At 41.5% G+C, this 144,179-nt stretch overlaps 4 protein-coding genes across 13 annotated transcripts; 1 reads left to right on the top strand and 3 right to left on the bottom strand.

The window, feature by feature from the left end:
* Positions 1-21,024: 21,024 nt before the first annotated feature.
* Positions 21,025-27,891, bottom strand: LOC311219128 (polycystin family receptor for egg jelly-like; the record flags this gene model as incomplete). Its single annotated transcript, XM_084302136.1, has 1 exon — positions 21,025-27,891. The coding sequence occupies one exon, from the start codon at positions 27,889-27,891 to the stop codon at positions 21,025-21,027; it is 6,867 nt and encodes a 2,288-aa protein (XP_084158262.1).
* A 13,796-nt stretch (positions 27,892-41,687) lies between these two features.
* LOC311219048 (histone-lysine N-methyltransferase SETMAR-like) lies at positions 41,688-42,738 on the bottom strand (the record flags this gene model as incomplete). The annotated part of the gene is made up of 2 exons (XM_084302013.1): positions 41,688-42,058; positions 42,234-42,738. The coding sequence occupies 2 exons, from the start codon at positions 42,736-42,738 to the stop codon at positions 41,688-41,690; spliced, it is 876 nt and encodes a 291-aa protein (XP_084158139.1).
* Positions 42,739-44,927: 2,189 nt separating this feature from the next.
* On the top strand, positions 44,928-65,012 carry CDPF1 (cysteine rich DPF motif domain containing 1). Of its 6 annotated transcripts, XM_084306195.1 has the most exons (5): positions 44,962-45,007; positions 45,802-46,096; positions 56,622-56,745; positions 58,671-58,887; positions 64,328-65,012. In XM_084306195.1, the coding sequence occupies exons 3-5, from the start codon at positions 56,633-56,635 to the stop codon at positions 64,475-64,477; spliced, it is 480 nt and encodes a 159-aa protein (XP_084162321.1). In that variant the 5' UTR covers positions 44,962-45,007; positions 45,802-46,096; positions 56,622-56,632; the 3' UTR covers positions 64,478-65,012. The 6 variants fall into 6 exon arrangements, with proteins under 6 accessions (XP_084162325.1, XP_084162322.1, XP_084162324.1 ...); XM_084306199.1 differs by lacking the exon at positions 45,802-46,096 and having other exon boundaries at positions 44,928-45,007; positions 58,671-58,782; XM_084306196.1 differs by lacking the exon at positions 45,802-46,096 and having other exon boundaries at positions 44,928-45,007.
* A 2,645-nt stretch (positions 65,013-67,657) lies between these two features.
* Positions 67,658-110,138, bottom strand: PPARA (peroxisome proliferator activated receptor alpha). Of its 5 annotated transcripts, XM_084301500.1 has the most exons (11): positions 110,088-110,138; positions 106,747-106,870; positions 97,748-97,860; positions 93,553-93,598; positions 88,432-88,555; positions 86,835-87,079; positions 84,071-84,231; positions 82,513-82,651; positions 79,569-79,771; positions 76,081-76,528; positions 67,658-75,488 (listed from the first exon to the last, which is right to left on the bottom strand). In XM_084301500.1, exons 6-11 carry the CDS (start codon positions 87,040-87,042, stop codon positions 75,241-75,243), a joined length of 1,407 nt encoding a protein of 468 aa, XP_084157626.1. In that variant the 5' UTR covers positions 87,043-87,079; positions 88,432-88,555; positions 93,553-93,598; positions 97,748-97,860; positions 106,747-106,870; positions 110,088-110,138; the 3' UTR covers positions 67,658-75,240. The 5 variants fall into 5 exon arrangements, with proteins under 5 accessions (XP_084157626.1, XP_084157625.1, XP_084157627.1 ...); XM_084301499.1 differs by lacking the exon at positions 88,432-88,555; XM_084301501.1 differs by lacking the exon at positions 88,432-88,555 and having other exon boundaries at positions 97,748-97,821.
* Positions 110,139-144,179: the final 34,041 nt, after the last annotated feature.

Below are 144,179 nucleotides of genomic sequence, written 5' to 3'. Positions count from 1 at the left end.
GGAATGACTGTAGTGTATTGCTGTTAGGACAATCAAGTGCAACTTTGACCGGATTGTTTGTTTTGCCATGGATAATTGATGCCAATTATAATGGGAAAAAAAAGAAAAAAGAAAAAAAAAAAAAGGAAAAAAAAAAAAGAGAAGAGAAGAGAAGAGAAGAGAAGAGAAGAGAAGAGAAGAGAAGAGAAGAGAAGAGAAGAGAAGAGAAGAGAAGAGAAGAGAAGAGAAGAGAAGAGAAGAGAAGAGAAGAGAAGAGAAGAGAAGAGAAGAGAAGAGAAGAAAAAAAAAAGAAAAGAAAAGAAAAGAAAAGAAAAGAAAAGAAAAGAAAAGAAAAGAAAAGAAAAGAAAAGAAAAGAAAAGAAAAGAAAAGAAAAGAAAAGAAAAGAAAAGAAAAGAAAAACTTCAGTTTGATTTTTGTTGATAGAAGCCAAAGATTATGCTTAAAATTTACTTGGATATTGTTTGAGGCAGGCCTGTAAGACTTCACTGAAACTTCTCTACTGTTGTTACTCTGCCTGCATATTAGAGACTGAATTTCATTTCTACTTCTTTTGATGTTGTATCAGTTTTGAATAATCCTTGTACAATCCGGGCAGGTCTCCTGTGGCACTACTGTTTATTTCAACAAGAGGCATGCATTTTACTTTTTTTTCCTGGGCTCAAACCATATTAATATGTAAGAAGAAAAAAAAAAAAAAAAAAAAAGAGAGGGATGCAGAGAGACACAGAACAGAGAGGCAGGACGCGGAGAGACGCAGAGCAGAGATGCAGTAAGATACGGGACGCGCTGAGATGTGGAGAGATGCGGTGAGAAGCGGAACAGAGACACACAGAGATGCAGGACGCGGAGAGACGTGGGACGCGGTGAGACATGGACAGACACGGTGAGACACTGGATGCAGTGAGACTCAGAACAGAGACGTGGAGAGATGCAGAGAGACACAGAGAGATGTGGGATGCGGAGAGACATGGAACAGAGATGCAGAGAGATGCAGGACGTGGAGAGATGCGGAACAGAGACATGGGACGCGGAGAGATGCGGGACACAATATTGTATCAGGCTTGCATTATGCCGAGCAGGACCAGTTTGGGTGCCAAGACGAGTTGTGGAGGCTGCCCAAGATGTCTCAAGGGACAGGGAAGTTGCTGATGGTGATTCTAATGCTGGCAGCAGGGATTGCGCTTCTGGCCAAGACTGAACCATGACAAAATCTGTGGGTAACATGGGTGTGAGGAATTTGAGGGAATGTGCTGTATGAACCTCTCTGATCACAGTGAGTCAATTGCTGATCACCACTTGATGAGGCGATCGGCCCCAGGGCAGACGCGTTCTGCAGCGGAGCAGGGGATCGGGACAGGCAGGGCTTTTTTTCCAACATTGAGGCCACTCGAGAGAGCCGCCAGGGCCCGGCAGCCCTCTCGAGGGAGGCTGACGTGGTATAGGTGGAGCCGGCAGCGCCCCCTCCCGGCAAGAGGTGCTCCTCACCCAGGCTGAATTCAGGTACCAGAGGCAGTGTGGTGGGGTTGGTGGCTGCATCTTTCTTCTCTGGCTGGTAGCGCAGCGTCACAGTGCTGCTCCCCAGGCATGAGACGCAGTCGTGGGTGTTGCACTTTTGACTGATGTGTCCTGCTCATTGCTGTTGCAGAACAGACAGCGCAGAAAGAAGGCCAGGCTGGGAGCAGCAAGGGGCAAGGTGAGCAGCCATGCTGTCAGCGTGGAGTCTCCAGATGACGGGGGTGAGTCTTGGGCTTTCCTGACTCCCCTTGGCCCTCAGCCCTGCAGCTCTGCTCTCAGAGCTGGCCTGCCTGGCCCCTACCATGCTGTGGCCACCGTGCCTGGGCCCAGTCCCGCAGCAGCAAGTGGGTCCTAGTGCGAGGAGCTGCAGGGGGTGTCATGGCAGCAGGGACACTGCTAGAAGGGAAGAGTCAGCAGGAAAGCAGCAGCAAGGGCAAGGCTTTGGTCTGGCCCAAAAGAGAAAAGGCAAAGCAGGAAAAGGAGTGGAGGCAATGGCACTCTCCTCCAGGAAGCCTGGCAGCGGGCAGTCTGTTCTGGGTTTAGGGAGAAGAATGAAGGGAAATGAGCGCAAGGAGCAGCAGAGCCAGCGTGTGTGAAAAGGGAAGGTGATGGCTGCTTTACAAGCTCTTCGTCTGCCTTGTACCTTCTCGGCTCTCCTGGGCTTCCTTCAGACACAGATTCGTATGCCAGTGCACACAAGCACCAAGACCTGGATGTCTGTGGTGGTTTTACCACGCTAGGCAGCTGAACACCACAACCACGCTCACACTCCCCCTCCTTAGATGAGGAGGGGAAGAAGTAAAGGAAAGAACAACTCACGAGTTGAGGTAAGGATAATTTAATTTAAGGAAAAAATAATAATAATTATTAAGGAAAGATTATTATGAATCAAACAATTTAACTAAAGGGAAAAAAAGGAAAGGGGAAAGGGAGGGGGAAAGGAAAAATAAAACAAATAAAGGCTATGTGGAAGTGCAGAGGAAAGAAATTACTCTCTACTTCCCACAAATGAGCAATGCTTGACCACGTCCTTGAAGCAGGGCCTCAACGCATGTAGCCGGTGTTTGGGAGGACAGATGTTTTCGCAATAAGAGCCCAGCCCTCCCCTCTTCTTCCTGTTTCCACCTTTTATTGCTGAGTGTGACACCACATGGTATGGAATATCCCTTTGGTTGGTTTAGGTCAGCTGCCCTGGTGATGTTTCTTTCTCGCTTTTTTGCCCACCCCCTAGGAGGGTTAGAGAGAGTCTTGATGCTGTGCCAGCACTGCTCAGCAGCAGACACAACACTTGTGTGATAACACTGCTGTTCCAGTTACAAGTGCAGAGCATACACAGCACTGTATGGGCTGCTGCAGGGAAAGTTAACATCCCAGCCAGAGCCAGTACAACCTCCACCCCTTATTCCATAACATTTGTGTCACTCTCAGGTCCCCCATACTTTAGCATATAGGTATTCTCACCATCATTGTTCCTTGTTCTTTAACAGATTGATAGGTAGGTATATCTTTTCATTCTATAGGTCTTTCTCGGAAAATGTTCATAAGAACTGTTGACGATTTAGTCTTCATCTGCCAAAGTTTGTTGCACTTGTCCAGTTCCTTGCAAAGTTGACCTGTTGTTGATCCTGCAGCATCTTCCTACAACATATAACTTAGATTATCGATTAGTTTTCTCTCAAGGTTAAATCTCTTCAAGGCACGCACTTGATATCCCCATTCTTTTGCAATACCCACCAGGTATACCCCAGTCCTTGGGCGAAGACAATCCCATGAGTGGGTTTGCCTTTTCCCGAGGCAGGAGCAACCCACACCACCTTCCCCATCCACTTTCCTACATGCACTGCGGGGACTTTAGCTCCTTTCACCATGTGTAGGGGTTTTGTTTCAGCAGGACCAGCATGGCTGTCAGACCCACTGTTGTTAACTAGCCAAGTGGCTTCTGGTAGATTTATGTCCCATTGTTTCCATGTCCCAACACCCAGTGCTCGCAGCATAGTCTTTAACAGTCCATTGTACCTCTCAGCCTTCCCAGAGGCTTGTGGGTGATAAGGGATGTGATACACTCACTCAATACCATGCCTCTTGGCCCAGGAGGTGACAAGATTGTTTTGGAAATGACTCCCATTGCCAGACTCAATTCTCTCTGGTGTACCAAGACACCACAGCACTTGCCTTTCTAGGCCCGAGATAGTGCTTCAGGCTGTGGCATGGTTTACAGGGTATGTTTCCAGCCACCCAGTAGTTGCTTCTACCATGGTGAGTATGTACCGTTTGCCTTGGCAGGTTTGTGGGAGTGGTCCAATATAGTCAATTTGCCAGGCCTCACCATATTGAAACCCTAGCCACCTTCCCCTGTTCCAGGGAGATTTTACCTTCATGGCTCTCTTGATTGCAGCACAGGTCTCACACTAATGGGTAACCTGTGTAATGGCCTCAATGGTCAGGTCCACCCCTTGATCACGAACCCATCTGTATGTGGCATTCCTCCCCAGATATCCTGATGTTTCATGGGCCCATCGAGCTACAAACAGCTCACCCTTACGTCCTCAGTCCAGGTCCACCTGAGACACTTCAATTTTTGAAGCTCGATCTACTTCTTCGTTGTTCTGATGTTCTTCAGTAGTGCGACTCTTGGGCATGTGGGCATCTACACGACGTACTTTCACATCCAGGTTTTCTACCCAGGCAGCAATATCTTGCCAAAGGGTAGCAGCCCAGATAGGTTTACCTCTGTGCTGCCAGTTGGTCTGTTTCCATTGCTGCAGACACCCCCAGAGTACATTTGCCACCATCCATGAGTCAGTGTAGTGGGGATTTTCCCTTTGAACATCCACAGGTAGCCGTGGTGCCAAGAAGAACTCTGCTTCTGTACCCACAACTTCTGAAGCAGCTCAAACACCCTCATATGCTGTTAGAATCTCTTTTTCAGTTGGGGTGTACTTGATAGCCCCTGCTCCAGATACCCAGAGGTTGATCCCGAGTTTCTTCTGAGGTTTTCTGCCAGAGTCTCCAGGTGAGGCCATGCTCCCCAGCTGCAGTATAAAATATTTTTGCACAGCTGGTCCGGTACAGACAGGCCCAAGGGCTACTGCATGAGTGATTTCTTGTTTGATTTGTTCAAAGGCCTGTTGTTGCTCAGGGCCCCACTTGAAATAGTTTCTCTTTCGAGTCACTAGATATAGAGGACTCACAAGCTGACTATAGCCTGGCACATGCATTCTCCAGAATCCCACAAGGCCTAGGAAAGCTTGCATTTCTTTTTTGCTAGTTGGCGGAGACGTAGCCGTTATTTTGTTGATCACATCCATCGGAATATGGCAATGTCCATCCTGCCATTTTATCCCCAAGAACTGGATTTCCTGTGCAGGTTCCTTGACCTTACTCTGTTTAATGGCAAAACCAGCTTTCAGAAGGATTTGGACTACTTCCTTTCCTTTCTCGAAAACTTCCTCTGCTGTGTCACCCCACACAATAATGTCATCAATGTACTGCAGGTGTTCAGGAGCTTCCCCTTGTTCCAGTGCAGACTGGACCAGTCCATGGCAAATGGTAGGGCTGTGTTTCCACCCCTGGGGCAGCCGATTCCGGGTGTATTGGATGTCCCTCCAAGTGAAAGCAAATTGTGACCTGCACTCTGCTGCTAGAGGGATGGAGAAAAATGCATTAGTGATATCAATTGTGGCGTACCACTTGGCTGTCTTCAATTCCAGTTTGTACTGGAGTTCCAGCATGTCTGGCACTGCAGCACTCAGTGGTGGCGTGTCTTCATTCAGGCCACGATAGTCCACCGTTAGCCTCCACTCGCCATTAGACTTTCGCACTGGCCATATGGGACTATTAAACGGTGAGCGAGTCTTGCTGATTGCTCCTTGACTCTCCAGCTGGTGAACTAACTCATGGATGGGAATCAGAGAGTCTCGGTTGGTGCGATATTGCCGTCGGTGCACCATTGTGGTAGTGATTGGTGCTTGCTGTTCTCCAACCTTCAGCAATCCTACAACAAAAGGGTCTTCTGAAAGGCTAGGCAGGGTAGACAGCTGCCTAATCTTCTCTGTGCTCAAAGCAGCTATGCCAAAAGCCCACCAGTATCCTTTTGGATCCTTGAAGTACCCTCTCTTGAGGTAGTCTATGCCAAGGATGTATGGAGCCTCTGGGCCAGTCACAATGGGATGCTTTTGCCACTCGTTCCCAGTTAGACTCACTTCAGCTTCTAATACAGTTAGTTGTTGGGATCCCCCTGTCCCTCCAGAGATACAGATGAGTTCTGTCCCTTGGTAGCCTGATGGCATTGTGAGGAATGTTTTAACAATTCGTGTCCATAAAGAACAATTCTGTTTGAATCCTGTCTGCCTCTGGGCCCTGCACTGGCAATTTAATTCTTGAACCACAGATGCAGTGTGTCCCGGTCTCCCCCTCATTCTAGTCAATTTATCAAGTCTTCAGAAAGTACTCCTTAAATTTATGAACCTGTTTGTCACCTGGCTGCTCCGATGCTGGGACACTGGAGCCAATTGTGTGGAATTAGACGGCAGGGAAGCCAAGCGACTGGGATCCCTTGCTAGAGATGCAGGCGTTGACAAAGCAATTGCAGATGGAGCACAATCTCACAGCCTCTGGAGGCGTCTCCTCTCAGCTGTGAGGGAAAGGTATCCCTTCAAGGAAGAACTTTTATGTCTACCAGGCAAGTGGACCACTATGGAGAAGGGAATCCAGTATCTGAGGGAATTAGCCGTACGGGAAGTGATTTATGAGGATCCAGACCTCAGACAAACATCCAAAGATCCAGATGAAGTCAGGTGTACGCGACCCATGTGGCGGAAGTTTGTACGGAGTGCACCATCATCATATGCCAGCTCATTGGCAATAATGGCCTGGAAAGAGGATGAGGAACCCACAGTGGATGAAGTGGCTAAACAACTCCGGCAGTACGAAGAAAGTCTCTCCTCTTCCTTACAGGCCTGCGTCTCAGCTGTGGAGAAACTTTCTGAAGAATTCCACCAACTTAAAGAGAATCTATCTTCATCCCCACCTGAACCAACCAGTGTCCACCGACCAAAAGAGAACACTGTGGAGAAACTTTCTGAAAAGGTTCACCAACTTGAAGAGAGATTATTCTCCTCCGTACCTGTACAGAGCAGTGTCTCAGCTATCAGGGGTAGTCGTTCATCCACACAAGGAAGACGATATGGTGGGTACTCACCCCGTGCTACCCTGTGGTTTTACTTACGAGACCATGGAGAGGACATGAGAAAATGGGATGGAAAATCTACCGCGACCCTAGAGGCACGGGTACGTGAGTTGCAAAAGAAAACAATCAGGAAGAAGGGATTCTCTGAAAAGTTTGCTGCTCCAACTTCCAGCAGACAGTCCTTCAAACACAGAAACGAAGAAGATTCCGACCAGGATTAGGGAGGCCCTGCCTCCAGCCAGGGGGAGGAAAGGGATAATCGAGTTTATTGGACTGTGTGGATTCGATGGCCTGGCACATCAGACGCACAGAAGTATAAGGCTTTAGTAGACACCGGTGCACAATGCACTATAATGCCATCGAGCTATAAAGGACCAGAGCCCATCTATATTTGTGGAGTGACAGGGGGATCTCAGCAGTTGACTGTATTGGAGGCTGAAGTGAGTCTGACTGGGAATGAGTGGGAAAAGCACCGTATTGTGACTGGCCCAGATGCTCCATGTATCCTTGGCATAGACTATCTCAGAAGAGGATATTGCAAGGACCCAAAAGGGTTCCGGTGGGCTTTTGGTATAGCTGCCTTAGAGACAGAGGGCACTAAACAATTATCTACCTTGCCTGGTCTCTCAGAGGACCCCTCTGTTGTGGGGTTGCTGAGGGTCGAAGAACAGCAAGTGCCAATCGCTACCACAACTGTGCACCGGCGGCAATATCGCACTAACCGGGACTCCCTGATTCCCATCCATAAGCTAATTCGTCAATTGGAGAGCCAAGGAGTGATCAGCAAGACTCATTCACCTTTCAATAGTCCCATATGGCCAGTGCGAAAGTCTAATGGCGAGTGGAGACTAACAGTGGACTATCGTGGCCTGAACGAAGTGACGCCACCACTGAGTGCTGCAGTGCCGGACATGCTGGAACTTCAGTACGAACTTGAATCGAAGGCAGCCAAGTGGTACGCCACAATTGATATCGCTAATGCATTTTTCTCCATCCCTCTAGCAGCAGAGTGCAGGCCACAGTTTGCTTTCACTTGGAGGGGAGTCCAATATACTTGGAATCGACTGCCCCAGGGGTGGAAACACAGCCCTACCATTTGCCATGGACTGATCCAGTCTGCGCTAGAGCAGGGGGAAGCTCCTGAACACCTGCAGTACATCGATGACATTATTGTGTGGGGTGACACAGCAGAGGAAGTTTTCGAGAAAGGGAAGAAAATAGTCCAAATCCTTCTGAAAGCCGGTTTTGCCATAAAACAAAATAAAGTCAAAGGACCTGCACGAGAGATCCAGTTTTTAGGAATAAAATGGCAAGATGGACGTCGTCAAATCCCAATGGATGTGATCAACAAAATAACAGCTATGTCTCCACCAACTAACAAAAAAGAAACACAGACTTTCCTAGGTGTTGTGGGGTTTTGGAGAATGCACATCCCAAATTACAGTCTGATTGTAAACCCGCTCTACCAAGTAACCCGTAAGAAGAATGATTTTGAATGGGGCCCTGAACAACGACAAGCCTTTGAACAAATTAAGCAGGAAATAGTCCATGCAGTAGCCCTTGGGCCAGTTCGAACAGGACCAGATGTAAAGAATGTGCTCTACACTGCAGCCGGGGAGAACGGCCCCACCTGGAGCCTCTGGCAGAAAGAACCTGGGGAAACTCGAGGTCGGCCCCTGGGGTTTTGGAGCCGGGGATACAGAGGGTCTGAGGCCCGCTATACTCCAACTGAAAAGGAGATACTGGCAGCATATGAAGGAGTTCGATCTGCTTCAGAGGTGGTCGGTACTGAAGCGCAGCTCCTCCTAGCACCCCGATTGCCGGTACTAGGCTGGATGTTCAAGGGAAGGGTCTCTTCTACGCATCATGCAACTGATGCTACATGGAGCAAGTGGATTGCACTAATTACTCAGCGGGCTCGAATAGGAAACCCCAGTCGCCCAGGAATCTTGGAAGTGATTATGGACTGGCCAGAAGGTAAATACTTTGGGATATCATCAGAGGAGGAGGTGGGTCGTGCTGAAGAAGCCCCACTGTACAACCAGTTACCAGAAAATGAAAAGAAATATGCCCTGTTCACTGATGGGTCCTGTCGTATTGTGGGGAAGCATCGAAGATGGAAGGCTGCTGTATGGAGTCCTACACGACGAGTTGCAGAAGCTGCTGAGGGAGAAGGTGAATCGAGTCAGTTTGCAGAAGTGAAGGCCATTCAGCTGGCTTTAGACATTGCTGAACGAGAAAAATGGCCAGTTCTCTATCTCTACACCGATTCATGGATGGTAGCAAATGCCCTGTGGGGATGGTTACAGCAATGGAAGCAAAACAACTGGCAGCGTAGGGGCAAACCCATCTGGGCTGCTGCATTGTGGCAAGATATTGCTGCTCGGGGAGAGAACCTGGCTGTGAAAGTACGTCATGTAGATGCTCATGTGCCCAAGAATCGGGCTACTGAAGAACATCAGAACAACCAGCAGGTGGATCAGGCTGCTAAGATTGAAGTAGCTCAGGTGGATCTGGATTGGCAGCATAAAGGTGAATTATTTATAGCCCGATGGGCCCATGACACCTCAGGCCATCAAGGTAGAGATGCAACATACAGGTGGGCTCGTGATCGAGGGGTGGATCTGACCATGGACGCTATAGCACAGGTTATTCATGACTGTGAAACATGTGCTGCAATCAAGCAAGCCAAACGGTCAAAGCCTCTTTGGTATGGAGGACGATGGCTGAAATATAAATATGGAGAGGCCTGGCAGATTGATTACATCACACTCCCTCAAACTCGCAATGGCAAGCGCCACGTACTTACAATGGTGGAAGCAACCACCGGATGGCTGGAAACATATCCTGTGCCTCATGCCACCGCCCGGAACACTATCCTGGGCCTTGAAAAGCAAGTCCTATGGCGACATGGTACCCCAGAAAGAATAGAGTCAGACAATGGAACTCATTTCCGAAACAACCTTATAGACACTTGGGCCAAAGAACATGGTATTGAGTGGGTGTATCACATCCCCTATCATGCACCAGCCTCTGGGAAAGTTGAACGATACAATGGACTGTTAAAGACTACATTGAAAGCAATGGACGCTGGGACATTCAAAAACTGGGATACGCATTTGGCAAAGGCCACCTGGCTAGTCAATACTAGGGGATCTGCCAACCGAGCTGGACCTGCCCAATCAAACCTGTTACGTACTGTAGATGGGGATAAAGTTCCTGTAGTGCATGTAAAAAATATGCTGGGTAAAACAGTCTGGGCTACTCCTGCCTCAGGAAAAGGCAAACCCATTCGTGGAATTGTTTTCGCTCAGGGACCTGGATACTCTTGGTGGGTGATGCAAAAGAACGGAGAGGTCCGGTGTGTACCTCAAGGAGATTTAATACTGGGTGAGAATAGCCCATGAACTGAATTGTACCATGTTAACTGCTATATAATACTGTATGTTACCACTACCATGACTACTATAGGTGACTAATTAGAATGTATGGAAAAGAGTGTAACCTGAGCATGACATAAATGGTATGGAATAAGGGGTGGATAGATGTCCTGGTTTCAGTTAGAACAGAATTAATTTTCTTCCTAGTAGCTGGTGGAATGCTGTGTTTTGGCTTAGGATGAGAAGAGTGCTGATAACACCCCGATGTTTTAATTGTTGCAGAGCAGTGCTTATACCAAGCCAAGGACACCTCAGACTTTTGCTCTGTCCTGCCAACAGGCAGACTGGGGGTGCAGTAAGAGCTGGGAGGGGACAGACCCAGGACAGGTGACCCGAACTAGCCAAAGGGGTATTCCATACCATCTGACGTCATGCTAAACAATATATAGGGGTGGCTAGCCGGGGGGAGGGGGCCGGACTGCTCGGGGTTAAGCTGGGCATCGGTCAGCGGGTGGTGAGCAATTGCATTGTGCATCACTTGTTTGTACATATTATTATTACTTTCCTATTATCACCATTGTATTATTATTATTATTATTATTATTGTTATTATTATTTTGTTATTATTATTTTCCTGTCTTATTAAACTGTCTTTATCTCAACTCACGGGCTTCACTTTCCATTTCTCTCCCCCGTCCCAGAGAGGGAGGGGGGAGGGTGAGCGAACGGCTGCGTGGTGTTTAGCTGCCAGCCGGGTTAAACCACGACACTTTTGTTATTCCAGACTTCTATTTCTAACAGTTACAGCCTTTTTTTTCCTGTCTTCTTCGAGATTAACTTAACACTGCTATAGATGTGTCTGTGAATGGCTGGGGAAGAATGTTTTAATTACTCGTGAAGCGTCAAATAAGAAAGCTGTTTGTGTTTGATGTCTGGGAGTTTCAGAACAACTGATAACAACTAGTGACTGTTATGGGATACTACGCGGATCTTTGGTATCTGGTTAGGGGGGCCGAGAGATTAAGAGGAAGGAAAAAGAAGCTGAAGGACGGCTGGGAGACAAGACCTGCAGAGAATGTTCTATAAACTTGGCATGGTGCCAAGTAAGTACAAAGGGAGAGAGGAAGACTATGAGCCTTCAGCATGAAAGACCCCTAGAGACCCCCAGAAGAGACCCCCAGGGGAGACTGCGCATGCTCCAGTAGGAGGGACTGGACCCCGGAAGCTAATTATAATAATCTATTTTTTTAGAAGTAGTAATGAATATGTATTAGTCTAGGAGCATAAAAATCAGCTGCTTGATGTAACTGGTGTGCGTCCTGGTGGAGCGGAGACTCCCGGTGCACCCAGTGCTGTTTGCTTACCTCTATTCCTTTATATTCTTTCAATAAATCCTATTTTTTTATTTAATCCTAATTTGAATCCTGAGCCATTTATAACAGCATTAAGGTACATTATGCACCAGTGTTCACTAGAGCTTTGTATTCTTGTGGTTCCAATGTGCCAGGCCATCAGATCCACACAGTCCAATAAATCCAGTTATCCCTCTCCTCTACCTGGCCAGAGGCAGGGCCCCTCTAGTCCTGGTTGGAGTGTCTGCCACTTAATTCTTGCAAATGAGAAACAGAGGTCCCTTCCTCAGGATAAAGAATAACAGCAGCTTTTCTACTGCCTCTGAGGAAGTGCCCAACAGAAACTGGAGCAGCATTTTTCTTAGGAGCCCCTCTTCTTGCTGCTGTATTTCCTTTCAGTTCATGTACCTGAGCAGCTAGGGTTGAATTAGGTACACCATCCCATTTCCTCATATCTTCCCCGTGGTCACGCAGATAAAACCACAAGGTGTCACGTGGTGTGCGTCTTGGGTACTCTCTCTCTTGAGCAGGAAAATACTGATTCTTAGTGGCTGAAGCTGCTATTCTAGCTACAAGTGCAGAGCACAGCACTGTATGGGCTGCTGCAGGGAAGGTTAGCATCCCATCCAGAGCCTGTACAGTGTCCCCAGCAGTCTGGGCAGGATCACTTGTTTATGACCCAGGGGACAATGGGTGCTGCTTTCATGTGCACCCATTGGCTCTTAGGTTCTTCATTGGCAACAACGGATGAGGTTTGGGCAAGTTTTTTCTATTTTTTAGGTGTGCTCATCTGTTAATCATAGAATTAAAGAACGGCTTGGCTTAGAATGGACCTTAAAGATCATGTGGTTCCAACCCCCTGCCATGAGCAGGAATGCCACCCAGTAGCTGAGGTTGCCCAGCCTCATCCAGTCTTGGTCTTGAACACCTTCCAGGATGGGGCATCCACAACCCCTCTGGGCAACCTGTTGTCTGTGCCTCAGCACCCTCTGAGTGAAGAATTCCCTCCTAACATCTAACTCTCCCTTCTTTTAGTTTAAAACTATTCCCCCTTGTCCTGTTATTATCTGCCCAAGTAAAAAATTGCTCTCCATCTTTTTACAAGCCCCCTTTAAAGTACTGAAAAGCCATAAGGAAATCTCCCTGGAGCCTCTTCTTTTTAGGCTGACCATCCGCAGCTCTCTCAGCCTTTCTTCATAGGAGAGGTGCTCCAGCCCTCTGTGCATCCTTGTGGCCCTCCTCTGAACCCGCTCTAAGAAGTCTACATGCTTCTGGTGCTGGGTGACCAGAACATTTTTTGTATAGTAGGAGTAAAATGTATCGGCAAGTATCGTGTGTGTCACTATCCAACGAGTGAAGTGCTTCATTGTAGATGCATTTTATAAAGAAAATGGATTGTGTGGACAGAAAGAGAAGTGTACCAATATTTTCCCAATAAAACATTATTTATTTGACCTAGGATTGGTTTCACTTACTGAAAGGAACATGTTAACCAGAAGGGAAATAACATTTTAAAATTCCTTATTCTATCAAAATAGAAGTATTTTTCTACTGTTGAGACGGTTCTTCACTAACAGAAGTTTCTATAGGCAGGTAGGATAGTAGCTTGGATGCCGCTGCTGTACTTGAGAAGCTAGCAGCTTTTACTGGCCACAGAATTATTTACAAAGCTGTGAGGATGGAAAGATATTTTCTCTGTGCCTTCAAGCTGTTCTTGCCAACTCGTCCTAGACAAACCAGTGATTTTGGTGCAGCTCTTGGTAAGAAAGGCTGGCTGAATGGCTTTGTGGATGAAAGGCAAGAAGATGAGATTTGCCCACGGGTGAGGATGTTTTAGCTTGTCCAGAGGGGAAAGTCTGGGAGCGAACTGGTTCAGAATACGTGGGTTGTAGTGAAAACTGTTGGTGTTCTCAATGGAACAGGCAAAGATTAATAGCAGAGCTAAAAAGACAAGGTGGCTGATGAAATTTCTTTTGAAAATAAAAGCCCTGACTTTCATTTTTGCCCTTCCCAGCATCTTTGCAATTTCACCAGCTTCTCAAGGCTTACGCTCTTCGTGCTCCCTGATTTTGGCAAGTTTAAAGTGCTTCTGCCTCATCTCATCTTCATTCAGCATTTCCTTACCTAGCTTAATCTCATAAAAATACCAGCTTAATCTCGGAATACTTTTCCTGAGTTAACCATGGAATGTTTGCACAATATTTTGGGAGAATAGCTGTCATAGCTAAGACAAAAAGGATTTTTAGGATTGGGAAGAAGAACTCTCTCAGAGTAAAGGAGGATGCCGATTCAAACAGCCACTCAACTCAAGTCTGGTAGCCATAAGACAAACTGTATAGGACAATGAAAAATGATGATACCCCAATTACGGCTAGAACTAATGCCCACGAGAGGTAGACGTACCACCAACTAAGATCTATGTGCAGTCTCTTGTGAAAGAGCCTGGAGGTGAGACCTACTGGCTTGCTTGTAGGGCATCTTGCAGATGCAGTGTACCCTCTGCCAGTCAGTCAAGGGGCCAAGCCTGCACAGGTCTTCCCTCCATTGACTTCGAACTCCACCCAGAAACAAGCACTGATCACTGATGTTGATGCTCACCAACCCCGTGGTTGAATACCTTGTAAGGTAGGGCGTCAGCAAGGCAATGGAGATGTTCTGACTGTTGGCACTACTTCCTTGAGCTGCGGCTTTCAGCAGTGACTCTGGGAGACTGATAATGTAAGAAGCCTTGATGCCACAGTCTCACAGTAGTCCAGGATAGTCCAGTTAGTCCAGGATATGCCTTTGGTGATATTTCTCTGTAGATCAGTTCTCCAGGGAAGAGGAGCACTTGGTGTTGGGGGCCTGTCTGCAGCATGGCCTGCCCTACCCAGCAAGAGGTTCTCCTCACCCAGGCTGAGTTCAGGTACCAGAGGCTGCATGGTGTGGTTGGTTTCTGCATCTCTTTCTTCTCTGGTTGGTAGTGCAGCATCACAGTGCTGCTCCCCAGGCATGAGACACAGTCGTGGGTGTTGCGCCATTCACAGATGTGTCTGTGAGAGCCCAGGCAGGTGAGAAGTAAGGGTGATGGCTGCAGGTGGGGAGAGGAGGCTCACAGGGCTTGGCGGAACAAGCCGAGCAGCGGAAGAAGCAGAAAAGTGCACAGAGGCATGTCAATAATGACCTGAGGGTCACGAGGGAGCTCTGGCATTGAAGTGCTGCCTGCAAGTGGGAACCAGCGAAGAAGTCCCAGCTGTTAGTGGGTGCCCTTGGAGAACAGAACATGCTCCATGGAGACCAGGACCTGTCCCTCTCTCCCTGTGTCCTGGTTTCAGTTAGGACAGAGTTAATTTTCTCTGTAGTAGCTGGTAGGGTGCTTAGGATGTTTTGGCTTAGGATGAGAAAATTAATGGCTTAGGATGAGAAAATTTCGTGCGTCCTTAGCATAGACAGTCTCAGAAGAGGATATTTCAAGGACCCAAAAGGATTCCAGTGGGCTTTTGGCATAGCTGTCTTAGAGACAGAGGACATTAAACAATTGTCTACCTTGCCCAGTCTCTCAGAGGACCCTTCTGTTGTGGGGCTGCTGAGGGTCAAAGAACAGCAGGTGCCAATCACTATCACAACTGTGCACCGATGGCAATATCACACCAACAAAGACTCCCCGATTCCCATCCATAAGCTACTTCGTCAGCTGGAGAGCCAAGGAGTGATCAGCAAGACTCATTCACCTTTCAATAGTCCCATATGGCCAGTGCGAAAGTCTAACGGTGAGTGGAGACTAATGGTGGACTATCGTGGCCTGAACGAAGTCACGCCACCACTGAGTGCTGCAGCGCCGGACATGCTGGAACTCCAGTACAAACTGGAATCGAATTGGCAACCAAGTGTTATGCCACAATTGATATCGCTAATGCATTTTTCTCCATCCCTCTAGCAGCGGAGTGCAGGCCACAGTTTGCTTTCACTTGGAGGGGCATCCAATACACCTGGAATCGGCTGCCCCAGGGGTGGAAACACAGCCCTACCATTTGCCAAGGACTGATTCAGTCTGCACTGGAACAAGGGGAAGCTCCTGAACACCTGCAGTACATTGATGACATCATTGTGTGGGGTGACACAGCAGAGGAAGTTTTTGAGAAAGGAAAGGAAGTAGTCCAAATCCTTCTGAAAGCTGGTTTTGCCATTAAACAAAATAATGTCAAGGACCTGCACGAGAGATCCAGTTTTTAGGAATAAAATGGCAAGATGGATGCCATCAAATCCCAATGGATGTGATCAGCAAAGTAACAGCTACGTCTTCACCAAATAGCAAAAAAAACCCACAAACTTTCCTAGGTGTTGTGGGGTTTTGGAGAATGCACATCCCAAATTACAGTCTGATTGTAAACCCGCTCTACCAAGTAACCCGTAAGAAGAATGATTTTGAATGGGGCCCTGAGCAATGACAAGCCTTTGAACAAATTACGCAGGAAATAGTCCATGCAGTAGCTGTTGGACCAGTCCGAACAGGACCAGTTGTAAAGAATGTGCTCTACACCACAGCAGGGGAGAACGGCCCCACCTGGAGCCTCTGGCAGATAGAGCCTGGGGAAACTCGAGGTTGACCCCTGGGGTTTTGGAGTCGGGGATACAGAGGATCTGAGGCCTGCTACACTCCAACCAAAAAGGAGATATTGGCAGCATATGAAGGAGTTCAATCTGCTTCGGAAGTTGTCGGTACTGGAGCGCAGCTCCTCCTGGCACCCTGACTGCTGGTACTAGGCTGAATGTTCAAAGGAAGGGTCCCCTCTACACATCATGCAACTGATGCTACATGGAGCAAGTGGGTTGCACTGATTACTCAGCAGGCTCGAATAGGAAACCCCAGTCGCCCAGGAATCTTGGAAGTGATTATGGACTGGCCAGAAGGCAAATACTTTGGGATATCATGAGAGGAGGAGGTGGTCCGTGCTGAAGAAGCCCCACTGTACAACAAGCTACCAGAAAATGAGAAGAAATATGCCCTGTTCACTGATGAGTCCTGTCGTATTGTGGGAAAGCATCGGAGATGGAAGGCTGCTGTATGGAGTCCTACACGACGAGTTGCAGAAGCTGCTGAGGGAGAAGGTGAATTGAGTCAGTTTGCAGAAGTAAAGGCCATTCAGCCGGCTTTAGATATTGCTGAATGAGTAAAGTGGCCAGTTCTCTATCTCTACACTGATTCATGGATGTTAGCAAATGCCCTGTGGGAGTGGTTACAGCAATGGAAGCAAAAAAACTGGCAGTGCAGGGGCAAACCCATCTGGGCTGCTGCATTGTGGCAAGATATTGCTGCCCAGATAGAGAACCTGGCTGTAAAGGTACGCCACGTCGATGCTTATGTGCCCAAGACTCAGGCTGCCGAAGAACATAACATCAGAACAACCAGCAGGTGGATCAGGCTGCTAAGATTGAAGTGGCTCAGGTGGACCTGGACTGGCAACATAAACGTGGAGTATTTATAGCCCAATGGGCCCATGACACCTTGGGCCATCAAGGTAGAGATGCAACATACAGGTGGGCTCGTGATTGAGGGGTGGACCTGACCATGGACACTATAGCACAGGTTATTCATGATTGTGAAACGTGTGCTGCAATCAAGCAAGCCAAACGGTCAAAGCCTCTTTGGTATGGAGGACAATGGCTGAAATATAAATATGGAGAGGCCTGGCAGTTTGATTACATCACACTCCCTCAGCCCCGCAATGGCAAGCGCTATGTACTTACAATGGTGGAAGCAACCACCGGATGGCTGGAAACATATCCTGTGCCTCATGCCACCGCCCGGAACACTATCCTGGGCCTTGAAAAGCAAGTCCTATCGCGACATGGCAGCCCAGAAAGAATAGAGTCAGACAATGGGACTCATTTCCAAAACAACCTTATAGACACTTGGGCCAAAGAGCATGGTATGGAGTGGGTGTATCACATCTCCTATCATGCACCAGCCTCCGGGAAAGTTGAGCAATACAATGGACTGTTAAAGACTACACTGAAAGCAATGGGTGCTGGAACATTCAAACATTGGGATACACATTTGGCAAAGGCCACCTGGTTAGTCAATGCTAGGGGATCTGCCAACCAAGCTGGACCTGCCCAATTACATACTGTAGAAGGGGATAAAGTTCCTGTAGTGCACATAAGAAACATGCTGGGTAAGACAGTCTGGGCTACTCCTGCCTCAGAAAAATGCAAACCCATTCGTGGAATTGCTTTTGCTCAGGGACATGGATGCACTTGGCAGGTAATGCAAAAAACAGAGAGGTCCAGTGTATTCCTCAAGAGGATTTAATACTGGGTGAGAATAGCCCATGAGTTGAATTGTATCATGTTAATTATTATATAATACCGTATGTCATATCTACCATGATTACTATATACCCTAGATGAAAATGATGATTAATTAGAATGTATGGGAAAGAGTGTAACCTTAGCATGACATAAATGGTATGGAATAAGGGGTGGATATAGGTCCTGGTTTCAGTTAGGACAGAGTTAATTTTCTCCCTAGTAGCTGGTAGGGTGCTATGTTTCGGATTAGGATGAGAAGAGTGTAGATAACACCCTGATGTTTTAATGGTTGCAGAGCAGTGTTTACACCAAGCCAAGGACGTTTCAGCTTCTCACTCTGTCCTGCCAACGAGCAGGCTGGGGGTGCAGCAGGAGGGGACAGACCCACGACAGCTGACCCAAACCAGCCAAAGAGGTATTCCATAGCATCTGGCGTCATGCTAAACAATATATACATATATATATCTAATATATATCTAAGGGTGGCTAGCCGGGGGGAGGAGGGCCGGACTGCTCGGGGTTAGGCTGGGCGTCAGCCAGTGGGTGGTGAGCAATTGCATTGTGCATCACTTGTTTGTACACATTATTAGTAGTAGTACTATTATCATTATTGCTATTATTATTATTGTTATTATTATTTTCCTGTCTTAATAAACTGTCTCTATCTCAACTCACAGGCTTCACTTTCCCGTTTCTCTCCCCCATCCCAGAGAGAGAGGGGGGAGGGTGAGTGAATGGCTGTGTGGTGTTTAGCTGCCAGCCAGGTTAAACCACAACACTCTGGCACAGCTGGCAAGGGGGCCCGGTGCAGGTGCCATCCATGTTCCTTGGGCAGCAGCTGCCCAGTCCTGGCCTGCCTTGACCCTGGTGTTCTGGGGCAGGCAGGAAAGCTGCCCGCCAGCAGACGTGGCTGCCATTCCCTGGGAGATGGAGTTCCCATCTCCTCCTCAGCAGCCAGATGTTTTGTTTTTTTTTTTCATTCTCACTCTATCTGTCCTTTTCCCCCACTACGAATATCCCCTAATATTTTTTAGCATGACTTCTTAAATTGCATGTGCAGATGTCTGCCCAGCCTGAACCCCACACCAAGTCCTTGGCGCTGATTGCTCATTGCTGTTGCAGAACAGACAGAACAGAAAGAAGGCCAGGCTGGGAGCAACAAGAGGCAAGGTGAGCAGCCATACTGTCGATGCGGTGTCCCCAGATGCCAGGGTTCGACCCCTTGGCTTTGCTGACTCCCCTTGGTCCTCAGCTCTGCAGCCGTGCTCGCAGCTCAGTGATTGAGTGAAGATTTGAGTGCTAGAGCCATATACATGTATGTTTAGCATGAACACCAGTAAGCTCATTATCCTCTTAAGTGGTATTAACTTTAAAGTCTGTTTTACATATAAAGAAGCAAAAGGTTTATCTCAGACACCGTGGCCCTCAAGATTCCGTTCTGCCACCAAAAAGGGGTTGTCTAGCCAACAGAAGACTCCCTTCTTTTCAACCCATAAGGTCTCTATTCTCTTTTGCGACACGACTCACGCTGTCCTCCTTTTCATTAAGGTCTGGTTTTACATAAAATACATGGATATGACTGTTCTGCCACCACAGAATCACAGAATTTCTGGGTTGGAAGAGACCTCAAGATCGAGTCCAACCTCTGACCTAACACTAACAAGTCCTCCACTAAACCATATCACTAAGCTCTACATCTAAACATCTTCTAAAGACCTCCAGGGATGGTGACTCCACCACTTCCCTGGGCAGCCCATTCCAATGCCTAACAACCCTTTCGGTAAAGAAGTTCTTCCTAGTATCCAACCTAAACCTCCCCTGGCGCAACTTTATCCCGTTCCCCCTCGTCCTGTCACAAGGCACGTGGGAGAACAGACCAGCCCCCACCTTGCTACAGCCTCCTTTAAGGTACCTCTAGAGAGCAATAAGGTCACCCCTGAGCCTCCTCTTCTCCAGGCAGAACAATTCCAGCTCCCTCAGCCGCTCCTCGTAAGACTTGTTCTCCAAAACAGGGCCATCCTGCCAACACAAGGCTCCCTCCTTCAGCAGCCTCTCCTACCAAGCTTGCGGACCTCCATCCACCAAGTTTGTGAAAGAGATAAACAAGAACAAGCTGCAAAACTCCCCTTTGCCTAAGGCTGGTGCTTGTCAGTGATGCTGACAAGTCTGGCTGCTCTCCCCAATCAGGAAGGTGCGTTCACAGACTTTGTGATTTCTCTCACACAGTCAGCTGCCCCCTTGAAGAAGTCAAGGTGGTGCATCGCTGGCCATAGAACAGGCCTGGCTATCTATGCTGTGATCCTTCTGTATTCAAAGTAAGCTGTGTGGAAAATTCCCACCTCTTATGAATAAGATTTTTTTTCTAGGTGTACCAGCAAGGTTCTTTTTTTTTTTTTTTTTTTTTCCTGCCTGCATATGGCAAGATCCATTTTCAAAATCATTCTTTTTTGTTATTGTTGTGATGTTTTGTTTTGTTTTCTCAGTTAAATAATGTACCAATAGTTTGTAAAAACCCAAAGGGTAGTACTGAGGAAGCTGCACAAGTAGGTAGTTTTGTCAGTGCTTTTGGTGATAAGCCCACTTTTTCTAACAAAATGCAGGCCTACATTTAGATAACAGCATTAATAAATAAATAATAATATATAGTAAGGAGGAAGTGAGTCATTGTTAGAGGTGGTCCCACAAGGATCACCTGTATCACCAGCAGAGGGTGAAGTGTGTCATTGTGGTTGTGTTTTGTAAAGTATACTTCTGTGGATATAAAGAGCATCTGACCGGTAATTTTCCATTCCTTTCTTGTGTGCTTTGTTTTTCATGAGAGCAGAGCAAGTTCTCAGTCTTGCCTGTAACAGATTACCTTGGTTAGTCTTCACCTACAGATTGTAATATACTGACTGGTATGGGGATAGAGTTTTAAAGTACAAAATTCTACTAAAATAAAAAAAAAATCTGAGGCTCTATAAAATGGTATTCTGCAGTCAAAGGTTAATGACTAGAAGTTAGATGTTAACAAAGCCATCAGCCTGCAAATACAAATGCAGTGTTGTGAACTAATTTTAGTTGTCAGGTCATACCATACAATTTCTCTCAGCTGAGAAACTCTAAGCACAATCAGTAGCAATGGGTTGAATGTTAAAATATACAAAATAATAATAATAATAATAATAAATTATTATGAAAACAATATTTTATTATCAAAATAAAAGTATTTATGAACATTTATTGGAAATATAAGTATTACAGGAAAGGTAAGTATTACAGAGTACAGTTGACCTGGAATATGAAATCTTGCATTGTTCATATGACAAGATAAACCATTTTTTTTCCATTTATTTTTCTGTTCTTGAGGCCTAAATGCTGCTGACGTCTCTTCTGAGGCTGGCCATAGAGCATGCTGTGAAAAAGATTGGGTTCACCTGTTTTGGCTGTTCTACAGATCAGGTAACACAGTATCTTTCTAAGCCTTTGTAATAAAAAATCAACTGCTTGGGCTTCATCAGATGGTTCTTCATACACGGGTTGTTTCATATCTCTGTAGGCAGACATAATAACAGCTTGGAAGAGATTGATCAAAAGACAGATCATCACAAACATGAAAGAGGCTAGGAAGAGACCACCCAGGAACCTGTTGGAATGAAAGTCAGTGTCTCTGAAAGCTAAAACACTGTAAGAGAATATAGTCTGAGCTGAGCGAATCATGCTATTGTAATTCTCTTCATGCTGGCCAAACGCAAGGTAGCCGAAAGCCATAAATACAAAGAAGTACACCACCACCACAAGAGCCATAGAAAATATTCCGGGAAGAGCTGCCATGATTGATCGCTGTGCCAGACGCACATCATAAAAGAATTGAGAATATTTTAGAGTTCTCAAAACTACAAGAAATGCCAAGAAGCCCGTAGTAATCCTTAAAATCTGATCTACATGAGAAACTGCATGAAAAGGAATGAAATCATTTGGGTGAAGTAAGTAGAACTTCACTATATCAGCTCCCATCTTGAACTTTAGGACCTTTAAAGGAACAAAAAGGAAAAATGCTGATTTTAAGCCAAATTTAATTAAGTTGGAAGGGCTGTTTGTATATTTTTTCCTTTGCACAATGATGTAAAGGCCATCTGCGATGTAAATGAACAGAAAGGCAACAAAAACAACAAAGAGTAATTGTTGACCTTTTGTTTGCTGATGAAAAATAGGGAGTGCAAAAGAGTGTATCGACAAACTTGGCTTTATGGTCCCCAGGTGAGAAAGTTCAAATATGACTGAGATACTGCAGAAAAGCTGCACATCGGAGTTAAATGTAGTTAATTCAATGATCAGAGCCCATGTATTTTCATCGATCCAATGGCTCTTTTGCAGCAAATCCAGCCTTGCTGTGGAATTACGTCTTCCTTCTTCGGGGAAAAAGTAAAAGGTGTAACCTCCAGATCCGTATGTGCGCAAATTGCCAAATGAGTAATAACTCCACGGAGTTTTGTTTGGCTGGTAAGTAAACCCAAGCCAACTGCTGGCATCCTTGGAAACAGACTGGTTGGAAATCTTTGACCAACTGCCAGCGTAGTCACCTTTCTCTTCAGTGTCCCTGCCGTATTTGTGAAGACAGTGGCTTTCGCTGATCACAAGTTTATTTACAAAGCTATGAGGATGGAAACATTTTTTCTCAGTCTGTTTAGCCCGTATTTGCCTCATCCTAGGCAAACCAATGATTTTGGACCAGCTCTCAGGAAGGAAGGAAGGCTGAATGTTGTTGTGGATCAAGGGCAAGAAGACATCATTCATCCACATGTAAATATCTTCTATCTTGTCCACAGGGGAGAGTCTGGGAGAGAACTGGTTCTGAATAAATTGGTTGTTGTGAAAAATGTTGTTGTTCTCACTGGAATAGGCAAAATGTAATACCAGAGCTAAAAAAACAAGGTGGCTAATGAAATCTCGTATGAAAACAAAAGCCTTGGCTTTAATTTTTGCCCTTTTCAGCATCTTTGCAATTTCATCAGCTTCTAAAGGCTTATACTGCTTGGTGCCTCTGATTTGGGCAAGTTTCAAGTGCTTCTCCCTCATCTCATCTTCACTCAGTGTTTCCTTGTCCAGCTTTATCTCAGAATAATTTTCCTGAGTTAACCACGGAATGTTTGCACAGTATTTAGGACGAACTGTATTCAAAGCTGAGTAACAAACGATTTTTAGGACAGAAAGGAAAAACACATTCTGAATAAAGGAGGCTGCCGATGCTAAAAGCCACTCCATGGAAGTCTGGTAGCCGTAAGACAAACCATACAGTACAATGAAAAATGATGATACACCAGTTACAGCTATAACCAATGCCCACGAGAGATAGACGCACCACCAACAAAAAACCACCTGTGGCGTCTTGCGAAAAGGTCTGGAGGTGACACTTAGCAGCTTGCTTTCTTTCAGAAAGTTGCCACCTTCTTCTGCAGAGTTTTTATTGAAACTGGAATTGGGTGGTAGCCCTCTCTGCAAGGCCTGAGCCTTTGGAGGGGAATTCTTTTTGGCAGTCTGCTCCTCAGCTCCAGTTGCATCGGCATCTCTTTCAGAAATGGGGGAGTGGCTCCAGTTCTGGGGAGCTCCTCGATTGCTCATCCTTCGGTGAGGCAGTGGGCCCTGTGCATTGCTGGGGCCAGGAAAGTTCTCCAGGGGATTATTATTCCCGGATTGTGATGAAGTTTCTGAGAGGTACCGTTTTTGCAAAGGTTCCTTCCCGTTCTTAAGCCTTCCAGAAAGGAGGGGTGGACTGCCAGTTGGGTCCTTCTGGGAATACTTAAATAAGGCAATGATAAGCATCTCCACAGGTATCGTAACCAAAGCACATTCAATCCCTATTATTATTGATCTTAAGTACCTCAAGTGTATTGGAGATTGCTCTTCCTTGTCAGCATTAAAGAACATAATGTTAACGAGCAGGTTTAATAATAAGATCGTTAAACATGAAGATAACCTTTGGAGCCTGGTGAAAGTGCCAGTGGGAAAGCGAGCAAAAATCGAGAGCCACAGATGGCCCTCTGTCAGACCATTGGAGAGATGGATCAAAAAGTAGTCCTTTCTGGGTAGGGGATCTTTGGGGTTTGTGACAAAGAATGTCCTTTCCAGTAAGCCATCTCCCCTGTTGAGAGAAAGCCACTTCCTGCACATAAATAGCCAGGTCTTCCGAGTGGATGTGTTTTCAACTTTGGCTCTGCTTAAGAACCATCCAGGAGATGGGCCCCTGTTATTGTGCCAGACCCTGAAGGCGCAGATGTCTCCTAAGTCCTCCCTAGTTGTCAAGAGAAAGCGGTCAGTGCTTCCTTGACGGAAAGAAGGAACCTGGGGGTGCCGTAAGCAGTGGACATCGCTTGTGCCGTTCTGACCAATGAGCTGGAGAAAAACGTCAGCTTTGGTTCCAGCTCCCCAGCGACTGCCTGTGTACAAGGTGACCAAAAAGCTCTCTTTGTCCAAGGGGTTGTTGTCAGGCAGAACTATAATCTTGTCTTTGCTGGCCCTGTCAGCCCTGTCTTTTTGTATGGCCCAGAGGGACAAGAGCAAGTAGACTGCAAAAATGAAGAGCACCGTTAAAAGTGTCACAGGGTTTTTAGGGATGTCTGCTATGAGCGTTTTCTCCAGGTCCACCGTGTTGGGGGTAACTATTACTTTGGCTGCCAGGAACCTGATGTCAAATGTGGATGTATTTGAGGCCACACGGACTGACAGGCTTCTGTGACTCTGCTTCATCTTGCAGATGCAGTGTACCCTCTGCCAGTCAGTCAAGGGGCCAAGCCTGCACAGGTCTTCCCTCCATTGACTTCGAACTCCACCCAGAAACAAGCACTGGTCACTGAAAATGTTGATGCTCACCAGCCCCGTGGTTGGATACCTTGTAAGGTAGGGCGTCAGCAAGACAATGGAGATGTTCTGACTGTCGGCACCACTTCCTTGAGCTGCGGCTTTCAGCAGTGACTCTGGGAGACAGATAACGTAAGGAGCCTTGATGTTACAGTCCGCATTAGCCGTCTTGGTTTTGCTTGCAACTGTCGGCATATCAGGAAAAGCATCAAAAGAGGCTATGGGAAAAGCCTGAGTGACGTTTGTGCCCGTAAACACTACCACCTGGAAGGTCACTTTTAATTTTGTCAGGATCTGGATGTAGATGATCTTGGTATTTCTGTTCACTTCAAGACTAAATCCTCCAGTAGTGTAGGTTTCTGTTCTATCGGGTCCCACTGCTAATCGAAAAGTTGCTGATTCAGTATCCTTCCTTGCGATAAGAATGTCCGCTTCTTCAGGCAGGATCCCTTGCAGATCCCCGTTAGCCTTGGTCTCTGCCATCTTGAAGCCCAAGACGGTTGTTGCGATTTCCGATGTGTAACCTAGCCATGGGAAAGGATTCTCATCAAACTCAAAAACCGCAGTGGAAATGACAGCGTTGCGGGGCAGACTTGAATTCTGTCCTTTCTGCAGTGTTGGATAGAAACAATTCCTGCAGGTTTCTGTGGCTGAGAACGCATTGGTGACATTCCAGTTTTCATCCTTCTTCAAAGTGATGTTCCAGTTTTTTGTTTCCATGACAGTGTCTGTCTCTCCGGGGACTTTGCCCTGGAAAACTATCTCTGTTAAGTTTTCCATGATGGAGAAGACTTGCGTGACTCCACCAACATTGACATTCCTGCGAGGCAGAAGAGCAGCCCTCATGATGTTGGACAAGCACCTTAGTATTCCGCTGGTCTGAATTTCTATTTGTTCAGACCAGTGGCTCTCATTCCTCTGTACTTTCAGCACTCTCGTTACTTCGGTCAGTTTTGTAATGGCAATCTCCTGTGAACGAATGTTCACTTCCTCCGTTTCCTCTGTGACTTGAAAAAGGGAGGCAACTACTTGGTTGATTTCCATCATGCTCTCTACCGAAATATTTACAGCTGTTTTAATCAGGCTTTCCCGAAACTGAGCCTTGGGTATCTGGATTGTTGGTGCAGCTTTAATATAGTTGAGGACCGAGGCTGCAAGATAAGCCAAGTAACCAGCATTAAAATAGTCTCCGGTCTGCAGATAAGCTGTCATGGGCGCGCTTAAACCGCTCACTGAGGCAAGCATTTCATGGAAGACGACAGCTAGTGGTCGACTCTTCACAGGGTTCTCCACTCGGATATATAAGCTCACCTGGGTAAATGCCCCGAGAGAATCACTGACCTGAACATACAGGGTCAAAGTAGACTTCCGAGAGGGCACGCCAACTGGCAGGAAAGACGGAGGAGTTCTAGGCTGATAGCCAACGTACAGAATGATGCCAAAAGTGTTTTCCTCCAACGAGCTTATTTTGGCGGTCTGGGATACATCAGAAGCTACTATTACTTTGTATGTCAGAGGTAAGTTGCTGTCAGAAAATCCATTGCACTGGACAACAAATTTAGTCTGAAAGGCTGTACCCCGGTGTGGGCTGATGCTGCACGTCCCAGCCCTGGGAGGAGAATTCACTCTGAACGCGTATCTGTAGAGTGATGACCCACCGCCCCGAGTGGTCACTTTTAAGAGCAGCGTGTATGACTGATGCGCAGCATTTGTAAAAGTCAGAGCATGTATAGAGAGGAAAGGACCAGACCTGCCCGTTGAAGTTCTGGAAGACCAGTCAAAGCGGATTTCGGTAGAGTTTTCCAAACAAAGGGACCAGAGGTAGACCGGCTGGCTCTTTGTCGGACAGTTCAGGCATTTTCCCGACAACGTAAACCTCTCCGTCGGAATGACAGCGCCGCCACAGTTCTCCAGGCACGCCACGGCCAGAAGAGGAGGGGAGCCAGGCCTCACGTCTACGGTCTGCTTGGCATAGCTCTTTCTACTGTCCTTCTGGATGACCAGACGGAAGTGGTATGCAGCATTTCCTGGGAGGAATTCTGGTGGCACTGCCTGAACAGAACCCGTAGGTGTTGGCCATTTCAAGTCCCTCTGGGAGCGATGACATTTCTGTCCTGCACTGACTTGCATGGTCTCATAGTCCGACACCTTTTTAGTGCAGTACCAAGTAAACGCGATTCCCTCAAGCGGCTCCTGCGAATCAGGGTCGTAGGACGCGGAGCCATCAAGAGTCCAGCGATCCGAGAAACCCACCGTCCGGTACGTGCCTCCGGCGATATTCGCCACCAGATCACTTCTCTCAATCTGAAGGAAAACTCTGTCCGTGCGACTGAAGTGTCTTTTAGCCCCAATAACATCCACTCGAGCAGTAAAATACACCTGATACATGCCGTAATTCAGAGTACAGCCGGGGACAGTTAGCTGCACCGTGTCCACGCCGTGCAGGAAGGACACGTTTAAAGGTTTCTCCCAGTCCGGATTCGTTTTCATGTCCGGAACAGCATAGAATATCCACTCCGGCTTTATAGACAAGCTGAGGCTGCAGTCCACCAGCACTCTGGCATACAGGTAGAAAGTCATGCCCCTTTTCTGATGGATGACAGACGTGTGAAGAGGCTTTTGAATTACGACGGAGTTTAGCTTACAGGCTGCTGCCTGCCGAAGCACTGCCATTTCCACTGTTCCCGGGGTGCTGTTACTGACCGCGAGCCTCAGGAGACCTGGCACGAGCCCCCTCGGGGCGCCGCTCCCTTCTGCCACAAGCCCTGCCTCTTCTTCGGGGTGGAAGGCTGGCGCAGCACGACGAGCCAGCCGTGGCGCACCTCCTCCGTGATCGCCGCACATGTCCGTGCTGTTGAGGACAGCACGTCTGGGCAGCATCACGACGCTGATGTTGCGGTGCAGACACCTGGGTGCCGCGCACAGGCTGGACGAGCACTGCACCGTGATGAGGCCAGAGGCTGCGGGCAGAGGAGCGTGCCCGGGCCGCGGGAGGCCTGTCTGCAGCGTCACCTGCCCTGCCCAGCCCGAGGTGCTCCTCGCCCGGGCCGAGTTGAGGTACCAGAGGCAGCGAGGCGGGGCTGGCGGCCGCGTCCCTCCCTTCTCGGCCTCGGGCCCCGCTCCTGGGGCCGGCTGGTAGCGCAGCGTCACGGTGCCGGTCTCCGGGCACGCGACGCAGCCCCGGGCGTCGTGCCCTCGGGAGACGCGGCCGTGGGGGCCCGGGCAGCTGAGCAGCAGCGGCGGCGGCTGCAGGCGGGGAGCAGGGGCCGGCAGGGCTCGGAGGAACGAGCCGAGCAGCGGGAGGAGGAGCGCGGGGCGCAGGGGCATGGCGGCGGCGCCCCGAGGGCCCCGGGCAGCACCGGCGCTGCGGACGGCAGGGCGGCAGCCGGCCGGGGGGCCCCAACCGCCGGCGGGGCCTAACGGCCACGGCTCGGAACCCGCCCCGCGGAGCCCGGCCCCCGCCCCCCGGCCCCGGCGGCAGGGCAGGGCCGGGCAGGGCCGGGCAGGGCCAGGGAGCCGCCGGGCTGCCGAGGCGCCCCGGGGCGGCCGGGCCCCGCGTGGCCGGCGGCAGCAGCAGCAGCAGCAGCGGGCCCCGGCGGCGGCCCCGGGGGCTCGGCAGCGAGCGCGGCCGGCGGGATGAGCGGCCCCGGCCCGGCCCCGCCGCCGGCGGCCCCGCCCGCCCCTGCCGCGACCCCTCTTCCTTTATGAGCTTCTTGAAGGTAGAATCGGAGAATCAGTAGGGCTGGAAAAGACCTCCAAGTTTTTCTGGTCCGACCATCCCCCTACCACCACTGTCACCCACTAAACCATGTCCCCAAGCAGCACGTCCAGCCTTTCCTTGAACACCCCCAGGGACAGTGACGCCACCACCTCCCTGGGCAACCCGTCCCAGTGCCTGACTGCTCTTTCTGAGTAGAAATGTCTCCTCGTTTCCAATATGAACCTTCCCTGGCACAACCTGAGGCCATTCCCTCTGGTCCTATCACTGGTTATCTGTGAGAAGAGGCTGACCCCCAGCTCTCCACACCTTCCTTTCAGGTAGCTGTAGACAGCAATGAGGTCTCCCCTGAGCCTCCTCTTCCCCTGTCAGCCCTGTCTTTTTGCATGGCCCAGAGGGACAATGGCAAGTAGGCTGCAAGAATGAAGAGCACCGTTAAAAGTGTCACAGGGTTTTTAGGGATGTCTGCTATGAGCATTTTCTCCAGGTCCACCATGTTGGGGGTAACTATTACTTTGGCTGCCAGGAACCAGATGTTGAATGTGGATTTATTTGAGGCCACATGGACTGATGGGCTTCCACAACTCTCCGTCATCTTGCAGATGCACTGTTCCCTTTGCCAGTCTCTCGCAGAGCCAAGCCTGCAGATGTCTCTGGCGATATTTGCCACCAGACTAGTTCTCTGGGGCAGAGGAGTACTTGTTGGTGAGAGGCCTGTCTGCAGCATGCCCTGCCCTACCCAGCGAGAGGTGCTCCTCACCCAGGCCGAGTTCAGGTACCAGGTGCAGCGTGGTGCAGCTGGTGGCTGCATCTCTTTCCTCTCAGCCTCTGGTCTTGCTCCTGGACCCAGGTGGTAGTGCATCACCCTGGTGCTGCTCCCCCGGCACGTGACGCAGCCCTGGGTGTTGTGCTGTTGGGAGACATTTCCAAGAGTGTCCAGGAAGGTGAGCAGCAGGGGTGGTGGCTGCAGGTGGAGAGAGGAAGCTCGCAGGGCTTGGTGGAACAAGCCGAGCAGCGGAAGGAGGAGAAGAGGGCACGGAGGCATGTCAGCAATGACCAGAAGGTCCTGAGGGAGCTCTGGCATTACAGTGCTACCTGCAAGTGGGAGCCAGCTGAGGAGTCCCAACTGTTAGTGGGTGCCCTTGGAGATCAGAATGTGCTCCATGGAGACCAGGACCTAACCCCCTCCTCCCCGGCACAGCTGGCAAGGGGGCCTGGTGTGGGGGCCTGGTGCAGGTGCCATCATTGTCCCTTGGGCGGCAGCTGCCCAGTCCTGGGCTGCCTTGGCCCTGGTGTGCTGGGGCAGGCAGGACAGCTGCCCGCCAGCAGACGTGGCTGCCATTCCCCGTGAGCTGGAGTTCCCATCTCCTCCTCAGCAGCCAGATGGTTTTTCTTCACTCTCACTCTGTCTGTCCTTCCCCACCACCCAGAATATCCCCTAATATGTTTGAGCATGACTTCTCACAGTGCACCTGCAGGCATGTCTGCCCAGCCTGAGCCCCACACAAAGCCTTTGGAGCGGACTGCTCATTGCTGTTGCAGAACAGACAGCGCAGAAAGAAGGCCAGGCTGGGAGCAGCAAGGGGCAAGGTGAGCAGCCATGCTGTCAGCGTGGAGTCTCCAGATGAAGGGGGTGAGTCTTGGGCTTTCCTGACTCCCCTTGGCCCTCAGCCCTGCAGCTCTGCTCTCAGAGCTGGCCTGCCTGGCCCCTACCATGCTGTGGCCACCGTGCCTGGGCCCAGTCCCGCAGCAGCAAGTGGGTCCTAGTGCGAGGAGCTGCAGGGGGTGTCATGGCAGCAGGGACACTGCTAGAAGGGAAGAGTCAGCAGGAAAGCAGCAGCAAGGGCAAGGCTTTGGTCTGGCCCAAAAGAGAAAAGGCAAAGCAGGAAAAGGAGTGGAGGCAATGGCACTCTCCTCCAGGAAGCCTGGCAGCGGGCAGTCTGTTCTGGGTTTAGGGAGAAGGATGAGGGGAAATGAGCGCAAGAAGCAGCAGAGCCAGCGTGTGTGAAAAGGGAAGGTGATGGCTGCTTTACAAGCTCTTCGTCTGCCTTGTACCTACTCAGCTCTCCTGGATTTCCTTCAGTCACAGATTCGTATGCCAGTACACACAAGCCCCAAGACCTGAGTGTCCCCAGCAGTCTGGGCAGGATCACTTGTTTATGACCCAGGGGACAATGGGTGCTGCTCTCATGTGCACCCATTGGCTCTTAGGTTCTTCATTGGCAACAACGGATGAGGTTTGGGCAAGTTTTTTCTATTTTTTAGGTGTGCTCATCTGTTAATCATAGAATTAAAGAACGGCTTGGCTTAGAATGGACCTTAAAGATCATGTGGTTCCAACCCCCTGCCATGAGCAGGAATGCCACCCAGTAGCTGAGGTTGCCCAGCCTCATCCAGTCTTGGTCTTGAACACCTTCCAGGATGGGGCATCCACAACCCCTCTGGGCAACCTGTTGTCTGTGTCTCAGCACCCTCTGAGTGAAGAATTCCCTCCTAACATCTAACTCTCCCTTCTTTTAGTTTAAAACTATTCCCCCTTGTCCTGTTATTATCTGCCCAAGTAAAAAATTGCTCTCCATCTTTTTACAAGCCCCCTTTAAAGTACTGAAAAGCCATAAGGAAATCTCCCTGGAGCCTTTTCTTTTTAGGCTGACCATCCGCAGCTCTCTCAGCCTTTCTTCATAGGAGAGGTGCTCCAGCCCTCTGTGCATCCTTGTGGCCCTCCTCTGGACCCGCTCCAACAGCCCCACATCCTTATGGTGCTGGGGGCCCCAGAGCCGGCTGTGGCACTCCAAGTGGGGCCTCACAAGGCAGAGCAGAAGGGGACAATCCCCTCCCTTGACCTGCTGCTGGCCACCCTTCTGCTGCTGCAGCCCAGGATGCAGTTGGCCTTCTGGGCTTTGCAAGCACATACTGCTGGCTCATGATGAGCTTTTGGTCCACCAGAACCTCCAAGTCCTTCTCCACAGGGCTGCTCTCAGTGAGTTCTTCTCCCAGTCTGTCATGTCTGGGATTGTACCGACCCAGGTGCAGCACCTTGCACTTGGCCTTGCTGAACCACACTAGGTTAATGTGGGCCATTTCTCAAGCTTGTCCAGGTCCCTTTGGATGGCATCCCTTCCTTCTCTTGTATTGACTTCACCCCACAGCTTGGTGTCATCTGCAAACTTGCTGAGGTGACTCAATCCCACTGTCTATGTCATTGATAAAGATATTCAACAGTACCAGTCCCAAGACAGACCCTTGAGGGACACCACTCATCACCAGCCTCTGCCTTGACTTAGAGCCATTTTCCACCACTCTCTGGATGCAGCCTTCAAGCCAATTCCTTGCCCACTAAATGGTCCACCCTTTACATCCATCTCTCTGCAACACAGAGATCAGGATGTCATGTGGGCCTGTGTGAAAGGCCTCAGGGAAGTCCAGGTAGATGACGTGGGTGTGTTTTCCCTTGTCAACTGCTGCAATCACTCCATCACCACCAGAAGGCCACCAGACCTGTCAGGCACAATTTGCCCTTGGTGACGCTGTGCTGGCTGTCTTGGATCATCTGCTCGTCCTGCACATGCCTTGACATTGCTTCCAGGAGGGTCTGTTCCATGAAATTCTGCTGTGTAGTGGGTGGTTTGTCCAGCCTGTTGTCCTGGTGAGCTAACAGGAGCCGAGGTGAAACGGTGCAGCCTTGCTGCTATCCTGCTGTTGTCAGTGTGAGAGTCTTCTGGTGAGGAGTGAGCTATGCTGCAGCCTTGTGAGGGCAGAGGCTTTCCAGGCTGGATGGAAACTGCACGTACCTGAACCAGATGAGCTGGGAGCCGTGTCCTTAGGGATGAATGCTGGCCTTCTTTCAGCCCTAGCTGATGTTCATGCCCAAATGTTTTCATTCCTATGAGCCTTGGCATCAACAGAACTCCTCCAAATGGGATCACCTTTTCTCCTTGGGCTGACTGGGGCTGATGTGCTAAACCGGCGGTGGCCTGGAGAACTGCTTCAAGCAGAAATTGATTTTGAAGCCTGGTGAGGAGAGTGGTCCGTGGCCTATTTGTGGGGGTCCTTGCAAGGTAGTCTGTAACTGGCAGGCCTGACTTTAAGGCCTTCTTGGCATTTTCCTTGATGCTGTTTCTGAATGTAGTGTGAGTTGTAAAGCAAACTTGTAACGTTCTATTCTGGTCTCGTCTCCCAGGCTTGTAAAGTGAACACTTGAGTACTAGAAGTGTTGGGATGTGAGTCTTTAAGCCAATCAGTGAGAGAAAAGAAAGCAGTTTTGAGCACTGTTGGAAAAGATGTCTTTGCGAGGCTCCCTAAAAGTTTTGACAACTACGGCATTAGTTAGGTGAGTAAATTGGGAAGGAAAGCCCCTGACGTAGTGAGGTGACCAATGTGGTGGTTGTGTGGCCATCCTGTTTAGGAAAAGGCAGTATTGCTTCTGTATATAGAAACCTGGGGTCTTCCTTTCCCGTGTCACTGTTTCATATGAGGTGTATCTTCAGCAGAGGAACCAGCTCAAATTTGTGTGCAGGGAGTGAAGTGTGGTCCTCACCTTGTAAGGTATATAGCCTTTCAAATTCTACAATTTATAATTTTTGGTTCTTTATCCCCACTGCTAACCCAACAAATTGAGTCTTCAGATGTACATACAGCTGCACAAGAGATTTGCGTAGCTGCTCACTTTGTCTTTGCAGCTCTTCCCTTCTTTGAAACAGAAGAAAACAAAACAAATATAAATAAACACACACAAAAAGCAAAGGCCATAGCTGAAAAACATCAAAACATCGCCACTTTTTGAAGTCTGTCATCTCAGTGTGTGAAATCCTCTGTTTCTTATCTGTTTGTTGTGGAGGCCTGGCAGGATTCTGGACTTGGCTCGTCCAGTGCCAGCACCGAATCCTCTCAACTGCTTGATGCTGCGCTGACCCAGGTATGATGAAAAATGGGGTCTGAAGGGACTTGTGGATAAACCAGTCTTTGGTGTTGCTGACTGTTACATTCCTTACCAGCTGAAGGATTAGACAAAAGCTGTACTGAGTTTTGTTTCATGAGGAAGGCACGTGTAAGCAATCACTGTGTGTGTTCAGGTATGTGCATTGGTTCTTTCCAGCAGCATGTGTGTTGGTTAGCTACTGGTTTTCAAGTCTGTCAGGTAAGATGTGGTCTCAGAGATGTTATGCTCTCCCCCGTGTTCTGAAAATAGGCAGCTGAGGAGGGTGGAGGGAATCTGAGTGTCGAGCTGAAACATAGAGTGGGGGCTGCGGTCAGTTCCCAACGCTTTGTCTCCACTGCTCCTTCATGGTCACTCCCTGCCTGTGCTCCCCGTGGGGTCCCTCCCATGGGATGCCGTCCTTCCCGAAATGCTCCTGTGGGACTTCCCACAGGCAGCAGCTCTCCAAGAACTGCTCCCACATGGCTCTGTACCACAGGGTCCATCCCCCAGGAGCAAACTACTCCAGCATGGGCCCCCCACGGGTAGGCGGCAGCTTCCCCCAAACCCCTTGCTCCTGCGTGGGCTCCTCTCCACAGGCTACAGCTCCGGCCCGGGGCCTGCTCCTGCGGGGGCTCTCCATGGGCTGCAGCCTCCTCCAGGCAACATAAACCTGCTCCACCGGGGGCTCCTCCACGGGCTGCAGCGTGGAGATCTGCTCCATGTGGGACCCATGGGCTGCAGGGGGACAGCCTGCTCCACCAGGGGCCTCTCCACAGGCTGCAGGGGAACTGCTGCTCCAAGCCTGGAGCACCTCCTGCCCTCCTGCTGCACTGACCTTGGGGTCTGCAGGGCTGATTCTCACTCCTCTCTCCCAGCTGCTGTTTTGCAGCAGTTGTTTCCCTTTAATAAATCTGCTCCCACAGATGCACAACCAACATCCCTCACTGGATCAGCTCTGGCCAGGGGCGGGTCCCTTTGGAGCTGTGTGCAACTGGCTCTGATCTGACATGGGGCAGCAGCTGGGCTTTGCTCATGGAGGCCACTCCTCTACCCACCCGTGCTCCCAAGCCCTTGCCATGTAAACCCAATATACAGTTGCACGAGTATGTAGGGGTGTTAGTGTTATTTTATAGTAAGCCCCTCACTTTTTCAATTAAAAGAGAAGCCTGATTTTTCTTGATAGTAGGAGTAGAATGTAACTTCATGAATCATGTATGTCATTAATCAGTGGATAATGTGCTTTGTTGTTGATGCATTTTGTAAAGCAAGAGGATAATCTCTCTCAGATGACTGGAGAGATGGATCAAAAAGCAGTCCTTTCTGGGTAGGGGATCTTTGGGGTTTGTGACAAAGAATGTCCTTTCCAGTAAGCCATCTCCCCTGTTGAGAGAAAGCCACTTCCTGCACATAAATAGCCAGGTCTTCCGAGTGGACGTGTTTTCAACTTTGGCTCTGCTTAAGAACCATCCAGGAGATGGGCCCCTGTTATTGTGCCAGACCCTGAAGGCGCAGATGTCTCCTAAGTCCTCCCTAGTTGTCAAGAGAAAGCAGTCAGTGCTTCCTTGACGGAAAGAAGGAACCTGGGGGTGCCGTAAGCAGTGGACATCGCTTGTGCCATTCTGACCAATGAGCTGGAGAAAAACGTCAGCTTTGGTTCCAGCTCCCCAGCGACTTCCTGTGTACAAGGTGACCAAAAAGCTCTCTGTCCAAGGGGTCGCTGTCAGGCAGAACTTTAATCTTGTCTTTGCTGGCCCTGTCAGCCCTGTCTTTTTGTATGGCCCAGAGGGACAAGAGCAAGTAGACTGCAAGAATGAAGAGCACCGTTAAAAGTGTCACAGGGTTTTTAGGGATGTCTGTATCAGTGGTCTTTCCAGGTCCACCGTGTTGGGGGTAACTATTACTTTGGCTGCCAAGAACCTGATGTTGAATGTAAATCTTTCTGAGGCCATATACACTGACAGGCATCTGTGACTCTGCTTCATCTTGCAGATGCAGTGTACCCTCTGCCAGTCAGTCAAGGGGCCAAGCCTGCACAGGTCTTCCTTCCACTGACTTCGAACTCCACCCAGAAACAAGCACTGGTCACTGAAAATGTTGATGCTCACCAGCCCCGTGGTTGGATACCTTGTAAGGTAGGGCGTCAGCAAGACAATGGAGATGTTCTGACTGTCGGCACCACTTCCTTGAGCTGCGGCTTTCAGCAGTGACTCTGGGGACAGATAACATAAGGAGCCTTGATGTTAAAATCTGCATTAGTCCAGGATATGCCTTTGGTGATATCCAATGAGGAGGTGGTTTTAGTGATCTCTGATGAGGAGACTACACAACCTCTCTGGGCTACTTGTGCCAGTGCTCTGTCACCTGCACAGCATGGAAGGGTTCCTGATGTTCAGAGGGAACCTCCTGTCTGCCAGTTTGTGCACACTGCCTCTTGTCCCCTGGCACTGCGCACTGCTGGGAAGAGACTGACTCCATATTCTTTAGACCCTCCAGGTATAAATATCCTTCAGGTACTTATAGACATTGATGAGATCTCTCTGAGACTGCAGAGTCCCGGCCCTCTCAGCCTCTCTTTACAGGAGGGGTGCTCTAGTCCCTTCATCAGCCTCATGTCCCTTTGTTGGACTTGCTCCAGCATATGCACATCTCTTTTATTGGGGGGCCCAGAGCTGGACATAGTGCTCTAGGTGTGGCCTCACCAGTGCTGAGCAGAGGAAAAGGATCACCTCCCTTGACCTGCTGGTAATACTTAACCTAGTGCAACCCAGGATAGCACTGGCCATCTTTGTGACAAATACACACTGCCTGCTCATATTCTACTTGGTTTCCACCAGGATGCCCAGGTCCTTTTCTGCCACACGGCTTTCCAGCTGGGCAGCCTCCAGCATATAGTGGTACATGAGGTTGTTTCTCCCCAGATGCAAGGCTTCATGCTTCTCCTTGTTGAACTTCATGAGTAGTGCAGCCAATACAAGAGAACAAGAACTTCCTGTCAGACTGTTTCTTCAGATCCCTCATCCAATTTCCTCCAGATGGCAGCATGACCCTGTGGTTAATCAGCCACTCCTAGCAGTCCCAAAACTTGCTGGGGGCACCCTCTTCTGTATGATCCAGATCATTAATGAAGATATTAAGTGGGATTGGGCCCAGTAGTAACCCCTGGGGTACCTCATTAGTTACTGATCTCCAGCTGGACTTTGTGCCACTGATCACACTGCTCTGGGCCTGGCCATCCAGGCAGTTTTCGATCACCTCACTGCCCATCAGGCCGATAACATCGGGAGCTTGTGTAGGAGTATTTTACAGGAGACAGCATAAAAAGCCTTGCTGAAGTCCAGGCAGAATATATCCACTGCTTTCTCTTCATCCAACGGACCAGGCATTTCACCATGTGAGTTTATAAAGCTGGTCAAGCCTGACTTCCTCTTGGTGCATCCATGCTGACTGCTCTTGATTTTCTTGTCATTTGTGTGCTTGGAAATAGTTTCCTGGGTTAGTTGCTCCATCACTTTCCCAAAGTTTGAGATTAGGCTGACAGGCCTATAGTTCCCTGCCTCGTCCTTCCTGTCTTTCTTGAAGATAGGGGTGACATTTGCTTTTCTCTGGTCTTCAGGCACTTCCCCAGTTGCCATGAATGATCAAAGATTATTGTGAGTGGCCTTGCAAGGTGAGCAGCCAACTCCCTCCACACGTGGTGGTGCATGGCATCAGGACCCACGGACTCTGGAATGCTCACTTCGCTGAAGTATTCCCTGACCTGATCCTCTTCCACTCAGGGTACATCTTCCCTGCTCCAGCTGTTCCCCTGGTCTCTGTGACCTGGCATTCCTGACGGCTGGTCTTGCTAGTGCAGACAGCAGCCAAGGCGGCATGAAGGGGAAAGGTTTAGGGTTATGGTAAGGGTTAAAGTTAGGGCTAGGGTTAGGACTAGGGATGAGGTTAGGTTTAGGGTTAGGGTCAGGGTCAGGGTTAGGTTTAGAAGAGCCTCCTCTTCTCCAGGCTGAACAGTTCCCTCAGCCATTCCTCATATGAATTGTTCTCCAGACCCCTCACCAGGTTTGTTGCCCTTCTCTGGACTTGCTTGAGTACCTCAATGTCCTTCATGTAGTGAAGGGCCCAAAACTGAACACAGTACTCGAGGTGTGGCCTTGAAGTGATCCTCTTCCCTGGAGAACTGATCTGCAGGCAAATATCACCAAAGGCATATCCTCACAGAACCACAGAATTTCTGGGTTGGAAGAGACCTCAAGATCATCGAGTCCAACCTCTGACCTAACACTAACAGTCCCCACTAAACCATATCCCTAAGCTCTACATCTAAACATCTTTTGAAGACCTCTAGGGATGGTGACTCCACCGCTTCCCTGGACAGCCTGTTCCAATGTCTAACAACCCTTTCGGTAAAGAAGTTCTTCCTAACATCCAACCTAAAACTCCCTTGGCACAACTTTAGCCCATTCCCTCGTCCTGTCACCAGGCATGTGGGAGAACAGACCAACCCCCACCTCGCTACAGCCTCCTTTAAGGTACCTGTAGAGAGCCTCCTTTTCTCCAGGCTGAACAAGCCCAGCTCCCTCAGCCACTCCTCATAGGACTTGTTCTCCGGGCCCCTCAACAGCTTCGTCGCCCTTCTCTGGACTCGCTTGAGCACCTCGATGTCCTTCTTGTAGCGAGGGGCCCAAAACTGAATACAGTACTCGAGGTGTGGCCTCACCAGAGCCGAGTACAGGGGGACAATCACTTCCCTAGCCCTGCTGGCCACACTGCTTCTTATACAAGCCAGGATGCTGTTGGCCTTCTTGGCCACCTGGGCACACTGCTGGATCATATTCAGCCAACTATCAACCATCACTCCCAGGTCCTTCTCTGCCTGGCAGCTCTCCAACCATTCCTCTCCCAGCCTGTAGCTCTGCTTGGGGTTATTGCGCCCCAGGTGCAGGACCCGGCACTTGGCCTTGTTGAACTTCATGCAGTTGACCTCAGCCCATCGGTGCAGCCTATCCAGATCCTCCTGCAGAGCCTTCCTACCCTCCAGCAGATCGACACACGCACCTAACTTGGTGTCATCTGTGAACTTACTGAGGGTGCACTCAATGCCCTCATCCAGATCATCAATGAAGATATTAAAGAGGACCGGCCCCAGCACCAAGCCCTGGGAAACGCCACTAGTGACTGGCCTCCAACTGGACTTGACTCCATTTACCACGACTCTTTGGGCCCGGCTATCCAGCCAGTTTCTAACCCAACGAAGCGTGCGCCAGTCCAAGCCAAGAGCAGCCAGTTTCTTGAGGAGAATGCTGTGGGAGACGGTGTCAAAAGCCTTGCTGAAGTCAAGGTAGACCACATCCACAGCCTTTCCCTCATCCACCCAGCGCGTCACTTTGTCATAGAAGGAGATCAGGTTCGTCAAGCAGGACCTGCCTTTCATAAACCCATGCTGACTGGGCCTGATCGCCTGCTTGCCCTGCAAGTGCCGCATGATGACTCTCAAGAGAATCTGCTCCATGAGCTTCCCTGGCACTGAGGTCAAACTGACAGGCCTATAGTTCCCCGGCTCTGCCCTCCAGCCCTTCTTTTAGATGGGCATCACGTTTGCTAGCCGCCAGTCAACTGGGACCTCCCCTGATAGCCAGGACTGCTGATAAATGATGGTGAGCGGTTTGGCCAGCTCCTCTGCCAGTTCTCTCAGTACCCTCGGGTGGATCCCATCTGGCCCCAAAAATCCTGGACTAATGCAGGTTTTAACATCAAGATGTTATCTGTCTCCCAGAGTCACTGCTGAAAGCCGCAGCTCAAGGAAGTGGTGCCGACAGTCAGAACATCTCCATTGTCTTGCTGACACCCTACCTTACAAGGTATCCAACCACGGGGCTGGTGAGTATCAACACTTTTAGTGTTCAGTGCTTGTTTCTGGGTGGAGTTCGAAGTCAGTGGAGGGAAGACCTGTGCAGGCTTGGCCCCTTGACTGACTGGCAGAGGGTACACTGCATCTGCAAGATGAAGCAGAGTCACAGAAGCCTGTCAGTGCATATGGCCTCACAAAGATTTACATTCAACATCAGGTTCTTGGCAGCCAAAGTAATAGTTACCCCCAACATGGTGGACCTGGAGAAAACGCTCATAGCAGACATCCCTAAAAACCCCATGACACTTCTAACAGTGCAAGAATGCACAGTATCCAATGCACTTGAGGTACCTGAGATCCATTAGAAAAGGAACTTATAAAAGGAATTTTTGGTGACCTGGCATCTGGAAAAGATTATTGTTGCCTTATTTAAGTATTCCCAGAGGGAACCTTCTCCTCGTGCCTTGGCCCAGAAGGACTCTGCAGAAGAAGGGGGCAACTTTCTGAAAGGAAGCAAGCCAGTAGGCCTCTCCTCCAGGCTCTTTCACAAGAGACTACACGTAGATCTTGGTTGGTGGTACGTCTGCCTCTCATGGGCATTAGTTCTAGCTGTAATTGGGGTATCATCATTTTTCATTGTCCTATACAGTTTGTCTTACGGCTACCAGACTTGAGTCGAGTGGCTGTTCGGATCAGCAACCTCCTTTTTCAAGAGAGTGTTCTTCTTTCATATCCTAAAACCTTTTCTGTCTCAGCTCTGAGAGTGATTCATCCAAAATGCTCTGAAAACATTACACGGTTAAGTCAGAAAAAGTATTCCAAGAGCTGGGTAAGGAAATGCTGAATGAAGATGAGATGAAGGAGAAGCACCTTAGGCTTCCCGAAATCCAAGACAACAAGCAGCGTAAGCCTTGAGAAGCTGGTGAAATTGCAAAGGTGCTGGGAAGGGAAAAAATGAAAGTCAGGACTTTTATTTTCAAAAGAAATTTCATCAGCCTAAACCTTAGCCTAAACCTTAGCCTTTTTCCTGTCCTGTGTAACCAGGTCCCACATTTTCCCTGGTCTTCCTCTTGTCACTTGTGTACTTCTGGAAGCCCTATTATCTCCCTACTGCTTAACATGTTCCTTTCTATAAGTGAAACCAGTCCTAGGTTTAATAAATAAATTTTTCTTGGAAAAATATTCATAAGATTCTCTTTCTGTCCACACAATCCATTTGCTTTTCAGAATGTATCTGCAACAAAGCACTTCACTTGCTCAGCAATGACACGTGTGATTCTTGTACTTACATTGAGGTTCTATTATATAAAAAAAATCAGGCTTCTCTTTTTATAGAAAAAGTGAGGGGCTTGCTGTAAAAAAGCACTGGCATCGCTACATACTTGTAGGAGATTGGGAAGCCCTTCTGTGCTGTGTGGGTAATGGAGCATTGACAGAAGCTGTCCAGAGAGGTTGTGGAGTCTCGTCCTTGAAGATCTTCAAAAGCTGCCAGGACATGGTCCTTGTACAGTCTGCTGTAGGTGGTTTTGTTTTAGCACCATGTCCCTTCCCAGGTCAGCCATTCTGCCATTCTGTAAGCTTACAAATTGTCACGCTTGTCCTACAGCCAATGATGCACCGCCTTGATTTCTTTGACAAGGCAGCTGACCGCATGATAGAAATCATGAAGTCCCTAAACACCCCTTCCTGACTTCTGAGTTCTGACGTTTAGCACCTTTCACAATCGTATCAGACAGCCATACTGTTTAGTACTGTTTAGCCATACTCTTTTCAAATCCAGGGCAACCTTCATTGCATCATTAACTAATCTGGGACGTTACTGCTGACACACTGGACACTGCCTACCAGCCCTCAGCTGCTTGCTGCCCGCAGCAGCACCCACCACACCCTGCAGCTCCTCGCGCTAGGACCCCCGCTTGCTCACTGCAGTATTGGGCCTGGGCACAGCAGCGTAGGCATGGCCAGGCCCAGGCAGGCCTGCTCTGAGAGTAGGGCACAGCTCCCCCATGCGACATCACTTGCAGGAGGCAAGGGACGAGTGGCTGTACCCGTGGAAGCTGCAGGTGGTGCTGGCATGGCAGAGTGACACCGGCTGCTGGCGCGAGGTGCTGGCGCTGGGCAGCCTTTGAGGGTCTCTGGGCAGCCTTGCACCTCAGTGCAAGCAGAGTGGGATATTTCACTTATTTTGTTGAGCCACTTGCTAAACAGGGCCCACACCTGTAGATGCTTTCCCAGTGCTTTTCTGCACTCTTCTTACAGACCACACCACAGAACATCGCTCATATATGCTCATCTGTAATTTATACATGCCTGAGTAGGTTTCACTTCCTTCCCTATGTATGCTAACTTCAAGTAACATCTCCAACAAAAGAATTGTTTGCAGGTCCAAAACTTTCTCACTCGTTCCTTCCAAAAAATACAAAAGTCAAATGTTCTAGGAAAATATCCTAGGACTCAGGAACACTGCAGGACAAAAGTAGCTTTACCTACTGCTGACAATGTAGAGAGGCCCATCCTTATAGCATACACAAATTTTTATGAGCCAAAGATTTATCTGTAAAGCTTACATGGTTTGTTCTGAAAGTAGTAGGACTCATTTTTTTTTGAAAAAAAAAAAATATTCGTGAGAATAGAACAAACGATTAGAATTTTTCAAAGTAGCACCCTTCCGCATCTACACACTGCTGCCAACGAGTTTTCCAGTTTTTGTACGCCTCCAGGAACGCCTGGACCAGAATGTTGTTTAGCTCCCCCATCACAGTCTCTTGAAGCGCTTCTACTGATGCGTGATGCTTCCCCTTGAGGGTCGATTTTATTCTCAGGAACAGAAAAAAGTCTGGCAGGGCCAAGTTGGGGCTGTAGGGGGGCTGAGGCAGCGTTGCCACCTTGTGCTGGGCAAGATACTCCACTACGCGGAACGCTGTGTGGCTGGGCGCGTTGTCATGGTGCAGCCGCCAATTGTTGATGATGGCTGGGCGGACACGAGCAATGCGTTTTTGCAGTCTTGTGAGGACTTCCATGTAAAAAAACTGCATTAACTGTTTGTCCGGGTGTTACAAACTCTTTGCGGATGACTCCATGTCGATCAAAAAAGCAAATGAGCACAGACTTTTGCTTGGATTTGCTCATTTGTGCTTTCTTGGGGCGTGAGGAAGCAGGGGTGTGCCATTCTGTGCTCTGCCGCTTACTCTCCGGGTCGTATTCAAACACCCACATCTCGTCACCAGTCACTATATTGTCCAAAAAGTCAGGCTCCTCATTCACATGATGAAGAAGATCCTGGCAGATCGCTTTCCGGTTGGCCTTTTGCTCCTCTGACAACACTCGCGGCACAAACTTTACGCACACTTTCCTCATGGCTAAGTTTTCTTTCACCATCTCAAAAACTTGGGTTTGAGGAATGCTCAAGTCATCAGCAATCATTCTGATACTCATCCTGCGACCACGGTTCAGTAAATTTTTCACTCGCGACACATTTTCGTTGGTCTTGCTGGTCGAAGGGCATCCGGAGCGGTCGTCGTCTTCCGCTCTTTCCCTACCTTCTCGGAACAGCTTGTGCCACTCAAAAACACCCGATCTACGCATGGCAGCATCACCATAGGCCTCCTTAATCATGTCGTGAGTCTCTTTGCCCTTGTTACCAAGCTTTACACAAAATTTGATCGCATATCGCTGCTCCAGTAAACACTCCATGATTCTCCGTGACGAGGCATTTCAACAGGTGTTCACAGTACAAGCGACCTGCTCTCTTCAACGGCCAACAGCCGACTGCCAATTTTTCCCAGTGTTCCCAATATCCCCCTCCACCGATCCTGCGCGCGCAGACCACCTCTCGTCCACCCATTCACCCAGGAAAAAGCCAGTCCTACTACTTTCAAAACAGACCATGTATAAGGAAATGTGGAGGTGGCTGTGTCACTCAGGCATGGGGAAACTGTGGGGCATCTTTGTGCAAACAATCCCATAGTCCCACATAGGAATTTCAACGTGTGGAGAGAAAAAAAAAATAAACAGAGCCCAAAAAGCAAACCCATTAATAACACGCAGTCCCTGGCAAAAGAGTAAACTCTCAAGCAGAATGGATGCAAGAAATTTTTATTGCATAAAAATTGAAAATTATGGTGAAGCATCCCACAAGACCCAGGTCACTGATGTACAATCTAACGACTTTGTCAAAAGATGTGCTTAATGCAACCTGCCCCTTCTCCCAGTGCAACAGCTGTCGCTTTTAAAGTGAGTTATCAAATGTTTGCCAGTTTCAGAGCCCTGCTAAAGGGCTTTTGCTGAGACAGTTTCATCAAGTTGAATTAGTTGCAATAAGGTGACAGACATAACAGATGTGAAGTTTCCATTGGTAAATACACTTACTGCAACAGCGCTAAGATATGATACCAGTGCTAGCAAAATGCTCTCCCAGGTATTCCTCACCAAAGGGTGAAGATGCAGAGCTTACCAAGAAAGCGTCCCTGTCTAGGTGGAGGAGAAGGAGCACAGCCAGTCAACTGGCTATGCTAAGTTTACAGTTTCTTCTTCTGTCTCTCCCCAGCTCTACTGTTCCTCACTTTTTTTTTTTTTCTTCCCTGACGCTAGCTTTTTCTTTCCTTCTTTTTCTCACACTAACTCCTATCACTCTTTTAAATCCTAATCTTATCTGTTCCTTCCCTGGGGGTATGTTTTGCATGATTTGAGTGAAGAGTTGAGTGCGAGAGTCATATCTGTTTTGCATGTACTTCATTAAGCTCATTATCCTACTCATGGGTATTAACTTTAATATTTATTTTACACATAAAGAAGCAAAAAGTTTCACTCGGGCCCAGTGGACCTCAAGACTGTTCTGCCACCAAAACAGGGCCATCCTGCCAACACAAGGCTCCCTCCTTCAGCAGCCTCTCCTACCAAGCTTGCGGACCTCCATCCACAAAGTTTGTGAAACAATACCAAAATTGTGAACAACACCTGTTACATTCTGCTGCTGCTGCTTTCCTGGGGAACTCGAAGTGCAAAAGCTGCACTGGAATGCCATGACAGTATTTTTTATGCTGCAAATAACCTCAGAGAAGGCAGCCTCACCTGGCCAGGAGTGCTCAAGAGAGAGTTACCAGAATAAAGGGCCCTGCGTTTCTCTGGAAATTTGGGAAAACTGATAGTTGCCTGTCACAGATTTTCAGAAACGAGGTCTGTCTTACCCACTCAGCATGGTCAGCTCCTGTCTGCAACAGTCATCTCTAAGTCCTCTTTTCCTTCCGCATCTCATCCAGGTCGCACAACAGCTGGCACCAGAAAACACTACCTTCACTCCTTGCCTGAGCACTCTCAACCATCACACCAAAGCCACGTATGACAGCCTGGAGGTAAATAGGCACATGGTTTGCGGACAGGGCTGCCATGGTAGGATTTGCAGTGATTTGCAGAGGGGTGAGCTGCTGGTGGGAAGAGAATTATATTCCTTCAGAAAGGTGTTAGATGAAGTTTGTGAAGAGAGGTAGTATCTTTTTTCAAGACCAAAGATGTAGTTTTGTTTGTTTTTCAAAAAAAAAAAAAAAAAGATTGTTTTGGGCATGAGCCTTTCTTCAGATCTTGGAGTAGTTCAGCAGTGTCACAGAGCGCGCCGCACGGGTTAAATGGCGTTATTTTGTACCTTCTCTGGTAAAGGCACAGAAGGTGCCAGGCACTGTCGTCACCTTCGCTCCTGAAATTTCCGGCTGTGAGCGCCGCTTGCAGGGAGCGTGGTGCTCCCGGCTGGCCTGACGGACGTTACGTACAGCCAGGCACCGTATCACCACTCACAGCTTATTATTAGCCGCGATTAATTGCCGTCTACCCATTGTTTCCCCTGAGCGGGGCGGGATCGGGCCTGGCGGGGAGCCGGAAGGCGGAAGCGGCGCTGCGAAGCCATTGAGACAGGGGCCCGTGTCCGCTCCCCGCCCGGCCCGGCCCTCCCCTCCCCTCGGCCGAGACAGAGGTGGGACAGCGCGGCCCGGCCGCGGCCCGGCGCCGGGGCCCGGTGGTTGTGCGTGCGCCGCGGGCTCTGCGGTGCAGCCCTGCGGGCACGGGGCGCCCGGTTTATTTGCCAGGGTCTTTGAGCCGAGCGGGGAGCGGTGGGGTGCAGCCCTGCGAAGGGCCGCGGGGAATGGGCTTTAAGGGCTTGGGGGAAAGCCTGTGTCCAGTGAGGCTCTGGCGCTGCTGGTACGAGGTTGCGTGCAGCTGACCTTGGTGGTTTGGGGATCGCAGCTTTGGGCTGGGAGGGCCGTCTCTACAGGAACAGGGAGGCCAGAGCGCCTCATTGGGAGTACAAATGGCCCCTCGGGTACTCAGCTGCCTTTTAAAAATGAGAAGTTTGCAATATGTACGAGAGGTGGCAGCACAGTTTCTGAATTTGCTCTGAGAACCCCAGGGAATACTTCCGTATCTCAAAGGTGCTGAGAGTCCTCTCCTAAGAAGAGAGGTTAGTCATGTGTTATATATGGAGTGGTAATTCGTGTCGAGAAAATGGTTGATATTAATAAAGAAGGGGGAGATTTGAGAGTGTGGCCATGGGGGTTGGAAAGCCCCGTGGTTGAGATAACATTAGACTCCCAACGATGAGGCCATCAGGAATGTAAAAGCTTAGAAGGAACAAAGAAGGGTGATTCAGGAGACTCCATGCAGTCTCGTGTTTCTTGTTCTCCAGCCATTAAGGCATGGATGTTTCTGGGTGTTTGCTGTCGTTGTTGTTATATTCAAAGTTGTTTGACCAATGAAAATTGTTTTGAAAAGAACTGCTGTGGAGAGAAGGGCATAAGAGGGGAGCCTGCCCTCAAGATAAAAAAGGCAACACGATGAAGTTACATCAATAAATAAGCAGGAAAAAGAAGTGAAGAGGAACAGGCTGGCAGAACAGAGACCAGGATGGGAGCAGACACATTGATTGCCTCATGAAGATAGGTTCGGCCAGACTCAGCAAACTGCTCAGAGAAGCTCGTACAGAAAGTCGCTGGAAGTAGGCGCACTGGAGCTGGAGAGAAGCCCGAGCTGAGAGAAGCAGACCCGTGCACACAACTGCCTCTCGCTGGTAAGCAGTTGCGCATTATGGGGAATCATACGTCCTTAGGAACAAAGACTGTCCTGGTAAACTTACAGCTAATTTTCCTTATTGGACAGTTTATGAGCCTGAAATATGGGACCAAACTGAGGTCAAGGTGTGGGACTCTGCAAGTAAAAATGACAAGGTTGCAGTGGGATTGCTTGGCACCTGGCGAGCAATCTCTGAGGCCTTAAAGAGCCATGTGGACCCACAATCACAAACATGTGGCTTGCCAGATAGTGAGGGAGCTGTGGGCTCCTTTACTGATCCGACTGCTACGCCATGGGCCCCTCTGCTGCTACAGCCATCAAAGGCTTTTGCTGTTACGCTCTCTGTTGACCTGAGCATGCCTTTTGACCCAGGCCACATTGGCCTTGAAAAGGAGATGGATATGTTTTTCTTCAATCTGGGAAGAACGGGATACGTAAGGCCCGAAGACCGAGTTGCTTGACAACTTAAAGCAAGACATATTGTTCAAAAGGAATGGAAAATGGAGACTTGTTAGTAATCAAGAAAAGGAATGGAAAATGGAGACTGTTAAGTCATGGAACTTAAAGGATTGTTTGTTACCTTTTCTGATTGTACAAATGTATAGGCATACTTGCATTTAGTATGTAAAGCAATGTTCTGTATATTTAGAATGTTTGATGTTTGTGTGTGCCTGTTGGTGGAGTGTAGACTCTTCGCACACCCAGTGCTTTTTACTTGCCTTTTATACCTTTTATAGCTGTTATACTTCTTATGAATATTTTTTTTATTAATATTACTAAATTCAGATTGAGTTGAGACTTCATTTATAACAATGTCTCTGAGGCACCTGAGCTGGAAGGAGAGTCTATGAACACTGCAAAGTGACATCAACATACATAAAGCCAGCTGTGTCTTCAGTGTGATGGACTGAATAGTCCCTTAAGCTGTCTTCCATCTCTAGGCATCTGTGAATCAGAGAATTGGATGTGTCCTAGTAGTTTGTAATACCAGTGTGACTCCTAGAAAACACACTGGGCATGACTCTTGTAATCATTTAGGTTTCCAAAAGACCTCTGAGATTATCTAGTCCAACCTTTAACCTAGCACTGTCAAGCCCACCACTAAACCATGTCCCAAAGCACTACATCTGTGTCGTTTTTGAAGACCTCCAGGGATGGTGACTCAACAGCTAACCTGGCAGCCTGTTCTAACGCTCCACAACCCTTTCAGTGAAGAAATTTTTCCAAATATTCAGCCTAAACCTCCCTTGGCGCAACTTGAGGCCATTTCCTCATCTTACCACATGATGCTTGGGAGAAGAGACCAATCCTCAGCACTCACATGTTTGTGCATTAGTTAAGATTTTTCCATTAGTACCTTTCCCTGCTCTGATTTTACCAATATAATACCTTGGAGGGACTGGTAGACCTATGCTAATGCAAAGATACCATATGTTGATTAATTTTCCTTAACTGGTCTAGTTGGCAAGGTGTACTGATACGAACACAATTTTGTAACCATAACTAATCCTACATGAAGGTATTACACTAAAAGTGGTTACATTAAAGTGATAAGAAATTAAAGATACATAGACAAAACTTAAGTCCTTCATGCTCCAAGATGGAACGTCAAAGACATTGTTTTCCTCATGTATTGATTTGTGAAGTAAAGGGAGAAATTTGCTGGGCAACGTAGCTGTTGTAACAGCAGGATTACTTTATATCTCATCTCAAATACCATAAGGATGTACATCTCTACAAATAAGGCAAAGTTGCATCATCAAGAGCACTGGAGAATCCCCTGAAACATTTACTCTGCAGACATAGAGCAACCATAGAGCATACTTGCTTGGAGGTGTTCTGACTGAAGGAGGTTTTTATCTGTTGGCAACAGTAGGAAAAGATTTGGATTCCGTTATCAACCTGACTTGGAATGGAAACTTGCTCCGCAGACTTGTTGAGGCGCTAAACAGAAATAGTGTGTACATTACCTTTGCGCTGGCCTTTTTTGCTAAAGGAGAGTGTTTGTTGGCACAAAAATCAATGAACCAAAAAAGCTTAATTTTTTTTTTTTTAACCCATTCAACCAGTATAAATCACAAGTGATTGTGATAAATCACAAGTATAAATCACAATGACTGTTCTGTAGTGTTCCTTCCTCGGTGCATGTTGAACCCTTTTTACCGGCTCTTTTTGTTTTTTCCTTTTTACTGGCCAGCTGACCCATGAAACATGTTGCCTCCAATAAGGTTGTCTTATAACTACCCGATAATTCCCTGCTAAGCCTTCTTTCCCCTCCTGTTAATTTTGTCATAATTTTTCCATTGCTCAGTTATTACTAATTAATCACAGGTGTATGCATATGTGCAAAAAGGAAATGTGCATTTAAATTTGTGACATAAACTTCACAGCATGCTTAAGTGCTATCTGTAGCTGTATCTGATAGTTTTACAAACTCTTGACCTAAACATACGGCCTATAAAATTTCTGTCAAGACCCCATCAACTTTGCTACTTAACTAGCTCTACTCTGCAGTTCAAACTCTTCTCTTGGTCCTCAGTGAGGTCTTAGTCCCATTTACGCTTGCTGAACAAAGAGATCTTAAGGCAAAGAAAAGCTACTTAAATATTTATGACTCATTGAGGTTGCTGCTGATTGTCACTGGATTATTGAGATTCTAGGGCAGCAAGACACAACTACCCTGATTTTGCACACCTGTTCTCCTTGTATATGACCCAGTAGGAGCAGACCATTCTGTTGGGGTGAATTCTAAGATCCGTGCACCTTCATCCATCGTGAGATTTGTCAGTGTGAAAAACCTGCCTCCTTCCTGTTTCACCTGTGATGAACAGAGCAGGAAATTTGTTCAAAAGAACTCTGGAGGGGAAGAAGAGCATAAGCGCACATGCTTGGCTGACAGGCTGTGCAAAATACAGAACACACACATACACACAAAAAAAAACAATAGACTGTCTGTCTATGGTAAAAGATGTCTCCCACTGTCTGATAACAAATATCATTTCTCTGTGTCTACAGAAAATCATGGAAGTGAGCCTTGATATTTAGTGAGAGTATCAGGTATTGAGAGAAGCAAGTTCAGCCTTAGCTTCTGTATGTGCTTTTAGGCAAAGTAATCCAAGTAATGGTTGAAAGCAAAGTCTTTCAGAGAAGAGCGAAGGGACTAACTGGAAAACATGGTAAAAGTTCATGGTGGTAGTGCCTGGCTGATTTCGTGTTATTTCATATCGCTACATGTCAGGAAAAGAATTTACTACATGCATAAGTGAGGAAGGCTTGAAGCTGCCAGCTCATTTCTGAAGCTCTGATTTGCACTGTAATTGGGAAAAAAAAGGAAGTTTTAGAGCTCCCACCAAGTACCCTGGAAAAGAAAAGGGTTTCTAAGGGTTAAGTGGGAGGGGGCTTCATAGGGAACATCTCTCACTTTGTTGTTTTTTCTCATGCTTGCTGTTCACAATAGCTGGGACAACAAAACTTGAGGAATGCGCCTTTCGGGGGAAGAGGATGTGCCTGCAAGAAGGTGTGGGGGGCTATGTGCATGAGAGTGTTATGCATATAGTGGGGTCAGGACTTTGTTCTGTATTCTCAAACTTCCTTGAAGCAGGCAGTATGCACCCCATACCACCCCACCCCAATGGTTCTGTGTTTTCTTTTTAAAGGTTTTGCTTTTCTCTGTTATGAAGTCCTCACTTGCTGATCAGTCCTAACAAACTGAGAGCATCAGCCACATCTTACTAGAAAGAATTCTCTTCCCTTGGTATGTTAATAAGAACATTTTGCTGGTCACAGGAAAGCTGGCGCTGCCTGTCACAATAAGGACACTGCAGCATGCAACCCCATGTAGTAGGGGATATTTCCTTCCAGTACCAACTTGGCTTTCTGCAGAGATAAATCACTGAAGCTATATTTAATTCTTTCAGGATTATGTCAAGTTGCAGTGTCTTATTTCCCATATTTCCCTTCTGCATTTCCACCAAATCTTAGTGTTCCTATTTTAGGCTACGTAGAAAACTGTTGCACTAAGTTTAGATTATGCTTAACCATGCTGGTACTTTCACTGGTACATATGTGGCCCACCATAACTTTTCTTAAAGGACAACTTAAAGGGAAGCATCATCACATATATTAATAGAGCCTTACTACCTTCTTCTTCTTCCCCACTATGGATATTTATCTAACAAAGCTATAATAGGGAGCAGCAGTTTGGAAGGAGAACAAAATCAGTTCAGGACTGGGTAGCCTATGGTTGTAGCATGCTTACTTAATCTGGTTACACCAAAAGGGAGATTTAATGAAATCAGACCTCAGGTCTGCTTTCCCTCTTTTGGCAAGGAATAGCTGTGATCCAGAAGTGGTGTTGTATTAATTGTTTTCACTTCATTGTTTGGGTGTCCTATGTTACCGCATCTTCACCAAGTCCCTGTAACTGCTGTGAGAAGAGAAACAAATTTTCTTGTCCTTATTTTAATTAATTTCTAGGCCATTTTATGTATAGAACGGTTAGCATGGATGATAGTGATGTGTGATAAGATTTGCACTCTGCTTAGGAAAGCCAGTTGGGAGACCAGAAGAAAGAGTAGTGAGGGGAATTGAGCAAAAGAACAAAAAAGACCGTAGATAATTTCAGGGCCCGAGGAGGGGAAGGAAAGGAAGAACTAATGACCCTGCAGTTCTCCCTCTGCAGGGTTGTTCTGTCACACAACAGAGGTCCACCACTCACTGTGCTTCTGCAGACAGACATGGAGAGATGGCTTCTGCCATGTGTGCTTGGGCAACTTGCCTTTATTTTACTCTAATTCACCCTCACTGCATCATCCACTCAGTGGGGCTTTTACACCTGAGCCACTCATAACAGCTGGTTTGCTGGAAAAGGAATCCCCAGCAGCTACTGTCAGCACTAGGGCCAAGCAGCGGGGCTGTACAGTTCCGGTGTGTCCACTAGAGGACAGCGCTATGTACCCGGGAACTGGTGCCCTGTTGCAGCATTCCTGTGTGAAGCTGTTAAATTCTCACCTAATTTGAAATTCTTTATTAAATGCTGTCTAATTCAGAGCTGGCTTGCTGCCATGTTCCAGTAAGGAGTGGTTGGGCTAGTTGTGTTTTTTTTTTTGTTTGTTTAAGTGATAGTTTCTCAGCTTTGTTAAACCATGCATTTTATCGATAGGTGCCTTTCTGAGATGAATCTTACGTTCCTAAAACCTCTTTACATTAGGAATATTTTTGATTTGCTTGTCTATATTATTCCTTTCTTTCCTCTGGCACATTTCCCTGTTCAAACACTTCTCTCCAAGTGTTCAGAAAACATGCTTTCATATCTCTGGCCACCTCCAGGGCGAGCCCTATAACGTAGTCCCTGGCAGGGCTGCTTATCTTGCTGCCACAGGGACCTGGGCTAGCTGTCATTAAAAAGTAGGGCTTGGGGCCTGCCAGAGGGAAGCCTGTGTCCTGCTGAGACATCAGTTCTTTCGGAGCAGAAGGAGCACAGCAGGACCAGCACCAGCCTCCTGGCCTGAAGGGAGAAGTTGCTGCAACAAGTCAAGGCTTAATTCAGTCAAGTGATCTTTGGGAGAGGTAATAAGAGTAGAAGTTCCAAATGGCCGCGCTTGGTGAAATTGCATTCCTGGGCTAATTCCTTACCCTGAGCCCAAGGTAAGTCAACTCAGGAAGAGCAGGGAGGCAGCCAACAGGTGCCCTAAACACGCCTTCAGGGCAATAACATGAAAGAACTGGAGGGAGAGAGCTGTTCAGGCGGGGATTAACTAGCAGTAAGAAGGTTCTGCTGCTTCATCGTTAGCTGGGCAGTTGGGCAATGGATTTTTCTGAAGGAGGTGAGTGCATTCTTGGTGCTGAAGTGGATTTAAATTTATATCATGACAAATGCTTCAGAGTAGCTTGGCATCAACCAGGCTATGAATTCAGAGGCTCCTAGCCTTCCAGCAGAGAGCACTCCTTCCCACTGAGGGTCAAACTGTGAATATTTTAATAGGTCACCATCATCAGCACTGGATATGGCAGGAAAATCTTGGCAGGAAGAAGAAATGGGTTTAATTGGAGAGGATTAAAGGTGTGTCAGTGTTGGTTTTAGCTGACATCCCTTCCGACCAAAGTCTGTGTTTGTAAGCAGTTTCTTTCTTGCATAATTGCTCTAGTTTACTGGTGATTCAGAAATACACAAGTCTCCCATGGAGTATTAAGAGAGGCTTTAACCTTTGCATTGTAAAGACTTGCACTAACAAGGTTTCAAGCAAAGAAAATCAGATTACTTATCAGTGCCGCTACTTTGCCACTGACCCTGACAATTTGGTGGTGATTTACTACTTCTGGCATGCCTTCCAGGCCTGTTAGCAGAATGCTCCAAGCAGAACTGGCCTGAAGTTTTTAGGAGTCCCTAGAGAACCACACTGGGAGCCATTTCCTCCATCCATAGGGTATCATATATCAGTCAGCATGGAGCAACACTGTTACAGCACTGCTGTCTAACCTGGGCCTTTCTTTTACTGTAACTATTTCCTCAGCAAGGCATTCAGATCAGTGTGCTTTACCTCTTGCCATGACACCTGGGCCAACCTCACGCGTCCTGCAGCAATCTGGGCTTGACTTGGCAGGTTTCTGCTGAGCGTGCTAGTTCAGTGTTCGCTTCATAATCGAGTGTGTGTTGGTAGCTGTGTTGTTCTTTTCAGAAGAGCTGTGCGTGTGCTTCAAGTAAGTATGTGTTTAAGCACCTTGCGGCTTACAGCCAAAATGTCAAGCCCTTGGCAGAATTTGGTTCTAAACAAGCTGTTCTTGAAGATTTTTTTGGTAAACGTTACTGGGACAACGTGCTTCTTCAGAAATTCCCAAAGAAAACAGAAACATTTGGTGCCATTACTAGCAATGACTCAAGTCACTTGAGGTCACAAATTTACCTGTCATGATTATAATAGGATTAGCGTCTTTGACTTTTACCTCCTCAAGAGATCCTTCATCCTGTAATTGGTATATACTTGGTGTCTGTCAGTGTCTGTCTATCTTGACTGTGGTTTTATCCCAGAATTGCTTTTGTGCATTTGTTGTCTGACATAAAAATATGGTTCTTTAATTGCAGATGAGCTTTTTGGAAGTACCAGAAGTTTTTTGTGAGTAGGATTTTTCTGCTTGCTGGTTTAGACTAAAGCTGTGAAGCACATGCATAAACAAAAAGTTTATTACATGTCATTAAAATTCTTTCTTCAGAAGGAGAATGGCTTTACTTTGTTATATAGCAAACTTTTCTTCCAAGTGGGAGCATTCACCCTGAAATCTGTGTGTGTGTGTCAATTTCACACCTTAAGTTAGTGACCTTAACTTTCCTAAGCGCTGCTGTGCAGACAAGCTCTCAGGACAAATGCCGTTCCCAATGAAGTAAAACTTGGTACAGCTGATACTAGTGACTTACAAGCTTAAAGTAAAATGGAAAGCGTCATAAATTCATCTGTGCCTTGCAGGCAGGATCATATGCTTTTCAATTGGCATAGCCAAATATCTGTTTGTACATAGATATCATTCCTTCCCAGTGGTAGTCACTGAACAGATTCTCTTCTACATTCCAGTGGTCTATATGAGAGCAGGTGTTTCTATATCCAACACACTTCAGCTCTGAAGCCAGGGCTGTTCTTTTGACTTGGAATAAGGACACATTCATTCCAAAGTCTGTGATACCAACTGCCATAAATATCCTTTTTTGTTTTTGTTTTTCTTAGCATTTTGCTTTATTTTAACAAAATGATCACTGTGATGGTGTTCTCTATTTAATTCAGATAAATTTCCATATTCTACCTCTATAGGGTTAATTATTTCCTCTTAAAAAAAAGTCCAAAAATTGCATAGTGTGCTAGACTGAATTTCATTCAGACAGGTGAATGTCTCAGTATTGCTACTGACTGCCAACAAAAAAAGTAACTTTAGGTATGTTTGTGGGGGTTATGTTTTAAACCTAAAATGTAAGGGTCAAAAAGCAGGCTTCCTATTTGAATTTGTATAGTTTGAAGAATCCCAGTTTTAATATACAGGGAGAAATATGTTATTATGTTTACACGTTAACTGAAAAATCTGAAAGCACTTTGTTGAATTTTCTCCACATCCCTATGAGGTAGGTAAAATACATAATATCCAAGGTTTACATCACTTTGCAAAAAACGTAGTTGCCTTAGGTATTCAAGAGTTGTGTTTATTTATGAAACTAGTACCCAGCCCCGTGTGTGTTATATTTGAAGAACTACCTGTATTACAGAAATGCCAGGAATGGCAGTGGAAAGGCTGGTGGTCAAAGAATGACAAGGTAAGGGAGATTATTCACAAAGTTAAGTTTCAGGATTTAACTGGGTAGGACTTTATGAAGTAAGTGTCTGTTATGAAGCCTCTGTAACCTCTGAGGATCTTGGGGCTCCCTGTTCTTCTGGAATATTACATGACAAGTAGTCACAGCTCTACTTCACCTTGCCCCCAATTCACCTTAGCAGCATATGTCTCTAAGGATTCAGTTTCACCACATAGGGTGAGCAGAAATAGCAGCTTACTGTCATTGAAAGGGGGAAATACAGGTCCCTCATCTCAGCCCTCCCCTTCTGGCTGTGTAGTTGTGCTTCTTATCTTCTGCTACTGTTATAAGTTGTTGGATTCCTCTGCAAGCCAATTTATCCCACAACAGGAAAAAAAAAAGGCATTGAGGTTAAAAAAAAAAAAGGTAGCTCTTTTATTTTTGATTACATTAGTAACTGGTGTGTTACAATAAGTAAAACCATAGACTGAAGTATTTGATGCCAGGTATCAGCTGCCCACTCTATGTGTTTCAGGGTATTTCGAGTCCTATCCTGTAGAGGGAATGCCCGTTAGTTGGGTGTTCAGGTCGGGGTGTATTAGGTATGCTTTTGGAGCACATACATGTATTTCATGTGAGCTCTATCTGAAACTGTCCAGTTTGTGTGCTTTAGGACTGCTTCGTGATGCAGACCAAGTGGGGACAGTCAGGCAACTAATTCCCAAAGAACACCCCTGACCTAAGCTGAAACATAAATAGAGACACAGCCTTAGTGAACTGAATCAGCTCTGCAGGGGAAGGATACGTATGGAAGGCCAAGAAGAGGGGGAATGACCTTCTGTCCTTAGGCAGCAGGGAGCTGGATGTCAGCTCAGCTGTGAGCATGGACAGTGTAACTGCTCAGATGTTGTCCAAATCTGACTTCCTGGCATCCATCTTTTGAACAGCTTGATGCTGGCGCTGGTTCACTTAAAAAAAGATGAGAGGTTTATAGCTGAAAGCTGCATGCTGTGCAAGGCATGAGGGCATTAGCTAAAACTTGACATTTCTTACTAGCTGCAGGGGGAAAGTGTCCATTCAAGAAAATGGTGCAGGTGAGCAAAGATACCTGATTTGCAAACAAGTAAACACATTTCATTCATGGATAGGTGCAAGTTTTGGGCATGGACATGGTTAGCTGTGTTTGAACTGATCATGGATACACAAAAAAGTCGGTCCTAAAAGAATACGTGCTACACCACACTTTTTGAAAACTGCACAGTGTGACTCTCAGATAGTGGAATCAGTGAAGGCTAAGCTCCCAAATGGAAATCTGTGGCCAAGATTTTAAACAAGTAGTATCATAGACACCAAAGCTGACAAAGCACAGCTTCTGATGTTTTCTGCCTTGTGTTGATAACTACACTTTTGTAGTGGGTGACCGAAATCTTTCAGTCATCTCATTTCAGTCTCTCATTTATAGAAATATACGGGTATCTTCAATGAAGGTAAAGCAGAGTCTCCTTTTTCTGCCTATTTTCATAAAAGGTATAAGACCCAAACATTTTTGAGAGTACCGTCTCTGTCCTGTGGGGTTTGAATGGGCCAATATTCTACCTAGATACCAGGTGATTACACAGAGAATCAGTAGGGTTGGAAAGACATCCAAGATCATCTGGTCCGACCATCCCCCTACCACCATTATCACCCACTAAACCATGTCCCCGAGCACCACATCCAACCTTTCCTTGAACACCCCCAGGGATGGCGACTCCACCACCTCCCTGGGCAACCCGTCCCAGTGCCTAACTGCTCTTTCTGAGAAGAAATGTCTCCTCATTTCCAACCTGAACCTTCCCTTGCAAAACCTGAGGCCATTCCCTCTAGTCCTATCGCTGGTTACCTGTGAGAAGAAGCCGACCCCCAGCTCCCCACACCTTCCTTTCAGGCAGCTGTAAAGAGCAATAAGGTCTGCCCTGAGCCTCCTCTTCTCCAGACTGAACAACCCAAAGCCACTCCTCACAGGACTTGTGCTCCAGGCCTTTTACCAGATTCAAGTTCTAAGTGAATAGGTGAACTTTTATATTTAGACTCCTACTCTGTAATTTCTAAGTCTATCACCTGAGGAATTTGGAAATTTAACTGGGACATAGGAAACCAACTTGGTTTGGGAGAAAAGATGTATTAACGAGGGTTTACAATAGTCAGTTTTCTGTTTAGTTGCAGGCATGTACTGCATTTTGGAACTGTAAGATTTTTGCTTTTCTTGTAGGTGACTTAAAGATGGATTCTCCCAAAGAACCTCAGCCTTCAGGAGAGTTCAAATGTCAGCTATGTGGCTTAACAGCTCCATACACATACTATGGGCAGAAACCACCAAACACATGCTCTATCGAGTAAGTACAGTCTTCCACATTACAGATTTCAGTATTGCTATGGGCATCAGAAGCCTTGTGCTGCAGAATGATGTGCAATGTGTTAACCCAGTAATACACAATATTGACCCTGAATAGGAGGTTTGGTACTTAGTGACCTCTTTTTTTCCAACGGAAAAAAATGAAATAAATTGTACAGTATTGATAGCAAGGACAGATACCAACTTTATGATCCCGCTTCAGTGCCATGCAAAGATTTGTATTTAATGTATTTCCAGCCCTGCTGGCCACCCTACAATTTACCTGTGCCATAATTTACTTACTAGAATACCACTGACTGTGTCAGCACAGCATTTCCTTGCAGCCATGTCATCTGGGCAAAACATAAACACTGTATGAATTAAATATGTATGGTAAATACAGTTTTTAAGAGCTGTTTGGCATGTGGAGTTTTGAACAGCGATGCTTTCTTGCATGACTTAGAAAATTCTTTGTCTGATTGTATGACATTAAAGCGTGGCAATTTAGTACATACCTACATTTTAGGAGATTCTTTTTCTTCTCTGCCAAGTAGGGATAGGTTGACCAGAAAAAATGCAGTTACTACTTTGTCTGTAGACATCAAACTCTCCACAGAACAAAACAGCTTTAAATACGTGAGCAGCTCTGTTGAAGCCATCCCACTCAACAAACCCATCAGGCAAACATGGCCAGGAACTCACTAGAACTGGAAGTCAGGCATGTACTCAATGTTTCATCCCACTAAGACTGCTCGCTTTCTTACAAAACGGAAACAGCTGTTGGTCACCACCTAGTTAGCTGGGCTGAGATCTGATGTGTTATCCTTAAGCAAAGGTATTTTTATCATTCCAAATCCCATAGTGCTCCTGTTTTTCCCGTCTTCCACTCAGAAGAGAAATGGACCCCCTTTGATCAGGTCCCTTCATAAAGAGTGTGAATCAAAGCTGAACATGAACCTTAACTAGGTTATCCAAGCTCAGTTTTAGCATCTCAGCTTTATTTGAATTGCTGGGATTCAAAAAGCAAGAGAATAATGCAGAAGCATAACATTTTTGTATGTGCATAGAAGAAAAAGCTTTGCATTCTATCTTTATTGACTTATTTTCTGGTCCACTCATGGGGCCTAATTGCAGTACTGCAGGAAACATGCCAAACCTGAAGGCTTGTAAAATGGCCTGGACTCTGCACTGGTGATAACTACATTAAGACTCAATCTTGCAAGGGGAGCTTTGTAAAGGTAATCCAGTCTTTGTACACTAGAAGACTTGTTGAGAAGGTGATCTGCCATTTAAATATCCCTGATCCTTCCTACCAGTGGAAAGCTTAAGCCCTGCCACTTTTTCATTGAGTGGAGGGAAAAGGAGAAAGGAGAAAGGAATGCACTTACAGATGCACGTGTAAATACATGTGTGTGTGTACAAAGGCAATTAAAAGGTAGTATGAGTTAACAGAATACCTTTTAAATATATATTGTACTCCGTATTACTACAGAATCCAAGCTTGATGCAAGAATAAGCCAGCCTTGCAGGGTGCCCTGTGCAGACAGACACCCAACAGACTTCTGCACTGTTTTGCCTGGAGCTCCCGGAAAGCATAATGCCTTAGTCTTTCCCAACCAGGTTGCCAAATTATCAATAAATGTTCTCCCTTGTTACCCTGAAGCAAACAGTACAGTCTCTGACATAAAGTAAGAATATTTCATATCATTGTAATGTTCTCCGCTAGTAGGTCCTGCTAGCAAGAGGTGGGAACCATAGCTTTACAGCACCAAAATAATTAAGAGCAGTGAAAGCTCTTTTTATTTTATACTCAGATGCAGACAGCTTCAGAACAGAAATCCTACTTAAAGTTGTGCAACTGCCTCCTTTCAACTCTTCCCATACTGCAAGATCTATCTTTGAAAGCATGACATTCTTCTCTTATAGGCTTTTGGAAGACTGCTATGTCATGAAGGATCCTTTCACACCTGACAAGGAAAAAATCCTCATCCTTGGGTCTCTGTGCAGTTTGTGTGGCCTATCAGTGTGCATTGGTGCAGTAAGTGGCAATCAAAACAAGTTTTTTCAATCACTTTTTGTTCCAGCCCTGGTGATCTATCAGAGAAAGAGCAAGCAACAAAAACCCAAAGAGACTATTTTTAAGGTGGGCTAATTGTATGTTCTTGTTGATTCTCCCAGATAAAGCTCTTTGTATAAAATAGAAATGATCAGCAAATTTAAGTGTGTCATTTACAGAAGAGCACAGTCTAGCTTCATAAAAGCAGTTCATGCTCTTTTTTCTTTATTAACACATGAAAATGAAGGGGAGTTCACATATTACTTCAAGACCTTAAGGTCTCATGGTATATTGTACTATACCAATGGTAGATTTTTCTTCCTTAAAGGGGTTATGAACGCCCATGGATTATTAGGTTTGCATCCACAACACAGGGTTGCCATCCAGTTTGCAAAAGCTTGGATGTAGAAAGTGAGCAGGGAGGATAGTTGTGCAATGCTAGGATAGCTCTCCAAAGAAGAATGAATTTGAATAGCAGCTGGTAGGCAACCTTAAGCTATGGAATCTGAGTGCAGTCCAGAAAGGTGGTGCAAAATTACAGCTGTCTTAATAAGTTCTCTTCAGTGCCAAACTGGTCCCTTTGTTTGCTGTGAGTTCAAAGCAAAAATGAAGACAAGTTATTACACAGTTATCAGTGTCTGGAGGCTGTACTGTGCTTCTTTGAGGCAGCAGAATGAATTGGGAAAACTCAAGGTTCTACTCTTTTCCCTTATCAAGCCAGTTCTGTGGCTGAAAGAGACTTAGGACTCATGTAATAGTCAGATGCATGGGTGATTCAACCCATGAGGACATGTCATCGGATTGTTTATTTGGACAACAGCATGTGTTTGTTCAACCAGACACCACCGTGTCAGCACAGAGAGCAGCCATATCCTGGCCTTCTCTATCAATGTGGCTGTTCTTAACCTGGAGCAATGTGCTTAAATCACATGTGCCTTGGTGTCAGCTAACGTGTCATCTTTAGCAATTTTCAAATACAACCTTTTCAGCCCATTCTTTGGCTGCAGTTGCTAGGGGCCAGCTTCAGTGACGTGATACTTGATGAAAGTAGCTGGCAGTTTAAAACAAACAAAACAACAAAAAACAGATGTGCACTTTGTAAAGGTGTGGAATTTTTTTATGGTTTCTGGTGGCCAGTTATAATTGGATGAAGGTAGGATGAAGAACACCTCTGACTTGATCAGAGCCAGAGGTGAGATGGTATGGACAACTGAGACAGTTCATATGCCAATGCATATGAAATTCTCTTGAGCAAAAAGCAAAGGGACAAATTACAATGACAAAATTTAGAGGGTTATACAGACACAGCTGAAGAAAACTGGCACTCTTGGATAAGTTTAGGTGTTAACCTAACTCGCAGGGAGGTAGTACTAAGGATAGATTTGGCCCGCTGCACTAAGGAGAGTGTGCAATAACACATTTCTCCTGATCAGGTTTGTTTCCCTTTTCTGAAGTCACTTTTGTCATTTAAATTAATGAAAATCACCAAAAGGTCAGATTAGAATTTGTAACTGAGACTTGTTTTTCTTTCTGGAACTACCTGAGGATTCCTATGGGAATCAGATGAAGCCCCAGTGCTCTCTGGTTATGTTTTCGATAGCTGGGTCAAGTTTCCAGAGCCATCAAGCTTAGGGCAGTTGTGCGTGTGTGCACTGTGTGGAGGCAAAGCTGACATGGGAGCAAGATCTTCCTAGTGACAATGTCCGCGTCTTGGCTGGTAGCTGCCTCACTCCCACACACAGCCAGAGGAGGAGCAAACATACAGGCAAGTAGAGCTAGCCAGATAGTTTGGGCTTGTGAGCTTGATTCCTGCCATAACAAGTCAGGCTTATCCCTCCTTTTTAGCAGCACGGAATTAGTATCTCAGGCACATTTGGGGCAAACTTGAGCTCATTTCACTATTTGCATTTCCAAATTAAGGAGTGTTTGACTTTATGAAGGATTTAACAGATATTTTCAAATCTGACAAGTAAATCTGTCAGAAGGTCTGAGTTTCAGCCTCAGTATCTTTCCACACGGTGTGCCTTTTCTGAATGAAGGCGGGCCTTTGTCTTTTAAAAGATTTATTTAACTGAAAATTTTATCTAGGGCATGACAGCATGGAGGACATTAGCAGTGAGCCAGTAAAAGTCTCTTTCAGTATTTTTGGCATTCTTGCCTATTTTAGTTATTGGAGAAATATGTCGGTCATTTATTTGTTGTTATCTGAGTCTTCAAGATTGCCCTGTTGGTATCACTCGAGGCAAAACCTTGCTTGTAAATTATTGAAAATAAATTCCTTACCAAACTGGCCAGGCTAGATAGTGAATCATGCATACAACCATGGTTTCAAAATCTATTTAGCAATGCTGCTTAGGTAACATTGAAAGAGATCTGCATAAATGATAATTAATGCTTTAAACACCCACACCAAAGTAGGTAAACACATACTATTCCTCTTTCATGTAGGGAAGATTAGAGTGCAGGGAAGTAAAAACTTTCCAAGGCAGTAGAAAGAGCCAAAGTCAGATTAATATCTCTGTGGGTTGTTTTGGCTCCTTTTTATGCTTGACCTAAGTACATCAACTCAGCCTTACACTGAGCATTTCCATAATGTTTTAACATAGGAATTGAAGTTAACGAAAATCGTTCTTTCTTGGGCCGCTGTTGCGAAGAAGCTGGACCAGTATGATGGAAAGCTTTCAGTGAAAGATTGCTGTCATTTTTATGTTAATTCAAAATATTAGTAGGCTAACATGTGGTAAGAGTAAGACTTTTCTGACCTTAGATTTGGCAAAGGGCTTGGATTAAATTTGCTAGCTTTTATATCCAAGGAGGCTGATCAAATTTTAGGCTTTTCTTGAGACATCCTGTGCTATCTGAAGGGTCTTTCCTTACAGTTTCCATGTCAAAGTAAGTCAAGACTTAGCAACTGTTCTGCATAATGGTCATAAGCTCACTTTTTCAAATGTTCTCTGAAGTTTCACCAAGTTCACTTACTTCAATCAGCTTGCAGCACACATCACTGTGCTGAACCAATCTTTAGCATAATGTATTAGTAAGTGCATTTGGTCCAAGTGGAATAATTCTAATCATTATCTGTAATGTCTTAAAACATGCCAAAAATATAAAAAGGAGGATAATAAAACTACTGGTAAAAGTCCTTAGGAAGGTCAAGTGCCCTTTTCCTGTTTCAGAAAAGGGGAGAGGAAATGATAAAAGCTGACCATATTAGTCATTTCAAACAGCTTTTTCTTTTTCTTGCAAAACTTACTAAACAGAGGTTTTAAACACCTGAAAGAAGTGGCTTTTAGAGAAGAAATACAAATTTCATCCCTTATTGCTGACCACAGCAGAAGCTGAGTAAACACTGATCCTGGACATGGTTGTAGGTATTAAATGATAAATGTAACACTACAACTACTTTCCACTTAACTTTCAGGTCAGGCCAGTAAGGTCAGTCCTGGACAAGGTTGGGCACAACCTTTCCTTTACATTAGAGTTTCCTTTACAAGTGTGGTTAAGATAATACCCCTATATATATAACTTTGAGACATGATCCATGTGAAAGCAGAAATAAACTGTCAGTCAGCTTTGGCAGCTCAGTTTTGCCTGCACTGGATTATTTAGTTTGTAATGAAAATGATCCCTCCTGCCTTGGTTGCAGAAGGTGTAAAACACATTAAAGAATTAAACAGCTATCCAACTAAGGGCAGAGTCCTATCAGGATTATGATCAAGGAAGGGCTTGAATATACACCTTAAGTGTAATTCATATGGTTTTAAAACAACAGAGAGGCTGAATTATCCCATTACCGAGAGAGGAGGGGAGGATTAAAGGTGTGTGGACCCAGCATCCAGAAGTGCATGGTTCATAGTGATAGTTTTTGCATGAATTCCATAGGTGGAAATCAGCAGAAGTTGGCAACTCATTTCAGCTAAAAGGCTGCAAGCTGAGTGCCTGTATATCTGTGAGTGGCTGGGTCTTCACGTATCAGTTTCCCATCTGCAGAGAGGGGGAAAAGCCTCTCCTCTCCTGTGCCATTGCTGAGCAAGAGCCTGTGGTGCAGAGTCCATCACTATGGAGCCATGAAATTAACTTGGGGGCGGGGGAGCCAAATGCCATATTGTAACACAAACAACAATAGTAGGACCAACTTAAAGTCTAATCTTCCCTTTTTAATCAGAAGCTTAAAGTATTAAGGATATCAAGAGACAAAAAACAATAGGCTGTGGAGTCTGGGCAACTGAAATCCAGCCTCAGACCATTCAGAGCGCTTTTTTGGAGACTGAGGTCTCACACTGCTGTGAATATGAAGTAGCCTGGCAGCCAGTGCAGAAAAGGACAATAGATGAAGAGAAGTTGTTCCTCAGGACTGAAAGTCACACAGAGACAGGGTGATTGTGATTTTGTTGTAATCATATGTTGCCTGCTGCTGAAGTGCAGACAGAGGCATGGGAAACAAAAGTGAGACCAGAAATGTGGAAAGATCCAAGCCAAGCCCCCAGAGAAAGACCAGCCACAAATGACCATGGCAAGAGGAAAACTTTGCTATTTAGGTAAAACCCATGGAATCCATTACTCCCGAAAAGAAGTCCTGATCTATCTGATGTCTTTATGCTTAAAACCCCATGAATAAAGACATCAGCATCACCAGCCCTAGCTTACCTGTTAAATCCTATTTGGAATTTAGTGATCGGCACAACAGAACCACGTGCATGGCAAAGAAGTAACACTGTAATAAACTTCTCCTCCAGTTGTCCAAACTCTGCACTGCAAATGGATCAAAATATTCCAGCAATTTTGCTTCTTCCTGTTCCATAACTGTAGCACCTGCTTAGAGCTAACTGCACGAAAAATAAATTTGGGGTCTGTAACACTTGTTAACCAAATCGAATATTAACTATGCCAGATCACAGTGTCATAGTGTTTGCCCTTAGGCCATTTTGTGGAAATTGGTGAGGAAGAGCTTTCTGAACCTTTAAGTCTCAAATGCCAGTGCAGAAAGTCAAAAGATCCTCCCAGTAGGTAGAAATCTCAAACAGCTAAATGAAGATTTAGCTTTAGAAGAATCTCTTACTCCCAGAAAGATGTTCTGATCCATCTGAACTGATGTCTTTATTCTTGTTTAACTCTCCAGGGATAATCCATCAGCAACAGCAGCTCCTGCTAACCCATTAACTCCTGTTCAGAATTTAGTGATAACTCCAGGAGAATCATGGATGGTGGCTGAAGGAAAAGCCAGTTGAAAGGAAATGAGTAACTGTTTTCTGTAGTAGTAAGCTGATGAAGGTCATTTCTTTAAAGTGAACAATGTGATAGTTCATTTGGTTAGCAATTGTTACAGTCCAATTTTTTATTTTTCAGTTAGCTCTAACCAGATGTTAGAATTACTGAAAAGGAAGGAGCAAAATTGCTTTGTTCTTTAACCTAGAAGAATAATTTAATTCATAAGAAGAATTCTAAATACGAATGTGGTTTAATGAGATTGGAATTTAAGCAGTTCCATTTTGTGTACCACTAACATTTTTTATTTTTTTTTAAACAGGAATGTAGTCTGTTCTATTCCAAAAGGTTCTGTCTCCCCTGCGTGAATGAAAACCTACAGGCTTTTCCTTTGGAAATACAAGAAGATATGGATAGAAGAAAGCCTCAGAAAAAATCCTTCCCTGGTAAAAAGATGGATACAAGAACATAAATACTGAAGGACAAGAGAGAGAGAGAGAGTTCTTTGGCTTCACTTTCTGCTTTCTCCTTTTTAAGACTATCATGTTGCTCCTTTTAAAGAAGTAACCTTTATCAGCTCACTACTACAGAAAACAGTGACATATTTCCTTACAACTGGCTTGGCTTCAAGCATCATCATGCAGCAGTTGCAGCACCAGCAATAACATCTTAAGGTGTTGAAAAGTTAGAAAGAAAGGCAGACAAGCCTGTTGTCACATGCCAAATGCATATAGTAAAAAAAAATAAACAGTGTTAAAGTATAGGAACTATGTCCAAATTTCTCATTTGTTATTTCACTGTTTTGTATTGTTCTTGACACTCCCACAGTGTTGTGAAAAATCAGAGAGATTTATCCATTTGGTATATATAATTCGGTATACGTCCAAGAAAGTTGATATATACCAAGTGTTAACCTGACAGTGCTAGCTTGGTAAGATTACAGTAGGAAAGAAATTCAAAGCTTTATTTTTAAGTGTAAAATAAAACTGTTGGGAGAAAATGTCATAGGTACCCACAGAAATACCTGGATTCAAGATCCTAGCTCGGTAATATCACAGCATTAAGACTTCTGAAGGTAAGAGCATTTATAATGTAATAAAAAAATAAATAAATGTGATGCAAGTCTGCAGTCACTTTCTATTCAATCATCCAGCCCATGTCTGCACAGCAATAGGAGATGTTAAGGACCCTTATTATGCTCCCAAGGACCCTTATTTAGCTCCCAAGCTCAATTCCTTCCTAAACTGGACAATTGAACAGCTACAGTAGGGATCTGAGGAACAGTTTCAGTCAAAAAAGAAAAGAAAAAAACATAAAAAATTGTTAGGGAAAAAGCAATGTGTTTAGTTTAAATACTAATTTCATGATTAACTGTGTTGACATTGACTTAATTACAAGGAAAATTTAAATTTAAAACTGTCCATCTGTTAGAAAGCAATCAACATAGTGAGATATTTTAAGTTCGTTAAGACTTTCTAATGTCCTAAAATCCTTCATTCTGTTTTTACTGAGCCCAGGATATTGGTTTTCCCTGTTGGAGATTGGAATTTCTTGCAGTTACTAAGAGTAGCAATGATGGACCTATTAGTATATTTTTCAAGCTCTGGTTGCTTTAAAACATAAAAAACATGCGCATCATTAATTGCCTAAAAAAGTTACATGTGAGAACTTAATATTTTAGCGTCCTTCTGTATTATTCTTTCAATGAAAGTGATATAAAACTTACTTAAAATGAATAGCATTAAATTTCAGTTTAGTTTGTTTCAGTTCAGTTTCATTCTCAAATCAGAATTCTGAAGAGTGAGGTGCTATAAATGGAATCATATTGCCTTTCCATCTTAAAACTGTAGGCATAAGCTGACAAAAACCAACATACTTATGTGAAATCATATCATGTGTTTATACTGGCAAATGTCTTTCTCAAACATTATCTAAGTGTTTATTTCCTTTATTTCATAACGTTTGCAGCAGGTTGTATTTAAACTCTTAGCCTGAAAGTACGTTTTAAAAGCTTGGCTAGAGCAGTTCACACCTCAGTAAGAATGTGCCTTTGGGTAGCATGACATGTAGGCATGCCACAGCCATGGAAGGTGTACCCACTGTGTGCTGGGAAGGCTCTCTCTGGTCTCTGAGCTGTATTCCCTCCCATTCAACTTTTTCTGTGCCTTCTAAGAAAAGCACAGTTAACTCATTTATTCATAATTATTACCTTTGCAATCACAATCTAAGAATCATTTAAACCCCTCAGAAATGACTCTACCTTTCAGTACTTAAGTTCAGCTGGAGGGGGGAGTGGAATCAGTATTAAACGGGGGCAAAATCTGAAACTACACAATCTTTGATTTGGCCCTGTACACCTAGTTTAAGTACAGTACAACAGAAAATGCTAAGTTAAGGATACCTCTGCTTCACAGTTATCTGGTTACACGCATCTTTTAGGTGAAGAAAAACTTACTTCGAAGCAAGTACCACAAAGTGGTGCAGTAGCCCAGATTTGTCAGATACATTGTCATCTGTAGTCCATGCGTTAGGGAAAGAAGGCTGACCTACATGTAATTTGGTAAAGGGTTATTATCTGTGCCCAACTATTAAAATTTGTGTATTCTGCATTCTAATATCCCTACTGAACGCAGGCATTCACTTATCAGCTATGAGGCCCTCTTTTCAAGATATACAGAGCCTTTATAACTTGGTTTTATTGGGTTCCCCAGGTACTTTCTGCTGCTGAAAACCAGACCCTCAATGCTCCAATACACAGCTGATAGAAGAAAAAAAAAAGTGATTCTTCACACTACTGTAATTTTTCTTACCAATTCAGTAAATCCCCAGAAAGGGGTAAATCCCCTTGAAGGAAACAATGCATATATATTACATACATGTTCCTAACTTAATGGAATGTTTAACAGTTAATTTGCCAACATCAACGCTTTAAAAACAGAATGATATCTGAAACATCTTTAAAGACCCCTGTAATACCCACATCTTATTTTATAGCAAATGTATATAATACTTTTTTTTATTTTTTAAATACTTGATGCTAACCCCCCAGAATTTGGCACTGTGCCCATCAAAGCTTGATTTATCCGCTCTTGCTCACTACTAAAAATGCAAAATTACTCCCTGGTATAAAGTTAAGCAGCTAAGTGTTTTCTGAAGGAGGGCCTTGTATATCAAATTAAGGCAAAATCATTAGAATTCTTAATTACACTGGAAGCATACAAAACACCCATTCATGCCACTGGTATTCTCACAAGAATGATGGGCGGGAATAGAGAACCTGGGAGGATTCTCCAGGTGTGCCACCACCCTGCACTCCCCAGGTTCTGATTCTGCAAATATTTATACAAGCTATCAGTTGAGAACCTAAGTGGTTGTACATGAGTTCAGACAGAGCTACATTCTTGTTCATAAAAGCTATTCATGTATGCACGTTCATCAAAAGAGAGATTTAGTTAAGACATTGCCACAGCTTTGGATAAAGTACAAGAGGCAGTCAGCAGAGGGTAACAACGTTTGTCTCAAAACCACACCACCACCATGAGTTATTTTCCTGGAAATAAAACATTGGCATGGGTCATTAATTTCATTTTAAAAATACTTTATTTTTTTAAACCATTAAGGCAAAAACATATTTCAAATTAACTGTGTTTACATTCAGTCTTACAGAATGACGTTTTTCTTTTTAAAGCACATAGGTTCCTACCAGTCTCTATACAAACACTGAATCCAACCTCTTATTTTTTACGGAGAAGTGAAAAAATCAGAATGTAAAAAAAGAAAAATGTTTAGTTCAAGTTTTTTCATTCTCAATCAGTAGGCTGGTAACATTTGAGAATCCATTATCATATTTAGCTATACGTAATTTTTACATACACAAGTGTGAGTGACTGTCTTTCCTACAAATCCCTGTGGGACCAGTGTTTCCATTCTTTCTTGAAAATGTCATTTGCATTGCTCTGACATAAAGAAACTTGGGAACTCGGCTTGAATTAGTGGTATTTTACTGGAAACATGCATTCCATGAGAATTAGGTTTGACTACTCCCTGCAAGAACTGTCTGCTCTTTAAAACAAAACACACCCAAAAACTCCTATAAAAATAAAAAAGGTGGCTGGAAACAATGATTTTTTTTCCTTTAATATTGATATCTTGATTGATATAATTAAACACTTGGTAGCTTTACTTATCAGAGTTCGACAACACTAACCAAAATGTGCTTTTTTGTGTCATATCAGATAACAGACGATTTAAGACATCATGAAGTGTTTTAACATCATGATGTAATTAAACTGTTGTTATATTCCTAAAGAAAGAGCAATTGTAAAAATTGTGAAATAGCAGGAGCAATATGAAATGCAGCTCATCTGAGAAGCTGATATACCAGACATCGAACAGTAAAAAAGGGGTGTTCTTGTTAAAAGCTGTAACAAAGCTAATCAAAGTTTTAGTGTTATTACTAAAGAAATAACTAAAGCCATAAATGTTTGTCCACTTCTGAAACCAGAGGAAAATATTTGTGGATACATGGCTTCACACATCCCGCCATCCCACGGGATTCATTTGTCAAGGGAGCAGAGTGAATGACTCAGAAGCAGCTTCCTCCTCTTCTCTGCACCACAGGACAGAAGCAGATGAACATCACCAGTCTGCTTAGTGAGGAGCTGCCCAAGGGAGCTAGCGGTGAGCACCTGCACACAGCATCGGTAACAGCCCTCAGTGGTGCAGCAGTACTAACTAGAAGGAGGGCCTGGAATCAGAGAACAAGGGCAAAGGCACTGTGTTTTCATGAAGGCAATCCCTACGCTAGCTGGCTACCATGTGGCAAAACATACCTGTAGTATGCGAATGTGCCAGAGGTAGTAAGTCTGGATGTGAACAGCACTTGGCATGGTTATTTGCATATGAATCATCGAGCAGTTTTGCTAATCTTACCATTCCTGCTGCACATCAATGTTGAATGTTTACACTCCTACACAGTGGGAGGAGAATATACTATTTACATGTTGCCAATATTTTGGTTGGTTAATATTTTCCACCACCATTTTTTTTTCTTCCAGGGGTAAAGAATGCCATAAAACTTTTTGCATTGATTATGCTCTTTTCTTCCATAACGGGAATTACTGTACATGCATACCCAACCTGAGAAAATACACCAAAATATTTAAAAATGGCTTTAAGTACCTTACTCTTGATCTTGCAGTCCAGTCCTTATTTAAAGCCAAGCCTGTAATGAGCTTAATCTCTTTTGTGCATGTAGCCTATCCCCCAAATTTCAGCTCATCTGAAATTGAGGTCCCTGCAGTAGAAATTCTGTTTTCAAATATCCTTGCAGTGGAATCTGACAAGATAGCACTAATACAATCAAGAAGATCAAGGGAAAGATGGAAAGGAAAACAAACAAACAAACAAAAACAACAACAAAAAAAACAGCTTCAGAAGCTGAAAAAGCTTTAAAAACCTGTAAGCACTTTACGGAAAACAGAAGAGGAATACCCTTGCCCAGGATGAGCTTAGTTAACCATGAATTTAGATCACATATTTGCAATGTAAAGTGATATATCTAATGGTACCTTTTACAGGTTGTGTTTTTTTCATTGCTGCTTAAGAAATTCAGAAAAGTAGCTGTAGGTTACAAGAAAGTTCAGTAGAGCTTTAAAAAATTTGACAAAAATATCGTAATAGACAACATACCTGCATGATGACACTGACCAAGTAAAAATTTCAAGCTGCAGCAATTTGGGAAATACAATTTTATCTATTACAAATAAGATACAGTAAGTATAAATCATTGCAGGGACATTCCTGGTACATTTTGCTCCTACACCAGGATTCATTAGCAGGAGCACTGGAGGCACAGATTGTCACGCCGGAATCGCAGGACACAGAATACCTATGAAAAGGCTCTGAATTCATCTCTACTTAAAACTGTAAAGGGAACACTCCTATTGAAATACTGTTATTGGCTTTTCTGTGTTTTGTTTTGCACTGCCAAATTACTGTTTAAAAACACATCTAGAAGAACTGCAGATCAATCTCCACGCAGATAAAAGGAAATAATTATCAACGTACATTGTTATTTCTAGTAAACCATGCATCAGTTTCTCAGAAAATAACAATAATGCAGTACTTAGAGATCTACCTCTTTTTAGTTCTTTTCAGTCTTTTGAGAAAAATGAACTACTACTGTGCTGTAAAGCAAAGATGAATTTATTCATCTTTCCTGTTGGTGAACTTGAGTTAAAACATTGATAATATTAACTCTGTTTTGAAATTACAGCTCTTCCTAACCTAGACTTACTTCTATTAAGATGAAATAAAAGGAAGTCTATGTTCTATGTGAAATTACATTTTGAAATTTGGTTACAATTATCAATACCAATATTTGATAAGTTGCAGAATTTCTGATACTTCACAAATGACAGAGGAATAAAGGCTACATGGGAATAAATAGCTGTTTGTCTTTGACTGCAGGCCCACCATCCTTACCCATAAAGTAAATCTTTCCTCACTGTACAAAAGGGTTCACAAGGTAAAGTATGAAACATATTTAAATTAAATAATTTACATATTTTTCTTAAAGCACCTCTGTAATATAATTTAGTGAAGGTTTATACCTTGCAATTATATTCTGGTATTTTACAAATTGAAACATGAATAAACGGTATTACATTAAATTAAAATATCCCACAGTACATAATATTATCAATACTCTTAGATCAATCCCACATATAATTTAAATCTCTAGTAAGAGGATAGCAAAGCTGATTCAATCTAGATTAAAAAAAAAAAAAAAAGGCAACTTATTATCAAGAAAGCACTTGAGATATAAGCAAGTACCAGATACCATACTACACCTTACATTTCAACACTTACTAAAGGATTGGGGTTTTCAGTGAAGAACCATTATTTATAAGAACTTATGCTTAAGTAATATCCCAACAGCTGCAAATGCATTTGTTAAATACAGTTGCAGATTTTCAACTAAGTAACATGGTTGCTTTTAAGGAGAGACAGAGCTGAAATTGTTCCTCTTCAGACAGAGTACAGGCAGCTATGGTGTAACCTCCAGTTTCTCTGTCTGAGATGCTAACTTGACCATGCTTTCCATTAGAAATAAGGAGGAAATTCAAATTTAATATTATGTGACCCAGCTCTCGTGATGAGTAAATCTCCAAAGCTTTAGCAGTTTGAATAAACAAACAAATGTTTAGATGCTTATTATAAGCTCTTTGATTTGCAAACTTGTGCTAGCTCTCTCATGAGAACGGACTTAGTGCAACTGCTGGTATTTCCTAAATCTGTGCAGGCCAGAAATAAAGCTAAAATATGCTCTTTGGCAACACTTCAGCTTTCTAGCAGCTGGCTAGAACCAAAGCACAAAGGCACATGGAAATGGCAATTAAATTAAAAAAAAAAATAAAAAAAAATCTATAAATGCCAAGAAAGATTCAATTTCTGTAAGTGGAAAGCATTCCTGTCTATTGCAATACAATTTGTTTTTTAAAATTAAAGTGGACATCTGAAATTTAACAGGTACAATGTAACTTTTTTTTTTTTTTAAAAGGAAAGCTGTGCACACAGAATAGTACACCTTTAAACAAAGTATTAGAGAGGTAAAAATGAATATCAGATTTCCCTAATGTTTGAACCATTTTGTTTTTTTTTTTTGCTTGCTTGACTTTTTGTTTGTTTTCCCTTCTGTCAAAGTACCTCTTGGATCCCACTAAAGCAAAAAAATAAACAACCCTAAAAATTGAATAGGCTGTAGGTTTGTTGAAAACATTAAGTTGTACTATTGTTCCCTAGGATTTTTCTCTATCCACTTGTGGTCTCTTGTTCTAAGCTGCTTGTGGGTACCTGGTGCCTAACCAGGGCTCTTCAGTGCTACGATATTAAAATAACTTAGCATAGGTATGAATCAGATCAAAACTATACATAACGAGCCAGTAAGCCTTTAACAAATCTTTATCCTAAAATCTGATCATTTTCCCTCCAAAGATTAAAATATTAGACCATCTCTAAAAGGTGGAGATGCTGAAGGCTCCTCAATAATACATCTAAAATTTGGCAGACTCCAAAATTCCAGAAAATGAACACAAATGGAGTCATTTGTTGACATCTGGTTGGCAAATGCCTACTGCAGTCATCTACAGAAGTAGCCAACGTGTACTTTGTTAGCACACTTTATTAGATGTGTAATGCTGAAATTAAGAACTTCTTTTGTACATTAACACTTGGGAAGTGAATTGTCTGCTCTGTGTCATTCTTTGAAGATATTGTGGATATGTGCATCCTGCAGCCCTGCAGACATTGGAATTTATCCAGAATTTTAAGCTACGTTAACATCTCATTCATATTTCTGTAATTCACAATGTGTTCTTTCCATATGTTCAAAGGTCCATGATTTAATTTAAAACAGAAATCATATGCCATTGTCCAAACAATTATTAAAAAATGCATGCTTTTTTAAATAAAAAAAGAAAATGCATTCAGAATAGAAAAAACGCAAATTACTTTCCTAATGCGTATAGTGGGATCCTTTTACAAAGTAGCTGCATTACGCTTTCCACTGAACAATGCTGTTTTCAATTCTTCATAATTTTGCCAAAGTTAAGTATTCAATATTAAATTTTCCATGTTTTTGAAAAGTTTCAGTAAAGTGTTTTAGTCAATTTTGAAAATAAGAACAGGGAAAATGCATTTTTTCTGCAGTGATTATGTCTGTCTGTTTGTTTTTAATGAGAAACTTCAGTACATGCAAACAATGGAACAGCACTTTCAAATTTGCATTTTGCACACATACGAGCTTTGGGAAAAAGAAAAATGCAGCTTGCATTTAAGACTCAGCTTAAGATAGTTTGCTATTAGAGTCTCCAAACTTAGAATTTAGACTGTCATCAGCTGCACTGAGTGTGGTAAGCACTGCACTACACAATTCCTGTGTATGGATGCCATGCCACATGTACAGATCCTTAGTATGTCATCATGACATTTTGACACTTTTTTAAATTGGAGTAAGCAGTAGAGCATATCCATTGCCTAAAGCCCACAGCCCATAGTAAGGCAAGGCTGAATTGAAGAATCAAGCAGCATCATTGCTAAAATCCTCATATTTCTGAGGGCATACTGTATATTGCTGCAAGACACAGACAACAACACATTTCTCATCCACTGTTTCCTGGGAAGACAAACAAACTTCTCTTAATTAAGTGTTAGAAGTAGTTGTAACATAATGCTTCTAAGACCCAGCTGGGGAGAAGAGAAGGTAGTTGACAGGGAAGGTGAGAGAGTTTTGTGCATATGCATCTATTGCTCCTATCCTGCCTTAGATCATCACCAAATTTAAGGCCGATGCTTTAGTATTTCACACTAGGACCTGTATGAATGGCCATCACCTAGATAAAGACCAAATTATTTTCAAATCTGTAATGTGACCAGTCAATGTTTAGCCATGCCAGTGGGCCTTTAAAAAACAAATGTTGTGACAAAAATAAGCCTCATTTTATGATGCTCTCACTTTATGCAACTAACTTAATTTTTTCAGTAAAGATTTAAGATTCTGAAGTCTTTGAACATACTACAATAAAACAAGCACAATGTGTTCTCCTGTGCAACTGAAAGCTTAACTATTGTGAAAATACTAGGATTGGCTTCTGATTTCTTTGTGTTATGAAACTGATAATAAAATAAGGGAATAATAAAAGGAAATTAACAGTATTATGTAGGAATTTATGTAGAAATACCAGGAAATTACCAATAAAAAGGAAATTTAAAAAATTCAAGAAAAAGAAATAGTACAGTGCTTTGCATGCAACTAGCATTTGCTTCCACATTTTGCGCATTAATCTCTGATAAAGAACCCTGTAAAATACCGAAGTCAAGCACTTTCATTTTGGCTTATTTTGCATCAAGAATAAGTACTCTTGTAAAACCACCATATGCCTTCAGATACTCTCGACTGTACTCTCTTTCATGTTACACAATTAAACTCCACTCTTGGTAATACTGTCACCTTATCCACTATGGTTGTAAGGACAAGAACAAAACTTGGTGAAATAATCTAGCTGTTACCTGTCTGGACAAGGCCTACGGAAGAATAGAAATATATCTGAGTGGATAACTGAAAAAAAGAAAAAAACATAATAGTGTACTCATCAGAAAAGTAAACAAGTTCCAAAGATTCTATACTGCCAAAACACAGGACAAGAAAGTGCTTTTCTTATATAATCTTTTCTTTAGAAATGATCACTGAAAAGCTATCACTGCACTGGAATACTGTGCAGTTAAAATTATTTCTGTACTAGGATCAGATTTTTCAGTCTCTCCAAAACTCAGATGAATTCAAAATTGCAACTTTACACCAAAACTGCATCTTGAGCTACTACAAGTTCTCCAAAATACACATAGTATAACATATTTTTCCCCAAGGACATTTTTGTATTTCCTTAAAACCCTTTCCAGACAAGGGCTTCTTTGCTTATCACATCTACTCTTCAAGAAACATCTGAATGAAGCATGTCTGTTGTACTTTAGATACCACTTAGGATTTTACTTAAATTCTCAAAAGTACTTCTTTTCAACATTCTAATCCTAAAGTACACCAATGTCATACTATATGAATCTGTACTGCACTTCATGAAATTCAAGCAGTGGCACATCAAAGTCTTTCAAATTTTTTAGTAGTGTATATGCAATAATATCAAACCATTTGATACACCTAGACTGACTGTCTTTAAGAAAAATCATTAGTTGGTTCTCAGTAATTACCGTTAGCCAAGAATGTGTAATCTTCATATATATATATATATATATATATATATATATATATATATATAAAATCTCTGGGAAGAATTTGCTAAATTTGTTATTTTAACTTTAAATGACTAAGCCAAGAGGAAATATATGTTGTTTTTTGTTTGTTTTTTTTTTTTCATTTCTGTTACTTAGCATTCTGATTTATTATACAAATATGAATTCCTTACCAATCTTCAGATTTCCAAATAAAAGAACAGCTGTAAGACACTTCATGAGCATTATAATCAGTGTTTTTCTGCAGAACTCTTTCAAAAGAGAAAAGAACCCAAACCAAAAGAAGTGTAGCACTCCAGTTACCTAGCTTTTAAACTGTTCATGTACTGAACTGAGTGATCAGCTGATAACTGAGTTGTTTTGCTCCCATCTATTATTAATATTGCTGTTGTCTTTAAATATTGTGGAAAAAAATACTAAAAATCCTTAATACATATCCCTGTAGATTTCCTGTAGTAAAGGGTGTAAATGTGCATCAGATTCAGTCTTCTTGATTATCTGAACAAGTTGAGCATGTTCTGTGACAAGTTGTCGGAGGTCAGCCATTTTTTGAAGAAGTTTTGGGAAGAGGAAGGTATCATCAGGGTGGTTCGTTTGCAAGTGAAGTTTCAGTACGTGCACAATGCTCTCTTGCATTTTTTCAATGTGTCCTACATTTACAAGACCAGGACGATCTATTCTCAAAACAAACAGAAAAATACATGTCACAATTTAAAAAAATATTCTTTATCGTATACTACTTCAAAGATTCGATGTTGTAGGCTACAGTGTAAATTTACATTATACACTGAAGGCAATGAAAATATTCTCATCAATTTCAATAGGTTTGAAACAGGCTCAAAGTAAATCTTTATTACAGTAATAATAGTAATAGATAATATTTCTGTTACCCCTCAGGACGGATTGTTTTCAACGCCCACAGTTACTTGAGGAGAGAGTTCATAGTACTAAATACAACCCATGCCACAAAAGCAAGGAAAAGAAACATAAAACACCCTCCCACCCTGAAAATGAACAATCAGCAAGAGTCAAAAGATGAGCAAAGCTATAACCTGCATCTGCCTCCAATCTCTTTACAAATTGCTCTTCTGCCCATTTGGTAGATAAAAAGTTTTCTACCCAGTCCTAAACTCATAAAAAATCTGCCAAGCCCCAAACAAAAACACACCATCACACTTCACGTTCCATTTTAAAAAATGCAGAGTAAATAGACCCCTGTCTACCTTGAAAATTTGCAGCCTTGAAGAACAAATACGTAGTGCTTACCTCCACAGCAAATGATGGCAGCGACAAAAAGGGATATATCGCTATCATCCAATTCCAGTGCATTGAATTTCATTGCAAAATCAAATTTTGGCTCCATTATATCACAGAATGGCTTTCTCAGACTTTTCAGGAACTCCCGTGTTATAAAACCATTTCCATAGGCTACCAGCATCCCATCCTTGTTCATTACTGATGCTAACATAGCAAAGATGGCTTCATAAACTCCGTATTTCAACAGTGTCACTTGATCGTTCAAGTCAAGATTGGAGAAGCCAGGGATAGATTTGGCAAATTCAGTAAGTTCTGTGACAGTCTCTACAGAAGTACACTGGCAGCAGTGGAAGATTCGAACTTCTGCTTCCTTATTCTGAATTCCATTGGCTACCAGTTTTGCCACAAGGGTCTTCTCTGCCATGCACAAGGTATCCATATCGTGTATAACAAATGGCTACAGAGAAAACAGTATTAATTCATTGACAAAATCAAAGCTATTAATCATTGGTTTCCTAAACAAACGAATTTTGATGAACCTTTTAAGTTTCATACTAATCAGTTTTCATCTATCAATAAACCTTGAGTTCTTTCATATTTCTGCATAAAGAGAAACCACACATTACTGAACTACAAAATGCAATGTCTTAGAGCAAGTCTGTCCTGCAAACGACTCAGCAAAAAACAAAATGTAAATATGCATGACATATTCACAGTGAATATCCAGAAGTACTGTGTGTAGTATATATACATATATATATATCCATCTCAGAGTTAGACCCAGAAGGTTCTTAAAAGACGTGTATTACCTTCTCCAGAAGTCCAGGTTATTCTTCCTACTTTCCTATCAATTCCTAACTAACTACACTTGATGCACATCGTGATGCTTTCCTGAAGTATCCTAAGGGGAATACAGACAATCATTCAAATACAGGACAGCATGTTTACACAAGAATGTGACTCATCTATTACTCTTGCGTTTATTATCAGATTTTCATAAACTAGGTCTCAGCTGTTCTTCCACATAAATTTAGCTCACCTTTCTAGCTCCTTTTAGTGCTAAGTCATCTCTAAACCCAGATCCCACTAGAATGTCAGACAACACTAAATTTCAGTCTTGATCACCGTCTTTTCCATAAATAAAAACCCCTCTATTTAAAAAGGTCCATGCATTACAATCTGACGAGCTGGTCTCTTAAAAACATCACATAAAAAAGCGTTCCCACTTTCTTAACAATCAAACAGAACTCTAAAATATTTTGTTATATATTTGAAGAGCAGTAATCAAAACAAAACAAAGGACTATTTATGAAAGAAAAACAAACAAAAAACCAACAACAACAGTGCTTCCCAGTCTATCAAAGTCATAGCAATTGGCCTTGAACATAAACATTATTTCCTTAAATGCTAAGCAGAGTACCATCCCCGTGCTGTTTTGCTTGTCTCAGATTAAACATCACAGATATTTTTTTGTATTTCTTTATAAATAGAATTCATCTATTTTACTTAGGAAACTGTAAAACATTAATTTTTCCCTACAGTCCACTGAATCACTTTGGATGTTGTACACTTTTTCCAGTGCTTAGAACAATTCCATCGGATTTCTGTACTTAGTACAGAAATTTTTATGTGCAGGTGGATATGAGAGAAAAGCAGCAGAAAAATCAAACACCACTTTTTGAACTTTGTTAGATGTAATCTGTCATGTAAATTCTTCTGGAATTTATCATCATTTCACTATGCAGAAAACAGGTAATGCCAAGGTCTTAGGATCCAAATTTAAAAAGGACATCTTGCCATCACGAAAAATGCTAGTTTGTTCTGGAATGAGTTATAGTGATGCCAAGAATTAGGATTCTCTGAAGTGAAATCTTATTGCATAGTTCAGAAACAGGTGGATTATTAATTACCAACAACACCCCCCCCCCCCCCCCAAAAAAAAAAGGTTTTGTTAAAAGATTCTTTTCCTAAGCAGACATGATGAAATAGCTGAAAAACTCTCCTTTTTCCTGAATATTGAAGAATAAAGGGACAGCCTGTTTGCAATATATTAGCTCTGATTCCTCAGCAATTTTTTTTTGTAAATTCACTAGGATACATGCGAGCCTCTATTACTTGGTGATATTATTACAGATGACTGTAATCTGAGAGCCATTACATCAACTTCATCCCATAAATACAAACACAAAAAATAAGATGTAGAGATCTAGGATCCCTGCATGTACATTACATATTGCAACTTATGATTCTGATGTGGTAGCAAGCTTGAAAAGGACTATACGGAGATAGTTACTTGGTAAGGTGTTAAAGCATGGTATTTACTGTAGGCTCGTGTCAGCTTGTATCCCAAAAAGGTTTATGGCTTATGGTTGTTCTTAATTTTTAAGCACCTCATCAACCCAGAGAAAGAGACTGGCATTATTCATACATTTCTCTTTTAATATAGAAGCTTGTATGCTTGGCTAGACTACACTACTGGGGGAAAATATCTCCCCATCTCCCCGCCCCGATTCATCCTGAAAATAAGACTCCTATTTTACTACTGATTTTATCTTTTCTATATGATAAATTACAATAGAATTATAGAAATTGTAGCTAAAGTGAAACAAGTCAGTCCTTACAATCTTGTGTGCTACAGAACAAAAAGCAGTCGATAGCAGAACCTAGACCAAGCTCTTCATTGTCCAATGTTGATTTCCTTGCCGTATTCAACCATTTCTAGAAAAGTTATGCACATTATCAAAACAGTATGGCTCACAGTTAAATATCAAATATGTTGTGCAACTGGTGAGTAAATATTGCACAATACATACTAATTAGTAATGACCAAAGTACTATAAGTAAAAATGCATAGAGAACATGTAACATATAACAGTTCATTATAAAATCGTGGATAACTTATCCTGTAAGAAAAATAAACAGTATAGCATACATGTCATCAGAAACTTGTATGCTTCTCCTTTTCAAAATAACCATACATTTAAAACCAGGAAGGCTGCATGAGGAAGTGGAAAGAACTGTTAACAAAGAATTACAAACTCATGTTCTCTTTCCTACCATTTATACTTCTGTGATTAGAACAAGAGTCATTCAGAGCTTCTGTACACCCTAAAACATAACAGTATTTATCCTGGTATCTGTGGCTGAAAAGCATTTGAATTATTTTTTTCCCCGACTTTCACACTAGGAAATTAAATCTGAACCATTTTCCCCCACCCATACCAAGAGGTATTCACATTCTGTTTCTTGATTAAGAACTAATTTTATTTCCCTTATCTCTCCTCTATAATTTAAGGTTCCTAAAACTTTTTATTGTTCTTATAGTGGCTAAAAGCAATTACATTTACTATAGGTATTCTTTTTTGTGTGTGTGTATTTCATTTCCATATTAGCATGTTATTTATTTTCTGAAAGATTTGCTTATGAGTTTAACAAATCATTGTACCACCCTTACGTGCTTTCCAGCTTTACTTTAAAGTTATAGCAAAAGTACTTACTGGATTGTTATTAGTTTTCCCTGCAAGGATGACTCTGGCTTTAACCTTGTTCATATTGAAGTTTTTCAGGTAAGCATCATGAATTCTTTTAGCAAGTGATTTAAGATCTGCCATTTCTGAATCTTCAATATAACTTTCACCTGTTAGAATTTCTGCCTTCAACTTGGCCTTCTCAGACCTTGGCATTCGTCCAAAACGTATTGCTGATAGGAAGATATAATTGTAAAACAAACATGTTATACAAAAACCTACCCCTTTTTCAATTGCTGAATAGAGCAGTAAGATTTTTCATCTAGAAAAACTGAGGTAGAAGTATCAGACTTACTATGATAAATTCATGAGTGAAGTAGTCTTATCCTTTCCAACAGACAGTGACTGAGACCCAACTAACAACACCTGGCACATCAGGTTAGTGTACTACACTGAAAGTAATCGGACCTTTCAAAACACAATCTGGTATCTGCGATGATGCAGAATACATGACTTTTTCCTTCTACACTACCTAAGTAGTTTTATCTTTTTCTCTCCTCTTTGTGTCCTGCAGTGCCCAACATGGAACTCAAAGGTCCACCATGGGAATTCTAAAAAGCTAAGTGAGGAAAGTCATGTCAGGAACTTGGCAGAGGAAACACACACCGACTGGAGAGATCACAGAATCACAGAATTGTAGGGGCTGGAAGGGACCTTGAAAGATCATCGGGTCCAACTCACCTACCTGTCAAAGCAAATTCCCTAGAGCAGGCTACCCAGGTAGGCGCCCAGACAGGCCTTGAGTATCTCCAGAGAAGGAGACTCCACAACCTCCCTGGGCAGCCTGTTCCAGTGCTCTGTCAAAAGATGCCTGGGGGAACTCTGCAGGGAGGTAGCCCCAAATTCCAGTGCTGATTTTGAAATGGCTAGGGTATTCATTTCTTTAGGCACTGGATGTTCAGTTCAATGTATCTGTACTGACTGGTGAGAACAAAACAGACCAGAAACTCTCATTAATGCACAAAGGTTATAGTCAACACAATCTCCTCCCATGCCCAGAATCAATAGATTAACCCTTCAAAACTAGAGAGGATGAGAATAGAGTTTGAACATGCAATCCAGTCATTAGTACATCCTTTTGAAAGGCAGGAGATGTGAGTCTGAAACACCATTGGACATGGTGGTCTTCCCATTTCTTGGGCCAGTGCTCTTGCCATTTAGCACTAAAATAGGCATGTCCACATGCTTCTTCAGTTTCATCTTAAAACTAAAATAACTCAATTTTATACAGGGGCCTACCCTCTGATAGTAAGCAAGGTTTTGAGAAGGCTAATAAAGCTGGTTGCTCTTTCTTGCCTATTTCAGCAGCTAACCACTGGGAGGACAAAACCTCACTGCTTTAACTGAGCAACACCAAGCCTGTGCAGAATTAGTGCTTCAACATGCCTGAGGAATCTTCTTATGACACAAGAAGGTGATTTGAGGCATGATCTGCAATGCAGTTTTGGACTTCAATGTAAGTCCTTCCATGGATGTCCTGCTCTGAATCTGGCCATGGGTCTATCAGAAGAGTGTAAGAGTATCTTCCCTAAGCTGAAACTTACAGGATAGAGGTCATAGCTGTAAATCTAGTTAAGGTTATTTTCCTGAGAAGCACTGTCTGCAAGTTAGCAGTCTTCTCATCCCCTTCAGCCTCCTATACATTTTCTCCAGTGAAACTGCTGCTTCCTTCAGCACAGGTGCCCACAGTGCTTTAATAGCATGAAACAGCTTCAACTGAGCACTAATCCCTGCCATCCAACACAGCTCCCTACTCAGTTCCTGTCCCTGAGATGTTACTTTGTTAGCTGGCACACTCTTCCTAAGTCTGTTGTTTCAATAAGTTTATTACCAGTCCTAAATGCGACTCTCCAAATGCACTTTAATCTCAGTCAAGGCGTTACACACAGGAACCAGGCTTCCCCCAGAACCAGAAAGTCAGCTTTCCCAATGTCTGTTGCTCGGACTCTAGACTATGCTGCCAGAGGTGGCTTTCCCAACTGGGTCCCCACCCCAACTATCTCGACTGCATTGTTTCCTCAGGAAGTTCATCTCTCAGCCCACAGCTTTTCATGTAGCCCAGCAACCTACTCCCAAATTGCACCTGCTCTCAAGTTCAGCCTTGACACCATAAGACTTAACGTAGGGAAAGCAAACTGCTGTCATCTGGCCAACGACAATATGCTTTCTCGTGGATTGGCCTCTCCGTGCTTTATCTTCTTTCTTCTCCCCTCTTTACCAAAGTTGCTTAACAAGCTACATACAGTGCATAGAACTGCCTTGTGGGGGTAATATTGGTGTGTAAGTCAGAGTTAAGCCATTAACACAAACAATAATATAATTCTTAAACTGTGTATCTAAACACTCTGAATTTTTACCATTCCATTTAACAAGCAACGTACTTCTAACTCTTGCCCCACAGTCAGCCCTCCCCCCAACACTCCCTGAACCACCTGCCCAAGAGCTGTTGCACTGTAATCTGCAAAATAATTAAGTCTGGTTTCCTACAGATTTCCTCCCTGTGTCATGCCCTCCCACAATAAGCTAGCTCTCCTCCTGCTCCTCTAAAACTCCCCCGGCCAAAATTCTTCCAGTACTGGAACTTGTTTCAATGGCACCAATGGTGTCAAAGTTCTGGGTGAAAAAAAAAAAAAAACAAAAAAAAACCAACAAGCAACTAAATATACAATACTATGGACAAATGAACATTCAACACAACTGTGTAAAATTCAGAAGAGTAGATTTAGCAGCTGTTTATCAATTACTTCTACTAGACATTAGGGAAATTGGTGTTGTCCCCCTACCCCCTCCGATCTATACCGTAAAAATCTGAGATTCAACTCATACAAATAAGCATAAAAGTTATCCAAGTGTCTGCTTCCAGAAGCAGACCCTGGGTAGGAACAAGCAAATTATTAATGGCACTCTTACCTACCATTATGTGACATTCCAACTGAAAGGCACTTTTGAAAACGACAGTATTGGCACTTATTACGATTTTTTTTCTGAATTTTGCAGTTGCGATCACATTTATCATAGATGAGTTTTAATCGGATTGTTCTCCTAAAAAAACCCTACAAGAAATTTGAGAAGACAATATGTAATGTTAAATAGTCGTGACTACTGAACTTTATGATACATGTGATTTTTTAATTGTTTAGTGATATCAGTAGAAAAACAATATGCAAAGCACAATCTGTCCGAAGGTAAGAATCTCCCACTCTACATGGTGAAGTGGTGTGTATGAAGGCATATACAGAATGGAAAACAAGAAAGGAGGAAGCAGCTTTCAGCTCTTATTCTTGGAAGAGAACCAAGACCCCAGAGTACCAGAATAAGTTTTCTTTTAAGGACTAAGTAACACAGTCACATCCTGCTTTTGCATACATTTTCTGTGTCCTCTGACAGAAACAACTTTAATCTTTCATATGTGTAAATTACACAAATGCAGAGATTTAACACATCTCTTCTCTATTCAGCAAACGTGAGGGCTATTACAATGCAGCACAGTGTGTAGAAAGAGCCAAGGACACAAAAATAGGCATTACAGAAAAGGCTATACCTCAGCACACCTTACCGTGATGTCTTGATACTGCAATGTAATACTAGTCTCAAGCTAAGAAATAATTAAAGGGTTAGCAAAGCTTTTTAAAGTCATTGCAACACTTTGCTTCACATGACATAGTAACAGATGTCATCTAGGCTCTGGGGCTTTCTGGCCACATTTGATTATGAACTAGCTCTCCACCTCTTCAAAGGCAAGTACAGTTTCTGGGATTAATTTATAAGATTTATATTTGAATTATCACCTTCTGACATGGAGCGTGAGAGAAAAATATACATGTATAAAATTAATTCTTTTATCAGACATAATAAAGAAAGAAAAAGAGGAGAAAGAAAAAGAGGAGAAAAAAAACAACACATTGGAAGTAAAATAAAAGAATCTTTTAATTCCTTGGCCATATCATCCCCAAAATTATACATTAATGATAACATTACTTTGCCCCACAGATATGCACTGGGTCCAAAACTACAAGAGGTACAATACTAAATGATTTAAGCAGAATGTGGTGGAGATGAAATATTTGGGATTTGTTAGTGTTACAATGGAAATGTAGCAGGCTCGCATGCTTCTCACAGCTATACTCCCAACACAAATAAAACACTAGTGGAGCAAGTAGGCTTTTATTTTTGGTCACAGTTTAGTGTTTTAAGTTGTTTTAGTGTTTAACTAACTAGTTCCACAAAAGCAGCATTAAAATTGTCATTGTGCATTGCCTCTGCTTGATGAAGGTCTGGTATTGAGTTACCGTAGCCAGTTACAGTATCTGAACAAATTATTTCTCAAAAAAGATCACAGATATGTTTATCATAGAAATAATTTTAATGGCTAGAATTATATTAAACATTTATGAAACAAATGCTTATCTCCGTTTAACCCTGCAAATAAAGCAACATGATTTAGGCTCTTAAAAAGAAAATTACGACTGTACCTTACAACCTTCACAAGCATGTACTCCGTAATGGTAGCCTGAGGCTTTATCCCCACAAATTCTACATTCAATGTTTAATGCTCCACTGGGTGATTCATCTATGCTACTTGGAGCTGTGGCAAAATTAATGGATGAAGGACTGGATGCTGGTGAAAGGGTGTCTAAAAGAAAAAGGAACACTTCATAAATACTATACTAAACCCACAACAACAACAAAAGAGATTATTTTAAAAAATAATCTTGAGTCAGAATTGAATAATCATAGCCATTAAGTGAACTTGGCAATAAGAGTTTGGAAGTATTTCATATTTATATTAACATACAAACATACAAAATACAAGGCATATCCTGCTAATTTTGATGCGATACAATGTCAACAAACAAAAAGCCTTACTGAGAAAGAAAGAGAAAAATCAAGGGTTTTTTTTGGATTTTCCCACATCTAATTTTTTACTTTGTATTTTTCAATTTGTTCTCAGTTTGATGTGAATATGAACTTGTTTAATCCCAATACTTAAAATAAGTAACTAAGTATTCAAAGAATTTTTCATTTCAACCAAGGAAAATTTCATAAATATAAAAATACACATGTAACTGTCTTCACGAATAACTAATTTGAAACCAAGAAACAATATTCAACATGTATCTACTACTCAAGACAAATAGTAAAAGATACAAAAAAGAAAAAAAAAATCTACATCAACAACAGAGACCTCCCCCATGGCTTCAAGTCTGTATCACAATATCCATTGAACCTGTCACTCACTCTTTCCAGAAAGGTTATTAAGAGCTCATCCCGCTGTTACCATCTCTTCTGCCAGCGCTCAGAATGAGGTCTATTACTATAGCATGACAAGAGATGTATTTGTAGCTCAAGCTGAATTAGTCCAGCACTTGAAGACACACTTAGAAGTCCCACTGAGTGAAAAGCTATCATAGTTTTAAATGGTCATCTAAACTGAGAACTAAAAGGCAGTTAAACACATCATTTTTCTAAAGAAAAGATTTTTATCAAAGTGAAAACATACTCCTTCACATCAGTAAAAAGGCTAAACAAATATTAAAAGGAAGGTAAGAAGAGTGTCTACTTCTAAGATAACGAGGCAATAAAAGTCTTGCTCAAATATTTTACCTTTTGGGTATAATGGGAAAATAATTTCTGGATTGCTATACAATGAATGAAACAAACTCTCAATTTTACTACTAGATAACACGTTACAGAACCAACACCTTCCAACTTCAATTATTTCAATTAATATTTCCACCTTGTTTGAAGAAAATATTTTCTGAGGCCAGAATTTCTTTTATCTTCCATCTTGCAACTTGCACCACAAGACTTCAGCAAATTAATGGGTGTGTTATTTTAACAGAAAGATTAAGAAACACTTACAAATGTAGGTCAGCAAGTATTACATTGGAAAAAAAAACTTGGCATAGAATTCAGTCTTCATTGCCAGCACTGCCAAGCCCACAGGTAGAGTCATCAACAACAGCCTAAAACCCAGGATTTTTTTTTAAAGTATGATTTTCATTTCTTTTTATGTGTCTTATGGAATTTGAGCCTTAAACATTTACGTTTTCCATCTTCAGTAACAGCAAAACTTGGAGTTTTCGCAATGAACACTGAATACTGAAAATAAGCTGATACTAGAAACTGATCCAAATTATTATAGGATTATAGGACTTGTACACATATACACACACAAATAATTAAAAAAAATCATACTACAGATGAACTGTATTATAAAGCCAGTACATATAAACTTTTCCTGTATGAGGCATATCTCTAGCTGTGGAACTCTGCAACCAAAATGGACCCAAACTGTATTCTAACAAGCATTTCTTTGGGCAAGAGTGCCAAGGGACAGCTCTTCTTTCTTCCAAAATTTACACTATTAATTTCAACCACTTGTAGCACAGAGGCACACCTCAGTTTTATTGGCACAATTTTTGTAAAGTAAAATTGTGATCTGGTGATCTCAGCCTAAGAATTAATTTACAGTAAAAAAATAAAAACACACAAAAGCAAAAACAAAACAGAATGCAAAACAACTAGAAGGTTAATCATAAACTTAATCTTAAAATGGTTGTACTGCTAAAAGGTTTGTAAAGCCACAATTTCAGAAAGAATATGTTATTGATGTTATTGCAGTGTCCCACAACATTTCAACAATTTCCATTGTGAACCCTCAAAACAAATCTCACACAAAGAAAGATCTTTTGACTAATGACTACGTAGTATATAGCACTCTCAGATTAGTTAATTTTATCAGGGTAGAAACCATTAGTTGAATAATGCTACTCATGAGAAGGGGGAGAAAACAGCAAGTTAAAAACACCAATACATTAAAATATACTGGAATTCTGGGTGCACTTGTAGGAGCTTGATTGTAAATATATTTTTGACTGATATTTCATGGTACATTTCAAACACTTGTGATTTAAAGAAACTAAAGAAATGGTATTTGTTTTAGTGCAATATCATTACATCCTATATGACTAAAATATATAACATCTTTTCTAGAAATAGTGATATTAAGAGTTATTTTGAAAAAGAAAACATTGATAGTAATGATAACTTAAAAAGCAGCAAGTTTATGTTAAGCAATTTTAGCCCTAAATATATTAAGATGAAGCTATTATCAATTTATATATTTTTAGTGTCATTTAGTCATAAACAACAATTATTACATTAAAAAGTTCCTCATTCCTACTATTATGTATTTATAAAAGCAAGTTTCATGGTAACCAAAAACTCTCTTACCTGTTATGACTGATCCGTCAGATCCTGGACCATTCCCCAGTGACTGAAACTCTGTTAAACTTAAAGCTCCAGAGCTATCATCACCTAGAGACTGAGAAATGTCTTGAATATTCTCCATCTCTTGTAGAAACTCTCCAGATAAAGGGCTACCTATATCATCCTCCTCCAAGGGAGTAAGTGGATAGAGCTGGTTTTCAGTGTCCACCATTTTGGTCAAGTAGAGCTGTCACTTAAACTTCTTTACGCTGGTGGGAAAAAAAAAAGTCCTGTGCTTACAAATTCAGAATACATATATTTATATTCAATTCCATTACACTCAGAATATTGAATACATGAACTTTAATCTGATAATGAAATATTATACAATATTCTGTTTCTCCAGAAGCTTTATGCAACATGAATCATTGACAGGACAGGGAAAAAAAGTCCAAAAAATATTTCAATATGATGAAAAGATATGACGAGATCAATGGATAGGTTGTTGTTTTTTCTCCTTTGCTGTTGAAGGTTACAAATTATGTTTCTATAGCACGCATTAATCACTTCACACCAAATTTCACAGAAAAATAAGTATCAATATGATTACATATTGTGTGAGAGCAGTCTTTTCTCACTTCATCTAACAAGTTTAGATATGTTGATTTGGTCCTCTGTTCTCATCTCTTAGATTTATTTGATAGGTCTTATGACACTGCAGAGAACAAAATACTGCCTTATACTATAATCTTTATAGAAGCAGGTAAAACTAATGGGTTTTGACCTGCTTAGGTCAATGAACTTAACACCTTCATCAAGAGTGCTCCAGCATATGCAATCCAACACACCTGTAATTCCTACAGTTAGATTTATTTCCCACAGTGAAATATGTTTTCAAAGCTGCCTTCCAAACTTGCCACCAGCATTATCAATTTTGAGTAACAGTACAGATTCTTAAAAAAATGAAGTAGTTATTTCAACTAATAAATGTGCTGTAGAATGTTGCTGCTGCTGCTGCCAGGACATACTGCTAAAAGAAACTAATTTTTTGCACTAATTGCTGTGTTGTACTCCGCACATGTACAGACACATCTCAATTCAGTATTGACCATTCAATGAACACACGCTGGATTGCAGGGAAGCTTTGACTGTTACTGTGGTTACTACTCAATGCTGAGCTTCACAAAGAGCCACGTGTATACTGCAGTTTATCATGGAGCTTGAATTTGCCAATTACTGGCTATATGGGGATATGCCAATACTGGTTTTTCAATAAAAAGTGCTAGGTCATGATAAAAACAAGTGAACAAACAGAAAACCCAACCTTCCTTGATGTTATTTAAAGTTTTATATAAAACTAGTTTGGCTTCTACGACACTACATGCTTTATATTAAGAAATCAATCCATGTATTTGATAATTTGTAAATGACAGATTAATCCTATGAAAATTGGGTATTAGTTCTAGTTAAACAGTTTTGTTTTGTTTGCTATATAATTGCCCAAAAGATGACATCTATGAGTGCTACAAAGAACTACTGCTTTACATACTAATGACAAAAGACAGCTGTCACTTGTATTTGGTTATATAAAAACTTAAAAGGATTTAGACTAGCAAGTTACCTGCCATCAAGCTTTTTCTCCCTAGACTGATGGCAAAAGTCTGCCTTCAATTATATTTGCACAGACGTAACTGAGGGCAGAATGATCTGCTCTGCGGAAGATTAAGAGTCACGCTTGCAACAACCTGCAAGGTACACACAGTTTTTAAGAGATTTATTTTCCAAGTGCACTTAGCAACATGCTCTTTCCACTATTTCATGGAAAACCAATGGTTCATATATATATCATTGCTGCGGTGTTTTCCAATGTGTTCATTATATGATGTTAAAGCAAAACAAAAAATATACATATATATATCTGTATAGCATAAGGCTTTTTATCCCACAGTCTGCATCCTTCAAAGCATTGACCAGCCAATTGATGTTATTTAAAATATATACACTAGTCTTCTCTAAATTTTCCTCTGATTTTAAGACTACTCTTTTTTTTTTTTTTTTTTTAAATATTTATACCCAACGTCATACTAGTACAGCTGATGTACCATTATGCACCACTCATTTTAGCCAAGTGAATGTTAACCCCTCAGGTACAGGAAGAAATTGAAATTGTATTGTAATCATAATCTCTGGCGATTAAAACAAAACAATATGTTCTATATATTCCTTCTTACAGCTCTATGCACCATTTTACCTGTTTTTCATAGAATTCTTAAAGTTAGAAAAGACCTCCAAGATCATCTGGTCCAACCACCCCCCAATCACCAATATTACCTATAGCAATATAAATTCCTATTTGTAAACTATACTCAGGCTCCCTGAAGAAAAACATTATTTGAAACATGATAGCTTTAACTAGAAATGAATAAATAATTTGACTATAAAGAAGATTTTCTTGGCAGTAACTGTCTCTTTAAATTACTGTTTTTGGCAAAATCCACTTTATTTGAAGTGTTATCAGGTTGCATGATGAACTACAGAGGAATACTGAAATAATGACAAAACATCCCTTTTAAATCAGTGTCTGGTAGTTACATTAATTTAAACATTCAAACAATGAGCAAAGAAGCAGTAGCAAATACAAATGTGTTTTGTATTACGAGGTAGCAAACAAGAATATCTAGGAGACTAAGAATAAGAATTTATCCATGATTTGTAACACCAGTTACAACACTGTATGTCACTATTTATTTTACTCGGATGTGCCACATTGTTATTCTATCACTATACACAGCTCAGTGTATCTAGAAATAACAGGTAAATTAACTATCCTATTTGATATATTAAGTACTCAGTAGGACATTGCCAGCACTGTACTGGAATATTTATCAGCAATGCAAGGATTTTCATCTGTATCTCAACCTCAAGAGCATCCAAGAAACTGTGATTATGATAATTGATTATTTTGGAACAGAACATTATATTGGAAAACTGAATCAGAATAATTCCTTTCACATAAAGTACTGAACTGTAATTGATATCTATTATAGTCACTACATAAATACCACAATTTGAGACTACTTAGTAAAATCAGTTTAAAATATCACTTTCTTTTAAAGCTCAACAGTTGTCCTGTCTCCAAGAACTACCTTTGTTTCTCTTATAAATCTTACTGGCTTGTGACATGACAAAATATTAACAAATATCTACATTTGATACTCATAAGGATGACAGAAGACTTAAAATTAACATCACTCCAACATACATGGCCATAGTTACTTCTGGAAAAAAAAAAAAAAAAGGCTCAGAAATTGTATGAATGACAGCACTAAATAAAACACTCCACCTAAAACAAAACAAAAACACAAATTAGCCTAATGTTTTAGGAGCATATAGTCACACATCAAAAGAAAATGCCACAGATTGTGTGCTATTTGACAGATTTTATTGTTAAGCCATCTGCATGGATTCAGACCAATGCTCCCAATCTCAGAGATTGCTGCAAAGGCTGTTACAAAGCACTACTTTGAAAAAGTAAGAAAAAGAAGCAACAGCAAACATTTCTGGTTAACACTGTTTGTTATTCTCTGCTAGTACCTTTAACTGGGAATATATTTGTACAATTTCTCTCTTAAGGCAGCATGAACCATCTCCATAAAACCTGGAACTAACTCTGCAGTTTGCTGTTAGTTATCTAGCCCTGTCCAAATCTGGTGCCACCAGCATTTATTACACATCTTACTCTCCCCAGATTTAACTGGAAGATGTCAGACTTCAGTGGAGAAACAAGAAATCACTTATGCATTTATTTGTGAAACCAAAGTTAAATTACTATTGCTGTAAATTGTTTTGAGGGAAAGGAGTAAAAAAAAACCTTGATGTATATCATTTTGATAATGGAAGCTGAGAATAATATCAACTGTTCTCTGGCAATCCAAGTGGACTACCAAATTTGTCTCCCTAAGGAGCCATCAACAGAAAAAGGAAGAAACGAATGGCAGAGATTATGATCAGAACTGCTCCTCCAGCGTGCTGATTGTAACAGCATTGCTCATGGCACAGAAACATGACGTTCCTCTGTGGACGTGTAGCAAGAATATCCCATTATCGCTGGGGAAGTTTCAGGAAGCACCAGGCTCTGGGTAGCCAGCCCAGTGTTACTTGAAGCTACCTGCTGAATCACACCCGCCTCTGTAACAGCAACCCCTTAATCTTTTAAAAATACTTGTGCTGGACTAAGTGAACAGCAAAGTTCAACTTTCAATAAAGTAGGCCTTATTTGACAAGAAAGCAATGAAAAGACTTGATAGCTGAACTCTAAACATGGCAACAGCTTTTTCAACAGCACAGTTTTGTCCAAATTGAGTCATACTTCTCCACATTTGCAGTAAATATTTAAAATTCACCAGACTGTTTAGCTAAATTTATATAACAGCTCAACAGCTAGTGAAATATAAATGAAGTAGTTTTTGTTTTTAACTATTAAATGACATACCCTTTTGTACTTTCAAACACTGCCAGTAAATTACAGCTGCTTAATCATTATGGATCATGTCAATGGTTAACTAGCTACTTTAGTGAGCACAGCTCTTACATAACCATCTCTGAAGACAAAACATACTAACCTTTCCATTGCTGAAAAAAATATTTTTATCTTTTTTTCAGACGCACAGAAACAAAACATTAATGTAAACCACCTAGTATTCATACAATGAACTCCTTGCATTTTGTCTTCTCTGTAATTGTGCATGTTTATACATGCACATGCTTTCATTGGCAGCTTTCACTTAATATGCATCAATACAGGTCATATGAAAATAAAACCTCCGCCGTAAAAAGAGTAACCAGTACAAAGTTTATTTAAATAACATTCTCAGAGAGTAATTTGCTTTACAAGAAAAGCTTTACATGTTGCAAGAGTAGTTGGAGGTAGCTGCAGTATCCACTCACACGCCTGTATAAATCAACATTTCTTCTTATTCTGAAGACTTTAGGAAAATCCTGTGCTTGGGACATTGTCAGAGGATTTTCTCAGTGTCCCACACAATATTCTAGTCTCCATACCACCTTTCCTACACCCGCATGCAAACACACAAAGGAAACTGATAACAAGAAAGACTGATATAGAAAAATGAGAACACAGTTTCATATAATTATTGTTTTAAAGATAAACAGATTTTACTGGAGCTCTCTTACAGTCTATTATCTCCGCAATATGCCATCTTTTTGAGAAAGTCCCCCTCTCCCACCACCACATTGCAAATAACCAATGAGTAACTTACCTATAAACTTGAGGCAGGTTTTAAAGAAATCACAGACAGATAATCAAAGAAAAATGCCTATTCATGTAGCAATCAGTAATTTGCTACATTTTGGAAAGGGTTGGTGGAAGACTAAACCCCTGGCTGTTCCACATTTAATACTTGCCACACTAAGGATAATCCCAGTAAGGAGACAGATCTTTGAGAGATCTCTGAGAGAGATCTCTTTGAAAGGTCTCTGAGAAACAGTAACAAAGTCTGGATTTACTGCATAAACAAATTGATCGTTTAAAGGGCTTGCTTGCAAATATCAAGGTTAAAGTTGAAACAATCATTACCTTCAGGTCACTGAGAATATTGTAGCTGAATACAGAACATTTAGAAATAGCAAGTACAGTAGATACTTTTAGAAAACTTAGGTGAATAGGAAGACCCTCAACAAATAAATAAGCTGAAGGATATTTCCAATATCCTGCTTCAACACATAAAAATCATCAAGAGAAAATAAAATTTGGCACCTGAAAGTATGAAGTCCTACCTCCTATCTGGGAAAGGGTGCATGTTTTCTCCTTTGTCCTCTGACATTTAATAGTTTTGATACTTTGTAACCATCCACACCAGTAATATTTTGTATTTTCCATAGCATTAAGAACATAAAACAATTTACAAATGAATCTTTTTCATGTGCCACCTCTTCATCATGGCTGCCAGTTGCACACATGCATGTGTACACAGAAACTATGCTTTTTCCCTTTTATACAGTTGTACTCCAAGATATCATACACAACTTGTAAGCATCCTTGCCTTTAAATTAAACCAAAATTCACATATTTAACTTTCAAAAGTAATACTAAAATTGCAAAGTTAAACTATTAAAAGTTACAAATTAAAAACGTCTATGCAACCACATTTTTTTTTTAGGCACAATAACAGAATGTACTTATATACTGCAGTGTTCTTTCCCCAAATTATTCCCTTTACAAGTGGAAATGTATTAAACAGAAATGTAACTACACAGCTCATAGGACAACGCAGTCTATACTAGTCTGCAGCGTTAAAAAAAGAAAAGCTGTTAATTTATTGGTCAATCAAAAGGGAAAAATATTGTTTGCTTAGGAAAAGTGGTAGAAAAGAAAATCCTCTTTCTCTTATCTGATTTTAATATCTCTGATCTGTAAATATACCTGTAGAATTGAAGAAACAGTAGAGAGTTCTTGAAGGAGGAGCAGAGGCCATGGAGACAAGCCTACTGACTTACAGAAGTGGGGAGCATGATGAGTTTTACATGTACTTTTCTCCCTTGAAAACACTTCTGTAATTGCATCAGGAGATGCAGAGATAACACTTCTAAAACTACACGGGAAGTGTTGTTAAAGCTCCGACACACTTCAAATATTTTGTTGATTGATACTAAAAGTAGTAAAAACAATATGGGAGTATTTGTTTGTTTTTATATTACTCAGCCAAACCCGAGCAGAACTTACTGAGCCAGGCAGCGGCGTTTCTTTGGTCCCAGGATTTTCTGTCCTGCTGAATTTTAAAAGACATCACGTCCAAAAAGAGAGAGGAAAGGCAAGATTTTCTTATTGAAAATTAACAATCTTTATCAACTTTTCCATACATGTAATTTGCCAACACCAAAAGCAAACACTTGTAAAGACAGGACAAAAACAGATGAATTAACATGCTGCACAAGCAAGTCAACAGTAAGAAGATGCACACGAGCAGTGCTGATTAATGACAGGTTAGGTGTGAACAAAACCACATGAGCAACTGACTGCACATCGCATTAAGCAGGAGCACTCTTCAACTAGATGTACTCTATCAGACTGGCAGGGAAATACACAATACTTCCATGGTGCAGCACCAGCTATTAGCCCACCACAACTAGCAGAAATTTACTGATAAAGCTAACATGACATTTAGGCAAAGCGATGAGATTTTAAAATTAAATCTGTTTTGTGACATATGCAGAGCAGAAGTTTTCCAGCTCTGTAGCAAGGTACAACAATGTTGCCAGAAACTCTTATCATGCAACATACATGGTATTTCGCATGCAGATGAAGGTTCCCACCAGTTAAAAATAAATAAATAAAAATCCTCAGTTCTTAACATGTAACCATATTGTTACTCAGTTATTTTTACTTTGAAAAAGTAAGGAAATGTCTTAATAAAACTATAAAACATCATTTACATAACAGTGCTACAAATCCACACTTTTCCTGGTACAAACAATTTTAAAAATAAGAATATATTTAAGGAGATATTAAAACAAGCAACACCTGTTATTTGGCAAAAAGAGTATTACCAAGAGTAAAACATAACAGGATACAAACTCTGTAAAGAAAACTAACAAGGGTTGTCAAACAGGTAGCCATACTAAACATGAAAGATTCCTTACCTAATATTCAAGTGCATAGGAGCCACAATGCAGAATATTAATAGAAGTTCAAGGCTCTAGGACCATCTGTTTAATATTTATGTCCCTCTGATTAACATTTATGTCCCTCCCAAGAAAAAAAAATAAAACCTCAATCTGTATGATTATAAAAACACTCAGTAAAAGGCAAAACATTCAAAGTCCTTCTGCACCACTAAATAAAATACTATCATATCTCCTTATAAAAGAGAACTTTGAATCACTTGTAACTGCAGTATATACAGAGGCACTGTTCAAAATTTAGCATTTGCAGCAATATCATAACCTTTGAAGACCAAAAAGCCTGAAATACCTATGGAAATAATTCCTTAACACTGCTCAGCTATTAAAATTTGGGTATACTCTACACAGAAAGAGTGGAAAAAAGTGACTAATCAGCGGGGGGGGGGGGGGGAGGGGCAGGGAGGGAAGGCAGATTGAAAAAAAATGCAGAGGCCAATGGCCAATGACATCATTGCTAGTAGTCCCTATATAACTACTTTGCATTTACTGAGCCAGCTTCAATCCCTGTTGGCATCTCCCTGTAGCTTCTTTCCAACATTTAGTGACAGAGTACAGAAGCTACTTCATGGGTCCTGCCTCTCTGAAGTGGAATCTCATTTCCTAGAATATACTAGAGAAGGATAAATGTCTGAACAGGGCAATTCATCCCCCTTTCAAAAGCAACATTTCTGCTTTAAAACCATTTAGCAGCTTTCTATAACTTCATGTTTATATATTATTTCCTCAGATTTTTTAAATTATGTAACACATTCATTTTATATAAAGTAGTTGTAACAATTTTTTGGTTTTGTCAAGATTGCTGTTCAAGAAGTGACTAGTAACAGAACAGCAACAGCACTGTCCAGGAGGTAAACAAACTATTTCTTCCAAATTGAATTCCTTCTCACAGGACAGAAACAATTACTAAGGGCAAAGAAAAAATACAAAGCAGGAATTAATTTTCAGCAAACAGGCATCTCACCTCACTTACACATCTGAGTAATGCAGAACTCAATGGACTTTCCAGACTGTGACTGGTCTTTGAGACCACAATGACAATTACAAAGCAGGATTTTTCAACCAGATCACTTCTCCAATCCAGTTCACTGCAAAGCCTTACAAATATTTTTGCTGGCTCAACACGGGGAACAGAAAAAGCAGTTGGGGAGAGGGATAGATGTGCTGCACAGCCAACAAATGTATTTGTGGATGTGCAGACTGAATCCTCTCGGAAGAATCCAGTGACTGTATCAATAGTCTAGGCTTCTAAATTAGGCTTTTGCATTGCCTGAAGTAAAGCAGCCCTGCCACTTCAGTGGCTGTTGAGAGCATAAAATTGCTCTATAAATCAGGCAGCCTCTGTATTGGACTAAGCAGTATCATCTTTTGATATGGCCACAGGACTTCCCTATAGGCTGGGAAGCTCTTGCACCTCCCAGTTATTCATCATTCTTCCAACAGTAAAAATCTCTTAGAAATCCAGTAAATGGAAGATACAGGCATTTACTCTCAGCTGAAACAACAACACTCCTGAAGAAAAAAAAAAAAAAAAAAAAAAAAAAAAGAATAGTTCCAATGCTAGAAACTCTGAAAGATGTAATGTAGCTCAAAGAACAGATAAAACAACACCTTATCAAATGGCTTCCTAGTGGGAAATTTTAAATTCAGCAAGCCCCTCCAGAACAAGGGAAATAGGAACTCAGTTGAGAACACTTTACTTTTACATATGACATCTACATTGCCCAAATATTAGACCAGGAAATACATTTCATCTGAATTTTGTATTTGATCCACAACATTAGCCTAGTCAACCTCTAGCAGACACATCTTGACTTAATGTACAGAAATACCACAGCTCCAAGTTATCAGTATGATGAGAACTGAAGCCTGTCTTTAAATTAGCCACTGCTAACCCAACTGGAACCAGATTTGACTTTGTCAGCTACAGGACATAAAGGTTTTGCAACCTTGTCTTCAGGCACCAGACACAAGACTTACAGGTCTATCACCTCAAGTTTACATTTATCTGAAGCCATACTTGCTTTTTTCCGCATAAATGGACATCAGATATATCAAATATGATAGTACTCAAATTTGCACCAAGGTCCTTCTGATAAAACAAAAGTCCATTTTTCTTAGTTCATTTCTTTAAAGAATGGAGATGGCATTGCTTGAACTGACACAAAGCTCAAACAGATTTACATCTGTATTTCTATACGGAATACCAATATGACATTCACAGATTTTGCTTTGTTTTTTCCTCCTCTAAATGAGAATTTTCATATCCAAAAGGTGAATACCTCACTCATTTCTGTAACTGAAAGATACATATAGAAATAGAAAGATCAGACTTTACTTTTCATCTCTAGTGAAGGCTAAGCAGAAACTTGTATCAGAAGTAGCTATATGCCAAAGTAAAGCATTTAAATCTCTCTTTTAAGTCTATGTCTGCTGAATCCTTTAAATTCTTCTAAGACTTGACTAGTCAGGAATTCAGTACAAGCCAACAAACTACAGAATATTATATTAGGACTATTGGTAAGCAAGACTGTGAACCTTCACTTTACTATTTTCTTCAAAAAGTGCTTCGATGGGGTCTTTGCTTTAGTTTTTAATTACAGTACAATCCAGTCTGATCTATAGATTATTCCTGACTCTAAAACAGGTAAGTACCAGCAAAGTCATAAGGGAGAAAAATCTTTGTGGAAAAATCTTTTGTTTTCCTTTGACTTTTGCTGTTGGGATGCACAGAAATCCTGAAAAAATGGCAATTTGTGATTTTTTGCCTTTCTCCATTAATCCTGGTTCTGGTTCAACTTTTACATAAAATAACGAGCACTGACACGTAGTTGAGAATTGACTACATGCTTAAAATTATAGAATAGGCATACTATAATTAATATGACATTAAAAAAAAACAGCCTAGACAACAGTATGTGGGAAGTTCATTCAATTTACCATGAAAGTAATTATTCAGATTGGAATTAATAACATCACATATTTTTAAGGCATCAATACAGACCTAAGTATATTTTATTAATACAAGAATCAAAAAAAACAATAGGAATGTGCTTCAAGAAACCCACTGCAACATCTTAGTAATCATTATGTTACAGAGGACATGGCATTCTCTGATACATGCTCTCTTTCAAGTCCCCACAACTACTTCTTACAGCTCATCACAGTTTCTAATAAAACCCCCAATTCACTGTTATACATGTACATGTATATACATCTATGCTTGCAGCACACTCTACCTTTTTTTCTTTTCCTCTCTCCAGACAATCACCGGCTTTGCTCTTTATTCAATGCTGTTTCAGTGTCCATGGCTCTTCAGGTCCCTGTTATATTCTACTCAAATTATTCCATACTTGAACGAGATTCAAATGATTATACATGTTAATCATAGCAGTCATAGCAATTTGCGCTTCAAGCTTTAACAGATTCTAAATCATTCATTGACAGCATCTTGTAGGCAATGCAGCTAAAATAATTTAATGTTTTGCACAAACGTGCTTTTTGTGTTTGCTGAACACTTACATGTGAAGACCGTGACTCCTGAGAACCAAAGATCCGATGCATCATTTAAGAGGCCATTTTTTGTACATGTACATTAAAATCTAGGATTAGATTTATGATTGATATCTGAACCAATGCAAGGTCACATTCAGACAAACATGACATTTATGTATTTGCTATTTGATCCAAGACCAAGGTCACGTTCATACAAACGTGTCATCTGAGTACTTACTATATTTTTATTACCACGTTAATGAACTCAAAGTTCTTTTACTTTCCCCATCTGTCCCCAAACTCCTTATTCATTTTTGGAAGTCATCTGGCTTTTTAAGTTTTCCGTTACTGTCCAAACATCTGACAAGCAAACTACCTAAGCCAGTATGTTGAATCAATTAACAGCTAGGAACACCTGGACTTTCCAAGTCAGTGTGCTCAAACTGAGGATAAACCTACTTGCCTAGTATGTGCAAAATTAAGAGAAGTTAAAAAAAAAAAAAAAAAAAAAAAAAAAAAAAAGAAAAAGTCTTACGAACCGCATGAACATATTAGACGTCATAAAACCATTACCAATGCTCTTTTCTAAAAATAGTATGTAAAAGGAAGTTTTAGTGGTTAAGTTAAAGTTGGTTCCTATGTGTACAGCATTTACAAACTGCCTACACATCTGTCTTAACATGCTGCTCACTGAGAAACATCATTGAGACTAAATTGAAATGTTGCAATTGTTCCCTTACATGTGTGAGTAATGCATCTCAGATTATGCAAAGTGACTTCTCAACAATTTTCTAACCATGCCCTGCCATTCCACAGAGATTTCCTTTGTTGAAGGATAAAGATATCTGAGGGTAAAAGGCAAATACAAATTGCATTTTAATGTGGTGACTAAATGATTATCTCCAATATAATCAAATTTTGAGTAAATAAAATAAGTCTATTACTAAGTTTCCTGCAGAGTATGTTTTTACTACATATGGTAAAAATAAACTTCAGAGGGTGAAACATTAAAGACATCTGTGCAAATAAAATTGTCCATTAAAATTAAATCTGATACATATAGAAGAAGTGCCAGGCAGGTTTTTTGGTCATTTTCCATTAAACATATTGATGATGCTGTTACATAAACCTTTAACTCAGAAACTTTACTTGTTCCTTTGCTAGATTAAAAAATAAAAATAAAAAAATTAAAAAACACTGTCCTATTCAAAAGGACATCATAACTTTTACAAGCAAAGATGTCTAGCAGCTCTTACTAACAAATGTGAGACTTTAGACTGACTATATTTATTTAGATAAAGAAATAAAAAAATCAGTTGCCATTAACTTATGGAATCAAGCAAAGACTTAGATGATTTAGTGAGAAGCAATTTCTAAAACTCCAATAACATTGCAACAATCTTTAGGGTTCACGTATATGCACGGATGTCTTAAAATGTGTCCTTATTAACTAGGATAAAAGAATCGCATTTGTTTTATCTCCTCAGACCCTTATATGTGGTAGCAATTGGTATATATTGTCAATAATTTCTTCCTGACAGGACTGGTAATAACATACTCTTAAAACTATGAATTCTTGGTGTCTTGTAAATAGAAATACCTGCCGTCAGTATAAATTCGTAGTAAAACGAAGGCTGAGAAATAGTTAACTTATCATTTGTTTTGTGAGCATACTTATTATTCCTGTACGATTTAATCCTTGTTTATTCTTCAACAAAGCAAAGCAATGTTCCTACAACTTCAACTGAACACAAACACTAGGCTTCAAATTCTGCAACACAATCTACAATACTTTAAGGATACCAAGTAGTTTTGTTACCTCATAAAGACATTTTTGAAGTTGTATATAACTGAGTTTAAGCAACGTGATAAAAACATGACAGCATTATGTTGTGACAGTAACTAAATGTGGAAGGTAGAATTCATATTGGTATTCACTACTAGTAACATTAAAACACTGGAAAAGGGGTAACTGCTGTTAGAAGAAATAAAACACTTCAATTTCTATCGATTTGCTTCCCAAGACATAACATTTTCATACCATTGTAACCCCACGTCATCCTATCGTGACTCCCTGATCTTTCCCTTCTTCACAATACTTCCCTCTCCCCACGCAATGTCCCTGAACTGACTGGGCAAACAGTGAGCACACGCTGTAAGCTGGCTCAGAGCTGCATGTTGCAACCAGTGCTCCTGTGCTGATTGGCAATTAACTGGCCAAATAGAACAGAGAATTGTTGAATTCTTATTGCGTCATTTCCTCAGCTGGGTCAATAATGTGTTTTCCCTCCTTCTGTCCAGTTACAACTCCCCAAAAAATTATGCGACTCCAATACCTTTGCAACCACCACTCCTCTGTCAAATTTGGCAAGACTTGTAGGTTCAAAGTTAATGGAAGAGGAAGGCAGACCATACTGCATATACCTGACTTTTTGAAGTAGTAAGACTAAAAGAGTTAAGAAAGTAATTCTGAAGACAGTTATCAGCACAGCAGTTTATGAGCATAACTCTTCTTTTGCACTTACTAAGGTTTGTAGAATACACAAAATGGATGCCTGAAGCTATGTTAGTACTTGAAGTATTCTAGTTTTCCACGATCCCTCACTTTGACTCCTAATTGCTTACTTTATTAAGAAAAAGACAATTGGCTGTCCTTGAAATAGTGGTTAAATATTCACTTTGGCTGTGGACTTCTGACCTGTAGGCAAAAATAGTAGTTCTTACAGAGATTCTAACGGCAACATCTTTCCTGAATAAAGAAAAGAGCTGTTGTCTTGGAACAATACTTTTTAATCAAGGGAGAAAGATGGATTCAATTAAAATTACCCAATGCAAACAGGTGAAAGATGGTTTGGATTTTCTAGGATGTTGGTTTAAGATCATTCCTTTTATCACTGAGATTATGCAAAGCTTCACTTGAATCTTCACAGCCCTTCAACCACAACCTGGGACATGCAATCCCCCTTATTTAGGAGCACCTAGTCAGATAAAACTTCTCTACCTGGTGAATTCCCAAATTTTGCAATTCTGATTTCATTGCACAAGCCCCATCCTCAACAATCAAAACAAAAAAACCCACAACTTTGCATCTGTATGTGTAACTACAGTAGCTCTCCTACTTAGGACCATCATTCCTTTACAAGGTACATGAAGCCCTTCAGTTTCCTCTTTTCATCTACTGCTTAAACTTCCATCTAGGGTTGTCTCCTTACTTTGGCCTGGGACAAAAGCAAAGTTATTTTGATATCTAATGCTGCAACTTCTGATTCAGAGATCAGCAACAAGAAAAATCTTTTTTACCTCAAGTATACATCCTTTTCAGTTTCCAGCACTCTCCCCATCCCCAAATCTCAGGTTTCAGTTTTTGGCTTTACCCCAGCATGCTCAGCTTCAATAGTCTTTCAGCTGTCTTATCCTTCTCTTTCATAAGCTCTATCATCCCACCCTCAAATCACCTCCTTCATTCCCTCGGGTCCTCTAGTCTTCCATCTCAGCTCCTCTAGTATCTGCACAGCTGCACTCTTCTCACCATCTGCAACCCCTTGCGTGATTCATCATCAAATGTAACAGACCATGATTATTCACTATTTGAAAAGCTACAGTGGAATTTACATCTGTTTCTGGAAGAGATTCAAGAAGCCTGAATTCGCCTTCTTAGTGGAGAAGAACACCACTGTGTATTTTCTGTGGTTTTATTTCCACTGATAAACTTCATTCCCTGCCCAGACATACTAGCAAAGTATATTTGATAACCTAAATTCAGCTTAGTAAGATTTACATCCAATAAAAGAGACTGACCTTCAGAAAAGATATTACAGATTAAGGCCCTTTCTTCTGGAAATTAATTGAGTAATCCCAAGGAGCTAGCTTTTGTACGCTTCTACCAGTAGACTAATGCCTTCTATAAACAGCACCTGGAATTGCTTGGTTTACTTATTCTTCAGCGTATTACAATTTTGCTCATTCCTTCAGAGTATTTTTTACACGCTCCCATTGCTCAGTGATTACATTTAAATAATAAAAAACCCTACTAAAAATAAACTAAGTTTGATTTAATGGCGTGCCACAACTCAGAGTACCCAGAGTGGAATGTGAATCAAATTTTTTTTTTTTTTTTTGACAACAACAAAAAAGAGTGAAAGAAGTCTTCAGTTTTGTTCCAATAATTTACAAATTCCTACCATAAGAAGCTTTTCTGCATGACAAATATATCACCCAGAAACAAAGTTTCCATTGAATTAACATTGTGGACTGAAGTCCTAGCAACAGGTATGAATGCAATGAATCTACATCTTTTGGCAAATGGACATCAAGTACTTGTGCTTCCAAGCTACTGACATGTCAGAGGATATACTTGGTTCACATGACTTCACAGTTCTAAATCAGGTCACTTGCTACAGTATAGAGATCACAAGCTCACACTCCTGCATGATCAAAAACATCAAAATATAACCAATTATTTTCCTGACATCTAAGTTCTCTGCTCATCCTTCACATGATGTAAAGGGTATCTACTTACTGGTTTAACAGCACCATATTAACAATAGTATCACCACTGCTGCCTGCCTGCTACTCCACCTCACTTCCCCACTTTTTTTTTTTTTTTTTTTTGAAAAAACCAAGGAAGAAACTGAATTACAGCAAGGTGGGAAAAAAAAAAAAAAAAAAAGAAAAAAAAAAAGACAGAAACAACCAACAGACCAACGAAACAGTCAGGACAAGAAATTTTGTTTACAGAATCCCACATATACTTTCATATATTAGTTTGAATTTAATTTGTAAGACATTTTAGCTGACAGAATAGAACTTTGAGAAAGCAGTTACAAGGGGGACAGCACTCACAGCCCTCTGCAGAGCCACACAGAAGTTTCGGGTTGCAAAATAAAGTTGCATTAAGGGTACAGCCAGCTTAAGTAACTAATAGCTCCATGACATCAAAAGGATATCCCTGCCGTAGCTCTGACATTGTCAGTCTTGTGCCTTTACTCTCCCCTCTTCATTTCCAGCCACGTAACTCCAGCCTACCTTTGGGCTGGCTCCCACACTGTCTGACCTCTCTGGCCACATCTATAAGAGTAAATAAACCAGGGTCAGAGCTCAGGCTTGAGCCATACATGTTAGCATTCTCTCTGACACCATTTGGGCCCACAGCAGCTTGGCATTCTCCCAACCAAACGCCCAGGCCTGGTTAAGGAAACAGCTATCTGTTCTGGGAAGAAGGCTGTTAGGTGTGTGCGGTATTGCCACTTCGCTCTGGGTCCAGAGAACAATCCCCAGCATATTTTATTACCTAGTATAGACACAGCCTCAGTGAAAAAATCTGGCTCATTAAACTGGTAGAAACATAATGCAGGAAAAATGTAAATAGGTTGAGATAGCTGAACGGACTCACTGAAGGGCAGCAGAAAGGAAGGAAGGTTGGCATCCACGTGGCTGGCAGCAAAGGAAAGAAGCATGAAGAGAGAGCATGTCTGATCTTTAACAACAGTTGCTGGATCAGATCAGGCAGTGATGTGCAACCACACCTCTCACTACAAGCTTCGTATTTGCAGGGCTGTCAGCAACAACACAGCGAGGGGACAGCTGATTCTGCTTTTTTCATACCCACATATCAGGTAGAAGAGAAATAAAATGACTGATAGCTGCAAACTAAACTCTTCTATCTTCTTCAAGGATAATCACTATTGAACTTCAACAGAATTTATAATCTTGAGAAAATGCAATTCCCTGTAACAGTTAGAATTATGGCAGCTCAGTACACTGAAAATCAGGTGCCCAAAACATACATTTAAAAGCTGAGAATTTGGCAGCTGCTTGAAAACATTGGCCTGTTTATGTACAGCCACATCTCTATGGAAGCACAGTACACAAAAAGTACAGCTGCTGCTTTTTTTCAAAAGCAGTATTCTGAGCTGCAAACTATTCTTGTCCCTTACCTATATGTTTTCTAAAGCTGCTACCTGACTTGTTTCTAGTCAGTCTGGCCTGTGTAACTCCACACAGCAGTCTTTTGTTCCACAGTGGATAAGAATAATAATAAATAAAATATTAAAAAATATTTTCAGAGGTAATAAACAGTTCAAAATTCTTACATGCTCTTCTCTGTGGGCAGCTACGTGCAATACGAGTACACACACTGCACCATTTTTAAGTTTCAGGTATATACAGCTTAACAGTATAACTACACTTTATGCCACTGAGCAAAATTTTCAATAACCACCATGTCAGAAACTACCACAGACAGAATGTTCTCCCGTTTACATCGCTCTTTTCTAGTGAAACTGCATTCATACAGCATCTTCCATTTAAAACAAATTTGCCTGGGAAAACCCAGTAATACAGCAAACATACTCCAAACTGGATGTTTACCTACTGGCTAAGAAAAAGATTTGAAAAGTCACATTTAACCATTTCCAACTTTGCCGACTAAACATCACTGTCCGGTATTCTGTGCATACCTATGCTGGTTATTTTTTCCATTTTTTTTGTAGGACTACTAACATTCATCATGAATATAATTCTAGCCTCTATGAGAAACATTTTTAAGCTGGCAATGTGTAGCTCCTGTTGTCTTCCCCTGAAAACTGCCCACAAGCCCACAATATTCACTATGACCCGTGCACTGCAACACATAAGAGTGGGTGGATTTGTGGACTGCTGTAATGGAGCATTCCTTGGCCCCATTGCAAAGAATGCCAGCAAGCACTGCCTGGCAATAAAAACAGGAGTCTTTAAACCAGCCCTTCTTGACAAAACTCTCATCTTCTCCCTCTTTCCACCCTCAAATCTAAGTTGTTTCATACTATATTTTTCAATTTAACTACTCCAGGGAATATTTTCCATACATGTTGAATAAATACACGAGGATGCTATGTTATCTTTTATATGAGCCTGCACTATGACTCTGATGTCATGTACTTAATAACATTCTTGCTGAAGCAGCAACACTAACAGGCAAATAGGAAGCATCAACAGTAATTGAAGTCTTCACTTTCAAAGAGATTTTGCTAATAGACAAAAGTTCTTACCATGTGAACACTCTCATTATAGTTTAAATTCAACAGTTTCTTCTGTGAATTGCTGTATCAGTAATTTCTAGTAAATAATTAAAATGAAACAGGCATGTACAGTCTTATTTATGTAACAAAACCAAAACTGCAATACAAGTCTACATGCAGATATTAGAAATTTTTCAGACAGTAGAGCTGTGCTGGATGTGTAGATATAACCATTAAGACAGTAAGACCTGCATCAAAACCTTGACAGAATAGTTTGATTCTTTTTTTTTTTTTTTTGGTTAAATCTAAATAACATTAGGACAGACTGTGATAACGTTTTTCCATGCAAAATACATCATACTCCAAGCTACTCACAACAGTAAATGCTCTCAGCTCCAGGATTTCATACATATTTGGATGAACAACAATTTACCCAGCCAGCAATTTAGTTGCACACTGAACATCAGCTCTGGTTTCCTTTTACCTACTTACCAACAAACTGGACTACTGAAATCTGAAAACAGTGGACTAACTTGCTTTCACATGCATGTCAGCTGGCTGGAACCAAATGCCAAAAAAACCTTACAACTTCAGTAGCTGCTAAGTGCCAAGTAGCAACACTGAGTTGCTACTCAGGGCAGATGCATCTTTAACCATGTTTCTTTCACCATTTGGGAACTTTAAGTGAATATTTTTTTTAGTTTATAAATACATAAATAAATAAAACCATATGATTGTATATCAACATTTCTAGAGAGGGATAGGTAATTTTCCAAATGCTTGCAAATATTTTTCATATTGTTAGTGTTTCCATATGTATCATTGAACTTGAACTAAAACAATAAATTTAATGAATGTAATACTGCAACAAACTATCCTGTTTGCTTGTTCTCATCTTTCAATCTGCAATGTACAAAAATAAATAAATCATGCTTACAGCACTTTAAAACACAGCAAGCAACCACATAAACCAGTGACGTAACAACTTAAGCCTGTATCAGGATTAGAATTACCAGTGAATTGTATTTTACAATTTGTATTAATCTGTGCAAAAGAAGCCCTTTGCTGGACACAGAAATTATACTTCCTAGATATTTAAAAGACACATGCAATGCACTTATAAATAAATACTGTTTCATAAGCAGAAACCATTAGAACTGGTATGAGGAAGCAGAATCACATTTGGCAATATCTCAATGCAACATACAATCTGGTCACACAACAATCTGCTAAATATCTATTTAGTGTTTTCAAAACATGCCAGATATTATGCTTTTAAGAGAGAGATTTTAGTTTCTAACAATCACTTTTATTTTGAGCATAGAGATGATTTAGAGCTTTATCTTACAGGATAACTACTTTTTCACTCAGTGTCTATTCAGCATTTTACAGACCTGGTCCTGTGAGATGCTGAACACTCTTAAACACTTTTAAAAACTTATAAAATATTAAGAATTCATCTAATTAAGAATTCTACTGGGTAGCGCCTATACACAACTTCCTTCTATGTAAAAGTCCAACACAGCAACAGACGCTACAACATAAGGAAATATTACTTACACTGTTCTCCTGATTGTGCCACCTTTCGTTTGTCAACTATTTGTTTGTACATCTTGCTCAGATTTCTTTCTTGTCAGTTGGCTACACATTAATCACTCTTTACAGAAACTGTACTGCTGAATTTTTTCTTCTCTAGTTGTACAAAAATATTGCCAAGGTAATTCTCAGTCCATGTATTTACTCACCACTTCACGCAGCATCTTGCAAGGTTGAAACAGAAGCCATTTTCCATACGTTACCCTTCCATTTCACGTGCACATTGGCGATAACAAGGGTCTCTTCATTAATAAAAAAGTGCCAACATTCTTTCTTTAAAATAAAAAAAAAAAAAAGTCAACAAGATTTCCCATAGCTTACTAATCTAACTTTATACTGATATCATATAATGTACTGCTTTTTTGTATTCACGTCTCTTCAGAAAAAACAACACTGTCACTTCACTTGAGCTAAACCTGTTTTGTTTCGTTTTTTTAAATGGCTGAGGTTGTAAATACAACACTTAGTTTTACAGAAGGACTACACTGACATTCAGCTAACTAGGCTCCGTGACTGGTACATGCCAATATCATTCCAAGCTTTTTTCTTCATGCTAAAAATAAAATAAAATAATAAAATAAAATAAAACAAAACAAAATAAAAATCCCTCAGTTAAGACCACCTCAGTCAAAGCCCTGTGGTATTTTAATTATCTGTTATAAAACAAAATACTTTTACTCCTAAGAAGCGTTCTCACAGAAGTCTAAGTCTTTATGCAGACAGACTGTTATGGATCCTGAGGTACACACATATGTCCCACAAGATGTCTTTGGGGTGTGGTTGGTACTTGAAAGGCCAATTGCAAAGGGAGAGATTTTATTGTTACATACTTTACAAGGCCCATATTGAAAAAAAAAAAAAAAAAAAGAAAAAAGAAAAAAAAAGTCACATACATAGCTATATAAAAATAAATACTGTTTTGATTAAGTTGACTCCCCTGTCCACTCAACTCAAAAAAAAACAAAACAAATTTAGGGAGATTTTGCAAGAGCAGACAGATTAAATTAAAAATGTTAAAATTCATGAATGCTGTAAGAACATGTTCATATTTATAATAGATATAAATTCAACGTTGTTTATTTTCCCAGACAAGTAAGGCATTCTCTTCCTCGTCTCATAATAAATATTCCAGTTGCAAGAGAGACAACTAGGAACTGAAATCACAGCATGTAAGCCAAGGCAACGTAAACAAGAAAAAAGCCCTGTTTGCAATTTTGAAGAAAGCACTTCTTCTAAAAGCCGAGAATTAAAAAAAACAACAACAACAAAAAAAAAACACACAATCCTTTGTCCTCCTTGATCACTTCAGGTAAACAGTGAACACTGTAATCCAATTTCTAGAACAAGATGAATATCCTAGGCCACTTATCCTACTGTGCTGTAGGACACTATCTTCTCTAATGCTTTTGTAACACTGAACACAAAATATTAAAAACATAATGACACAAAAATCTCAACAGAAGTGCAACCCCTATTCTTTGCTTTAGATTTCATAATTTCCTGTGAGAGGACTATTTTGAATGGCATGAACAGAAAATGAAGACATTAAAAAAGCAACAACAACAAAACTGAACTGCAAAAGAGAAAAAGGCTTTCAAGATGTACAAGATTATCACAGGCAAGCAAGACTCTCTATGCCGCGTGAATGTACAGGATGAGAGTCAATACAAGGCATCAGCAGATTGATAAGAACTTTTTTTTGGACTATGTCAAGTGCTCCTTCCAAACATGGGAAAAGCAAGAGAGCATGCTGGCCACGCAGTTGTACAAACCTCTGATAAGGTCTGGGCACACACTCATCCTTCTGAAACAATACCTTGCACTACTTAAAATCCAACAAGTTGCCACGAAAGGTAACTGAGAGCCAAGGGCTGCTGGATGGACAGCTAATGCCAACTAACAAAGGTTATGATACTGGTTTAGCTTAGCGTAGGCTTGTGACCACATCACATGAAGCACCGCTGCCGTCAGTTTCAGCATGAGACCAGGTATACTCAGTGTTAGGGCAGCACTTCAGAGCTTTTAAGTGAAACGCTTTTCAGTTTTGCTACCTGCAAAGACCACGTGAATCACAACCCTACAATCTGTGTTCAATGCTATTAGGGAAGTCAGTGCACGTTCTGTAACACAAGCACAGTTTGATTAAACCTTTCTGTCCCAGCAAAACTTATGCAACGTCTTTATTTGTGAAGTACTACTAAGGCATCCAATGCCACTGTAGTGCCAAACATTGTTAGTCCAGATAATCCTGGCTGACGATGCCTGTACTCATATGGCTTTTATCTGAGAGCTTAGGAGCAGCTACTCATGCCAGTGAGACTGTGCTAATCTTAATATGAATACACAAGGCGAGACCTTGTAACACTTCTTTCCATTTCTGTTTGAACGTTATCTTTTCCACCTGCCTTTCAGACGGCAAGTGGACAGCCTGGGAGGGACCATCAGGAAACACAATTTGCTTGTCAAACCAACAATAGTCGATACAGGGGGAGCTGCCACAGACCCACTCCTTGCTCCACAGGTATCCTGCTCTGATCATGAAAAAAGCACACCTTGACCAGCCAAGCCACGGCAACCTCCAAGTACAAATCCTCCATCTGGTTCCCAAACAGGACAGGCAATTCAAATGGGCCACATCAAGGCGACAGGACAGCACCAAGCTGGCACCTTGTGTGCCAGGACATCACCTCCTATCTCTCTATTCCCTGAGTCCCAGCACCCTGATGCCTCCCTGAAGTTTCCAGAATTGGTTTTTGGTCTAGAAACACAAGCCTCAAACACCAGGGATGCCCCCGCTTGCCCTTGGACCCCCAGGATACAGCCCAGCAGCAGAACATGGCAGTAACATGAAGTAAAACCAAACTAAACCAAACCCAACCAATTCAAACCCAACCCATCCACAAAATCACTGTGTCCCAGAATGGCTGGGGTTGGAAGGGACCTCTGGAGATCACTCACTTCAACCCCCCACTGAGCAGGATCACCTGGAGCACACTGTTCAGGATGGCATCCAGGTGAGTTTTGAATGTCTCCAGAGAAGGTGACTGCACAGCCTCCTTGGGCAGCCTGTGCCCGTGCTCTATCACCCTCACTGTGAAGAAGTGTCCCCTCATCTCCACACTAAACCAATCCAAACTAAACCAAACTGATCAAACCAACCCAAGCCAACTCCCCCCAAAACAAGCCAAAATAAACCAAACCAACCCAAATCCCCCCCCCCCCAAAAAAAAAAACAACAAATTGAACCAAACCAACCCAAACTAAACCAAACACACCATCCCAAACTAAAGCAAACCAACCCAACCAACCCAAACTATCCCAAACTAACCCAAACCATCCCAACCCATCCCAAACTAATCCAACACAAGTTAAACCAACCCCATCGAACTGAACCAAGCCAACTTAAACCCGACCAACCCAAACTAGCCCAACTCAGACCAGCCCAATCCCACCCTCCGGCCCCGGCCGGGCGCCCCCCGCCGCCCCGTACCGTGCTCAGGCCCTGCCCGCAGCCGCCCGTGGAGGCGCTGCCACCGCCCGCGGCCGCCGGGCGCCCATGGGCGCGGGGGGCGGGGCCCGGCCGCGATGGCGGCGCCTCCCAACGGCCGCTGCCCGTGGGGGGGGCGGGGGGCTGAGGGCGGGGGGGCGGCGGCGCCGCGTCCTGAGGCCGAACAGCGGCGGCGGCGGCGGGGTGACAGGTACCGGAAGTGAGGTCGCGGCACACACCTCCCGCCGCGGGCGCGCGCCATTGGCTGGGCGCGGGGAGGGGAGAGCGGCGCGGGCGGGCGCAGCGCGGGCGGCTTGGTGTGCCCCCCCCCCGGCTCCCGGCGGCCGTGTGGGGGCCAGGGAGGGCGAGGAGGGCCCCCAGGGGCTTGGTGTGCTGGGAATTAATCCCAGGCAGCACTTGGTACACACACACACACCCCTTGAATAAAAGCCCAAGGAAAGCTGTGTGAAGGCCTTTGATTTCTTGACTCTCGTAAATCCTCAAAAGGTAGCACAAGCCGCAAGCGCTGTGGTTTGGCTTATCCCCCTTCTGCTTGTTCACTGCTCCATGCATACCGTGTTTCTCGATTATCCTCGTAATTGTTGTGGTTATCGCTACAGAAAAAATAATCACTAGATTACTTTTTAAATAGTAAACTACATTTTTATTTTCATGTTTCACTCATTACTGGCTATAGTAGCTAAAGACAGGGATGTCAGGAGGAGAGAACACAGCCTGTTTCATGCATTTACAACAGGAAGTTCATTTACTTGTATCGCACATGCACACGGCTTCTGCTTATTTTTACTGCATAGAATCACACTTTATGATAGCTCAGAAAACAGAAATGGGACCAGAATGGAAGGAAAGAGCTCTGCACTGAAGACACCCTACTGCAGCAAACACCATGGATCATTAAGGTTGGAAGAGACATCCGAGATTATCTGGGCCATCTTCGGTTCTGTACATTTCTTAGCCGCTAGGTTAAGCACTTGGACCTGGATGCTGGAGCATTCACTACAGAAACAGCAATGAAAAGAGGGTGGAAAACACCCAGAAGGCATGTCTCAGTGAAAAGTAGCAAAAGGCACTATTAACAGCAGAAAACTGAAGCTAAGGAATGCTGACACATTTATAGTAAGTTAAGGCTTCTTCAAAGTGGTTTTGGTCACAGCCTGACTTCACAACCAGTCGTGCTGCTCCAAGTTCCATCCTAAACCAGGCCAACACCCAATGCTGCAAGAATCAGCCGGTTTAGAAAGTTAATTCCTAATTTTAACACCTACATATTTCCTCACAGTGTGTGTGTAAGAGAGCTCAGCTGATAACGAGGATCAGGGACTATAAAAGATCTTATCCGAGCAGATGAGCTTTGTATTGTATGCTTTTGTTTCTGTTTGTTCTCCCTGTCCCTACCTTCCCTCCTCCCCCCAATATATCCAAACATAATGAGTTTCTGTACAATTACAAATACATATTGTTTAGATTGGGTACTTGATCAGCTCTTAAAAACAGAACTCTTTCCCCTCTTGTTGTGTTAAGGAAGCTGTGGAGAGTGAGGACACTAAGTGTCTACAGTGAACTAGCTTTAGGTGGTCTATCCACATGCATGCGACTACTACTGGTCTTGGAGATGACAAGCACTACGGTGAAATTCTCAGAAAGAAAGAAAGAAATCTTCATCTTGTACTGGGTCACACATAATGTGATCCCCAATTCAGTAAAACCATGAAAATATTTATTGAAATTTAAAATGATCTGTGGGCCGTTTCCTGTTGACAAACTACAGGTTCCCCACCGCATGCTTACTGACAATCAAGATCACAGCAGCCTCCATCTGCAGCACAGTCAGTGAAGAGGACCACAATATCCAAGACATGGAGGAGAACTCTACTCAGCCCTACACTGGAAATGTTTTCCTTTCAATAGGTTGTGTATGTTTTGTCCATGTAAGTGGCTGGTGTTGCAGACCGTATCTGCAGTAAAGAAGGAAAATGTATCCCACATTTCAAGTATTATCCAGGAGACCAGATTGATTCCTTTGGTGCTGAAAGTGATTTTTGTGTGTACCTTGCATAAATCTGTATCGCAGTTTGAATCTTAATAACATACTAAATGTTGTAAACACCCATTAGCTACTTAAATGTGCAAGCTTTTAGAAATCTGAAATTAGATTATTTACCAGGCTTTTAGATGGAATAAGCTTTAATTACTGTTATATTCTATTAATATGCAATAACCATATTGGTGTTGCCGAACAGATTGACAGTTGTGAAACAAGCAGTCAGACTTGTGCAGTAGCTGATTTTCCATCTTTTCAGCATCCAGCTGGTTTTGTCAGAGGTCACACACAGCATTTCTGTAATAAAATGTTTTCATTTGTAAAACAAAAATGCCTGTTTGGTTGTTAAACAACAGGCAGGAAGTTTTGTAACAGCTATGTGGAAGGAGATGAGCAGATTCAGCCAGATTGTGGATCAGAATTTTGGGAAACGGACGAGAACAGCAAAAGCTCGTTGTGCCTTTACCACCTCCTCCAGCTCCCAGTGACATGCAGGAAGTGGGCTGCCCCTGCGCTCAAATATTTGCTGTGGTTTCTCTTGCTGATCCAGTGATAGGAATTTTAACAGACAATGTGCCTCAGTTTTGCTGTGTCATCACGAAAGGCTTTCCTAACAAGGTCAGGATAAGAAGTAAAATGGGGGCTTCCCATTTAGGTATTTATCTGAACAGAAAAACAGCATATCCGGCGTTTCATAAGGTGGAATAGCACATACGTGGTTCAGTTTCTCTTTATGTGACTACCAAAGTTTTACTGAACTACTGTTTATTCGATTGAAATTATTTTAATATTACTGAATTATTAAAGTAAGTGGCCAGGCTCTCACAAGAGCAAGCTTCATGAACAGAAGTCCCTACCAAGTATATAAAAACTTTTGAGTGTAATTTAAGACTTTCTATGCATATTTTTGTTCAGGCTGAATCCTGCCCCTTTGTGATTGGTCGGAATAGCTCAAAGACAAAAGTCCCAAGTGATAATGAATGGAAGATGATGCCGTGATTTCTTTCAGTTAAATACATAGCTTATATGCATATATGGTAGGGAGATTACTGTTAAAAGAGCAGTTCTCTCTCCAAATCAACCCACTTAAACAAGCAAAGGAGCTGTTGAAACAGAGGAGAGCTGTGACATGCCCATCCTGATCTTTTTTTTGCTGAAGCCCTGTCCCAGCATAGCAGTTGTTTTACTGAAAGGTCTGTGCTGCTGGGTTTTGTTGCTGTTTTAGAGCACGCTGGTTGGTTTTAGATGCAGGTCTCTGGGCTGGATTAGAACAAAGTTCTATGTCAGGTAAATTAACAGGTTTAAGATAAATCATCTCAGGCTCACGTGCCTCATTTTAATTTGACAGGTTCTGAAGAGAACCAGGGTACAGGTTACAGGTTTACACAAGTCTAATTTTCCACAAAACTCTCTATATATTGGATTATTTTTAGCCTAAACCAAGGCTTAATTTTTCAACAAAATAAGGGATTAAAGTTTTTATTTATATTTAATTTTCATTATGGATGTTTACCATGACATATCATCAATGTAAAGTGTGGACCCAGCCATTCAAATCATCTCTATCCATATTTGAAAGTGACTTTACCATTACCTCTTATTTGCTGGTGAAATATTTCATTATTTGTCAGAGTCTCAAGATCAGACATTCCAGATGTCAGTACATCTCTTCTGATGAGAAAATTGTGGAATTACGTTTGTTTGTTTTGTTATTTTTTGTTTGTTTGTTTTTTAACATGATAGTTCTCCCATCATTATAACTGTAACCATTTCATTTCTCCATTTTAATGAAAAAAAGTTGTTTTTTTTGAAGAAAAGCTGTTAGTGGTACGCAAGCACCTCTCTTACAGTAACAAAGGATGCACACATTAAGGGTAAATGGAAAGAGAGGAGATGAACAGCCCCCGCCATGGTCTTCCTGACTTGACCCATCACTTGACCCATCTGCAGGGGAACCGTAGGGGAAAGTATCAGCTTGAAAACAGTGTATGGGAAAAAACAATTACTCCTAACCCTCAACTGTTATGTTATTCAGCTTCTGAAATGCACCCTACAATGTCATCTGAATCCCTTCTTCGTCCAGTGTAAGACTCCTTTTCTATGCATTTCGGTTTCACTAAGCAGATTGAATACTATTTGAAGGTTTCCTATTTCAAAGACAGTGTTTCTTTTCCTCTCCAGGCTTCTCACTCCTTACAGCTTTTGCTCTGTTCTTTCAGTGAAGTCTTTGCTGCCTCTTTTTCTCCAGTCTCTGTTTCACATTCAGTGTTTTATCTATCATGCCGTGATTCTCTTCTTGGGTGACATCTTTAAAATCTCTGTCATCACCACCATAACTGTGCTTCATATCTTATTCATTACTTGATTGTTGCAACACCTTTTTTTGGCCTCCATTCTTCCCACTCTCCAGTCAAAGCTATTCTTTACTGTCCCTCTCAAGCCTCTTCAGCATTTGCACCAGCTCTGTACCTCTTTCTAATGGCTGCATCCAATTCTCAACCCTTCTTTCCCATAAGACCATGTGCACTGCCTGCTGTCCCTTAATAATCATGCTAAAATCTACACTTTTCCCGAAGAGCAAGACAAAACACAGAAGCAAAAAAGAATGCATGGTGGAATTTGCTTCTCAATACAATTACTACCAAGTTATACATAGTTTTCTTTAGAAAGTATACTGCATTCATTTATATACCTCTGCAGCATGTGCGTATGCCTAGATTAGCGTACACCCCAAGTGGTAAATTCTCCCAGCATACTTCAGTCAATACTTATTTATTCTCGTCTGGCTTTAGTTGTAGCCTTAATCTAAGGTTCAATAGTTTCTATGCCTTTGCTCATGTATTATGCAGAGTTCAGGAAGTGAATGTAAATGTCATGCTTCCCATGATCTCAGCTCTTTGCAAGTAATTCAGTCCAGACACAGAAATTAGAACTGAACTTGGAAGTTATGTTTGCCTCCATACTAACCACATACACTTCATTCTTCATGCACCAAAGGTATAAATACATGTATTTAGCAAGCAGATGCTGTGATTTTAAAAGCTGTGTTATTGCCAGAGCACCTAAGGAGACTCAGCGTGAATCATGTGCACTTATGTTTGTTTAGGTGCAAAGTCCAGTGACTTGGCTTAAGCTCCTTTTGAAGGTGAGTTTAAAGCTAAGCTCCCAGATTTTTTTATTTTGTTTTTTAACTGAGGCAATTAAAGTACAGGTTGCATGCTGCTTTGAGATTGGCAGCACGTGGCAAGCAGGTTGAAAACACACCAGGCATTACTAGGACTTTTTATCCACTGCAGTGCATTTTCCAGAGCCCATCTAAACCACACTTTTACACAGCTCCAAGATCCTTAATGCAAGGGGTTTCTCTTCCTAGTCATTTTAAGTGTATCGTATCAAGTAAAAAATTTGAGTTGGGTGCTAGGGTGTGTGAAATCTGAGACTTACTCAAAGCAATTAGCTGAGTAACTATTCATCTTAAATTGTTTTCCTACCATGTTTTCAGGCCATGACTAACTCCCACTGTGCTACACCCATCTTTTCCAGCATTCATGACTGATATTTCGAGCATATGCTAGAAGAACACTTTATGAAGAACAAACATATATTTCATTTTGGGACCCTTTGCTCAATTATTACATGCCTACTAGGTAGATTTTTAAGCAAAAGAAGCATACATGCAGTTGGGCTGATGCTTTTCAGGTGCCACTTCTTGCTTCACACTTCACAATTATTACATGCCTACTAGGTAGATTTTTAAGCAAAAGAAGCATACATGCAGTTGGGCTGATGCTTTTCAGGTGCCACTTCTTGCTTCACGCTTCAGTTGTTCACGTCCTCATTCAGATATTTCTCACCATTCTTTAAATTAGTCAGCTCTGTCATGTGAATATCATAATTAATTACCAAATACATTTTGAAAGCAAGACAGTACTTCAAAAATTGCTTAAAATGTTTGACAAAATAATTTGCAAACATTCAGGGCAGGCTCATCTGAGGCCAGCGGCAGAAAGACCATAGTTTTCTGATATTGTGGCCTACCTTTTCTTATCCTCATGCAATGCTGCATCACCCTTCCATTTTCCCACCACCAGCTCTTTGCAGGGCCATGCTGTGAACCAGATCAGGAGGCCTGGTCAGCTGAAAAATAATTTTTAAAAGCTGCAGGAAATAGGAATCATTTCCTGACCTAATTCCTGGCACATCCCCCATGTACCGGAGAGGTGTCATGCTGCAATGAAGGAATGCTGACTGATTCCTTCAATCTGTGGTACCTCTGAAACCTGCCTGGCCCCAAACCATGGTCAGGCCTGACCAGAGAAACAGAGGAGAAGACAGCAGCAGGTGAGCTGAGGAATCGGGAAAGAGAGAGAAGAGCTTGTTTTGTTAGAAGGTGTCTACAGGGAATCCTGAAAAAGAAGGTGATTCTCAAATGGATGAAGAACAAAACCAGTAGATGTCTAGAACCAGCACATGGGGTTGCCCTCTTTACTTGGATGTGAAGAATGAAAACAGCAGCAGGAGCTGTGATGTTCAAAACTCTCTGAATTTAGAAACCTGGAGAGGAACTATTTCAGCAACACCAAAGCATCCACTGCTAACACTGTATTTATCTAAACTGTAATGAACAACTTTAAATAAGAAGAGCTTATGGAGCTGTGTTTAGCTGGAAGATCTGTGTGGGAGAGGGGTGGATACCTTTGGACTTTGTTAATAATTAAGTGGAGGAGTGTGCTAAAGCCTATGGAATGGATAGTATGGCAGTAAAAATACCATGACTCACTGAAGTCTGAGGTTAACAAACAGACAGAAGTAAACAGTATTGCACATGACAGATCCTTGTGCAGCTAGACCTGTCTCTCTTTAGTGAAACTGTGTCTGAAACACTTCCTTTGCTTCTGGAAACCTTGTGGAAATAATCTGATACTGAACCTGAGAGAAATAAAACCTGTTGCATTCAGAGTTGGATCCAAATCTAGTGCAGGTTTTTTTTTGTTTGTTTGATCATTTGTTTTTTGGTAATAATCCCTAAGGTAATATCTTGCCTGTTAAAGAAAAAATACACAAAGAAACCTCATTTTCTCAGATCACTTAGCTCCAAATGCAGTGAGTGCCAGGATAAAAATCTGGATATATAGTTTAAAAAAGGCAACAGCAAAGCATTCTGTGTGTTGCAGGCCTTTCTAATCTGCTTTTCTGTATATTAGTGTCACCAGATATTCAGTTTTTCACTGAATTGTTTTAGGGGTCCTCTCCTATTTTTTTTTAATTGTTATTAATTCTTTCCTATATTAATATAATTTTCTCCCTTTCACCTTCTGTTCATGCCTTGAGGTAACACTCAGTCTGCTGCTACATTTTATAGGAACTGGCAGACCAAATTCATCCTGTTAGTATGCAAAGGAACAAATATTCAGAAGATGTTCTCCTATCAGCTACTTGCTGGTCACGGAGTTTATATGCAGTTTTTATTTGGGTTCCATATTTTGACAGCCATAGCTGGAGACCCCAGAGGTTCCCAAGCCACTGGGAAGCAGCAAGAATGGGACATGAAAAACTAGTAAGTGCCATTCTACAAGAAACTAAGTACAAGAAGCAGAATACAAGAGCATTTAATTAGAGACTTTGCATACATTTCACATCTTTTTAAATCATGCTACCCAATTGCAGTTTCTTTGATTACCTAATCCATCTGCATGTATGCCTGCAAATATTTGCTAAAGAACTCAAAATATTTGCTGTTTATCCTGGGGAGCAGTACTACAAATATTTGTTTAATGTCCTGACTAGGATTTTCAAATGTATCAGCTCTCTCAATATATCTTTAATTTATTTCCAATTAATCTAGAAAGAAAAAAAAATCTATCTTCTGTATTCCTACCCTGTATGTCTCTTTTCGAAATGTTTACATTCTAGGAGTTTACCCATTGAAGATATGCAAAAGAAAATGTGCCCTGTCAGTCTCACACATGTCAACAGGTCTGTCATCTTTAAAAAAAAAGCCTTTAATGCAATATACCAGTGTACTTGCAGTGAGCTCCCTGCACCACTGAGAAAATGGAGTGAAGACGAGGCACTGTTATGTTATCATAGGGTAAATGAGGCTAAGATTAACCAAGGGTGTGAGTGTGCTGACTTCACCTAATTGCCTGGCAGTGCTGTCTCTCCACTTAAGATTTTACAGTTAGATTAGCTATTACATATTACTGTGCTCTAAGACAAGTGCTTTGGTGTAAATAAAAACAAGAACCTTATTTTTTTTTTTTGATCCAAGAAAACTCTCATTTCAACACAGAGTTAAAATTCATCTTTTTCTTTTAAAGGGCCATGCCATAGCTTAATTTTAAGAGGGGAAACTGAGTCACAAAATCACAGAACAGCCAAGGTGGGACGGGACCTCTGGAGGTCATCTGGCCCAGTCTCCTGCAGGGCCACCTCGAGCAGACTGCCCAGGACTCTGTCCAGGCAGATTTTTAATTATCTCCAATGAGGGAGGCCCCAAAACAATTCCTCAAACCAAGGTGTCTCAGGCTTCATAACTGTACTTCATTGGTATTAGGGCACCAGAGCAATCCTTTGGAATAATGCCAATGTTGCCACTCAGCATTACTGAAAATAGAAAATCCCATTCCCTCCTCTTACTCTTCCTTCAGGCCTATAGCCCTGCCATTTACCTTCTTTGGGCTTTGGTGTTTTTCAGCCCCCTTAGTGAATCAAAATTTGCTTCACTATACTGGCAAAAAGTAGTTTTCTGTAGGTTAGTGGGTTGGGCTGACTCATCCAGGAGGCAACTAACAACAGAGCAGGCCCACAGAAGAGGAGAGGTCCTCAGGACCAGGGAAGAGGAAGCAAGATGCTCCCTGTCACAGCTGTAAGACATTACATCAGTTCAGATGTTTGTTAAACCACACCTTGGAGGAAGGTGGCAAAGGCCACTCACTGGGGATGTTTAAAAGTAGATCAAGGAGTGGTTGAAATCACTGTTGGGTGGCTTGGTTTCTGATACAACCAAGATCAGTTTTATTCCTCTTTTCTTCCCCCTTGTCTCCAAACCCATTCACTGGGGCAGAACCCCCTTAGCAAACACACAGTGTCCTTTCCTGTCCTCTTTAGATGCCCTTTTAAAAGCCCTATTTCTTTTGTAATTTTTGTTTTCTTTTTTATTAGTGTTTTCCATTGACTACCATTTACATAATTATACCAAAGTTCTTGCTCCTGTTAGCCTAAGCAACCATACCAGTTTTGGGGGGCAAAAATGTTACACTTAACCAAGTTTTGTAGCGTGTCATCTGTCTATCTTTAGTTTTGCCGAAGCAAAAGAGTTCAAGACACCTTAATAGCTTCCATTTGCACCTAGCTGGAGAAAAGACAATGATCTGAATTGGTTGTTATCCCATGATCAGTCCCCTGAACCATATACAGGAAAATTTATGTCATCAAGTAATAAAGCTGAACTATACGTTTAAAAAATGTCTGAGTCAAGCACTGGAATCAAAGTATCCTTAATCCAAAAGCAATTAAATTCTGATTAAAAATAAAAGATTAATACAACAGTGAATTTTAAAAATCTGTGCAGTTCCTCAAGGAACAGTTGGAACAACCAACCTCTTTTCATTATTCTTTTTTCTGTTTCTACCTCTTATGTTCACTTTTTTTTATTATTATTTTTTTTCACTCCAGAAATAGAAACTTTACAGCTGGTATATACATTACACTAATGATGCTTTGATTTAAAAATATACCTACAGATGTTAAATTAATCTAGACAGATTTTATTTACCTTTGAGACCTAACTACAGTGTTTTCTTTTGGAAGGCATTCACATTTTTTTTTTGGCTCTGTGGTTCATGAAAGTCTGTCTGTCTCTGCATAAATTATGGTTGATTTCATGTTTTTCTCAGACATCCGCTCATGTCCATATGTTTGAAAAATGTATATTATCTACCTGAGGATGTACTTCAACATCTATTTTTAATTTAGTTGCTAATCTGGTGGCTCTGCTTTTTTCTTCTGTAAAAAAACAGTAATGTCAAATGGGCCCAAGCCTATCAATTCTATTCTCTAAACAGCCTCCAGTTATAGCTACTCCATGGTGAAAGGACAAAACATACATTAAAAGAGAAGTTTGATAATACATATGTATGAAAATCCACCCTGAATGTTTGCTGTGTCTGTTTGCAGCTCTCTGGACACGTGTGGCTGGACTCTATACAGCTCCAATGTGAAACACCAGGCTGTACCCAGAGCAGCCTGTACCGGATACCAGGTTTCTGATAAGCTCCTGGATACCAAAGATTATTGGACAAATATGTTTCATACAGCAGTGTACTATATTATATTGTTTTTTTCATTCCTGGTCACAAGTCATCATAGGGCTAGAAAAAAATTGATAATTCAATTCCAAGGCTTTGTGGTGCTTCAGCAAAATTAAAACTTACTTTTAAAATATTCATGTACCTTAACAACAACAACAAAATGCTCTTTTTTTTTTTTTTTTTTTCTTTTTCTTCTCATTGGATTACTCACTCAGAGCAATGGGCTAAATACACTGAGCTGTTCTTTGGGGGATTGTGAGGATCAAGCCTCAGTTCTTGGCAGGCAAGTAATTCATGCCATGCATGCTGCAACCCACCATTGTTATTTTTTATTCACAGCAGGAGAGCAGAATGCTCTACAGCAAGTAAAGGGATATCTCCTCCCCTAGGAGCTTATGCTATAGCAGGAGATAACACCCAGGAGGAGTGGGGGAACATGAGGGTCAAATTAAAGGTCATGATGAAAGCTTGACATGGCATGTATATTTGGCTAATACTGCTTTGAACTTCACATGCTCCATCAATTTTTATGGGTGCTCAGCAGTGGGCAGCTGGCATAAGGAAGGGGAATGTACTGCTGAGGTGTACCAGATGCAGAGACATTGTGGAAGAAACAGAGACCTTCATACTGTATGTTGTTGGCAGTGAAGAATTTTGAGTGGAGCCAGGAGACAGAAGGACACTGTAGACATTTTAGCCCTTTAGTCTCCACAACCTGTCCACCTCATGCCCCACGGGGACTTGTGCAAAATGACAGGGTTTTATCTCTCCGTGTTTTTTTGGTTGTTGTTGTTTGTTTGTTTGTTTGTTTGTTTTTTGGGGGGGGGGTTGTAGAAGAGATACAAACCCAGAAAATTATTGAGAGAAAAAAAAAAAAAGAGAGAGAGAAAAAAGAAAACCCCCCAAAAATAAACAGGAAAAATATATTCTCATCTTTCTCCAATATCATTACCAAAAAGTATCAGTGGTCAACATGGTAAAAATATAGCCTGTAAGAGAGCTAATAAGAGGTCAGTTTTCATGCAGATTGTGTAACAAAGTTATAATCCCTGTCTCAGGAGTAACATGTATGGATGCATATATTTCTTGTATATATCCACCTTTTATCGATATGCCTCCAAAAATCTGTGTCAGAATTTAGAGAGATTAAGACAGAAGCAGAGAATACATAACACATCACCTTATACTAACCTGAGAAGGTAGCATTAAATGTAAAAAAAAACACCTTGCTTTTCAGGAAAAAAAAAGGATAATACCTAACTAACAAAAACACCTTTTGTTCACATCAGGCAGAACATAGCCTCAGATCTCACATGAGATGGTGCTGATCTTAAGGGATCAATTGGCATGTGTTTTTGGTCCTTCAGCACAAATGGAAACTACATCTAAAGCACAGCAAAAGAAATTGCTTTGTAGTATCATGCTGTAAGCACATTGATACACTCTCTACAATATCTAGCAAATGCCCTAAACAGGAGCTTTGAATGCTCTGTTAATTGCAACACAGAACTTTTTGCAAGGTCATAGTACAGAAATAAAACTGGCTTTCTCTTCCTCACTGCTCTTGTGATTGAATGCAGAGATGGTGGTGGTGTCAAGAAACGTATTGCCAGGATAAGCATTTCTCACTATAATAGTTCAGCATATACCGACGTGCTTCTGAACAACAACAACAAAAAATTACTATTTAAAAAAGTAGTAAAAAACACACACAGTACACATTGCAGGGATTCCAGGGCCAGTGACAAATCAGGGGGAATTTGATATAATGAGTGATATTTTAGAATGACTTTCAAACATTTGACAGAATTACATGACCATTTAGCAAGCACTGTCTGCACCAAATGAAGATCAGTGCAGTACCTAAATTATATTCAGACTAACTGAAAAGTAAACCATCAATTTTAGATTTAATAGAACCAGCTTCCTATCATTTAAAAATATTTCTCCTTCTATTTGTGTTACAGGATGACAAGAATACAATAGGTGATTTCCCTTAAACTTGTATTTATTTTTTTTTCTAATAAGAATATATTGTCTCTACAAATAAAAAAGTATACCTGCCCCAGAAATGATTTAAATCTAAAAAGAGATATTTTCTGTTTAAATTACTCTCTGGTAGGAATAAAACATTGCATTCCCTCTTCTGAGGATGTTCTCAGATGCAGATGAGGCAGGATCTGAGCAAATCAGTCATCAAAACCACTCAAGTAAACCCTAGAACCCCCAGTATACCATAAGGTACTATTCTACAGTACTCTGTGAATAGTTTCACATTACCAACAGCTGGCTTAAAATAGTAACGGGACAATTGTGCCATCCTCGAAAATAATGATCCTATCATAATAAAAATATTTGCATGAAGTAAATGGACATTGCATAACTGTGAACTTTCGTTATTTCTAGTCCATTGGACTGATACTCAGAGCTTTGCAATTTTTATTACTTCACCAGAAATCATCTAGCAGAGAGTTCTGTAGCAGAAAGAGCAGCAGTCCGTCTTGGATATTGTTTGAGGTTTTTCATATTGGGCCAGATTCTAAAAGACATTCTGAACCTATGGTGCACTCCGAGTTGTAAGCCTTAGCAAAAAATTAAGCATCTCTCCATGTTGAGGATAGGGGAGACTGACACACACCATAACCTTGGGGTAACATAACACACATAACCTTGGGGTACAGTCTCCCCATGTGCAGATCCTGAACTTGGAGCCACATGAATTTGATGTTTTGATTCATCTTCTGCAATTTAAAAAACATCCTTACATTTCTTTTCTTCCCTCTGCTCACTTGGAAACCGTAACTCCAGGAAACAACCGTCTCCAGGTGGCTTTTTCTTTTTTCCTCAATGAAAAAGGTTTAAAAAAATCTCTAACAAAAGTCATAATTCACCTGTGGATGTGATCAATTTTACAGCTGGCTCTGAGGCTTACTGATTTCAGAGAACTGGGAAATACTGAAGCTCTTTAAATGTTCACTGTATTGTTCCATTTAAAAGCATAGTTCTATGTAAAGCTAAAAAAGAAAAAAACAGGCTTTCTTATACATTCAATGCAGAATGAAATAATCATAGTGAACCTTTCTGCAATAAAATGAAGTACTACTTTTTTCCCCACTGTAAAATACTAGCAAAAGCACAGGAATTCTTTTACCAAATGAAAAAAAAAAAAAAAAAAAAAAAGTTTAAAATACAATCAGGTAACTTAGAAGAGTCTTGAGCCACCTGGGGAAATGGACAGAAGAGCATGTTCAGCTGTGTCATGAAGGTTAACAACATGGTTACAGGTTTACCCTTTAACTACTGGCAACCTGATCTGTCACAGCTCCCCCTGAACTCCAGATCAGCCCTGGGGTCAGAGTGATCCTCTGATGAAGATTTTCAAAACTACATGATGGTACCAGCTTTACAAAGAGATTCTGAAGTGGCCTGCATTTCTTATAAGAATATATATATATATATATATATATATATATATATATATATATAAATCAGTTGATATATATTAATTACTGATTAATATATATTAATAAAAATGATAAAGGTTTGGTTTAATTGCTGGCCTATGGCTTTACACCGTAATGTCTAGAGTCTTATTGTTCTGGAGCTCAATTCTCTATTAATCAAAAAGAACACAAATCAGGATAAATGCTAGGAAAGAGAAAAGGGTAACTCCTTGGAGAAGACAGCAAGGTCCTCTGCAAGTTGATTGCTAGGTCTCTATTCCATTACTGCATTTATCCAATGATAACAAAGTCATATCTCTTTCAAATTTGGAATCAGCACACTTTGAGTTCTTCAGTGGTAAAATTTATATATCCTTCACCCTGGTGGGAAGGCCAAAACATTGCACCAAAGATCCTCTAGAGCTTTGGGTGGAGGTATAAGGCTGGGTTGCAAATTAACATGATGTGTTTCAAGCACACCTGAAAAATAATTTTAAAATGCAGTGATGACAATGAATGAATGACTGCATTCAGGGACATGGCTAATGTTAGCTGTTCCTGGCAGAAACCTCTGTGAGAGAATTTACTGCGTGCTGAAAGAGAGTGAAGGAAAGAGTAAGCTTAGAAAATTGTCTCTGTTTGTGCAGTCTACATGAGGTAGTCTTCATATTGGGTGGGATACATTTTAAAGTGAATCTGAATTCTCTCCAAAGACTCCTGAGAAAATTTATGAAAATGAAAAGTGTCCCCAATGAAAAGCTAGTAAAACCAGAAATTTGAAGTGCTGCGATACCTGGAACTGCTCAGAACACATCCAAAAGGCTGTGTCAAGATGGCCTACAGATCTCATTTTACTACTGGATGTTTTCTGACAAAATGTGGAACCCAACATTTTACTTAAGGAAAGGATAGCAGAGATGATTTTTGTCTCTCTATAGAAAGCAAAAAAGCAATGCTCTTGCTTAGATCTATATAATAAGGACATATCATGGAAATAGTTTCATGGAAGAGTTAGTTAAGTGAGAAGTATCCTTTTGGTGAGCTGATGTGGTCCTTTAAGAAACACCATTAATCAGTTGGATGTCCTCCGCCTGTGTTTGCAAGTGACTGCAAGTGTGTTTACTAAATCCCTGTTGCACAGGCTATCGTATGTCATTGGTCTGTAGATGGCATTGTCATAAGATTATTTAATGATATTCATAGGGAAACGTGTGATGTTGAGAGAGAAATGGCACAAGTGGAATTCTCCAGGGCTAGACTGCAATTGTGGTGGTCACCCCCTCTTGCTGTTTTAGTTAACGTGTTATTTTAATAAATTAACTTTTTGATTTTTCTTTGGCACTTCTGAGCCTAAAAATTATATTATTGTCCTGTATAAAAACATATGTGCATCTACCACAGTCTGGGAAAGAGCAAAATCAATAAACTTTCTATGTTCTTTGTATTTTTATACAAAGTAGCTTTAGTGATTGTCTAGTTAATAAAGTGTTTGGGAACAAGCTGGAAAATTTAAGGGCTTACTTTATTTGAACTGTTTCTATACATCAACTAGCCACCTCTTTTCCCCCTTTAGCTCTTTCCTTTCTTTTCTGTATTATTCTTTCCCCTACACTGAATGGTAATTCTCTAATATCCCTCATTTTGGAGATGCTGGTTTGTTCCTATGCTCATGCTGCCTGCGCAGTGTGCAACTCTCCTTTGTATTAATATATGTGCCAGTCTTTGGGTAAGCAATACTTTGTATTGCTTTTAACTATTCAGTTGCCATTCTTTAATGCATTTTTGTGGGGACTTGATTTGAATTTAATATTCCCCTGGCAACTTTGGTTGACATTTGACTATGAGGTCTACATTGCTAGGTCCACATAATCCCACCAGAACCTTGTCTAAATGCAAGGAACATGAGTATCTGCCACCAAAAGAGAAGCACATTCATCTACTTTGGGCTAGCACAAATAACTGCCATAAATAAAAAAACTTCCAAATAAAAATACTGCCATAACTGCCATACACAATTAAAAAAGTAGAAATACTGCATCTAACAATTATTTTCATTACCATTACTAATGTGAAAGCTATAATTTCTCTATTATGTCTAGTATATCAATAACTCACATTAATGCACTTATCTTCTTCACCTGTTTGGAAATTCCCTCTTCATACATAGCAAATTACAACACCCCTCACAAAATTTTATCAAGTGGCATTTCCACGGAGACTGCTAAAATACTTAATAGTCCAGATTGGCTTTTTTATTTGTTTGCTTGTTTGTTTGTTTTTTGGTGGTGGTGGTTTTTGTTTGGTTGGTTTTTGGTTTTAGGACATCAACCTGAGGCATGAATTACACAGGAACACTGGCTTTCAATGGAAATCAAACTATAATTTTTTATAAAAAATTCTAACTAAACAGTTGTAAGTGTTCTGCTTTCTAAATGGTGTGATTCTCTGTTGCCTTTATATTTTCATCATAAACATATAAGAAAAAGAACAATTTTAACCAGTTTGCAGTAATTTTATTTTCCAAATATATAGTGCTAATACTTATTAAAGACAATAAAGATAATGATAAACATCTGACCTCTAGTGGCAGCTTTCTCAGAATATGCTTTAAATATGAGAAAGAAGTGAAGGAGTTGAAAAGGGGAAAAATGGTTAAAAAATAAGCTGGAATTGTGAAAGGTAGCCTGAACTTTCATAAATTGCTTTACTAGTTTTTGTCTAAATATCTTTGCCATCAAGATCACAGTTCAGAATCCAGGATAGTATTGCTTCTGAAGCTTATATTCTTGAATCTTTTGTGTTTATTACTTCATTTAATTAATGTGCAAACAATTTTCCAAAAAGAGGTTTTCCAAAAGAAATATAGCAACATTCTAGTAAGTTTTATAACTTCACATAGAAAGTTTTTAGTAAGTTTCTTCAGCAGGATAATTCTCCCTTCCATGCACACACAATTATTCAACAAGTGCATTTGGATCCTCACTAGACTTCATTCCTTCTCCTCAACTGACATGTAACATTTCCCCAGTGAAAATACATGCTTTACTATCAGCACTCTGTACATCAAAATTTGCATTCCTGTTGGACTAAAAATACAGTAGCTATTCCATAAATAAAGGTCATAGCCTTCCTAATTGTGTGGCTAATCTAAATATTAATCCCCTCAATGAGAGCCAACAATGTTGTTTTAACCCCTGCAGGATTAAATTTCAAAGCACTAGTTTGCATCACTACAATACAAACTTTCTCCTAAGCCAAAAACATTAGCTACAATCTAAATATACTTTTCCTTACAGCTTCACGAAGGCTTCAGGCCAGTGAAACAGTCTTGTTAATGTGATGGTGACAAATCTGCAGACCGGCTGGAGCATTGTCAGATTCAAAGGTTCATTATTTTTAGAGTTCAAGTTAGAATAACTTATGCTTATTTCCTGAAGCCAGAATGAAAACTGAGTTACGTAAGACTCAAATAATTTTGTACATTAAAAACAAGTTAGTACAGCTATATGAAGATATGATTTCTGTATAAACAGCCATGGTAGAAAATATTGTAGCCCATTTAAATGATTAGTTATGACATAATAGAGGTGAGTTTATGTTTTTCTTATGGTTGACAAACACTGATTTGAAAAAGGTGTAGACTAAGACTAAATTTTTTAATTTTAATGTTTCTCAATAATAATAATAAAAAAGTTAAATTATCATTGTTGTGTTTAAACATATTTTTATGCTTGATCCTCTTATATATTTTCTATTTAATAGAAAAACTTGTGTAACATTTTTAATTTAGAAGCCTCTGAGAAACAGATTTTGTTCTGTCTGTTGAGACTAGTTCAAAATCTCCTTCCTTATCTTCAAGGTACTTTGGCAGAAGCCCAAGATATCCAATGGGTTGTTCTACACAAGATGTCAAAGTGAATTAACAGAAAAGATGTGAATATACCTAGCACACATATAGTTCCTCTATGGACACTCATTTAGGAGTCAGCTGGACATGATTACCTTAACTTAATTCACGCTCAGAATGAATTACACTGAAATAAACTGATGGTATATCAACATGGGAGAGACATTGTACAATAAGCTCAGTGTAAATTCACAATTCATCAGCTACTTTGCTCTGACTTCCCTTGTGGAAATATAGCATGCCCTCAAGGTGCCTTTGTATGAGGTAACAATTATTTTTAGGAAAAAAGTAAAATAAAATGGAAGCTATATATGGAAGTGTAGGCTGATTGATAGCAGGTGCAGAAGTGATTGTATTTCAGTGGTTTTACATGTAGAAGGAAGGTAGTCATCTATCATCTGTTTAATTGAAGTCTCTCTACCATTCAGGGACCATAATGGCACTTTCTATGCTGCAGGGTACAGTGTGAACTAGAAAAAGCTACTTGAGGCGAAAGCATTTTTGGTGTTTCTATAGCAGGGGGTCAAGCAGCAGATGAGTACATGTATCTGGGGTACCGTAAATTCATATCTTTGTTTAGGAGTGTAGAGAGGACTTAACCATTTTTGAATGAAAACATACAAAAGCAGTTACACGCTTTAAATTTACACCATTAGCTAGCTTGGTTTAACTTTACTGAGTATTTTGGCATTAATTTTCCCCTAAATGATTTCCCACATTTCTTTATTCATTAGATTTAATGGTATTTTTTTCTGTTAGCATAAGCAAACCAATGCAATAAGGAATATGGAGAAATATTCCTACTTGCAGTACTCTATTTAAATTTAATCAACCTAGTCAGGCAGTCTCTGGAATTATTATCCAGTTATGAAAACATCCCTGGCCCTATTCATTCAGCCATTTCTGTTCATTTTTCCAGGCACAGCCAGTTTGCACTGTAGCATTCCTTGTCAGATTTGGAGCCCTTCCAATACCCGATGAGCATAGTAACAGTGCTCCCATTCATATATTACAGCCTGCCAGTTCTATCTAATTTTAGTTAAGTTGCTATTTATAGTTAGATTGCTGTGTTTTCTCTTGTGAAGGCCTTGCAACTGCTAGGCACAGAGGGAATATATTTTTGTTCTGTTTTATTTGGCACTCAAAAAGTTCACAGTTGTAAGTTACCTAAGTCCAAAATACTTTGCCATCCTCCCAAAGTAACAGTGATGCTCCATGTAATGATTTACACTGAAAAATTTACACAACCCTATACATGTAATTGCCTATATAGAAGTCAGACAGTACAAAATCAAAGTCTTTGTTAATATTATTACATGCAAAAAGGTTTCAAGGTCCAAAGAACAGGGGGTAAAAGGAGAATGTATTGAGAATTTATGCTCTAGCATGAACTATTCCTGTGAAGGAATATACATGCTTATGTACACATATATATATATGGGAAATTGAGAGACAAATGAGACAATCAACATTTCAGTTCATTTTATCTTGCAGCAAAATATGTATGAAAAGTGAGCACTTTCCAACTATTTAATTTAGAAATAAGATGTTTAAATCAGTCTAGTGGTCTGAAGTAGTATAATGATCCTTGGGCACACACAAGTTGGCCTCTTCTGGTGAAACACTTAATTACATTTTTTAGTAATTGGTAATTGGTTCACAGTTTTGTTGACCTGATAGAAAAATGGTTGAAAAACTTTCATTTTGGAAGTTTACATTTGGGTTCTTTTCATCTTGGAATTTCAAAATAAATTCGGGCTTTGGAAGGGGGAAGTTTGGGTGACAGAATTTCAGTCTAGATTGGAACATTTAAGAGTCAGAATACCCAAAGCTAGTAGTTTTTAATCTTGTTTTGTTTCTCATATTGGCAATATATACCTCCTTTATTTCTAAGTAGTATTGTAGGAGTTATTTAGTGTTTTTCTGATATCATATCTGGCTTACATAGAATACACACTCTGATGATGCTTCATTCTTGCTCCAATAGTCATGAAAGCCTAAAAGCTGGAACAGATACAACCACGTGAGTCCTAAAAAGTCAGAACATAATGTTAGTACTCAACTACCTTGATTGTCTTTTGAATCCTAGACAACATGTTTATCACAACAAGAAAAGGGCATTGAACCAACAAGGATTTTGATTGAGCCGAAATTGAAATTCATATTCAGTCTGGATGGAATTATTCTGATGTTGAACTAAACTGGAATTTAGGAACTACAGAAAAGTAGTTGGAGAAATAAATAGTGCCATAATTCTGTGGATAACATGATTCAAAGGACAAAGAATAATTTTTCCTCTGTTAACTTGTAGCTGACCGTTCCACAGGATAAAGTCCATATTCACCAATCCAGAGGTCACACAGCTACAGATAACTGCCACAACTTCAGCTTTTGGAGGCAGAAACTTGCTTTAGCTGTGTAGTTACATCAGTAAGACTGTGTTTTTCTCTTCCTCCCTCCCACCTCCCCAGCTGAACACAGATGTTCCAGAAAAACAACTAGTTTAGATGTTATTGCAGATATAAGCTGCAGTGTTGTCTAATGAGAATTACAGGTAGAGCTGTAACAGAGCTTTGAAAGGGACCTAGATTAACAAATATTTATATTAGTTTGAGTGTGATTTATGGCAGATGGAGATGTTCCTTGTGTGTTACTGGCAGGATAATATTGAGAAACCTTTGCAGATGCAGGTGTGTCTGTTTTATTTGAGGGGATGTAAAAAGAGGAGACACAGCAAAGAGAGGCAATGGCTTCAGCTGAGAGCCAAGAGCCTGGAGGGCTTCAAGCTCTGGTGTCACTGCCAGACCCTAACATCTGCATGGTGGGTAAAGCGTGTTTATGTGCTTTTGGACAACCTGTGGTTGGCATCGTAGCTATGTCTCACTGAAGTCCTCAAAACCTTACAAGGGACTGTTCTGCCAGATGTCGGCTGCACACCCCTTGCAGCCTGGCACAACAGCTGGACCCTCACACCACAGTTGGACCACGGCTGAGGATCTTCTGGCAAACCCACCCGTCCTTTCAGCCCACGCACCAGGAAGCAGCACACGCTGCTTTTTCCCCTTCTACCTCCTTGCAACAGAAGACAGCTTTTTTTTTTTTTTTTTTTTTTAAATAGGCTTATTTCCTAATGCTTTGATTTAGACACTTCTGGGAACCTACTCAAAGTATACATGTAGCTTTTGCCCCCCCCCCAAAAAACAACAATTTACATTGAGAGTCTCATTCTTACATCACAGGCTGTCATGTCTCCCTCCTTGCACCACATCAAACTATTTTGTTTGCTTGTCCTGCATTACTTTGTGGTGTCTATTAAGCAAATTAATTATACTCTTCTTCCTATTTGCATTACCCAAATTTACTCGAAAAAGCTAACACATTATTGCTGTTCATGCAACTTTTACTTTCTTCCATGTTTTCTTGGGACCCATGGATATATTATGCTATTTTTCATCGTTAGATTCAGGCCCAAGTGATTTCCCTTCATAAATGCTTCTAACTGAAGCTAATCCATCACCGCCTGTTGCTCTGCACTGGATTTTGCGTTCATTGTGAGCAGCCACTGCAGCTGCTCCTGCCGCCATCCAGTGGCTCGGGATGGATTTTGCAAACACATGAGCATGTCTCCGTCCTTTTTGTCGGATATTATCTCTCATCCTCTGCTCATCCCAGGCCTTTAGGGTACTGATGAGTTTGATTACAGTGACTTTATAGAACAATTCTTAAATAATCGACCAGATCAAAATAGATTGTATTTTTTTTTCCTGTATTTGGGGCAGTTGCACTGCTGACAAGATTTCTTTTGTGGTTTTTAACTGTGCACTGCAGTAAGACACTTTCAAGAAGCTCATTCTGTGACTTCCTAAGGATCAAAGATACCATGCTTGTGGGAGCTACCCAGCCTCAAGCAGAAAAATTTATTGCCACTCTTGGCAATAAAAAGTATGATACACATTGCTGGTACTAAACAAATGACCAGAGGTTCATGACATGACAAAAAATAACTGTAATGCCTACAAGGTATTCAAGATCCTGCTCCTGCACACAGCATTGCTAAAGGTCACAGCAAGGTGGCTATTTCAACGGACTAGACACTGGACTTGTTGCTTGGAAATCTGGGATTTTTGTTCTCCCCATGTAGCATTTCTCATTCCAGTCTGCACATGTATATTTGACCTAACAGGCATACTACATGCCAATCTGCAGCGCCTTCTTTGTGCTGAAGTCTCTCTTTCCCATCTTGCTCACTCTTTTTTCTCTTCCCAAAAGCACATTGTCTTTTTAGACTAGGAGAACATCAGTTCTGTAATATTTTTCCCCACCAAACTCATTATGCATTTTTTCTATGAGCATCTAACCGAAGCTTTTAAGATTTCATGCTGTGTAATTCATATGTGAATAAACTCTTCCCCTGAAACATTAAAATTAAACCAAGAAGCTTACTGCTTACATCAAAGCCAATACAAATAGGCCTACACTGGAGACTGAAGTAAGCAGCTCTGCAACTCAGATCTTAGGGGGAAAGGAACAGAAAATTGAAACAGAAATATTCAGAAGTGCCAAAAGGGAAAGTAACTCTTCTTTCAAAGAGCAGCTTTCTATTTAAGCAGTAACACTTGCTGCAAAAGAGTTGAGAAACTTTGTATAAAGGCACTATTGTACATGGAAAATACATTAAATTTATATGAAGTGAGGAAGGAAGATGTTAAGACATTCGTATTTTGGGATTGCAAGACACGATAACCAAGTTTCAATGCTTACCTTTACAGTTCCTATTGCTTCTTTACTGATTTTTGTAGATAATATTCCCTAAAATTTCAGGCATCTCAGTTTCTGTCTTTGCTAGGAAGCTTCACGTGCATATCCCAGAATCTCAGGTAAGACTAGCAGATGACTCTCAAAAACAGTTTCCTAGTGTTTGGAAGTTGAAGCCCTCATTTTACATTTCTGATGCAGTTGTAGGTGTCATACATCCCCATCCTTGCTGTGACTGCTGATGACCTTATCAGATTTTTCTCTAGCCTTTCTTCAGATCCACTTTATTTCAATGTGATGTATTAAACCAGTATTTCATTTTCCATACTTGCCGTCTTCATACACTCACTGACAATTTTGACAGCACTGAAACATTATCTTTTTCAGCTTCCATGTTTCTTTCCTAGTCCTATTTGCCATTTCCCCCATATTTACTTCAGTCTTCATTGGATATTTACACCTGTAAGTCAGGAACAGTTCTAAAATTTCTTTTCCCTTGACTCTTTTTTTTCTGTGACTCACTCTTGCACACTAGGAAAATAAAAGCTTTAATAGCTGTTGAACATTGAATTTCAGGAGATCCTTCTGGCTCTCAGTTGGCTTGCAGAATCTCACACACTTGAGAGTTCAAATACTGTTCTAGACAAACTTTTAGTTTCAAGACCATTTCAAATGGAGTTGTTTTAAGCTAATGTATACTCTGTTCACTAGATCATGTCCTGTTGACTAAGAATAATTCATGTTTTGAAAAAATAAAAATGGATTGATCAGACTCATCTTCAGACTCCCTCCAGCATCAGATTTCTACCTCCTGACTAAAGTGACTTCTTCCACGACTAGTTCATCTTGCAGTCCTCCTACCAAATGTTTTTTCCAACTTGATCATGTTGCATATATGCAATCTCACTAACATTTTCATCGCCTCTTGAGTCACTCCCTATGTCCTTGCTTCCTCCTTCTTTTATTTTCCATTTTCAGGATTCCCCCCTCATTTAGGAGAAAATGGACAAACATCATTATATTGGCTTTCAAACTTATCTTGGCTTGCAGTACTTCTAGCCCACTAAACATTTGATTTTAACATCAGGATGGACAAATTTCAGGGTATTAATTACAAATACTAGTCCATTAGTGCATATCCAGACTTTATTCTGGTTTTCAGTAACTACTGTAGTTAGTTAATGCAGACATAAAAATAAAGGCCAGTGCAACTTTAATACATTGACTTTATTGTTCAATCAAAAAAGTAAAAAATGTTAGAAAGACAGGTAGAATTTTTCCCCCCCAAAATTAATTAATTTTTGTATTTTAAACATATTACTGTGCTTTGAATATTTGGATTGTATCATGATGCAGTTTGAACTCATTTTCCTCTGCTTTACCCCCCATGTCACTCTAACCATGGCAAGACAACTGCCATGACTAAGATGAAACAGGCAAAGTAAGTAAGACAAAAAAGACAAAATTTGGTTTAAGGTCTATGTTTTGATGAAATAACTACTGTTCAGTGGTGTGTTTTATTGTTGTTTGTTTGTTTTGATGTCTCACCTTTGTTCTAGTTTCTTGCAAAATTGCATGAATTGAGCTGTGGTTCTGAACTTGTCTTTGTACACAAAGAACTTAATTCCATATTTCCAAGCTAAGTTTTAGATGTTTTAAGAACTGCAAGGTGGTCTCTTAACCTCTTTTTCCATAAATTCTTGGTTTTGCTATTCCATATGAAAGCAAATTTGAAGCACATCTAAAGCAAAATTCTGCAACTGCAGGCAGTATCTCCTGTTGTTTTGATTTGTGTATCTTTACTGCTGAAGACAGAGCTTCAGTTAATGCATACAAATTTTAGTGTTTTTTGTTGTTGTTGTTTTAATTTTTTAAAAGCCTTCCTTTAGTGCAAAATGTGGTAGTCTCTTTCAGTCTAGCAGTAGCTGATTGGGATATCCTTAACTCAGTAAGCTTCTGAAGGCCTCTTAAAACATCCATGAATGAGAGATCTGTCTTTACGGATACAGCCAGGTGCACATTGGCAACAAATGCATCACTGTATCTCCTCAAGAATACAAGTAAAGTTTTGGCTTTGAAGACTTCATGGTTCACTTTTATTTAGCAATGCAACAATAGATTGCATGCCAGCCAAAACACCATATGGATATAAATACACAAAGACCACTATAAATAAAACAAGAGGAAGAGATTAATTTTTGTTCAAAGGTTTTGTGGTTTGTTCCCCAGTATAAATGAACTCTAACTCTTTGAGAGCTAGTTATTTGAGAACTAACCGCGTGTTTCATATTGTGTGAGAAGCTGTTTTGCCTCTGGAATATTGCTTTAATACACTTTATTCCAGAACTCTAGTGTCACATATACTTTTAGATACTTTTAATTTATGAGGAACAAGTGCTGAGAAAGCAAAGCCAACTAAGTCTCATTTTATTCCCAAGTCCCATAACAGTTGTCATCCTCCACCTTTTCTGTGTTCGGAAAAATTAGCATCAAAGTTGGCTCAAAGTCAGACAGATGTATTTATAGTTCTACCCAGGATTTTTTAGGCTATACCTGGAATTTAATGTCCAGTTTGGGCCCTTAGCTCAAGAGAGACATTAGAAAAATGGAGAAGGTCCAGCTGAGGGTCACCAAGACAATCAGAGGGTTGGAGAACTACAAAGAAAAGTTAGTAAGTTAAGAAAGGTTAAGAAAAAGTTAAGAAAAATAAGATACAAAGAAAAGTTAAAGGATCTGGATTTGTTCGGTCTTCAGAAGAAAAGGCTCAGGATGGATCTAATCAGTGCCTTGCAATACCCACAGAAGGTAGTGGTAGAAAAGATGGAGATGCTCTCTTCAAAAGGATGGCGAGTGGCAGGATAAGACGTAGTGGGCACAACTTGCTTTAGGGGAAACTCATTCAATATAAGAAAAATAGTAACTTTTCAGCCTGAGAACAACTGAACATCATAACATGCTTCCCAGAGAGGCTGTGGGTCCTTTCTCACTGAAAATATTCAAGACTTTGCTTGACAGTGCCCTGGATAACCTAATCTAAGTCTCTGTTTTCAACAGCAGTTTGTAACAGGTCCAGAGGTCCCATGTAACTCAGATTTCCCCATCAATCTGCAAAGCAGACATGGGATCTGCAGTGCCACATCCAGCAAACAACCAGAGCACACGGGGAGGAGGAGAAGGGGTAAGCTCAGGCCAAAGTGTGTGCAGAGCTAGGAAGGACTTAGGACACGAATCAACAAGAAACTGCATGTCATTAAACATTTATAGAACATTTATAGCTTGTCAAACATGGCTAATACAAGCAGAGCTTGTTTGGAGCTAAGCATCAGTGGGGCATTTCCTCAAAACTGCTAAGCTTACTTATAGCTAAAATATAATATACTGCACTAGTGCTGTCATACCCATTAATTGCCAAACGTAGTTCCTCCTGAAAGTTCAAGGATGTCTGGCTATTTAGAGCACAGGAAAATGTTGCTGAGTCTCTGTTTGTCTAATTTAAGCCATTTGGCTAATTTAAGCCAAATAACTCAACAGCTGATACACTAGGCATGTAAACCAATGGGAGATCAATGCACTTAGATAACAGGATGTCTTTATGTAATGTGCAGAGACTCGCTGGATAGTATATTTGAGAGGCTTCTTAAGTGAAATTGAATTCTAAATCATCCAATGTCTCCAGGATGAGGCCTCTATATATTTCAGATGCAAGAGTGAGAGATTGCGTCAGCAGATTTATATATATCTGTTTGCTTTTAATTAAACTTTGTGCTCAGCTCTGGAGCTTGCAGCATTTATTGCAGCTGGGAAATTGTGGTTTACTACAGCCCCTGGTTGACATTAAGTACACTATAGAGCCAGAAGAGTGTTTACAGGCCTCCATTATTGATTCATGGGTATTTTCTGCTTGTAGCTCTGAAGTAGAAAACTAAAGCTATATTTAGGAGATGGGTTTTTGTTGTTGTTGTTGTTTTCCACATATAGAAGCCTGATCTAGAACTGCCACCAAAAGAAAAATGATCATTTTCAAAGTTCAGAACTAACCAGTAATTTATTTCATTACCTCAGCAGCAGCATGGTCTATATTATAATCTACCCCCCCCCCCCCCCCCAGCAAACAAAACGCTGCATTCATTTGAAACTTTTAAGTGATCAGCAATACCAGGAATAAGAGGTTCACACACTCCCCCTCATCTTCCACCACTCCCCTAATCACTGGTAATTAACCTGTATCTGGCAGTTGTCACAATGTATTTTAGCCATACTAAAAAAACTTCAGGTTTTGTGTCTCTAAATTTAGAGCAAGTTTTGGCACATAAGCAAAGAATATTTTCCCTATACTACATATAAAGACATCAGCAGCCCCTTTCTGTGGTGGTGCAGTATTTTGACCTTTCTTTATTGAAATATGCATAACAGGCCAGCAAGAAGTGCTACTGCAATATAGTTTAAGCTATGGCTTTGTACTTCCAGTCTATTATAAAATCTAAGTTATGTATCCCACTGGAACAGCTATAATTGAGCACACAAATCAAGTGCAAGGACAAGAGGCTCCTGACAGAAAGAACAGAATCAGAGGAACTGCCTCATGACTCTTGCATAAACTGAGCACCTTATTTTTTAAAGTACTGAAGCTTAATGCAAAAGTAACTAACTTTCACCCCTCACAAAATCTGCTATGAAGTTGAGATGGTTTTGAACTGTAAGTCTACTTCCTGTCCAAAGTGGGAATGCCCCCACAGTTGCAGTAGCTTTAAGATTTATCTTCACCATGTTCATCTTTAGAATCTTCTTTTCAAGCCAAGTCTCTATTGCAAAGCAAGCATGTCAAAGGGAAAGCCATCTAAACAAAAGCAATTTCAATACTGCTTCTTGAGGAAGCTCATTTGAGCTACTGCTCCTACCATGAGAGACACCTTTGACAACTTTTAACTAAAGTGAAAAAGCCATTTCACAAAATTAGGCTCTGCCCCTCCAAGGATCTATCCCAAGCTGAGACAGGAGTGCTACATCTGCTGTGGTCATCCACACACTTCTCTCACTCATACTGTTCTTTGAGCTGCTGCTGTAGGCCTGCCAAGGGCACCATGGTACACTTAATAGAAAAGATCTCCACTGCTTAACCTCAACAGGCTGGGAAGAATCATCTCTTTTTGATCATTTTGAACCTGGCATTCCCTAGGTCTCTTACTGCATAAAGCAGGACACTGTTGTTCCCTGCTTTCTCCATATCAATAATAATCAAAGACTAGGCTGAGTGAAACTCCACTTAGAAAATACATAGGATCTTCAGATGAGGTAAGTCATCATAATATTGAAAAAACAGGAGGTAGCATGTTCAGATTGTGAGAGGTTTGGGTATATGTTACGTTCATAATATAGTATATTCACAATACAGAATCATTATATTCAATGCCTGCTGCAGTGTTAATATTTGAAAAATCTATTGTTCTTGACATCATGATACACAGCATATACTGTGAGGAAACAAGCATGAGAAAAGTAATTATTTGGAAAACAGAGAGCTGGGGAACATAAGAATCCCAAGCGGGCACACATCTCCCCTTCCTGCAAAGTTACATCACTCACCATTCTTTCAATGCCATTCTGGAGGAGACCATGCATCTCACGAGAAGACCTCACCCACGACCTTCAAGGGCAAAGCCCAGGCTTCAAGGCTCTGCACAAAGGGATAAAAAAATTACCAAAAAGAATTACCAAAAAGTATCCAAGGCCTGGCCTATTTTGACTTTCCTTGCTTTAGGAAGAACTTGCAGCATGATGTATCTGAGAATTAGAGACTGTTGTTCTGGAAGCTTGGAAGAGCAGGTGCCCATTTGGATTGCTGGGTCCCTTTCAAAAACCAAGTGCCATAGGATTCTTGCTATAGCCCTAGATTAAGCAGAAGGGAGATAAATTTCATTCCTTGGATAGAGAAATAATGATAATAAATCTTTGATCAAGAGGAAGCTGTCTTATCAAAAACGAGAATGATGCTGTAGCTGGAGGGGATTATGACACTCACCTAGGAGGAAAAAAACTCCTGTTCCTGGCTTCTGTTTTGAGACCAGGGCCTCATCAGTTGATGTTGGCTCAGGAGTCATTTGTTGGCTGTAATTACACCTTTCTTCCCCCTTTGCCAGCTGTTTCACTTTGCGTCTTGACACAGAGGGTTCAGAGCAGCCTGCAGGTGACTCCTTGCAGCTCTGCCCTTACGCACGTGTCCTCATGTGTGTGCTGCTCAGACTCACATTATCCATCTGTACATTAAGAAGAGTGCCTGCCTTTTTTTCTATGTTACTGTTTTCATATCATTTATGAATACATGTAAAAAATACTATAAAAGAAAATTACTTACAGCATTATTTTCCTTGTCACACCATCATACTGAGGAAATCAGGCATAGCTTTTGCTTCACTTCTCTGTAAAAGTCTATCACTTTTTTATTTTTTTATTTTTTTTTTCCTTCAGTATCAAAAGCAGAGCTTTGTAGGACATGGTTAACCTAGACAAACACAGGTAGATGACGCAGTACAAGATGGCACTCGTACTGTGAGATTCCTGCTTTTGTTGATGCTATGCATCTTTCTGGCACTCTGTGTGTAAATTGATTTAATTCACCAATGATATTTCGGAATTTCCTATGTGTGCTAAATCACAATAAAAGTCATCTGCTGATGGCAAAGCCTCTCAGCTCACCAGACTGCAGATTCCTCCCCATCTGTTGGCTAGGGCTGTCCAAGACAGCTGAAATCCACTTGAGATTGAAAAGGTGTGAGCAGTAAATAAAGGGAAATCCTGGATCACCACAGAGCGTTCAGCGCCCACATTTTGACCTCCCTTGGTCCCTTCTATGTTTTGTTAAGATCATATTTCTTCATGCATTGCCTGGCTTAAAAGCCACCGTAAATCTGTGGCTTGTAGCAAGAATAACAGAGAAGGCACTGTGTAATACATGGGGCTATAACTCCATCCAAGGTGCTCAGGAGCAGTCATAAATCAGCAAAGCAAAGCTTCGTCTAGAGAAGTGGGCTGGAGGCTGAGGTGAGAGCAGTTGCCATCCTCCCCATTCTCTCTGCCCACCTGTGGTGGTCCCTGGCTGCTGGAGAGAGCCCACCTGCAGTAGCCTTCCTGCTGCAAAGCAAGGAGCATCTTAGGGGAAAAAGAATAAATGAAATCACAGTTAAATGGAGTTTAGGGAAAGGGGTGAATTACAAGTGTGATGGTGGAGGTAGAGTAGTGAAAGAACAGGTATGTGGGAGGGACATGGACAGGCAGATGCCTGGAAGAGTTGTAGGGATTACCCATGACATACATGAGGCAAGAGAAAAGAGGCCAGGTAAAAAGGCCTAAAAGGGATTATACGGCATTTCTTACCACTTTTAGTTTCCTAGTATTTCTCTTAAAAGTGGTGTTTTCCATGAAGTAATATCCTTTCAAAGTTATTTGTCGTCATGGTTGTGATTTTCAATCATTTATGTTTTCTCTCTTTCTCCCTTTCTCTCTTTTGGGATGAGCTTTGCCATGTCCAGTTTGCTGACTGGAACTCATGTAAGCTTCAGTTGAAGTCACAGATGTACCTTGTTTGTTTAATTTTCCTCCAGTCTCAGCTACATGAAATCAACTACCTAAAATTAAATACTTTTATTATTTGAAAGAATAATTATCATATAGGGCTATTCTTAAAAGGAAGAAAAAATTTTAGAAAAATATTCACATTTTCTAACTTAAAGTATTCATTCAATGTTTTTAAATTCTTTATAGGATTTTATTCTAAAAAACAAAACAAAACAAAACAAAAAAAACCAATTGAATAGGCATGTGTAACACATAGGCAATAGTTAGTCATATAAGATATGACTTGATCATTAATTCTTTTCCTCACAACAGGGAGTAGAGGGGCAGGCACCAACCTATTCTCTTTAGCGACCACTGATGGAACCTGTGGGAATGGTGTCAAGCTGCAGCAGGGGAGGTTCAGGCTGAACATCAGGAGGTTCTTCACTGAGAGCTGTCACGCACTGGAGCAGGCTCCCCGGGGAAGTAGTCACGGCACCAAGCCTGTATGAGTTCAAGAAGCATTTGGACTGTGCACTTAGTCATATGGTCTGAATTTTTGAGTAGACCTGTGTGGAGTCAGGCGCTGATCCTTAGGGGTCCCTTCCAGCTTGGGATGTTCTATGATTCTGTGATTCTATGTTTACATACACTCAACATGGTGAAGCTTTGACAAGACCCACCCAAGGCCAGACAAGACCAGGGTGGCCACGGCCTAGGCATTGCCACCAGCAGCCAGACGGTGTTTAGTCTGGTTTAGCTTTCTGCTAAACGCTAAACCAGTCTAGTTTAGCTTTCTGCTTCTGGGCCTGCGCACTTTTGGGTATATTTAGGGACTGGGCTGTAGGCAGCCTCATGAGCAGACTTCTGTAAAAGTTGATAATGCAAACTTCTGAGTGGCATCTTCCTCCTTCTTCTTCTTCCTTCCCTACAAAAAAAAATAAAAAAATAAAAAAAAATTGTAACCTCAACACAACTCCCCATAATCTTCTCCCACATCAGTAACAGCGCAATGCCATGCTGGTCTTCTCATCCTCTCCCTCAGTTGATCCCTCCCAAACTCATCAGGACAGCTAAACAGCAGAGGAGAGACCTCACAAAGTGAATTAAATTAGAAATTGCAAGTAGTAAACAACCAACACATTCTGCTTTTTTTTTTTTTTATTTTCTTTTTTTTTTTTTTCTGTTTTCTTTCTTTAGTGATAGACAGCACTGGTTAATCAGAACCAGAAACGAACAAAACAACTGACCAAAAAAGATTTCTAGGGTTCTTCAGGCTTGGACAATGGAGGTAAAAGTGTATTAAATACTGTTGAAAAATTGCACTTCATTCTGTTACTGACTTTGTTGGAAAACTGCTGAATGAGACTTGCCGCTGCTTAACACGAGTGCTGTACTCAGTGGGCAACAGCAAGCTGAAGCAAACTCCAGCCCCTGCTCTCTTCAAGTACTGTGACGTGCTTACCTCCCCTTGGCAGTACCTGCACAAACTAAGTCATCGTGTGCTTTGACTCACATACAGTCAAACCACTTCTTTTCTCCCCACTGCAGATGTTCTGCACAGTTCAAGTAGCTGTACACAGGAGCACACGATGATCAGTTGAGGGTATTTTCTTTCTGCAGCTATTTTAGCTTAATGTTAGCAACAACTGTTCCTTATTTTGGGTTCACTTACTTACCCGAAGTAATGTAGATGCAGCTCCCCCATTAGAAACTTGGAAATAGCTTGAATAAAAGACACAGTACCATATTGTGGATCATACAATCTCCTTCTCTTTGCTCTAATATGGAAAGTCTTTTATGTGTGGGAACTTTCTGAAGAAGATTATTCTCATTTTTTTTTTCTCATATTTTAATAAAATTTGGGAACGATCATTTCTTTTGATTACCTTTTCTGTCACTTGGTACAATGTGACAGAAATGAATGTCTAAGACTTAGTATATTCAGAAGTTTTCCTTTTGCAATGACAGAAGGTCTTAAAACGTAAACTTTGGAAAAAATACTGAACTGCACAGGGGAATGAAGTGGAAAATAATTTGTCAATTCAAAATTCAAAACATTTCTGAATTTTGATAAGGAGGGCGAATAAGAGTTTAATCTCTAAATTCTGGACCATCAACCATTAAATTTTACCCGTGGTAAATGGAAAGAAAAGAAAAAGAAAATATAACTGCAAGACATGTTCAAACTTGAGGGGAAAATTATTTTTTTTTTTACATTCTACCTGATATCATATGCCTAACTGTAGTGGAGGTCACTGTGATGTGACAGTAAGCCAAACCTAAACAAAAATGGGACCTCTGGGATTCCCCACCTGATTTTCAAATAGTTGCTTCTGGAACACCATTTAGCAAGTTCACAGGGTAGCTTTTTAGCAGATGTAAAAGACACAGTACCAAACTCGGGTGAAATGCAGAGAGGAGCGTGTGAATGCAGCCACACGAGAGTCATCTGCTCAGGAAGGACTGTGAAGGCTGAGATGAGGTTGGAACCCCCCATGCCCTGGGGTGCAGCAAACAGGGGTTTTCTCTTCACAGTTGCACAGGAAGTGAGATGTTTTCATCACTAAAAGCAAGTCGGTTGAAAAACCTGTCTGGCAGTGTGAAAAAAAAAAAGACTAAGCTGCCATTTTTCACAAAAGCTAAATGCCAGTTGCCTTCTGTGAGAGCAGGAATAATTTTATTTTCAGTTTAGATGTTTACATTGAGAATGTACGAAAGGCACTTTTATTTGTGTCACTCTTAAGTGCATCAAGTATTTCTCTCTTCCAAGTGTTAATTAAAAACATGTACTAATATATAAACTGCTGCACACTTTCAGTTGATTGAGAGACCTTTTTAACACACTAATGCCTTTGTTTGTGTTATAAAATCTCACATGAGCTCCTCAAGGATGGAAATATTATTGTTTACATTTGAATATGCAAGCTGGACAGGGAAAACCTCTAGTAAGAACCTCAGGCCCTGGCTGGAATACAAAACTAAGCCACATCAGGCAACTTGGTTACAACTTGGTTGTCTCTTAACCTGCTTACTCATATGGTTTTGATTTGTGTTGGAGACTGGGCATGAACAGTATTCCACAACCAGACAAAAGCCTTATTACGATCAAAAGCTGAGCATGACTGTTAATCATTACTGTAAATTGTAAAACAATCAAAAGTGCCAAAGTGACTTAAGAGCACAGATCTATTTGAAAATCAATGTACTTTTGGCCTAGTTTTTTGATGCTGTTGTCCTGCTCTTTCAGCACTGCTGGCACAGATTTTTTTGGTAAGATCTGGACATCCAAGTCACTGAGTACCATACCCTTGCAGACATCTTCAAATCTGCTATCCACTGCAGTGTTCTAATGGAAGTTACCTTCACGGATTAACTAGAGACACACTTATCAGAGCCATGCCAGGGCAGCTTTAAAATACGTTATTAATCCTCCCATCCTTCAAATTTTGTATGCTGCTCTTAGGACAGGCCTAATTTTTTATTTTTATTGTTTCCCACTTGCTGCATTGATGCATCCCACTTGCTGATTTCACTTGCTGCATCTGCACTGCAGCCACAAAGACTTCTGCAGCTCAGCTGCCCACAGCCCACATCTCTCTGCAAAGCACACAGTGTGGGAGGTATCTAGCCCAGCAGCTCTCCTTCCTTGGCATCACCCCCTGTGAAACACCAGCACAGCATGGTGAGAACAAGGCAGGCAGGCACAACCAAGCACTCCAGCCTTACTGCAGACAGCTGTACCCATGAGCCTGGGCTGGAGGAGCTGGGCTGTGCTACAGACCAAGCCTGGCCACTGTGGGTTCCAGCACTATAGAAGACAGTGGCATTTGGGTGCAATCAGGGTCTGTGGGCAGTGCTCGGAGGCCATGCAAGCACATCCTGGGTGTTGCTGGCAGACACCCCTCTCTGCCAAGAAGAGGCATGCCTGCCTTGATGGCAGTGCAGTGGTACCAAAGGACTGGCTGGCAGTTGTAAGCACGCATGCTCTTGGAGCTTGTGCACGTGGTTAAATGGCCTTTTTCAGTGTTGTCTACTCCAGCCCCAGCTGCACCTGTGTAAAAT

Source organism: Netta rufina (assembly GCF_964035555.1).
Source record: "Netta rufina genome assembly, chromosome: 1".
NCBI lineage: Eukaryota > Metazoa > Chordata > Aves > Anseriformes > Anatidae > Netta > Netta rufina.
The sequence above is the reverse complement of the archived record's forward strand: the minus strand, read 5'-3'. Positions and strand labels throughout refer to the sequence as shown.

Bases quoted from the DNA above. Each gene is read 5' to 3' on its own strand.
- PPARA (XM_084301500.1), bottom strand. From the start codon at position 87,042: ATGGTGGACACTGAAAACCAGCTCTATCCACTTACTCCCTTGGAGGAG. The intron at 84,232-86,834 runs GTAAGAGAGTTT...TTTTTCTTTTAG, and splicing joins TGACGGATCAGTCATAACAG to ACACCCTTTCACCAGCATCC. The intron at 79,772-82,512 runs GTAGGTAAGAGT...TCTTCCTATCAG, and splicing joins AGTTGGAATGTCACATAATG to CAATACGTTTTGGACGAATG.
- CDPF1 (XM_084306196.1), top strand. From the start codon at position 56,633: ATGGATTCTCCCAAAGAACCTCAGCCTTCAGGAGAGTTCAAATGTCAG. The intron at 56,746-58,670 runs GTAAGTACAGTC...CTTCTCTTATAG, and splicing joins CCAAACACATGCTCTATCGA to GCTTTTGGAAGACTGCTATG. The intron at 58,888-64,327 runs GTGGGCTAATTG...TTTTTTAAACAG, and splicing joins CCAAAGAGACTATTTTTAAG to GAATGTAGTCTGTTCTATTC.